This window comes from Myotis nattereri (genome assembly GCF_964212035.1).
Source record: "Myotis nattereri genome assembly, chromosome: 3".
Taxonomy (NCBI): domain Eukaryota; kingdom Metazoa; phylum Chordata; class Mammalia; order Chiroptera; family Vespertilionidae; genus Myotis; species Myotis nattereri.
The window spans coordinates 20926619-21070797 of record NC_138077.1 but is presented as its reverse complement, the minus strand read 5'-3'; the positions used below and the strand labels follow the sequence as shown (position 1 = coordinate 21070797).

Here is a 144179-nt window from a genome sequence, read left to right as displayed (position 1 = left end):
CGATTGTTTTATTCCATGAACCTGGACAAATCCTGTCACTATAATATATAGCAATATCTGTGTCATCATTACTGGGAAATGTTTTAAGCATAAATAATCTCAAACTGATTGATGTGGTTTCTATCAACTAGTATTTCTTCTATCATCCACCCACTTGCTTTTGGTGAATTATTATTTGATGCCCTGCCATTGATTAATATTAGGGGCTCCACAGGAAAGAGCTCTAGGAACCCCACTGCTGTGTTTACTATGTGGATATTTTTGAGGATGTTGTTGATTACACCAGGAAGAAGGATCAAGAGAGAAATTTCTCTCTGACCTCCGGATCAGCGCCCAATGCTGAGCACACCTGGCTCGCCTCTACCTCAAGAACTCTGTGACTGCTGGGAGGAGCTCCATTTCCCTTTTCTCAGTTTGGTGCTGCTAGAAAGTGCAGAGCCAAATCCAGGCCCGAGTGCATGGCCTGAACCTGGTATGCTCACTCACCTGGGCTGTCTTCCCTTCCTACTCCTAATCTTTCTTAGTCTCATTTTTTTTCTCTCTTCGATATTTAGTTTTATCTTTTCTGAATTATATGTACTTGGGCCCCTTAAATACCTCTACACACAAGGAGGTGTAAGAAAATAAACAATCAGATAAGGAAATAACCTGTACAACCGAAAGCTTTGTTTTTTATACCAGGGGTGAGCATACTTCAGCCTGCTGGCCAAATCCAGCCTGCCACTTATCTTTGTATGGTGACCAAGATAAGATTGGTTTTTATATTTTTTAATGGGTTGAGAGGGAAAAAAGGAATATTTGTGATATGAGAAAATTATATACAGTGGGGCCTTCCTTGACTTACGAGTGTCCCAACTAACGAGAGTTTTTCAAGATACGAGCCGTCTCTCGGCTGATTTTTTGCTTAGAGGTGCGAGCTAAAGTTCGGGTTACGAGCCAGCTTCAGATACCCCACCACTAGTTGGCGCAGCGAATGTCACAGTGAACGCCACAACATCAGCCCAGCATCACATGTCTCACTCGTTCACAATTGATTTGACATACGAGTAATTTGAGTTACGAGCTCCGTCAGGGAACGAATTAAACTCGTAAGTCAAGGCCCCACTGTAAATCTCAAATTTCCTTATCTGTAAATAAAGTTTATTGGCACACAGCTGTGCCCACTCGTTTACTCATTGTCAATGCTGCTCTCACCCTGCCACAGCAGAGTTCAGTAGTTCTCACAAAGGTGGAGATGGCCCATGAGCCTAAAATATTTACTCTCTGGCCTTATACAAGAAAAGCTTGCTGACTCCTGGATGAGACCTTCATTTTACATATGTTTGAGTTCCTCTTGGCTAATTTAGTTTTATGAAATTGCTTTAAAGCTGGTGTTTGACACATCCTTCCTTACTCAGCCTAGCTATTTTATTTTGTGTGCTATGTCTATAAATTTACTTCTCAGTGCACTTTAACCTTGACCCAAGCTCCCGAGTACTGTCTGGCTCAGAATTCGGTACAATGTAATAAAGACAACTAAGTTTCAGCCACTTAGAAATAACTGAAGGACCCTCTTGAGTGACTATTTTATAGAAACTAATAAAATGAATCCACAAAAACTTCTATTTTTGCTGAAAATTCTAAGACAACAGAAGGATCTACACAGCAACTTGGCACTTTTCACAACACGTTCAAACAATTTCTTCCAGTTTCTTTTCAGTTGATACATGTGTTTGCATATTTACTGATTTTTTTCCCTCTTCTGGTCACCCTTAGTTAGAAATATAACCATGTCTCCATGGAAACACAGCATAATGCTCTATCACAGATGATCGAAGGACCTGAGCAGCTGGTATTGGGCTGAAGGCTGCAATGGCTTCGGACCAAATTAGGAAGAGAAAGCAGCTTACCCAGCTCTTCCAGGCCTCTCACAATTTTAAAGTTCAGCATGGAAACCTACACAGATTGTGAACTGCTGAGAATTTTTTCATTCTTTCTTTTTCCTTCTGCGAATATTCTCTTATCTACTTCTATGCTTCATCTATAGGGGGTGTTTATCCCCTGCTCCTAGAATGAGTGACAGAGTCTACACAGAGTAAGCAGGAAGGGAACCTACATTTAGTGAGCACCTACTGTGTGTTAGGCACTTCCATGTCGCAGCTGGCCCAATGTCACAAAGTTGGTAAACATAAAAGCTGGGATTTGAACTCTGGTCTTGCCAAAGTCCACTCTCTTTCCACTACACATGGGATAATACCCTTGCAAAGAAGAAGGATATGGGACATACAGTTTGAACCAGGTCTTTGAACAAAACCAATGGTCTTGAGGGAAGATAGAAATAAACATAAAGATGTTAGAAAATGAAAGTTACCTTCTCTCCTAAATCCCAACTATGTTTATAAGAAGTCAAGGTCAAAAGCTAAGTTATGGAGGAACCAAAAGAACCAGGATTCTCTTCCCCAACAATCCCTCCCTAATGCTTAAAGGGGGATGTTTTAAATAGTGTTCATTAATAAGTGCCTTGAAAGAAGAATAGACAATACTATGGAATTTAAAGAAAGGAGACGTGCTTTAAGTTGGGGGGTGGAGAGGACGGGGATGGAAGAATGCATCAGGGAGAGGTGGCAGAGCACATTAAGGTCATCATAATTCACAGCCCTGGATGTTCCTAGGCCCAATTTAACCGCACTTTTCTTTCCTGAATTTCTGATCGGAGCCAACAATCTCCTACATCCCATTTCATCTTAGAGTATGATCTAGCAGTATGCACGCTTGCCCAAGAGCTTGTCTCTCTGTGTAGGACCTGGTACCCTCAAGGTCACAGAGCCTGCTCTCCAGGGCATTATGAAGAGTCACATCACAACTGGACTCTCACTCCGTGGATAGTACGGTGTCTCAGAAACCAGGCTGGGGATGACTGCTCCCCTCGAGCAGGTGGGCTCCTGGCCCCCAATGTCAACTAGGACACCTTTGCGGTTTGAAGACAGTATTCCTCTGCTTCATAATTGTTTGAAGAACACTGTCCTAGAACATATCTTTGAACACTGGAATAGAAGATGTGTAACTGATATTCACGCCACGACTCCTGAGGGAAAGAGGCCTACCCTTTGGAGGTTTACCCGAGTTCATGCTAACACCACACATCCTATGATAAAGATGAAAAGAGAGACAGTCTCTCCTCACCTGGTCTATATTCTATCACTGCCATCATTGAGGGTCAAGGAAAACATGGAGAAGACAGTGAGAGACTGTGGAGAGGCAGAGAAGAAGCCAGCTCCTTTTTGTGGGGGACGGATTCGGGACAGTGGGTATATGGAGCCAGAGGTTCTCCTGAAAAAGTGACTAGATTCTTCTTAGGCTCCATATAAAAATTCTCCTTTTTGTTAATCTTTCACAGAATAAATGATGAGATTGGAAGTTGAGAGAATAACTAGTAATTTATCTTGGGCTACATTGATAAAAAGCATGATGGGGTGGGCTGTCCTATGTTTATATGTCCTAGAAACCTAGAAAATTTCATTCCCCTTCTGCATGAGCCCTTTATTGCATAAAAAGTCTGCACTCTGTTCTCTGGAGAGAAGGTATCTCATTACAAATTGCTTTATTAATCACATTAGCTGATAAACTAGAGTATAGCTACTGCATTAAAATTGACCTTTAGGTTACAGAAAATTGAAATCATTGGGGACAGCTTGTCCATGCAAAACAATCTTATTCTGTGAAGCAGAAGTTTCGACCTGAGCTACAACAACTGGTCTTTACAAATGCTCTATTTTCTTTTTCTTTTTTAAAGTATTCAGCACCCTTGTCCTTCTGAATGGCTTTGGCTCAGCTTCCCAGATGTCTAGAACTCTAGGCATTGGTCAAGGAAGCATTTCTGCTGTGTGGTTTAGCTAAACACAAGCCCCTCTTACAGAGGTTTGACTAATAATTGTTCTGAAAAAGAAGGACGCCTCCCATCTCAGAATAATTTATAAATATTACACATCCCACTCTACACCCGGGGGAAAAAATTCTCCTTTTTGTTAATCTTTCACAGAATAAATGATGAGATTGGAAGTTGAGAGAATAACCAGTAATTTATCTTGGGCTACACTGATAAAAAGTCCTGTCATTTCAATAACTACCTCAGTTTCATGAACTACTTTATTAGCCATTAGCACAGACCACATGATTCAGGCTTAGAAGGAAATAACCGTCCTAAAGCCCAGGCAGCGAAAAAATCCTTCTCTTAATTTATAAATTCCCTTAAGAAGAACAGGGTCCCATTCTTCATTATGAGCCACAAAACCACCTGCCTGCTCAATGTCAAAAATACTTCTACTGGCAGCTCATGGTTGGGAGCTTCCCAGATGAGCATGCCTATCTTTTACATCACCTTTTGAGAAGAGAGGAAATAGACAATTGAAAGCTTGAAGAAAAAAAAAAGTAGCCCAAGAAGAGGGCTCATTGCATTCCCAGTCCTACTTCTTTTTCTCTCTGTGTTTGTTTTGCTATTGCAATCCTTATTTCTCTGATAACAGCAACCTCTGACTTCAGGGCAGTGCCCTGGTTGGATGACATTACAACCAGCAAGTACCTGTAAGCCATGCCCGTCTCTGCTCTGGTGGTTTCCCGCAACGAAATTCCATGGACACGTAAAAACTTCTCCAGGTGTTTCCGTTCCGCTGCTCCACTGGGCCTGGCAGGCCAGCAGGCTGCCCCAGACGGAGGCTTGGTCACCGCGATGTGCCGTCTACATTTCAGAGCAGAGTCGCTGGATTTGGGCAGACCCAGCTTGGGGCTGGGGATGTCTGCACAGGCAGGTTTATACAGATGCATGTTGCAAAAACCCAGGAAAGCAGTGCTAATGGCACAGGACTCAGCTCTAAGACTGGCTGTATCTTGCTATGTTTAACTTGAGTTACCAGCTTTGGTGTGTCCCTAAAAGGGATTGGATTGTTTTCCTTAGATGCCCCTTATGGTTTTTGTATGTGAGCGGGCTCCTGAGGTCCTGGCAGAGTTGCTGGCTACAGGTCTTGGCTGAAGCCTATGCAAAAAAGAAGCTTGACAGAGGCCAGTCACTTTTCCCATCCCCGTAAAGTTCACAAAGTCAAACTTAAGCAACCAAGTATTGGCTCTGGGAAGAAAAATACGGGCATTCTTTCCCATGTCTTTCTATTTAGGTAAAAGGAATATTTTGGTGGGATTTGGGCCAAGTGTTCTGTTCTCGTAAGGACCATAAGGTCTTGAGCATGATTCATGAGTGTGTAATGAGACCTTTCTAAATTATCAAATATTTCACAATTTACTATACTAGTGGCATGATTCATATGGGCAATAAGCCCACTGATTTTTGATGAAGGTGCAAGAGCAATTCAACAGAAGGATAGGCTTTTCCACAATTGGTTCTGGAACAGCTGGATACTGATAAGCAAAAAGAAACAAACAAAAAAAAAAAATAAATGACCTTTGACATCTCATATTCGTACAAAAATTAACTCAAAATGGGTCACAGACTTCAATGTAAAATGATACAACTCTTAGGTAAAACTTAAGAGAAAATCTTCAGGATCTGGGGCTCAGTAAAGAGTTCTTAGACTTGACACCAAAAATAAGGTCCATAAAAGGAAATATTATAAATTGGATCTCATAAACATTCAACACGTCTGCTCTGTGAAAGACCCTGTAAATTGGATGAAAAAACAAATTACAGACCGAGAAAAAATATTTGCAAGTCACAAATCCAACAAAAAACTTGTAACTAGAACATATAAAGAAGTCTCAAACCTCAACAATAAAAAACATATAAACAATCCAATTAGCAAAAGAACAAAAAATATGGAAACATTTTACTGAAGAGGAGATACAGATGGCAAATAAGCACGTGAAAAGGTGGTCATCATCAGCCACTAGGGGAATGCAAATTAAATCCACACTGAGTATCTCCACACACCTATCAGAATCGCTAAAATAAACACGGCATTAACACCAAACGCTGGCAAGGATTCAGAGAAACTGGATCACTCATAAATTGCTGGTGGGAATATAAAAAGGTACAGCCTCTCCCCAGAAAAGTATGGCAGTTTCTTCTAAAACTAAATATACCAAACTTATATGACACAGCAATTGTACTCTTGGGTATTTATCCTAGACAAATTAAATCTATGTTCACACAACATCTACATACAAATGTTCATAGCAGGTTAATTTTTAATAGCCAAGAAGAAACATAGGTGAACTGGGAAAGCAATAATGAAGAATGAGACAGGAGCCTTCTTCAGTGCATCAGTGCCTTTCAATGCATCACTGTCTTTTTCTGCTCTCTGGATAGGGAAACAACATAAGGCCTTCAGTCTAAAGCTTAATGCAAAGGAAATGACCAATGGGACTCCGGTATGCAAATGTGCACTCTGTGGCCAAAAATGCCTCAAAAGGTGGCTATTGGGGGCACAGAGTGCCTTGGGGAAGGGGTAGATGAGGAGGGAGGAAGGTTGGTGATGGGGCTTTGGTTCTCTTATATAGGCTTTGCACTCTCTTTTTAAGTAATGTTGGGCCATGGAAGGTTTGAGATCAGGACAGTGGTCATGTGCTGATGAGTCATCACTTAAGTAATGCTTCTAGGATGCTGAGAACACGTTTCCCTTTATCCCAGTCTGCTCTTGCCTGGCTGATAAGAAATTCCATGGAATGGGGGTGGATGAAGTAAGATAGAAATAACAGCATGGGCTGTGAAATCATGAAAACTTGGGTTTGAATTCTACCCCTACAACACAATAGTGAATTGACTGGGGGCACTTTATGAGTCCCAATTACCTCCTCTGGAAAATATACCTCACCATATTTCCTTATAGTACTGTTTGAAGAATAAAGGAAATATGGTATTTGATGTACCTGGCACAGAATAAATAGCCCTCTAAGTAGTGGTTATCGTTATAATATCTCCTGCATGGCCCAACTCTAAGGACTGCCATGACAGTGCAGTCCATGTGGATGGCGCCCCCTAGTGTTGCACTACCTGGATGGCATAGCTGGATGGGCAAACCTGGACAGACTTAGCAAGCAACAATTTTCAGGGGACTTCAATGCTATTGGTTACATGAGGAATCATAGAATTGTACACTTGAAACCTATATAATTTTATTAACCAAAGTTATCCCAATACATTTAATTTTTTTTAAAATATATTTTATTGATTTTTTACAGAGAGGAAGGGAGAGAGATAGTTAGAAACATCGATGAGAGAGAAACATCGATCAGCTGCCTCCTGCACATCTCCTACTGGGGATGTGCCCGCAACCCAGGTACATGCCCTTGACCGGAATCGAACCTGGGACCTTTCAGTCCGCAGGCCGATGCTCTATCCACTGAGCCAAACCGGTTTCGGCAAATTTTTAAAAGGCAATTTAAATTTTCAAATAAAAATACTAATGATTAAAAATAATTATTAAAGATTCAGTTATTGGAAGAACTGGGATAAAGTACAAATTCCCAGGAACATGGGCTTAAGAGATCAGACTGACAGGGTTTTAACTCCTTGCCCAGCAGTATAGTACTGTGTGATGTGAATACTCTCAGTTGTTAGTTTCTTCCCCAGAAAAATGAGTAAAACAATACTACCCCCTCAGAGTTAGAAAAGCAAAGTCAGGCTGTATATTTTAAATCCCCAAACATACCCCACTGCCTCTTGAAATGCCATTCCTCTGTATATGTTTATGTATTGTATATGTTTAATCACTGACTAAAGTTCAATATTATTGAAAAAGTATGTTTCTGCCATGGAAGACAAGCTCACTTCCCTTACTTTGTGCTAGAATGTTCTTTTCAGCTGGGAAAATTATAAAACCTGAAGCACAAGTGTCCCATCAACGTTTTGAGAATTAGTGTTCTACATGCTTTGCTTTTCTAACATCTCTAAGGACTATTCCAAGATAAATTTCAACTTGAAGCAATTTCAAGATCTGCCATTTTCCCAAACAGATTAAAATGTTAGTTCAGATAAAGTCACAACTAATTTTTTTTTAGAGGTCACCTTTTTTGCAACCTTGCCCAATGGAACACAAGCAAGAATAAACAAAATTTTTAGGCTTCCTGGGAAAGGACCTCAATTCATAAACCATTTACTTTTTCGTGCACATAATTCAAGCAAGGTGGATTTTCTTGCTCCCCATTCCTCAGCATAAAGACAGCAAATTAGATGAAAAAGCCCATTAGAGGCAGATCTACTGACAGCAGCAAGAAAAATTTACAGCAAGGTGAGGTGAAAAATTTACAGAAAAAGTAATGGAGGGAGAAAAAAATACAGAAGCCAAACTTTAAAAATAAAATACCAAAAGAAGGCCTCTAATCTTCAAGGCAAATAGTTCTACATGCCTTAAGTCCCTAAGGACATTTTCACATAGCCCAACAGTTGACATTTATTAAGATAAACCAGAGCCCTGGCCAGTGTGGCTCAATTGGTTGAGCGTTGTCCCATGCACCAGATGGTTGCAGTTTGATTCCCCATCAGGGCACATGTCCAGGTTGTGGGTTCCATCCCTGGTTGACAGGAGGCAACCAATCAACATTTCTTTCTCATGTAGATTTTTCTCTCCCTCTCCCTTCTTCTCTCTCTAGAAATCAGTAAAAACATATATATTTTTTTAAAAGGATAAACTAGAGTTGTCAAGTTGTTCCTTCAGGTTTAAAAAGTTAAAATAAATCCTTGACACAAATTACAAAGTTTCAGGGAAAAATCACTTGAGTCAAAGTGTGTATTCTCTGACAATATCAGATGAACAAGGCCTAACTGTGACGAATTTCTGCATTTAGTTGTACTACTAGCTCATGTCACAAGCTTTTTTCCCATTCCTAGGAACTTGGTGGTTTAGTGGATTCCCAGCCTAAAAGACGTCAACTTTGTTCTTGAGTCACAGACCACACATGTCTTCCCTGCACTTGCCTCCCTGCTGGTTCTCATTCCCACAAACTTCCTCGCATCCTTGTAAAACTCCAGCTGAAATGGTGTATTTTGTGCATTTTTTTTTCTGACACATCCCTGTCTGCCCCAGTCCTTTAGCTCTATTTCCAGAGCATTTCACACGTCTAATATTACACCAATAAAACAATACTGTGGTCTTGTATTCCCTGAAAACAACTCCAAGATTATTCACAGCAAGAAGCCTGTCTTATGTATCCTCATATCTCTGGAACTGCGAAATAAGAGATGATCAAACCTCTTGAATGGATTTCTATTCAATTTTCTGGTTTGACTTCAACTTTTTTTTAATATTACACGTTCAATACTGAGTGTCCTTGAATTCTTAATATTGGCTTTATTGGAAATTCATTTAACTGAAAATACCCTAAAAACAAAACACATTTAAACATAATAGTTCTTTGTCATTTATTTTGGATAAATGACCATTTGGAACCTAAAATAATATAAGCAGATTTAAGTTTAATATTTTGTCCAATAAGCAACTGGTGTTTGGATAGTCACATCATTCAAATTACTGAGCTTGGACAGGAGGAGTTGATCTATCCAATGTGCCCACTTGTGGAATTGATTATGCTATCACCCCCTTAACCTCAGAGGAAACTAAATAACGCAACAACCCTTTTGGACAGCTTGTTTCATGCTTGATGTTCATTGCTCTAATCCAATTAAATATGCAGATTAAGCTATAAAATGCACATTGGGCTTTCATCTTTTATTAGTGAAGTATTTCAAATGGGAGATATTGTCGTAAAAAAGGTCTCTTGAATCAAACCCATATTTTCTTAACTAATTTTTCCTCAAATGTTTCACCATTTTACACACAAAAAAAATGCATGTATTTTGTTTGAGGACAGTGAGCCAGGGGAGGAATGCCAAGATATCATTCATGATCAGCAGTTTTATTTAATAATATTACATTCAAAACCATGCTGTATCCTGCTGCTGGGAGCAGAGGCTTCTCTGGCTTCTAGAATCCCATAGGTGCATTCTAGAGAAAGATGTAATGATTACACTGTTTGAATCAACACACTGTCCTGGAAGCTCCTCCGAAGAACGCACGCCTGGCCATTTCTGGAAGATCAGGCTGCTGTAGTGAACTCTGGTGGCTCAACAAGTGCTCTCTGATCATGTGTCTGATCCTGCCTCATGCGCTATCAGCCTGTGTCTATGGCGCCAGAGCCTGTGGCTCTTACCATGGGGAGGGATAGCCATCTCACAACCAAATGTAGGTGGAATAAAACGAGCTGCAGGGGGGCTTCTGGCTCATCTACCCCTAAGTGATTCTTTTTTTTTTTAAAGTTAAATGAGAAGTATTTTTTTTTATTGCTTAAAGTATTACAAAGAGTATTACATATGTCTCCTTCCCCCCCTCCCCCCGCCCTTGACAATCCCCTGGCCTCCCCTACCCCCCAGTGTCTTATGTCCATTGGTTATGCTTATATGCATGCATACAAGTCCTTCGGTTGATCTCTTACCCACCCCGCTCCTGCCCTCCCACCCTCCCCAGCCTTCCTGCTGTAGTTTGACAGTCTGTTCGAGGCAGCTCTGCCTCTGTATCTATTTTTGTTCATAAGTTTATACTGGTCTTTATTATCCAGAAATGAGTGAGATCATGTGATACTCTTCCTTCATTGACTGGCTTATTTCACTTAGCATAATGCTCTCCAGTTCCATCCATGACGTTGCAAATGGTAAGAGTTCCTTCTTTTTTACAGCAGTATAGTATTCCATCGTGTAGATGTACCACAGTTTTCTAATCCATTCATCTACAGATGGGCACTTAGGCTGCTTCCAGATCTTAGCTATGGTGAATTGTGCTGCTATGAACATAGGGGTGCATATATCCTTTCTGACTGGTGTTTCTGGTTTCTTGGGATATATTCCTAGAAGTGGGATCACAGGGTCAAATGGGAGTTCCATTTTTAGTTTTTTGAGGAAACTCCATACTGTCTTCCATAGTGGCTGCACCAGTCTGCATTCCTACCAGCAGTGCACAAGTGTTCCTTTTTCTCCACATCCTCTCCAGCATTTGTCTTTGTTGAATTGTTGATGATAGCCATTCTGACATGTGTGAGATGGCACCTCATTGTTGTTTTGATTTGCATCTCTCGGATGATTAGTGACTTTGAGCATGTTTTCATATGTCTTTTGGCTTTCTGAATGTCCTCTTTTAAAAGGTGTCCATTTAGGTCCTTTGCCCATTTTTTGATTGGATTGTTTATCTTCCTTTTGTTGAGTTGTATGAGTTCCCTATAAATGTTGGAGGTTAAACCCTTATCAGTGATAGCATTGGCAACTATGGTCTCCCATGTAGTAGGCTTTCTTGTTGTTTTGTTGATGGTTTCTTTTGCTGTGCAGAAACTCTTTATTTTGATGTAGTCCCATTTGTTTATTTTCTCTTTAGTTTCCAATGCCCTAGGATCTGTATCGGTGAAGAAATTGCTTTGGCATATGTCTGAGATTTTGTTGCCTTTGGATTCTTCTAGTATTTTTATGGTTTCCCGTCGTATATTTAAGTCCTTTATCCACTTTGAGTTTATTTTTGTATATGGTGTAAGTTGGTGGTCTAGTTTCATTTTCTTGCATGTATCTGTCCAATTTTCCCAACACCATTTATTGAAGAGACTATCTTGACTCCATTGTATGTTCTTGCCTCCTTTGTCAAATATTAATTGAGCATATTGGTTGGGGCTGATTTCTGGGATCTCTATTCTATTCCATTGATCTATATGTCTGTTCTTGTGCCAGTACCAGGCAGTTTTGAGAACAGTGGCTTTGTAATACAGCTTGATATCTGGTATTGAGATCCCACCTACTTTGTTCTTTCTCAGGATCGCTGCAGCTATTCGGGGTCGTTTTTTATTCCAGATGAATTTTTGGAGAGTTCGTTCTAGGTCTGTGAAATATGCCATTGGTATTTTAATGGGAAGTGTGTTGAATTTATAGATTGCTTTGGGCAGTATGGACATTTTAATGATGTTGATTCTACCAATCCAAGAACATGGTATGTTCTTCCCTCTCTTTATGTCTTCCTCTATCTCTTTTTTCAACATCCTGTAGTTTTCTGAGTAGAGGTCATTGACCTCTTTAGTTAAGTTTATTCCTAGGTAGCTTCATTTTTTTGGTGCGATGGTAAATGGGATTGCTTTTTTAGTCTCTCTTTCTGCAAATTCACTATTGGTGTATAGAAATGCCATAGATTTCTTGGCATTAATTTTGGATCCTGCTACATTGCCGAATTCTTTTATTAAGTCTAATAGTTTTTTGATGGAATCTTTAGGGTTTTTTAAGTATAATATCATGTCATCTGCAAATAAGGACAGTTTTACTTCTTCTTTTCCAATTCGGATGCCTTTTATTTCTTCTTTTTGTCTAATTACAATGGCTAATACTTCCAGTACTATGTCGAACAGGAGTGGTGAGGGTGGGCATCCCTGTCTTGTTCCTGTTTTTAGGGGAAATGTTGTTAGTTTTTGTCCATTGAGTATGATGTTGGCTGTGGGTTTGTCATATATGGCTTTTATTATGTTGAGGTATGATCCTTCAATTCCCACCTTGCTGAGAGTTTTTATCAAAAATGGGTGTTGAATTTTGTCAAACGCTTTTTCTGCATCAATTGATATGACTATGTGGTTTTTTTCTTTCAATTTGTTTATGTGATGTATCACGTTTATTGCTTTGCGGATATTGTACCATCCTTGCATCCCTGGGATAAATCCTACTTGGTCGTGGTGTATGATCTTTCTGATGTACTGCTGGATCCGATTTCCTAAGATTTTGTGAAGGATTTTGGCATCTATGTTCATGAGGGATATTGGTCTGTAATTCTCTTTCATTGTGCTGCCTTTACCTGGTTTTGGTATTAGGGTGATGCTGGCTTCATAGAATGAGCTTGGAAGTGTTCCTTCCTCTTGGATTTTTTGTAGTAGTCTGAGGAGGATAGGTTTTAGTTCTTCCTTGAATGTTTGGTAAAACTCCCCTGTGAAGCCGTCTGGTCCTGGGCTTTTGTTTGCTGGAAGCTTTTTGATGACTGCTTCAATTTCTTCCATAGTTATTGGCCTATTGAGATTTTTAGATTCTTCCTGATTAAGTTTTGGAATGTTGTATTTTTCTAGGAATATGTCCATTTCTTCCAGATTGTCGAGTTTGTTGGAGTAGAGTTATCCATAGTATTTTTGAACAATCATTTGTATTTCTGTGGGATCTATTGTTATTTCGCCTCTATCATTTCTGATTTTGTTTATTTGGGTCCTTTCTCTTTGCTTCTTGGTGAGCCTGGCTAGAGGTTTGTCAATCTTGTTTATCTTTTCAAAGAACCAGCTCTTTGTTTCATTGATTTTCTGTTTGTTTTTTTGTTTTTGTTTTTTTGTTTTTTGGTCTCTATGTCATTTATTTCTGCTCTAATCTTTATTATCTCCTTCCTTCTGCTCACTCTGGGCTTTTCTTGTTGCTCTCTTTCTAATTCTTTGAGCTGTAGATTTAGATGATTTACTACCATTTTTTCTTGTTTGCTGAGATAGGCCTGTAGAGCTATAAACTTCCGTCTCAGGACTGCTTTCATTGTGTCCCGAAGGTTTTGGATTGTTGTGTTTTCATTGTCATTAGTTTCCAGGATGTTTTTAATTTCTTCTTTGATCTCATTGGTAACCCAATCAATATTTAATAACATGCTATTCAGCTTCCAAGTGTTTTCAGTATTTTGAGTTGTTTTTATTGTACTTTATTTCTAATATTATGCCATCGTGGTCTGAGAAGATGCTTGGTATGATTTCAATCTTCTTGAATTTGGGGAGACTTTGTTTGTGACCCAATATGTGGTCTATTTTTTAAGATGTCCCATGAGCACTTGAGAAGAACGTATATTTTGTGGCTTTGGGGTGAAGTGTTCTGAAGATGTCAATTAAGTCCATCTGATCTAGTGAGTCATTTAGGATTGCTGTGTCTTTGCTGAGTTTTGGTCTAGTGGATTTATCCAGTGATGTCAGTGGTGTATTAAAGTCCCCTACTATGATTGTATTGTTGTCTATCTCTCCTTTGATATCTTCCAGGAGTTTTCTTATGTATGTGGGTGCTCCTGCATTGTGTGCATATATGTTTATCAGGGTTATATCCTCTTGTTGTATTGATCCCTTTAGTATTATGAAGTGGCCTCCCTTATCTCTTGTTATGGCCTTCACTTTGAGGTCTATTTTGTCCAATATAAGTATTGCTACCCCAGCTTTCTTTTCCTTTCCATTTGCCTGAAAGATATTTTTCCATCCCTTCACTTTCAGTCTGTGTGAGTCCCTTCTAATGAGGTGGGTCTCTTGTAGACAGCAAATATATGGGTCATGTTTTTTTATCCATTCAGCCACTCGATGTCTTTTGATTGGACCATTTAGTCCATTTACGTTTAAAGTTATTATTGAAAGGTACTTGTTTGTAGCCATTTCTATTTTTTTTTGGCTGTTTTCTTTCTGGGATTTTTAGTTCTTCTTTTTACACCAGTCCCTTTAGCATTTCTTGCATTGCTGGCTTGGTGGTGATAAACTCCCTTAGCCTTTTTTTGTCTGTGAAGCTTCTTATTTCCCCTTCAATTTTGAATGATAGCCTTGCTCGATAAAGTATTCTTGGATTCAGTCCTTTGCTTTGCATCACTTCGTAAATTTCTGTCCATTCTTTTCTGGCCTGATGTGTTTCTGTTGAGAAATCATTTGATAATCTGATGGGGGATCCTTTGTAGGTAACTCTCTATTTCTCTCTTGCAGCCTTTAAGATTCTCTTTTTGTCTTGTACATTTGCCATCGTTATTATGACGTGTCTTGGTGTGGGTCTTTTGGGGTTCATCTTGCCCCTAAGTGATTCTTAGGGCAATAAAAACAAATAAACTCTGAGCCATTCAAACTGAGGGCTGAGAGAGCCCTCATGGAGTGTCATAAGCCAGGTTGTGTTCCAAGTCCCTGCCATCTATAAATGTCAGATCACCATCTACAGGTTCCTGAAGGGCCATCAGCTTTCTCAATGAAACAGGGAAAGTGAGTTCCGAGTGGAGGAGCCAAAAGAGATTGGCCCACCCTGTGGCTTAGGCTGGTGCATCCAGCCTGGAACGAGAGTAGCATTGAAGGGAAAGCTGTGCCTTGACTTCTTTCCAGTTGTAGTAACCAGCTGGGCTCTCCCTGGGTGGCTCCTTTGCATGCTCTGATCACACCTCAGGGCAGAGACCGACCAGCCATTCATCATGCCCATTTCTTTCTCTTCCTAGGCACACATTTGGCCTACAACTCCCAGTTTCCCTTGCATCTCAATGTGTCATGTGATTGAATTAAAGCCAATGTTACTTCTGCCTACAGGTGCCACTTTCAGGCCTGGTCCACAAAGTACCCTCCACATGATCCTCCACAGTCTCTGTCCTGTCTGCTGGGTCAATGCGAATACTCAGCCACTGTCCACCTTAGGAAGCACAGGCTGATCCCAACTTTCACCTGATTGGAACGTCCTACCCCTTGAATGGACTTAAATGAGTAGAAAATAATGTCAAGTCGTTGAGGTTTGAGGACTTAGCAGGAAGGGTTACCTTTCATATAATCATGGCCTTTATGTTGCAAAGGGCATCTGCCTACCGCCTACCCATAATGAGCATTTAGTAGCCCTTCCTGGATTGGGAGGGAGAACTAGATATCTGGTCTGGAGCCCAGTTTAATTTCCTGGTGACTGAAGAAATACTTGGCAAGTTTCTGTCTATAACTAGTTTACAATATGTGTGCCAATGCACACAAAACCCTCCATTTCTCTTGCCTTGGAAAGGTGACATTTCTCATCGCCAGGGAGGCCGTGGGGAAGGGAAGCATGGTCTCAACCATCAGCTCCAGGGAGATCTGAGTCAGTACTCCTTGGAACCATGCTGTTTCCTCCTCCCACTGAGCAAACACACATAATACAACCACGAGCCATTTAGTGACAACCACAAGCTAAAACCGGAAAGGCCAGGGCAGCTGTTGCTATGGAACCTTTACATCCTCTCAGAGCAGGATTCTTCTCAGGCTGCTCACTCAACAGTTCTTGAATGTTCTTGCACTCACCTCAGGTTGATTCTCAACACCAGATCTTCCTGCATGAACGCAAGCCAGGTTGCTAAGCTCATGGATTACCTGCTGCCCTGCTGGCAGGAACCGAGTGCACTAAAGCTCACTGTATGTGGAGAACTGCCTGTCCACACACAGGACCACAGCTGATCCTCTGGAAATGGATGAAGTAAATGATTTCTAGGAAGTCATGGAGTTTTAATAGCAGAGAGGAAATATCAGAAACAACGCTCAGTGTACCTACTCTCCAGTTAAAAAGAGACATTTATTAAGATGGTAGAAATCACTCTTAAAAGACTAAAGCTAAATGTTTATTCATGTGTTGATTTATTCTACTAAATGTATGCAGGCATTTCAAATTAATAGGTTCAGGCAGCTATGGTTTGGAATGTTGACACTGATGGTTTTAAAAGCTCTTTGTATTGTATCCCAAAATCACTTTTTCCCAGGAGGTTGGTGATTGTATAAATCCCTTAAAAGCCTCTGTAAGAACACAAAGATCTCTGGTAAGTACTGCTTGAGCTCAGCAGTCAGGTACTAGGTGAAGTGCCCATTTTCCCCAGATATTTTAAGAGTCACCCTATCCGTAATTATCTTCATAACACTTAAATACACCATGCACAGTCAGGGGTCACACCTCAACCCTTATTTCAGAGTGTTTGAAAACAAAGTGCATTGCTCTTTCAAATCACTTGTGCAGTTGTACCTCATTTATTTTTTACAATGGTCCTTTCTAATGCTATTAGTCTTCTTTGCAGTCGAAGAAATTGAGACTCAGAAAAGTTAATTAACTTACCCAATGATTTGTTTAACTATAGAACTCAATGCCATAGATTCCATATAACACTGTGTAGTGCAGAGAAAGCAATGAAATAGGCGCTCTCAAATATTGGCAGTGGGAAGGTAAAGTGAGAAAGTATTTCCAGACAGCAACTGCATTAATAATAAATATGACTGCATACATGCATATGTAATATTAGTACATAATATTCACCCTTTCACTCCACTTCTACAAATAGAGCCTAAGAAAACAACCAGAGAGTTTGCTAGTCTGCTTATTTGGCATCTGGGGTGATGCTGCTTAGAGTTATTAATTTAATAACTTATTTTGTTCACATAATGAATAAGCCCTATGTGGAAGAATCCATTTGACAGTTGAAGTCACATAAGTAGAATCTAATTCAATTTAGATTGACTGAGGAGTCGTTACTTTTTACTCTCCTTTGGTATTCAACCATATGTATCTCGGTGCTTTTTTAAAAAAATATTTTTATTGATTTCTGAGAAGAAAGGAGAGGGAGAGAGAGATAGAAACATCAATGATGAAAGAGAATCATCGATTGGCTGCTTCCTGCATGCCCCACTCTGGGGATCAAGCCCACAATCCAGGCATGTGCCCTAACCAGGAATCAAACCATGATCTCCTGGTTCATAGGTCGACACTCAACCACTGAGCCACACCACTCAGTGCTTTTTAAATCAGCAGATGAATGGATTAGAAAACTGTGGTACATCTACACAATGGAATACTATGCTGCTGTAAAAAAGAAGGAATTCTTACCATTTGCAACAGCATGGATGGACCTGGAGAGCATTATGCTAAGTGAAATAAGCCAGTCAATGAAAGAAAAATACAACATGATCTCACTCATTTACGGATAATAAAGACCATTATAAACTGATGAACAAAAATTGATACAGAGGCAAAGCAGCATTGAACAGACTGTCAAACTATAGTGGGAAGCGCGGGGAGGGTTGGGGGGGTGGGGGGTAAGAGATCAACCGAAGGACTTGTATGCATGCATATAAGCATAACCAATGGACACAAGACACTGGGGGGTAGGGGAGGCCAGGGGAATGCCAAGGCAGGGAAAGAAAGGAGACATATGTAATACTCTTTGTAATACTTTAAGCAATAAAACAAAATAAAAAAAATAAAGTATAAAATTACAGAATTAAAAAAAATTACTCATTCTTTAATTCAGATCTCCCTAAGTGTGTATCATAGAACACTTAGTTCAGCGGTTCTCAACCTGTGGGTCGCGACCCCTTCGGGGGTCGAACGACCCTTTCACAGGGGTCGCCTAAGACCATCGGAAAACACATATATAATTACATATTGTTTTTGTGATTAATCACTATGCTTTAATTCTGTTCAATTTGTAACAATGAAATTGGGGGTCGCCACAACATGAGGAACTGTATTAAAGGGTCGCAGCATTAGGAAGGTTGAGAACCACTGACTTAGTTCTAAGATATTCCACATATAAGTTTGGGAATCCCTGCCTGCTGTTTCCTTTCTCTAGATTCACGGTGTACATCAGCGTATGAGAAGCTCTGACAGGTCCTTCAGTAATGGCAGAAAAAGCACCTTTGTTGGCTCAGTGTTTTGCAAACCTATTTGCTTCCAGAACACTTTTTCATGTACACCCAAGTAATAACCCACAGAACCACTATTCTGCAAATATTCCTCACAACATATTGCCTTTAACATGCACTTCTATAGTTATCAACCTAGTCTTATTATTTCCAAACCTAGCCATCTCCAGTCGTTTGAAGGGTGTTATGAAAACTTCTTTACACATATATGTTTTTATGTAATTCACACATATACATACATATCATTTTAAGGAGGTGAGGGCCACTATTTCAGATACTTTATAAGTTGCTCAGTGATTCTCAACCTCTTTGAATTTTACTTATAATCACACACACATATTGCTAGTTATATAAATGTTCTCATATAATCATAGTAATGACTCAAATTCCTGTAGCAAGGGAAGAACTCTCTTTGTCAGTTAAAACTGCTAATACATGAAAATATTCATCCAGCCTAGTTCCTTATTATAAAATACAAAAAAAAATAGGACATTCAAGTATTTTTCCTGTATGAAGGTGCCAGGCGTCCTTTCCTTAAGCTAGAATTAGGGGAAAGTATATTCTTTCTGTTCCACTGAAGTTCTTGGAAGTCATATTCAATATAAGTATTTTGGGGGTATCTACTTTGTGCCTAACTAGTCCTGTTCTAAAAACTACTAAAGAAATTAATTCATGGGTCAGGTTCATAAAAAGTTTACAAGACCTTTAGTTAAACAAGAGTTGGGAAACAAATGAGAAACAACACAAGAGAGTTTTAAGTGCCAAATCATATCACGTGCTAGAGCCAGGATGTGTCTTTAATTCTTGTCATCCCGAGCCCTACCTGATGCTGCTTTAAGTGGGGGGTTAAAACTGAGATCCTAGTAGCAATAAAATGCAACATGGGAAGAGTCTGAATGTAGAGATGAAAAACACTGAATGCAATGGTTTCTCTTTTCTCTCTTGTGGAATTATATTCCAACCAGAACAGTACCTTAGAATGAATGTGCCAAATTGCTCTGTACCTATGTAATCTGTATACAAAAAGCCAGCTACCTTAACCACCAGAGACCAGAACACCACGGCCCCTCGCCCAGGCTGGCCCCGCCACCCCCAGGGAGCGGCTATGGGTGCCCATAGGCAACGCGATAGGGTGCGAGTTTGATGGAGGAAAGTTGAAGAAATAGGGGGAAAGGTCTTAAGGGTCTGCGGGTTTAGGGTGGTTGGCCTGGAGTAGGTTTGGCGTGTGCTGGGGAAGGAAGAGAAAGATCTGATTGGAAAACGGCTCAGCACAGTACCTTTCTCATTTGCAAACCAGACGGCGCCAGCAGTGGACTGAATGGGCGGTTGTTTCATGCGTGCGCTTGGGACCGACATGTTCATGGCAGCAGCAGGACTCCTGAAACTTCGCTGATGCCAAACAGTAAACAGCTATCAACGTCAGAGAACAGGAAAATCCTCTCCAACTAGAGGCCTGGATTTGCAAGGGGACTGAAGGAAACACCACTTGAGGAGGAGCTAGGAAAACCGGAAGTATGCGACCAGAGGACGGTGGGATGGTGGAGGACACCTGGGCGACCAGAGGATTGTGGGATTGTGGAGGATGCCTGGGCGACCAGAGAATGGTGGGATGGTGGAGGACACCTGGGCGACCAGAGGATTGTGGGATGGTGGAGGACACCTGGGCGACCAGAGGATTGTGGGATTGTGGAGGATGCCTGGGCGACCAGAGAATGGTGGGATTGTGGAGGACACCTGGGCGACCAGAGGATTGTGGGATTGTGGAGGATGCCTGGGAGCCTAGAGGATTGTGGGATTGTGGAGGACGCCTGGGAGCCTAGAGGATTGTGGGATTGTGGAGGACGCCTGGAAGCCTAGAGGATTGTGGGATTGTGGAGGACGCCTGGGAGCCTAGAGGATTGTGGGATTGTGGAGGACGCCTGGGCGACCAGAGGATGGCGGGATTGTGGAGGACACCTGGGCGCCTAGGTGAGACCCTGAGCCTCTTATTGCGCATGTACATAGTCAGCCCTATAGTCTCAGTCTCGCAGTATTTGGACCTGACTTCTGGCAGGAAATTATTTCTATTGCGGTTTGCTGTCCCATTGCGGGGAGGAAGATCAGAATTAAAGGTTTCATTTGTTATTTGGTTTGAAGCGGAGGACAAGAGCCGCGAGTACGACCAGTTCTACGACTACACACACACCTCCCAGGAGCTGCAGATGAAGCCACCAGGATCTTCCAAGAGCAGGGCCACACTCAAGAGAAGGGCAGCAAGGAGTATCTGGAGCGCTTCCAGCGTGAGGGCAATGGAACCGAGATGCAGAGGATCCTGCTGAACTCAGAACGGCTCAAGTCTCGCATCGCGAGATCCACGCCATCCCCGAGAGCCTCGCGAAGCTGGAACAGGAGCTGCTGACGCAGGCCTTGGACAACTGGGAGATCGATGAGCGCAGGAACAGCCTGAAGCCAGACCTCATGCAGCTGCGCACCATCCGAGACCAGTAGCTCGTATGGCTCGCCCAGAAAGGCTTCCGGCAGAAGAAAATCAGCGAGTGGTTGGGAATCACAAATGAGACTGAAGACCAGTATGCACTGATGGAGGGTGAGGATGACCTCCCCACCATGAGGAACGAGTCTGGTATGTGGGCAAGATCCACCGCAGGCAGGCTGAGGAAATGCTGAAGGGCAAGCGGGATGGGACCTTCCTCATCCGTGAGAGCAGCCAGCGGGGCTGCGGGGCTGCGGTTCCTGCTCTGCGGTGGTGGACGGCGATACCAAGCACTGTGTCATCTACCGCACGGCCACTGGCTTGGGTTCTGCGGAGCCCTACAACCTGAATGGGTCTCTAAAGGCTCTGGTGCTGCATGACCAGCACACCTCCCTCCTGCAACACAACGATGCACTTACCGTCACACTGGCACATCCTGTGTGAGCCCCGGGCCCGCACCCCCACTGACTCATATAGAGCAGGACTCCATCTTTCTGTCTGTCTGTCTCTCTTCTTTATGAATCTTTCTCTGTCTCAATCTCTCTCTTGCTTTCTCTGAGTCTTTCTCTTCCTGCCACTCTTTCTATCCCCATTTCTGTCCTCTCTATCTCTCTTAGTCTCTGTACCTCTAAGTCTTTGTTAGAGGAGCCTACCTCCTCCACCCTATGCCCCCTCTCCCCATGGGCACTGCCCTCCCCTGGCTCTGGCTGCCCCCACCAGTTCCTACAGTTCTCCCAAGTCCCCCCTGTCTGTACCTGCCATGTTTACAAGGGCCCCTGGGGTGCTCAGCCCCAGCCTGGTGCCCTGATTTTTAAGCCATAGACCTGGGGTCAGGGCAGGAAGAAGGCAGGAAGGAACTTCGCTGGGCCACTTCCAAGAACCTCAGCTGTGACATTTGGGACCGGGTGATCCCACCACACAGACCCAACTTCCCGTCCAAACCCTGAAGTGAAACCCGCACCTGTTACCCCCACATGGAGCTGCTGCCCAGAAGCCCTCCTCCCCCAAAAGCAAAATTGTTAAAAATAACCTCAAGAGCTGGGCCCTATCTGACCCCAGGCTTCCCAGGAACCCAGGCTGCTGCAGGTACTGCTGGGCCAGCTGAGATGCGCTGCCCACAGCACCTCCGCTCGATGCAGTTTCAAGGCTTCTTTTTGGTCATGTTGGGTCCTTATTTTGTTTCCTTGACTGTAAACCCGTTTTCTCCTCTTTTGGGACAAGAACCGTGATTTTCTATGCTGCCATGGACCCACCTCCTGCCTGCCCATCTGGACTGGCAGGTGAGTTTTGTATGGTACATTGATACTTACATAGATATAGAACATTGAACTCAAAAAAAAAAAAAAAAGGAAAATGGGATAGTGACAAATAAGAAACTTTGGAGACAGTGAAGGGCAGGTTGTCCAGACTGTTGAGAGCTAAGAATTAGAGTTTAATTGGGATAGAAATCCTGCTAATAGCACCTGATGACTGAAATCTGAGCACTCTGCTTTTAGGTTTTCCAGTTTAAGTTTTTGGAGACTACCTACTAAAACATTCCTGGTTGGAAAGTCTTTGTATAGAAGCCCATAAGTATTAAGTATTTGCTGTGTTTACCATGCTTAGCTCTCTGTAAGGAATATGGAATCATGTTAAACGCCTCATGTTCTCAAGAAGCTTGACTTCTGAAGGAGCTGGTTCTGAAAGAGCTGGTGCTGCATTACCAGTACACCTCGCTCATGCAACACACGATGCACTTACTGTCACACTGGCACATCCCATTTATTTTTATGTTAAAAAATAAACATAAAAACATGTTTATTTTTTAACAGAAGAAATATAAACATTAAAAATAAAAAAAGAAGAAGCTTGAGTTTTAGGGGCGAAATCAAGCAGTCAGGCAAGCGATTAGGAGTCAGTGGTCCCAGATTGCGAGAGGGATGTACGACTACTGGTTTAGGCCCCATATGCAGGATCGGGCCTAAACTGGCAGTCGGACATCCCCCCAAAAGGTCCCGGATTGCAAGAGGGTGCAGGCCAGGCTGAGGGACCCTCCCCCCATGCACGAATTTTGTGCACCAGGCCTCTAGTATATTAATAAAGGAGAAATATAAAGAAAATAACCAGAGATATGGTTATTTAAAAATCTGGTATAAAGATATTATAATCCTATCTAATAATAGAGAAACACGGTAATTAGCCGTACCTCCACTACCCTTCCCATTGGCTAATCAGGGTGATATGCAAATTAACTGCCAACCAAGATGGCAGCCGGCAGCCAGGCAGCTTGAAGCGAACAGGAGGCTTGCTTGCTTCAGTGACGGAGGACCAACGTTCCCCGCCTGCCTTGCTGGCCTCTGAGCTTGTAGTTTAAGAAACATTGTTACAAATATAGAAGCTAAACAAAACCCCAGAAACCTGCTTTCAGCAAGCCGGGCTTCAGCCAGCAGGACCGCAACATTGTTTCAATTATAGAAAAAACACAGATCCCTGCTTTCAGCCAGCCAGGATCTCAGAGCTGGAGTGAGCAGGACCGCAACAGTGTTACAATTATAGAACCCAAACAAACCAGATACCTGCTTTCAGCAGCCGAGGCCTCAGAGCTGGAACCAAGCCTCAGAGCTAAAGCTGGCCCAGAATAAAAAAAAAAAAAAAAGAAAAAAAGGACAGGTTGGAAGCTTTAGTCACCCGCCAGCCTGAAAAAGGCCCTCAGCCCCTCACCCAGACTGGCCAGGCACCCCAGTGGGGACCCCCACCCTGATCCAGGACACCCTTCAGGGCAAACCAGCCGGCCCCCTCCCGTGCACCAGGCCTCTATCCTATATAGTAAAAGTAAAATATGCCTCCCAGCACCAGAATCAGCGGAGCAGCGAGGCCTCCCGGCACTGGGATCAGTGTGACAGGGGGCAGCGCCCAAACCCCCTGATCGCCCTGCGGCTCTGTGTGTGACAGAGGGCAGGGCCACAACCTCCCTATCTGCCCTGCTCTGTTCGTGATAGGGGAAGGCGCCCCAACCCCCTGGTTGCCCTGCGGCTCTGTGTGTGACAGGCTGCGGTGCCCCAACCCCTGATCGGCCCTGCTCTGTGTATGACAGGGTGCGGCGCCCCAACCCCCTGATCGGCCCTGCTCTGTGTGTGACAGGGTGCGATGCCCCAACTGCCCCCCACGGGCCCTGCTCTGTGTGTGACAGGGTAGAGCCATAACCTCCCCATCGGCCCTGCCCTGAGTGTGACAGTGGCATTGCCCCAACCCCCTGGTTGGCCCTGCTCTGTGGGTGGTAGAGGGCGGCACCCCAACCCCCTGATCTGCCCTTCTCTGTGTGTGACAGGGTATGGAGTCCCAACCCCCCTAATGGGCCCTGCTCTGTGTGTGACAGGGGGTGGCGCTGCAACCTCCCTATTGACCCTGCCTTGAGTGTGACAGTGGGCGGTGCCCCAACCCCCCAATTGCCCCTACCCTGAGAGTGACTGAGGGTGGCATCGCAACCTCCCGATCCGCCCTGCTCTCTGCATGACAAGGGGCAGCGCCCCCAACTCCCCAATTGGTCCTGCTCTGAGCCCTACCTGGGGCTGCACCTAGGGATTGGGCCTGCCCTCTGCCACCCAGGAGCAGGCCTAAGCCAGCAGGTCGTTATCTCCCGAGGGGTCCCAGACTGCGAGAGGGCACAGGCCGGGCTGAGGGACCCCCTCTCCCCCCCGAGTGCACAAATTTTTGTGCACCGGGCCTCTAGTCTATATATATAAACAGATAATATGCAAATTATCCAGGCGTCACGACCACTGGAGGAGGCTGCATCACGACCGCCCAGGAGGAGCTGCACGTGCAGATGGGTGGGAGAGGACTGCATGCCATCCCCAGCCCCAGCGGACACACACACACACCCCAGGGGTGAGGGTGTGCTCCGAGTGGCTGCACAGCGCACCCCCCACCCCAGCAGACACACACACACCAGGGGTGGGAGCATGTTCTGAGCAGCTGTGCAGCATGGCTCGGAGCACACCCCCAGTGGGTGGCGGCAACAGCCGGAGCAAAGCAGCCCTGGTCCCAGATGCCTGACAGTGGCTGGAGCAAAGCAGCTCAGGTCCCAAATGCCTGGCAGCAGCCGGAGCGAAGCAGCCCAGTTCCTGGGTGCCGGAGGGAAACCAGTGCTGGCAGCCACAGGAAGGAAGGCCTATTCTTGCACAAATCTTCATGCATCAGGCCTCTACTATTATTTATAATCATGATAAATAGTAAACAAGATAAGACCAGCTAAGCAATAATCCTATATAATAAAAGGGTAGTATGCAAATTGACCCTAATGGTGGAATGACTAGAACTGACCGGTCACTATGACATGCAGTGACCACAGGGGGCAGATGCTCAATGCAGGAACTTCCCCCTGGTGGTCAGTGCACTCACACAGGGGGAGCTCCGCTTAGCCACAAGCTGGGCTGATGGCTGCAAGCTCAGCAGTGGTGGCAGGAGCCTCTCCTGCCTCCTCAGCAGTGCTAAGGATGTCTGACTGCAGCTTAAGCTGGCAGATGGACATCCCCCAAGGGCTCCTGGGCTGCCAGAGGGTTCAGGCTGGGCTAAGGGATGCCCCCCCAAGTGCACAAATTTTGTGCACCAGGCCTCTAGTCCTATATAATAAAAGCCTAATATACTAAGTGTCCAGTTGTACCATAAGCCATTCAACCAATCAAAGCATGATATGCTAATGATATGCTAAGGCCACTCAACTGCTTACTATGATGTGGACTGACCACCAGGGGGAAGATGCTCTGACTGGTAGGTTAGCTTGCTGCTGGGGTCCAGCCAATCAGGACTGAGCGAGGCAGGCCAGACACACCCTGGAGCCCTCTCAAGGTCCCTCCCCAGCTGGCTAACCTCCCGCATCCCTCCCAGGCCCTGATTGTGCACTGGTGGGGTTCCTCAGCCTGGCCTGTGCCCTCTCGCAATCTGGGACCCCTTGGGGAATGTCGGAGAGCCGGTTTCGGCCCAACAGCGGAACAATGGCTGCTATGATGTGCACTGACCACCAGGGGTCAGACGCTTAACACAGGAGCTGCCCCCTGGTGGTCAGTACACTCCCACAGTGTACTGAGCACCGCTCAGCCAAAAGCCGGGCTCACGGCTGGTAAGTGCAGCAGGCCTAAGCCATCAGTCAGACATCCCTCGAGGGCTCCTGGACTACAAGAGGGCACAGGCCTGGCTGAGGGGCCCCTTCCTCCTCCCCCACCCCCACCGAGTAGACGAATGTTATGTGCCGGGCCTCTACTATACTTATAAGATACAGTCCTTTACATTTTTAAAGTGGTTTTCAAAATAATAAAATAGACTGTCATAATTTTAATAAAATAAGGCAAAAAAATATCTAGTATAATTCAAATTCACAAGGCTGGGGAGAAGCACCCTGAGATATTAGCAGTGGTCACCTTTTCTTCTTTATACGTTTGTCTATTTTTAAAATTTTCTACCAAGTTCAGATGCTATTTTTGTAACCTTAAAAAATAGTTATTTAAAACAACAAATAATGTCTTAAAATCATATCCACAGTTACACAGGAACTAAAAGCCAACCCTTTGCCTCTAACTCTAGGACTCTGGCCCCTGCACCACCCTCCCTTGCTGTGCAGGGGACTGAGCCACCCTGTAAAATGCATCAGCCTCACAGGCTCATCAGACAACTCTGTGAAATGGCCAGCCAATCAGTATAAAGCCAGTCAGAGATTTTCACATGTAGCCCTATGCAAACATAGCCCCAGAAAGTAGGTCAGAACCACTTATCATAAGACTGATGTGCATTCTCTCCCCTCTTCCCGCAATTTTATTTCTTGAATATACCAGGACTGCTGGACCCCTCTCCAGCTCTAATGCCTTCTTCCAATCAGTTAAGAATACCCTTGATTTCAAATATAGATTATCATTGAATCTGGGCATAAGCCAATCCTCAGATCCCTCAAGAACTGGAATTAACCTGATGTAAAATATTTTCATTGGAAATTGGAGTTAGCGTCCTCTAGCAATTCCCTGTTGATGGCCTGGAAGCAAGGACCCATAGAATTCTTGCCCATAGCAAATGTGTAATGTCTTCAAGGCCTGTTCAATCAGGTTTATATTCTGTTCTGGAAGTAAGGTTTCACAGATGGATACATATGTCCCTATTTCATATCAATCATATCTATCTTCTACATACAGGTCTCTAATAAAGATCTCCTTCTTGGGCCATGTTGTTGGAAGAAAGGACAATTGGAAGTCCGGAAAAACTTTCTGTAACTTCTTCACAGGCAACATCTACAAATGAAAGGAACTCTGGTGGCATGAGGAATTGCTTGGTCTATCGCTTACATTATAATTTGAAGGAATTGCACCATTCATCCTTGTCATTGTTCCAGTAAATTCAATGATTCAACTGAGGTAGGTAATTCCAATATTAGGTGAAAAAAGGAAAGGAGCAGACAATGAGAAAAATTGCCTTTTTTCTGAGACATGCACATGGAGCTCTGCAGTAAATCTAATTTGTAAATGGACTTCATTCCACTAGTCTCCTCCTGAAACAACCATGCTATAAAAATAAAGGGGAAGACATTTTTAATTTTTGATCATGTAAGATAGACATGACTTTCACTGTTCTTTATCACACTCATTAAACAGGGGATACACAAGGTGACTGCAGAGCAATGATTAATAACATTACACTGTAGATTACCAAGGAAACCATTCATTCTGGTTACAGGACATGTTGTTATTGCTTGAGTAAAGCAGAAAAGAGTAGCATCTGTTTTTTTCCAAAAGTTGATGGCTAAACCTAGTTACCTTAATGAATATTCCCCTCTAACCTGAAAGATGTCATTCCAGTGTCAGATAATAGAGCAGGAATTTTATGGTCCTGTGTTAGACTCCTTTAAGGAAAGTTTCTGGCCTAGAGTACTAAAAGAATACGTTATGGAAGGAAACCATTATAGAGGCTTTCCTGTGCCACTTAATTCTTTGTCCGGGAGCTCGTTAATGGTAGCTTTAAGATGTACGGATGTGAGGTGCAGTCCCAACACTGACAGCTCATTCAAGTTCTTTCTGATGGAGACCATTCTCCTTCGGCCCTTCCTCCATGTATATTAAATAACAATCTCTCTGGCCATAAATAGTCACTGTATGTCACAGAACATTTCCAGACACTTTTATCTCGTTCTAATCTTCTACATGTTGATTTTTAAACAGTGGCTTAGATTTGGAAATATCTCTTTTATTCCTGCTTTGGAAAGGGAAGAAGAGAAGTTCAGGCATTTTGAGGTTCATAGTCGAACAAGTTTTCAGTGCCGAGACATCAGCTAACTCAATTGCTAAATAAGCTTCCCTATTGTGCCCTTTTGGAATCGGAAATATAAAAACAAGGCAGCTCAGAGCACACGGGGATGCTTTGATAAATGGAATACAGCCAGGATTTCTATACTTTCACACAGTCTCTACAGAATTACTTTTCCATACTTCAGCCATTTCATTGAAACCATTTTTCACTTCTAATGGGTTTTTATTAACAGTTTAATAATAATTGTTACTTTTGGCTGTATTTTCATAATAATTTTTCTTGCAAAATTATTTTTAGTGCCTAAGAGATTTTTATGGCAATTACAGGGAATAAGCATTCTTAGACTACAGACACTTTTGCTCTGTACATTTTGCCTTATAACAAAGAGATTTGTGAAATTATTCTTCCTCTGCATTATTTGAATCTGACGCTGGGGAAACAAGAAAGAGCAAGAGAGAAAATCTATAGAAATTTGTCTTATATTGCCTCTTTTTTTTTAAGTGTCTTTTTTTCCTGATGTTGACTGTCTTAGAGGGATGCTCAGACCCTCGTGTTGGTGGTCAGCATGTTCTACTCTGCACCCATTGCCAGACCTAAGCCCCATTCAGCAAGTTCACACCAGGAAATCAGGATACTTTCAAACAGGCAAAATGCACTGCCCTCCCTCACCCCAAGTTCTCAAGGCAGCAGAAGGGCAGAAAGACCACAGGGCCTTTCTTGTTGTTGTGTTAGGAGGGGGGCACTTTCCTGCAATCTTGGAACTGGTTTTTACTTAAGACAAATCTTAATGCCATCCTCCTTTTTCCTATCAGCTCCTGAGTGTCGGCCGCCTCCTTCCAAGGGGTGGATTCTGAATAACCACCCAGGGACCATCGTGTGCCATTTTCACCAAGTCCCTGCTCTTTGCCGTTACACATTCTGGTGTCAGTCATCCATAAGGCAATGCGAGCCCTTAAGGTCTCCAGCAGCTCAGGGCAAGAAATCAAAGCGCGGGGGGAGGAGGCTTACCTGTGGGGCATGCCGGTGAGGCAGGCGGTGGTGCCCTCGTGGGACAGGTCGCAGAGTTTCAGGTACCAGTTCATCTCCACTTCGCGCACCAGCGCCAGTTGCTGCGCCCTGAGCTGGCTTTGCCCCGCGGGGCTGAGGCTGCGGTCCTTCCCATTTTCCGAGGCTTTCTTGGGAGGCTTGTCCTTGTCCCCTCCGGAGGGCCCCGACTGTTTCCTTACCTTGGAGGTGCTGCTGCTCTCTTCTATGGCCCGGGCTGACAGCATCCTGGAGGGGCCTGTCTGTGCTTCAGAAAAGACTCCAAGGGCCTGTCATCAAAGCAGTTGGAATGGATTTTTCTGCTCTGCCTCCCTCGTCTTCGCTGTCTTTGCCCAGCCCTTTAACCTTATCCTGCCACGAAGCTGTAACTGAGCCGGGTCTGTGACTGGGCATGAAAGGGTATCCCTAATTTTCCTGAGGAAGAGCTAGAGACCAGTGATATCACAGAACGTGGAAATTGTCAAAACAACCTCCGACAACTTGGTAACGCGGAAGCTCTGCTGTGCTCCTGCTTCTGCAAAGTGTGGACCTCGGCTTCATCTAACAGTAACTCTCAACCTTAGCTCATTAGGCTTGGGAAATTATATTTGATCATCATGTTAGAGTTATTTTTAAAAAGGGACATCTACAGGCTCATTAGCCATTCTTTATCAGAGTCCCTTTAGAGTTTTAAACATTTTAATGTGAATTTCCTCAAATAAGTCTAACATCAATGCAAGGGGAGTGTAATCGTCCTTTTGTGTAAGCCTTAAAATAAAATTTTTAATTGATTTTGTAATCCTTTGGGAGGGGGGGTGCTTTTTGAATGTCAGCAAACCACTATGTCAAACAGTCTTTCATTCTGAATGAAAACATGATGAGCCCACCATAACTGACTCAGTAATTGACCCTCTTGATGATTCTGATGGTTGGAAGCATGAGAATCATCTTCTAATCCAGGGGGCTGAGGCTGATGTTGGGGGCGGGGGGGTAGTAGAATGAGAGGAAGTGGTCAGAACCTGAGTGTGTGTGGATATGAATGAGGCAGGTATGCCAACTGCACATGACAACTGGCTCCAAAGATGGAAAGAACGTTCAGTTAAGATGAACGGGGTTGACCCACCCACATGCCCACCCATGTGACATGTGACCTCTGTCTTAGCTCAGGACACATTCATGTTAGTGTCCACCTAAGTGTTCGGTGACCCTCTAAGCCCCAGGCGTCCCCCTGACCAACTCCACTGCCTCCTGTGTCAACTGCTCTGTGTTGGCTGCGTGTGAAGGACTTGGGAAGGTGTGTGAATTTCTTTGTCCATGCAAACCCATGAATTAAAAATCATAGAAGTATAGTGAGGTCCTGTATAGACTCTGAGAATGGCAGGAGAGAAAAGAGGGAAACGGAGGCTCTGGTTAAAGAGGTGGACCTTTTGGGAAGTAAGTAAATGACTTTGCGAATCCCTATGGCTGCTGATTAGTCCCAGCCAAGAATGAGAGGACAGCAAGTCACACTATGTGGACTCGTCCATATTCGGGTAAAAGCTGTTTCATATTAGCTTCCAGGGTCGTCTGGGATTAGAACCAGGACCACCAAGCAATGTGCAATCTGAGACTTTTATCAGCGGGCAAGGAGGCAGCTGCTACCAAGCACCAGGTCTGCCCCACCTGAGGCTGCGTGGTCTTAGGAATCATTAACATCACCAGCAGCCTCTCTACCCACCATCCCTTGAGTCATAGAAGAGCTTCAGCAACATGGTCTCCAATAGCAATGGGCTCCCCAACGTATAGACTCTGGAAACAGTTTCCCAGGTTGATATTCTTGGGGAATGTGTCAATGGAGGACTTTGCCGTGGAACTGGGGAGGGGGTTCTATGCTCATACAGCCAAGGGGCCATCACACTCCCTTTGGGCTGCCGTTCTCAGGAGGCAGTGTTGTTGTGTTTAAGAGCTTTGCTCTGGAGTCAGACTCCTTGGGTTTGAATCCTAGCTCCATCATGTACCTGCTCTGTGATCGTAGGCAAATTACTTTACCCCACTATGCTTTAGTTTCCTCAGCTGTAAAAATAGGGATAATCGTCTACTTGTGGCCGTTTTAAAACATGGCTCCCAAATCCTTTGACACGCCTTTCATTGACAGGCAAGGTCTCCTTCCCTTCCCGGGCAGCTGGGCGGGCTCCTGGTCAGTGAAATCTGGTGGAAGTGAAGCTGTCCTGTGGTGGAAGAAAGGCCATCTACCTTTCACCCGCTGCTCTTGGGATGTGCATTCTGGGCGAAGACAGCTGCTATGTAAGGAATCTCATTACCTGGGGATTGCCATGGTTGGGAGTCACCTGTAATCGCTCTGATCAGTAGCCCCAGCTGAGTTCCCCGGCAACTGCCAACTCCGTGAGGAAGCCAGCGTGGGCATCTGGACACGGTCTATCCTCCAGATGGCAGAAGTCCCAGCCAACCTCTGACTGTAACTGCAAGAGACAGCCCAAGTTAGAACGGCCCCTCCCAAACTCCTACCCCCACCAAAATTTTGAGCCAAATAAAATGGTTGCCTTATGACCACCATTAAGTTTGGGGGTTATTTTGCAGCCGTCGTAACCAGAACACAACTCATATCTTTATTATAAATATTTAACAGAAGATGTGAGAAATACTTAGAACAGTGTCTAGCATATATTAACATTTAATAAGTATTAATACTTATCCTCCAGGTTAGATACTGTTGCAGCACTAGCATTCAAACTTTCTGCTTATGTTTTCCTTTTTAAAAATTTGGTAAACTAAGTATCAATTTAAACATTTTAAAATATAAAATACTTTCATCAGACATTTTTAAAAATCACAAAGGATGTCAGGCCCCCCATAGTTAAGTGTTGGTGTTTTTAAAATGAAGTTGTTACATCACTATCTTAAATGTGTCCAATGGAATTTAAATCCCATAGCTATTTGATATCTATCATCATCAGTTTAAAAAATTCATGAGCATGCCTTTTAGCAGGTGGAAATTTTACATTCTTCCTTTTTCTCCCTGAACTTGTTTTTCCAGTCCATTTTACACCCAGAATTTGATACTGATATTAAATATTTGTATGCTTGAAAATATTTTACAGATGACCCTATCAAATAATTCTCAGCAACAAAAATATGAACATAAAAAATGCTAAATTTTTATTTTCTAGGCCCATAAAACTCTAAATGTTATAAAACATCTCAGGAATGGGGTGATCATGACAATTATTATTGGACATAATTGATCAAAATTAGATTTTCTAAATTTGGAAAAATTATTGCTTAACGTGGTAAGTAAAATATTATTAAAAATGTATCTCTTAATGACATGGATGGAGCTGGGATTTCTTTTTTCTGAATTAAGTCATGTATTCATAGAGTGATATTTATTAATAGACTGATGAGAGTTGGTGATCAGTTGAGTCATTTTTCTTTGTATGCAATGTGTTAGATGTTGCTGGATGTGTTCAACCTTTTCTCTTTATGTATTGATCCTGCTCAGAGTTTGCTGAACTTCTTGAATCTGTAAATTACTGTCTTTCACCAGATTTTGATAAGTTTTGTCTATTACTTTTATAGACTCTCTCTCCTCTGGGACTCCGATAACACATATATTAGATCTTTTGATGTTATTCATGTCCTTGCGGCTTTGTTCATTCTTTTTTAATTCTAATTTCTCTCTTCTTTAGATTGGATCATTTTATTGATCTCTCTTAAAGCTCACTTTGTCATCTCTATTCTGCTAAGTGCATCCAGTAATTTTTTATTCAGTTCTAGAATTTTCATTTGGTTATTTTCTATATTTTTATTACTCCAATATTTCTTTTCTTTCACTGCAAGCATATTCTTCTTTACCTCAGTGATCATAGTTATAATAGCTGATTTTAAGGATTTCAATCCTTATCTGATCTTTCTCTTTCTAACCATTCCAAAATTTTATACAGTCAACATCCCTGACAGATAAATTTCTCTTGAACAAACCAAAAAAATAAAAATAAAAATGGAAGGAGAAGGGAGAGAAACCTGCTCTAATTATATCTCTCCTTGGCTCAAAATTATCCAGTGTTTCCTTTATACCAGAGAATAACGTTGAAACTCATCAAATTGATTTTAAAGGCCAATTGCTACCTGCCTGCAGGTATTCAGCTTCTATCCCTCTGCCTCTTTGCACAAAGTGGGTTCTGATGAAATTGCTTCACCCCTGGTTGCTCACTGTTCCCCTAAAGGCCTGCTGTTTCACACCACCACGTTTGTATCACACCTTTCCCCCACCCCCACCCCCACTCCATATGCTTCTACCTACACATTTCCCAGTTTCCTCATTGGAATTCCATGCTGTCACAGGCCTCCTCTGACTCCTTACCGCCTGAAGGGGCCAGTGCCCTTCTCACACTTCCTGTCTGAACTAATTAGGGTGCATGGATTACACACAGGTTTGTGACAGCTTCTTCACTGCTGTCTTGAACTCTTTTAGTGCATGTCCTGTCCTCATTCACCTGCTCTTAGTCCCTCTCCTTTGCAATCCCGTTTGAAGTGTCCCCTTTTATACACACCTTCATCATCCTACTCACTGGGTCTCCCCTTCACCGCCAGTACAGGTTCTGGAAGGCCAACGACAGGGCCAGGAACCTGAAAAAGAAGCGTTTTGTGTTTCTTTACTTCTAGAAACTTCTTCTGTTTAAATAGTAAGAGAGAAAGCTTAGAGCATAAACTCATGAAGTGGAGTAGGATATTTGATCACGTCAGTATTATTTTCCTCCTCTCCCATCCCTTGGGACAAAAAGAAACTTGAAGCAAGATGAGAGGGCTTGGAGTGGACTTGATTCGGGATGAGATGCTCCTGGGCCCCATCTGCCCTGAATCCAAGAGGGCATGAGTGGGAGGGAAGCAATGGGCCTGAGGGGGCCTCCCTGCACACCCAGGTGGCTACAGAATGTACTGTGAGACAGGGACACTTTCAAGAGTGAAGTGTGTGCTATTAATAATAATGACATCCCGGCCGGCGTAGTTTAGTGGTTGAGCACTGACCCATGAACCAGGAGGACATGGTTCGATTCCTGGTCAGGCAACATTCCCTGGTTGCAGGCTGGATCCCCAGTAGGGGGCGTGCCAGGGGCAGCTGATCAGTGAGTCACATCATTGATGCTTCTCTCTCTCCCTCTCCCTTTCTCTCTCTGAAATAAACAAAAATGAATTAATTTTTAAAAATTATAGAGAAACAATAGGTGAAAACTGGCAACGTCCCCCAAACCAAAAGATGTATTCATTCTATGCATATCCCTAGCATGATGTAGAACGGCATCCAAAATGTTTCTATAGCAGCAGCCCTCCCATCAAAAGAGCAACTATAGGAGGCACCAGCAGTCATGAACACTGGGGTCAAGACAAAGGAACTGCCAAGTCCCTGATGTGGACCTTATTGTGAAAGAAGGCAATCTTGTGCCAGGTGGACAAGCAGCCGATGAGGACCAAGGATGGTCCCACAGCAAACACCCTTCCCATGGTCACAACTCTATAGAGTCACCTAGTACCATGCTTTGGCCTCTCTGCCCCAAACCTTCCAGTCTTCTTTAAACCCCACAGTGCCAACTTTTTATAGCAAAGATAGAATAAAATCGAAAAGGAGTTGTACTATAGCTTTAATTAGAAAACTTCTCAAGTAGATATTGGCCAGGATATATAGGAGACTGGCCTTTCCCATGATCTCTCAACCATAAAACATTTCTAGTTGTGACCTTCAGGGAAAATCTTAGCACACATCATGGCCTTAAACAGTAAAATGTGTTACGAAAACTCCAGGCTTCCAAATAGCTTATCCCATCATTACAATGGAATAGGAAGGAAAAAAATTTTTTTTAAGATTCCTTCACTGTCAAAATAAAACGTAGCTGGCTCCTGCCAAAGCAGTTATTCCTGGAATCTCTAATTATTAAGCCAGAGGCTGTTGTCAGAAAGTCAAGCGTTTCATTCTCTTCATGCTGGCAAGATGCCCATTGGAAACTAATTCAGCAACAGAGGAAAATAAGCCTTCTTCTGAGGACTGTGCAAAATTCAGTTTTGTTTGAAAGAAGATCCTGACATCTCCTTGGCAAGAGCTTTGCATCATGCAGAGTAAATAAAACATGATGACTCAAATGGCCCCAATTGGCTCCTGGGGCCTCCCGGCCTTCCTCTGGGTCCTCAGCCTTCTCCAGCTGAGCTCAAAGGGTGTGCCAGGTCCAGAGAACATGTCAAAGAGCCACAGCACTCACCGTTCCTCCGACTCCAACACCCTAGATTCTAGACGAGTCTCAACTGGGCTGCCTGGGCACTTCAAGTCTCTGCCACGCATCTGTTCCACACCAGTAGCTACCTCAGGAACGTCCTCAGGGAGATGACAGAAACACAAGAAAGCAAGGCCTCTCGAGGTGCAGACGTAGAAGCACCATACTTGCACTTCTGCTTCATTCTATTACCCAAAGCCAGGCACATGGTCAAGTCCAGAGACAGAGGCAGAGGACACTTCAAAGTTAAATGCCCAAGGGGGTGGATGCAGAGAGGGGAAAAGATCATTCAACCCATCAGCAAGACCTATCAATTCTACCTTAGAAATACTCTCCACACCTGTCCAATACTCCTTCTATCTTATTGCTCCCACCACTTCAGTTCACCATGATCTCTCTTACCTATCACCACCTGACTGCTCTCTCCAAATCTTTCTTGTCCATTCCTCCTCAGCCCATTCTCAATGCAGCAACGAGAATAAACTTAAAAAGAAAACCTGCTCTGACCACTCACTTAATTAAGTCTGCCAAATGGTTTCCTATTGTTCTCAGGATAAAGGTGAAAATCCTGACTAAGGCCTGAATTGTTTTCAATTTTCAATTGAGGGGTTATTTTAAAGCAAATAGGTGAACCTGGTGAAAGGGAGAGAGTGAAGAGGGAGTGTGGGAAAGAGAGGCTTTGTAATGACTTCCATGTGAGGACAGCCTGGGACCCCTTTCTCCAACCTCTTCTCCTTCCATCCTTTCTTTCACTTTATGGTTGGAACACATCATAATTCCCCAACTTGTACACTATTTCAAGCCTCTGGGGTCTTACTTGGACTGCTCTGTGTCCAAGTAGAGTTCTTTATCCCTCCTTTTGGTACGGATTCAAAACCCTCTGCCTTTCTCCTTTCCTTCTTCTCGGGAAAAAGAAGAGAGGAGAAGAGCGCAATTGGTTTGGCTCAGGAGAGAGAGAGAGAGAGAGAGGGAGAGAGAGAGAGAGAGAGAGAGAGAGAGAGAGAGAGAGAGAGAGAGAATGAATGAATGAGGGAGACAATGAGGGAGAGGATAGTTTTTAGCAAAGGCCAGCTTAGGAGTACCCTAATTAAGTTAATAACAATGTACCTACCTATATAGTGTAAGTTTAAAAAATTTGGCCCTCAAAAGAAATTTCAATCGTTGTACTGTTGATATTTGGCTCTGTTGACTAATGAGTTTGCCGACCACTGCCCTAGACACTTGAATCCTCCCCTTTCTATTATTATTATCAATAGCATAAACTCACCTATTACTGAGCTCTAACCATGTGTCGTGAGTTGTTAAGTCCGTAACATAAGGTTTCTCACTTAGATGCCACAATTCTATAAAGTAGACAGCACTACTATCTCCATTTTATAAATGAGGAAACTGAGGCTTGAGAGGTTAAGTAACATGCTTGAGAGAAAACCTCTGTTCTGCGCCTCCTGGTGAATCCTATTGGAGCCATCTCCTTAGGTTCCTTGGGAGAGAAGAGAAGGAAGGAAACCAACCTTTTTACCATCTACTATGTGTCCAACACCATGCTAGGCAATTTGTTTCTTTTTAAAAATATATATATGTTTATTGATTTCAGAGAGGAAGGAAGAGGGAGAAAGAGATAGAACCATCAATGATAAAATAATCCATTGATCTGCTGCCTCCTGTACACCCTCACTGGGGATTGAGCCCGCAACCCAAGTATGTGCCCTGATTGGGAATCAAACTGGGACCTCCTGGTTCATAGGTCCACGCTCAATCACTGTTGGGCTAGGAACTTTGTTTCTTGTCGCTCTTCCTCACAAGCCTAGGACTCGGGGAGGGGGGGGGGGGGGGATGGAGGTGCTATGGCCATAGTAGGTGGGGCCAAATTCAGTATGCAAGGATTTAGACACCTCTGCTGGACACTTGGTTTTTTAACCTCAGAGCTAACATTACCTGAACTGAGAACCACAATGAAAGGCAGGATCCTCCCAGTGTCACCTGGGCTAGGTACCACTGCCCAAGGGCACAGCACAGCTCCAGAAGATGCCATTCACATAGACGATGATGTGAACAGTGCTTCCGGGAGTTGTGCGATGCACTGGCCCTGGATATCACAATGTTTCAGCCACCTACCTCCTGTCTGGTACAGAGAATCTCAGGAAGAAACAAGGATAAAAGTAGTAAACAGTATGCATGGTCAGGAAATCACGAGTCACAGTCTCAGCTTCAAAATGGGATCCCACTTCCAGATGGCATCACATTCTCAAAAATTAAAACAGCTTCAACTCTGAAAGTCTTGTGACAAAAATGTATTCTTGTTGTCAGGATTCCACTGGATTATTTGAAAACTGTGGAGAAACTGTGCGGTGCAGTGGTGTGAGCTTGGGAGTTCTCAAGACAAGATCTAAATGTGAAACATGTTTCTGCCGCCCCAGGGCCCTGAGTTGGCTCTATTTAGCCCTGAGCTGGTAAGTTAGAGATGACCGTAAGGATTCCTGCCCTGGAGTGGTGTGAGGACTGACAAAACAGTGAGACAATGACTGTCCATTGTAAAGGGTAAAGGACAACACAAATGCCCCTTCATTTGACAAATAGCGTGTGTCACTTGATAGCTTGGGAAAAGTATTAGCTTTTTTTTTGAAATGTCAAAGACATCTGTCTTCTAAAAGGTATCCATTTTTAACATTTTTGAGAAACTTCTCATCCATGTAATTTTAAATGCTGCTGTTTATATGCTATATTATTTTATGCTTCCCTTACGAACAGGGGACTAAAGAAACAGCCGGGTGGCTGGGATGTTAAAAGAAAATAGCACTTTTCTAGAAACCTTTCCTAAGGTTACCTGAAGGAGAGTGTGATTGCCTGCCCTTATCCTAAGAATCCTTTTTTTTCTCTAATTATAAACTCAATATGTGATCATTTTGAATACACCCAATTGACATCAATGGATAGATCATCGAGACAAAAAAAAAAAATCAATGCAGAAACAGTGACCTTAAATGACACATTAAACCAGATGGACTTAATTGATATTTTTAGGTCATTTTACCCAAAAGCAGCAGAATAGTGCACATGGAACATTTTTCAGGATAGACAACAATTAAGAAGAAAAAGTAGATACATATTATAAATATATGTAATAGGTAAAATACATATACCTCCTTTCTCATGGAAATATCACTTTCATCATATGGTATATCCATATACATATATTATGTGTACTGACATCTGTTTCTGGACAGTTTGGTTCCATTCATCTGCTTTCTAGCCTAAGATGAGATCTAAGAGTTGGGCCCAGGAACTCTTGCTTGCCTAGTTTTGCAGCTTTCATTTCAATTCTATTCAGATCATTTCTTTTCCTGCCGTCCTCTCCCGGGCAACTGCCCACCCCTTAAATCATATTCATCCTTTAGCTCCCTCCAACAATACACAATGTCGCCTCTGCATTCCTCAGCATAGCTGTTCGTTGGGAATGTTCAGGGATGTGCTGAAACGGCTCCTACGGATCAAGAGAGCCGATATGTGTATCTCTTCCCATCTCCACGTTCAGTGATGCACATGGATACTCTGAAATTGACCGCAGTGAGAGAATTTATACCACAGAAACCAGCAAAAGCTTCACATCTGGACCCTTGTTTTCAGAGAGGCAGTTTGCCAGCATTGAACAGACTAGACTAGACTGTCTCTGAAGGCCCCCTAGGCCCAGGACTCTTCAACATGACTAACCATGATACAGCAAATAGATTAAAAGTCTAAAAGGAATGGGACCACTATCTAGTCACTTAGTTTTATTGCATCAACACCCAGATGTAAATTGAAAACATGTAGCCTAAGGATTTTTTTTTCTTTAATCCTTTTTTTTTCTTTCTTTCTCTCCTTGGTAGGTAGGATTCTTGGAGCTCACTAAAATAGACATTGTCTATATTAAAATCAGGTGGAAACGCAAGATACAGCTTTGACCTAGAAGAATGTGACACTTTGGGTTGTGAAGGGAAAATAAATAACATTTTCTTGATTCAGTCTCTGTCCCAAGAGGTCTTGGGTTATTAAATATAACTGCTCGAACAAATAGTATTTCTCCTGCAGAACTGGTTCTTGCTCGGCTACTCCCAGGCCAATCTACACAAAGCCTGTTAGTCAAACAGCCTGGGCCAGAGTAAAACCCTCTCCTGAATCCTGTGTAAATGCCTCGTTAGGCCTCCTTAGAATCCCCCAGTCAGCCTTGTCTATCTGGACACTGTGCTAACTGAAGGTAACTCCATGCAGTGGGCCTGTCGGCCAGGGGCTATAAACACAGCCCCTGGGAGGACTCTGTCATGGTGGGGGGCAGTTGGGGGGGGGCGTGGTTTGAGGGGGACTCCCGGTCTTACAGTTTCCAGCAGTGCTTACTCATCACAGCCCTCTGTTAAGGCAATTTCTTCAACTAGTCTCCTCTAGACCACAAATGCCCCCAAAAGTTCAGCTCTAAAGTCGTAGACTAGTAAATCCAGAAAGAGTCTCAGGGATATTTTGCTTCAATCTTTCTTTTATAAGTGAAGCCCAGTGAAAGAGGGTTACTTGCCCAAAGTAACAGCAAAGCATGGGTCCAGGGAGAATTAGAACCCGGGTCTGCCACGTGCCAGTCCAGGGTTCTTTACACTGACATTCTGCCCGTCCCTCTTTTACTGTCTCCCTTGGAGTGGGGAGAGAGAAGTGGCAACCTTGCGGGCAAGGGGGCAGCATCCTTATTACCTGTACACTACAGCGGTCACAGCATTCACGGATCCCTAAGTCCGAGAGAATGTCAAAGGTCCCCAGGCATTCAACTAATGGACAGAGATTTCATTGAATTTAATTTATGATGCAACTATTCTATTTAATTGGCTGAGTCATTTCTTAAAAATCTTTCTGATGCATCCCCCAAATAATAACTGAACACAAAGCCACAAAAGGAGAGAATTTAATCGAAATATTCTAGTGCCTCCTTTTAGAAATAATTCAAGGACAAATAAATAGGAAGTCTTACTTCAGTTCCCTTATTGGATAAACCTCTCAATAAATTCTTCCATTATCCCAGTACCAGAAAACAGAATCCTCTAATTTTCAGTGGGAAGAATAAACAGTTTCTAAACAAGACAGACCTTAATAAATCATTGTAGCCTAAAGCTAGCTTTAAAAAGAAAAAGTTGCATTACTTAATACTTTTGCAAGTTCCTTTGGCACACAAGTCATAAATTGTAAGAACAGATTTTCGTGTGTGGCAATGCAAGCACGTGAATGGAAGAGCAATGGATCTATGCTTCCATTAATTTATTATCTGAATTACACTTGGATGGTTCCTATTGTCTGCGTGGGATGAGCTGGTTCATTTTTATTCATATATAGATCTTTATGTCATATGTGGAATTGCCAACTTACAAGGCTAAATGGTATGCCGATGAGAAAAGTGACATGCAGGGAGGTCAAGGTCATAGAGCCAATTAGCCTCAGAGCCAGAAATAGAATCTATGTCTCTTGACTCCCCAGAATGGATGCTCCTGATGACTCTCACAAAGTTTATAACGCATCTTTTAACACCAATTTCCATGTTTTCATTAGATAAATGAAAATTATAATAGTACTATTTCTAATAAATGTTTGCTCCTAATAATAATAATAAATGTTACACTCTCTTAGTGTAGCATCAGAATATTTATCTTTTGTCAATGACTCTCCTCACTGGCCCTTAAAATATCACAGTTTTTGCAAAGCAGGGGGGAAAGAGCTCAGGTTTAGGACTCACATGGAATAGAATTTGAACTCAGTCTGTTGTGAATAAAGATCGTACAGTTGGTTATGTAATCTACTAAAGGATTTGAGCCCCAATTTCCTCATCTAAAATGGAACAATTAATGCCTACTTTATTAAGATTAATGCAGAGCCCCTGATAGAGTGTGTGGGTTTTGGGGTCAGGAGGACGGAGGCAGTGTTGAGGAGAGAATTCCTTTTGGCATTTGAAATCTACCATATTTCTGGCCTGCCTGCATTTTTTCATTCATTCATTCAAAAAATATTGATTAGGCACCTTCTATAGCCAAACATTGTTCTGATGCTAGAGATGCAATAGTGAACTGGATGGACGATACCCTGGGGCATCATCCAGCAGGAGCGGGTGGCCCTGAGGGGACACACAATGAAGCTGCTTTTACACGTGATAGAAAAACTGCCAACTGGACTCAACTGCTATTAGAGAAGTGAACGACTGCTGAGACCATTGCTGGGATGACAATGGAAGGCAAGCCGGAAGCAAGTCCTCCTCCCTCCTCCAATGGTAAGCGCCCCCCATTGACAGAGTCTAACCAAGATCGAGCTAGCAAAGCAGAAAGGCAGTTTGCAATTCCCGCCTCAACGCCACAAAACAAAGTATCAAGGGTAGGTCTGGATCTTGCAGACAGTATCTTAACAACTAGCAGACATACATCCCCGGGAAGCCAATCACTTGGCAAGGTGAGTGGGCCCTAGTCTTCCCGTGCAAATTTGGGAAGATCACTTTCTAAATACTGCTTAGAATTCTGAACCTTTTATTGTAAAACACCAACTGCTCAAAACAGTGTGCACCTGTATGTTTTCCTTTCTTTTTCCAAGGAAGCATCTCTCTATGAGTTTGTTTATTCTGAAGAATTTTAATATTACAATAAATTTACTAGGATGACATGGGGAGAGGAGACGAAAGTGAGGGGTTCGGAAGGTAAAAGAGGCCTGTAGAGAAAGAATTGGGAAATTTGGGAAATGACAAGTGAGAAGAACTTTGGGAGGAGAAATGAAACCTCTATGAAAGATTTGTCTTAAGTTTTACCAAGAGGAATGCAAATACTAGTCTAATCCATGTCCCTACAAAATCTACAATAACATTTGCATCACTCACAAATGCTCTGTGGACCTGGATTTTCTTATGACCACCACCACATCATCATCACCAACATCATCATTATTAGAAAGGAGCTATATACATTGGTACAGAAGACAGAAAAGACAAAAGAGCATACGATAATTGTCTTCCTTCCACCACTACCTCCCAACCAGTAAAGGATAAATACGATGGCAGATATATTGTGTCAGGGCTCATGTTCAGGAAACAAAACCCATCTGCCTAGCATAGGAGAGTCATTCTAGATATTAAGTACTGTACAGAATCACCGGAAAGTGAACAAAACAGAATCTAGGCTGAGTTTCTCAGAACACCTCCCAAAGCCTCATCAGAATTAAGCCACCAATAAAGCATCTGTTTCCCACCAAGTCAGGAAATTACTGGCTGCTCAAATGCCCACATCTGTCACAGTCTTCATCAAGGTGGGGGCCAGACATGCCACCTGCTACAACTCCTCTCTGCTCGCCAGCACAGATGGCAAAGAGCAGCCTCCAAAACGCTGGTGGGAATACAAAATGGTACAGCTCCTTTGGAAAACATTTTAATGTGTCCTTTAAACTTAACCACACAATTATTCTGTCCAGCAGCACCAATTAAGGGCAAGGTATACATATTTTTTTAATCTTTATTGTTGAAAGTATTGCATATGTTTCCCTTTTTCCCCCATTGACTCCTTCTTAGCCCTCCCCGCCCTCCCTCCGCCCACCCCCACCCCCCAAGGCCTTCAATACCCTGTTGTGTCCACTGGTTATACATATATACATACAAATTCTTTGGTTGATTTCTTCCCACCCACCCCACCTTCTCTCTGAGATTTGACCATCTGTTCATTGCTTCTATGTCTCTGGGATCTGGAGAGTATTATGCTAAGTGAAATAAGCCAGTCAGAGAAAGACAAGTATCACATGGCCTCACTCATATGTGGAATTTAATGAACAAAATAAACTGATGAACAAAATAGATCCAGCGACAGCAAAATCTCAGAGGGAAGGCAGGGGAGGGTGGGTGAGTGGGAAGAGATTAACCGAAGAACTTGTATGCATATATGCATAACCCATGGATACAGACAATAGGGTGGTGAAGGCCTAGGGTGGGGGCAGGCTAGAAGGGGTCAATGAGGGGGAAAGGGGACATATGTAATACTTTCAACAATAAAGATGTAATTTTTTTTAATGAAGTTAAGAAAATAAAGGAGGCTCCAGAAATTGTAGAGGTTCAGTTGGATTGTGTTATAAAGATGTGGGTAGGAAGGTGTCAGGTGACAAATGTTGAAAATAGAAGATGCAAAACAGTAGAGTTGTGAATGTCAGGCTAAGATAGCTGAAATCATGCTTTGGCGAGTGGAAAGCCACTGGGAGTTGATTAACAGGGAAAAGATGAGATCAGAGCTGTGGTTTACGAAGACTAATCTGACATGTTTACTATCTTTTTCTTTTTAGTGATATAGTCACTATCAGAAATTTTCTTTGCCTTAACCCAAAAGAATTCATCTTACTGTGCAAATTTGAGCAGCTCTGAAACAGCTCAAACCTACATGTGTCTAGGTCAACCTTGAGTAAAGTGTTGTTCTGCAATATTTTTTCTTTCAAGCAATTAGTCTTCATGCTACTCCTCAAGCCAGCAGCTACATTATTTTGATGCACACTCTGAAATTAATTATAAGCCAAGGCCCAGCATGTGGTTACCAACAAATGCTCACCCACAGCAGGGAAATTCTCTTAGAAGACAAGATTGCTGATAGAGATTCCAGTCATTTGTTTTTCACTAGAAATAATTTTTAAATGTTATATTCATCCCAAGATAAGTTATATTGTAATGTTATGAAAAACATTTTAATACTTGATAAGTAATTATAAAAAATAAATCAATACTAAAATTTAGACTATCACATATTATTCAATTTATCTGCCATAAGCCATTTTCTATGACAATGCATGTGTACTAAACCAACAATTGATAATTTTAGATAAAAGTTGTATCTTAAAATTGTAAAGTTGTACAAGTAAGCATTAAACAGCAAGTTCAACTAATATTTTTAATAACATTATTTTCTCTAGTTTCCCAAACCATTTGAGAAATAAATAACTGCAAAGAGCACAAGTCCAGTAAGACAGTATTTTTGAGCCATGTGGTATGAAAGGAGGCAATGGAAACTTTGATAATTAATGCCCAGGTGGGCTTCTGGAATCATCTTTTTAGATGCCATATGTTCAATAATCAATGTTTTGGAAAAGGAATGGATTACTCCTTTTCCTATTGTTTGATACTTTGACAAACCATCCTCTCTTTTCCAAAGTCCATCCCTGTGTCAAGTGAAGGGACAAAGGATGCAATATCCCACACTTCATGCTGTAATGTAGGCTCTTGTCTCAGAATCCTAGGGCTGTGATGAGAGCTCTGTAGAAGTGTTGAGAGATGGAGGGCAATTAGACACTTTCCCAGAGAGGACTAGGATACCATTAGCCCTCCAACAAATGAGCTCACTTGAAGCTTTGCTGGACCTTGGTGTAAACTTCTTATTTAAATAACAGAAAGCACATCTCCTTCGTCTGGTCTGGAATGATCATTCTTTAAAAACCAATACATAAATTCCTGATATACCCTGCTAAACTAGTCATCATGGTATCTGCACCCACAAGCCTGCATAAATCTCCACCCAGTTTGGTTAATTGATATTCACAAACATTATTGAGTGTCTTGAAAAGAGAGTTGTTTCTGAGCCTCTTGGTTTATTAGAGTCAAGGATGCACATGGGGATTTGGTTTACCAGCATTTCTAAAAATTCTATCTTTCCACACATTTAATCCATATATATGTGTGTGTGTGTATATATATATATATATATATATTTCATTCTTAAAGATTCATATCTGGAAGAAGATTGAAAATATTTTTAAAATATTCCAGTTAACTCTGGATAATTGGTGGGCAAACATTTATTTATCCTAAAAACTCTTTCATTCTAATACCTGCTGTAGGTAAACATTTATGCTTCTTTTCCCATCCAGGTATTTACTATATAATCAATTAATAACTGTTTTGCTGACATCCTAATCCCCTTCATTTTTATTTTTCAATAAAATAAGAGGAATGTTTGAAACTCAAATACTTTACTTCTTATTTGTCAGGGAAATATGAAGCAGGTAGGCCTTGCCTTCCTTCTGGGAGAAACTTGTGTATTCCCATCATGAATTCAAGTAGGATTCCTTCAATATTCTCTGTAAGCTGCAGAGTCCTTTGAAACATAAATTCTCTTACCAAACACCCTGTTTCAAGAGAAAGTTTATGAGCTGTACTTCTTACTGCCGTCAGAGAAAAGCGTCTATTCCACAGAGGCATTAACAGAACCTGGAACAAGATGTCTCTTTTGGTTCCCACAAGGTAACTTTGTTTAATGTAAATTTCTATATCAGACACCCATGATATTTATTTTTTATTTTATTGATTTTTTACAGAGAGGAAGAGAGAGGGACAGAGAGTCAGAAACATCGATCAGCTGCCTCCTGCACACCTCCCACTGGGGATGTGCCCACAACCATGGTACATGCCCTTGACCAGAATCGAGCCTGGGACCTTTTAGCCCGCAGGCCGACGCTCTATCCACTGAGCCAAACCAGTTAGGGCAATATTTTTAAAAATGTACTCAAGCGTCAAAATTTTTTATCCATCACCTTAGATTACATGTGCCTATTATACCCTCTACTACACACTCCTTATACCAAAGCATTATGAAATGTTTGAATAAAGTGGTTTACAATTTCGATAGCAACAAGTATTCTACTAAAGTGAAACAATCCAGAGGATTATGACAGGGGTACGAGTGTTTTCAGTCTTCCATTCAACATCACCCCTACCTACTGAAGAGAAATTTGTCTTTGCCCATGCTGCTTTGCCCTCCTCAACCTCCAGCTGTAGATTTGAGGGAATAGATTGAAGCGGCCTGAGAATAAGAAGGGAAACAAAAATAACTTGTTCACTGAGGTTGAGGAGACATTTGAGGCTTTTCACTGGGCAGAGGCTCTAAGGGAGAATATTGCAACATAAGAAAAAGTTATTTGAGATGAATTTTTGGTAGATCATGAAATAGATCTCTTTAATATTCTTTGAAAGAATACAGACTGGAATTCCCTTTTAATCACTCTGACTACTGGACTGGACTTCCCTTGATGTAACTCTGTGCAGAGAATGGTCCACATGGGGTCCAAAGAATTGTTCAGGTTATATTGTACTTGTTTTCCACTGGAGGAAAATTCTACATTTTTAAAATATCTCTTTTAAATAAATTTCTATTGAGTGCCTTTTGACAAAAGACAAGTACAATTTGTATTCTTTTTAACATAAGGTAGAGATAAAAATAAACCTGTTCCAACATGCTTCATAAGGCTAAGCATACCAAGCCCAATAAAATTCCGGTCATGAAGAGCAGCTACTCAGCAGGTTGTAGTGAAGAATTCTCAGGGCAATAGCTACAGAACTCATCTGTCCTGCAAACCATGAGTCATTATGGCTTTGAGCCCATTGTCTTTAGGTATAGAATTCTTGATCTTATAGTTCCAAATTACATTACAATATAAGCTGAGTCACAAACATTTCATTTGTACTGGGTCCCAAGGTAGAATGCAAAGGAAGACCTGTGTTTACCACTGAGATGGCTATTATTATGTGAGAGAATATTCCAGTGCTATGCCTTGTCCACTTTTCCTATTTGCTGTGACAATTATTTCTGTGGAACAAATCTTTCATTTTTCTACTGACTATGACACATCCTTGACTTTCAGACTCTGCTGGGGTGACTTTGTTGGAAGAAATTTTATTCAGGCTCTTAAAATAATTATTGGGGTCACAGACCCCACAGCACCCCCCACTTTCAGTCTATTTGAAACCTGGCAGAATGAATGATCCTTTATATCCTAAATCACATCATGACTCTCCTCTGCCAATAGACTTCTTGGCTCCCCTTTTCACTCAGTGTAGAAGTTGAAGTCCTTTACTATCCAATAAGGTCCTATGTCCTCCTCCTCCTCCTTTCTCTCTCTCTCTCTCTCTCTCTCTCTCTCTCTCTCTCTCTCCACTGACCTCTTTGTTGTTCTTCCAAAAAGCCAAGCACACTTCTGCCTCAAGGCTTAGAAGTTGCTGTTCCTTCTACCTGAAATGCTGTTCCCTAGATAATGTATGGATTTACTTCCTTTAAAGTTTTTGTTCAAATGTGCCCCAGTGAGGCCTTCCCTCACCACATTATGTGAAATTATGATAGTCTTACCAGAACTCTCTATCTCAGCCCTTGCTATTTTTTTCTCTGTAACATTATTACCCTTTAAGAGAATATATAATTTATCTGTTTATCTTGTTTATTGCTTATTTTCTCCCACTCAAATGTTAGCTCCGTTAGGTAGGGATTTGTTCTGTCTTGAACACTGCTGTATCCCCAGTTCCTAGAATAGTGTCAAGCACATATAATATTGTGGTCAACAAATATTTGCTCAATTAATTAAATTGAAAGTGCTATGAGGACACTGATCTTTCTGGGACGCTTAACACAGAGGTGAACTCATAGTTGAGGCTTACTAGATTTGTGTAAAACTACATTTGAACCAATTTTATTAACAAATATAATCCCGGAAAAACCAAGATGGCAGCGTAGGGAGTGGACCTGTGCGTGCTGCTCTCTCACAGCATCATTGAAACTACCAACTATGAGGCAAACAACCACCACTCAGAACCATGGGGAAGTTGGCCCAGTGGGAGATCTACAACTGGAAGGAAAGAAAGAAGCGCAGTGAGACTGAGTGGGAGCTACGGAGGCGCCAAAAACAGAGGTACGCAGTCACACGCCAGGCGGGCTGCAACTGGATTCGCGGGGTTTTTTTCAATCAGAAGAGGTTATGAACCCTCGAATCCTCTGGGCTTGCTCGGGGCAGGTCTCTGAGGCCCCAGATCCCACGGGGAGAGGCGGCCACGGCCTTGCAGCAGTCGGAAAGCGAGGGAAGCTCTGACGCGCGGCTGCTTGCCGGTACTGAGGGACGTGAAATCCTGGTGTCCCAGGGAGGCGAGGGGCACGGAGACGCCACCATTGCTATTTCCTCCATGCTGGCGACTCCCTGAGACCCCGCCCTACTCAATTTACATCCCCATCCGGGCTGTGCCAGAAGCACAAGAGGAAATGTCTGTGCTTTTACAAACTCTCAAATCCACTGAGCTGGTTCAGGCGGGTCTCTGAGGCCCCAGGCCCCATGGGAGAGACTGCACGGCCTTCCAGCGGTCAGAAAGCAAGGGAGGCTCTGGCGCGCATCTGCTTGCTGGCACTGGGGGACGCAAAGTCCCGGTGTCCCGGGTAGGCGTGGGGCTGCTGAGACTCTGCCCTGGCGACTCCCTGAGATCCCGCCCTACTCAATTTACATCCCCATCCAGGCTGTGCCAGAGGCACAAGAGGAAACGCCTGTGCTTTTACAAACTCTCAAATCCACTGAGCTGGTTCGGGCGGGATCATGAGGCACCAGACCCTACAGGGAGAGGCGGCAGGGCCTTGCATCCGTCAGAAAGCGAGGGAGGCTCCCTCACACAGCTGCTCGCCAGCACTGGGGAACGCGAAGCCCCGTTGTCCTGGAGAGGCAAGGAGCCACCGAGATGCTAGTGCTATTTGCTCCGCCCTGGCGACTCCCTGAGACCCAGCCTAATCAATTTACATACCCATCCAAGCTGTGCCAGGTGCACAAAAAGACCCACCTGCGCTTTTGCAGCCTAACCCAACAAATTGCAGACTTCAACTACTCGCAGCCATGGGAGACACACTCAAGAAGCAGACCCAGGAGAACCAAGATGGCGGTGTAAGGAAGAGACCTGTTTGTGCTGCCTCACACAAAATCGAAACTACCAACTATAGGACAAACAGCTATCATACAGAACCATGGGAAAGCTGGCCCAGTGGAAGCTCTACAACTGGAAGGAAAGAAAGGAGAGCATTGAGACTGAGTAGGAAGTGCAGAGACACCAAGTACAGAGCCCAACCCAACAAACTGCAGATTTCAACTCCTCGCATAGAAAGAAGAGCATTGAGACTGAGTAGGATGTGCAGAGGCACCAAGTACAGAGCCCAACCCAGCAGGCTGCAGATTTCAGCTCCTCGCATCCGGAGGGATGCAATGGGGGGGGGGGGGCAGAGTCGGGTTCATGGCAGGCCGGGGCTGGGCCTGGCTGGGCTGGCGTTGTGGAACCGCTGTACCAGCAGGCGCACAAACATGCCCACCGGTTCCAGTCTCCTGTGGGACACTGGGGGATGGCAGACGGGCAGTCTGTGCACTTGGTGGAGGGCGTGGCCCAAGCAGGAGTGCTGAATGTTCAGCCACCAGAAATGTCTGGACATTTTGTCTGGCAGGGAGCCACTCGGCAGGGGACAGAGGGCCAAACTTCGTGTTTCCCTGGTGAGGTCGGGATGGCCCCGGTGAGGTTGAAACGGCCCCGGTGAGGTTGAAACGGCCCTGGTGAGGTAGGGACAGCCCTGGTGAGGCTGAAACGGCCCCGGTGAGGTTGAAACGGCCCCGGTGAGGTCGGGATGGCCCCGGTGAGGTTGACATGGCCTGGGTGAGGTCGGGATGGCCCTGGTGAGGTTGAAACAGCCCCGGTGAGGTCGGGACAGCTCTGGTGAGGTTGAAACGGCCCCGGTGAGGTTGTAACTGCCCCGGTGAGGTTGGGAGGGCCCTGGTGAGGTTGAAACGGCCTGGTGAGGTTGGGACAGCCACGGTGAGGTTGAAATGGCCCCGGTGAGGTCGGGACGGCCCCAGTGAGGTTGAAACGCCCCTGGTTAGGTTGAAACTGCCCCAGTGAGGTCGGGACAGCCCTGGTGAGGTTGAAACTGCCCCGGTGAGGTTGAAACGGCCCCGGTGAGGTCGGGACGGCGCCGGTTAGGTTGAAACGACCCTGGTGAGGGACGGACGGACCCGGTGAGGTTGAAACGGCCTCGGGGAGGTCGAGACGGCCCCAGTGAGGTTGAATCGACCCCGGTGAGGTAGGGATGGACCCGGTGAGGTTGAAACGGCCCCGGTGAGGCTGAGACGGCCCCAGTGAGGTTGGGACTGCTCCAGTGAGATTGGGACAGATAATGGGGACCAGTATAGACTGATGAACAGGGGCAGATGCAGAGGCAGAGCAACATTGAACAGACTGTCAAACTACAGTGGGAAGCCTGGGGCGGGTTTCGGGGGGGATTAAGAGATCAACCGAAGGACTTATATCCATGCATATAAGATTAACCAATGGACACAAGACACCGGCGGGGGGGGGGGGGGGGGTCAGGGGATGGGGGAATGTCAAGGGGGGGGAAAAAGGAGACATATGTAATATTCTTTGTAATACTTTAAGAAATAAAAATTATGAAAAAAAATATATAATCCCAATTTTAATAAAGAAGATGAGAAAAATAAAACTACTATGCTATAATGATGCAATGTTAAAATAGAATTCTATTACTACACTTTATTATTTTCCCATCAATTTTTAGTAGAAGGAGCTTTCTATCAATTTTGTATATACAAGTAGTGATATCTCTGTTTTTAAGATAAAACAGTGTATTGAGCATCTACTATATGCCTAGCAGTAGGAATATGAAAGTGAAGTCTCAGGCTCCATTCAGTGAGAGAGCTCTGGGCCACCAAAGATGGTTTATAGTCTAGGCCTTGGGCAGCTCAGTCTTTCTGCAATGATGGAAGTTTTATATATCTGTGCTGTCCAACATGGTAGCCCCTAGCCACACAAGGCTGTTGAGCACTTGAAATGTGGCTAATGTGACTAAGGAAATGCATTTTATTTAATTTCAAATAATTTTTCAATATAGTTTCATTTATTTTAAAGAGGAAGGGAGAGGAAGAGAGAGATAGAAACATCACTGATGAGAGAGAATCATTGACTGGCTGCCTCCTGCACACCCCCATTGGAGACTGAGCCTACAACCCAGACATGTACCCTGACCGGGAATTGAACTGTGACCTCCTGGTTCATAGGTCAACATTCAACCACTGTGCTGTGCCAGCCAGGTCAGGTTAACTTCAATTAATTTAAATTTTAAAAGCTACATGTAACTAGGGGCTACTGTATTGGACAGCAGCACTAGGTCAAAGAAATAAAATACCCCTAGAGTAGCAAACACTAATAAGGTTTTATTTTTATACCCTGTCATAAGGTACTCAAGTGCTGCTTAAGAGTGGACCAAGAAAGGAAGGAACTAGTGTGTATATGTATGAGGGTGTATGCTTTTGTGAACATGTATGAGTTTATATATGTTTAACTACCCACAGAAAACAGAGAGGGGAAAAAAAGAGTAAAAAATAGTTTAAAATGATCTCCTAGGTGCCTGGCACAGCATGGGAGCTCAGAAATCTGAATCGCCTTGTCACTTATTTGTAGATCCTTCCCCAGCATAATTTGAAACACAGATCTCAGGCCTCACGTCAAGAAGAGGGAAGATAGATAAATGAAAAGCAAGATGAAAAGAGACACACACCCCTGGGGAAAAAAGTCTTTAGGCAGCAAATTAAAAACACTGGGTGCACTGACACCCACTTTCAGCTCTTTCTCACTCCCGCTGGTTCCTTCATTCTGAGATTCACGTGGAAGATTAAATTGCCAATGCTTTTCCACCACCCTATCATTTTACTGTAACCCACAGGTCACCCTGTGGTGAACACTAAGCTACAATATCAAAAGCAGTATAATCCTACTCTCCTACAACTAATATTTCACTGAGGGTAAAAAGTTCAGCTGTCATGGGTGGGGTCCTTCCTAACTTTCCCCAGCATGTCTCTGGGTGTTGTCTTTACATTGTGTACCCAGGGAACCCCTGGTCTCTAGCTCACCAACCACTTACTTCTCAGTCCTAGTTATCAAAGCTTTCCTGTTGCAAAATAAATGGACAAACAAAATAGAAACTGACTCACAGACTGGTAGTTGCCAGAGGGAAGAGGGGTTGGAGGGCTCAGTGAAAAAGGTGAAGAGATTAATAAATACAAATTGGTAGTTACTGGGGATAACCATAGGCATGTAAAGTACAACATAGGGAATAGAGTTTATATTGTAATAAGTATGTATGGTGCCAGGTGGGTACTTGAAATATTGGGGGGGGGGGGTCACTTTATAAAGGATATGGTTGTCTAACCACTATGCTGTACAAGTGAAACTAATACAAAATAATATGGAATGTTAGCTGTAATTGAAAAATATTTTTCTTAAAAAGAAAGCTCTCATGCTGCTATAAGGAAAGAAGAAATAAAATTGTAAGAATAGTTCATGAATGTCTAATCATTTATGCTGTGTACCTGAAACTAATATAATATTGTATGTCAACTATAATTTAAATTTTTTAATTTAAAAAATAAATAATTTTAAAAATGAAATGTTCTGAACAAACAATTGCAATAATGGTTAATAATAAATAATTAAATAAAAAATAACTCATTGTCAATTAATAATGAATCCATGAAATAACAGCTTTTTATCTAGGATAAGTACTTCACATCCAAAACCAATAAATGTAATCCTCAAACCTTACTTCTACTACCTCTCAGAATAATTTTGAAAACAATATTTTGGAAAGAATGTTGAAGTTTATGAAGAAGCATCTTTCTCCCGTATAATCTCTCAATAAAAGGTGTTTGAATGGAATATTAAAGCTTATGACGTCATGTGTGCCCATATATACACCATGCTGGTGCCAGTGTTCCCTGCCTCAACTTATATTATGAATTTGTAAGCTCTCGTTCCCATTCTTTGACCCTGGGAGTAAATCAGAAGAAAAAAGGGAGGAAGAAATGAAGTCTCTCTACTGCCCGCAGGCCGGATCCGGCCCGTTTGAAATGAATAAAACTAAAAAAAAAAAAAAAGACCGTACCCTTTTATGTAATGATGTTTACTTTGAATTTATATTAGTTCACACAAACACTCCATCCATGCTTTTGTTCCGGCCCTCCAGTCCAATTTAAGAACCCATTGTGGCCCTCGAGTCAAAAAGTTTGCCCACCCCTGCTCTAGAACATCAGAGAGAGTAGGAAGGACTTCTGGGCTGGCCCAGGGAAATGGTAGCTGCTAAGCTGTGTATCTCTACCCACATCCTCTGAAAAAGACCACACATGTTTTTAGAGTAAGAAAAATCACCTATGATCTCCTATGAACTTCAGCATCATAAAGAGCCTGAAAAAGACCACACATGTTTTTAGAGTAAGAAAAAATCACCTATGATCTCCAGCATCATAAAGAGTCTGGGGATAGGGTGACCTTCACAGTATTTGTAAGTAGAGAAATACCCATTAAATTCCAGCAAGGCCATGACTAGAGTCCTCACACCTGGGTGTGTGGAAGTGAAAGGAATGTGGGGAAACTGTGCAGGAAAGAGGAAGGGAGAGCAGAGAGCCTAAGGTTATGGAGAGCAGACAAAATCATTCCTAGAAAAAAAGTTGCCCATTAACACAGGTCCAAAAACTTACAGAGGCAGCACTGGCTGTAGGGAAAGGTCTTGAAAGTGGGACTTGAGGAGATGGTTTCAGGAAGACACCACTTCAGTGGGACCAGAAGACATGGAGAGAAGGAGGGAGAAGTGCCTTTTTAAGATGTGGTAGAAAGAGGAAGAAGAAAAAGCAGAAATTTCAGAGTCCCGCAGAAATAAACTGCTCTTTGCTCTACTAAAAGAGGAAGGCAGTCTTGAGATAAGGATAAGACACCCAAAATCTCATCCTTGATCATAAGAATAATCAAAACTAGAATTGTGCCTTGATAGAAGTTTACTACAGAAAGAAAACAGAAATTAAAAATCAAAACATTCCAGCTTACCCTTCACGTTTTGCGGATACTGGCTCCAAAACAGACTCATTAGCTAGGATGATCCTGGAGTGAACAGGAAAAAGTCCTCCAATAACAAGTGAATGGTTTGTGGCATCTGCATATCCAATTTAAATCAAACTTGCCCAGCAAACGACAGGTCTGTTCTTTCTCTTTGCCTTCAATGCCCAATTCAGCCCCCCCAAAAAACACAAGAAATCCTAGAACCAAGTACTTCTTCTCACTGGTCATTTTAATAAGGTGGGTTAAAGAGAAATGACCAGTGTTAAAAGTTTTAATGAGGCACCTTGTTAGAGTATCACAGTGAGTGTGCGCCACACCCCTGTGGATTCAGCTTGCCACATAATTGTCATGCTCAGTCAATCACAGAGCTCCCATGCAATTTATGGACCTGGACTAGGAGCTGAGTAAAAGAGCCTCATAAAGATTTCTTTTGTGCTTAGCAATAATATATAATGAAATAGTGGGCTTGGGGTTTAAAATAGTCATTTCATGTTGCAGAAATTGTCCCTTTCTTGTTTATTGTCCATCAGCTTCATTCATTCTCATTTCAGCCCCTTGTGGGAACTGCTCTTGCCCCAAAGGTAAAGAAGGTGACATCATGCCACGCTCTTTCCTTAGTGGTATAGAAAATGTCTAGAGAACTACAAGAAATCATTTTGAATCTGTGTTCTGCCACTTGTATTAGTGTGATGGTAGGAACGTCGCTTCATTTCTGTGCCTCAAGTTTCTCCTCAGTGACCAGGATCATAATCAACTCATTCTAGGAAAAATTTTCTAAAGCCCAAAAGAGTTCCAGGAACATTTTTCAAGGACATCGTTTTCTTTAACCTGCTCTTCAAGGTGGAGTCTTGCCCTCAGCTCATTCACTTTGCTGACTTTGTCACTGGTTCAGGCTCAAATCCCTGAGGACTTCTGGGTTCTTTCCTTAGAATTCCCTCCCCTGCCTTTCTTGTTAGGCCCCTCTCCGAGACATCTACAAGTCCCTTTCTCCAGGTCACCTGGATTCCCAGTCCCCCTTGGACATCTCCTCTTGGAGTATAAATTCATAGAGTATTTTCAGAACACAATCCTAAAATATGTACCAGGAGCATGAAAAATGATTTTACTTTGTAGTATTTACCTTGAGGATGCAATGGACATCCACATAAACGTGATATGTATAGATATCCAGTACAGTTTTATTTATAACTAGAGGCCCGGCACACAAAATCGTGCTCAGGTACGGTCCCTAGGCCTAGCCTGTGATCAGGGCCATCTTCCCAGCTGCCGGCAGCCGGGGGCCCCACCCCCTGCCGCCACCCACCCCGGATCCCTGATCGCCATCCAGCCATGGGAGGCTGATGGGTGCGGGGGGGAGGGGGGACCAAGAAGTCAGCCTTTCCTGCCTGCTAGCCTGCCCCACCCCCACCGGCGGTCACCCTCAGTGTTTGTAATTCCCAGGATAATGTGGCCCAGGCCACAGTGATTACAGCCTCCAAATGTGGTGGACTTCATCCGAAAGAGGCAGAGGATGAGCAAAACCATGTTGTCGCTGTTATGCAGAGGGTTCTCATGAAGCTCACAGTAATGGACGCTCAACACCTCACCTGCCCTCAACACCATACATGACTGTACAAATGAAGAAATGTGAGTCCACAAGGCTGGTGTGTGCTAACATAAGTTACCAATGCCCATGGCCTTTTTTGGTACTACTTGTGTCCTATCTTCAGATGAATGGATACTAAACCACTTCATATTCTTATTTCCTAAGCCAGAGCTGTCATCTAGTCGAGATGTGAACATAACACTTAGTTATATGTGTTTACATTGTTTTTACTTTATGTAGTTTTTAGTGTATGTCTCCAACAGTTAAAATTTTACTACCTGTATTGAATTTTGTGACATTGGGACATTATGGCTTGCCTGTATCTTTATCATGAGAAGAAAGGAACACTAAAAATATATCAATTTTCATAAGTATATTGTTATACGAAGTGCAAGTTATTGATGAGAGGCCTTGGGGCATGTAAGAAGCAGGTTTTGTTATCTTTTTAACATGTCAATACTAACTACTTGTTACAGAAGAGGCCCCTGTGTCTAAATAGATAAAGCCCACAATTATAGCCAAGGAGAGAGACACTGAGACACTGCGGGTGTAAAACCTTTTAAGCAGCTGCCTTGCTGAACTGAGAAAGCCACACGTTATCTCTTCTGCTCCATCTATTTTCAGAGAAACAATTTGACAACCTGATTAATCTCCCACCTCTACATCAGCTGACTTGCTAAGCAGCAAACTCTTGCCACATGGAACCTAGAGCATCCTTTCTCCACGATGCATCACATGGTACATAGTTACGTGTGCTGTGCCTGTAACAACAATAATGAGAACAGTAAGCAAGTGACTGGAGCAGGGAAACATTATAATCATAGTCTTCTAGAGAATAAACATCTATTTTTAACAACATTTAAAATTTAAGAAAACCTGCCCTGCTTTAATGCTCAACTGAAAAATTTGACATGCATGCCTGCTCTAATCTTGCCCCACTTCCATTCCCATACTGAAGAAAATTGACCATGTCAATATCAAGGCCATTTAAAAAAATGTATGGCTTTATTGAGATATAATTTACATACCACAAAATTCATCTAAAACCCAATGATGTAATCACAAATGTCCTCACAAGAGGAAAAAGGAGGAGATACTATGTCAAAGAAGAAACAATGTGACAAAAGCAGAGATTGGGATGCTGGCTGCCTCTGAAAGCAGGAAAAGGCAAGGAAATAGATTTTCCAGTCAGGAGAACCTGGCCCTCCTGGCATCTCCTCTTAGGCCAATGAAACTGATTTCAGATTTCTGATCTCCAGGAATGTAAGAGAATAAACTTGTGTTGTGTTAAGCTGTTAAATGTGTGGTGATCTGTTACAGAAGCAATGGGTAATACAATAGTAATAAGTTGGAAAATATCCTAGTATCCAACAAAAGGGATTAGTTGGAAACAACCTAAATATCCAAGAAGAGGGGTTAGTTGGAAACAACCTAAATGTCCACAGGATCGAATTAGATACATAACTTCTGATAATTTTCAAAAGAATAGGTGTGCTTTAATCATTTTTTTAAATGTATGAAAAAGGACCTGGAAGGCTGTCTAGTTATTAAAGTGCATAGGCAATGGGTATTCTATATGCTAATCTTCTCTTTTAATCTGCAGTGAGCCTAAAGCTAAATTTTTTTTTAATAATAAGAGAGAAAAGGCAATACAATAAGCTTGAGTGATGAAAGGAACAAGAAAATAAAGGAGGAAAATTAACTTTTCAAGAGATTGATTGGATTTTATTTCCTAATTTATATGTATTCAGCTTTTCCTGTACCATTTACAATAACGTTTACAATAACTTTTTTCCATCTTATAAATTGGTTGAAAACAAGAACTTCTAATTTCTAGTTCACATTTTTATAGCTTCTGTACATACTATACATATTATGTTATAGCCTCTACTACAGGAATGGGTATTTATGTGCCATAAGACACAGTGCCTGTCTAGAAATGAACACTTAGATGTGGGAATCATGAAAACTAAGTAAAATAGTTTAAAAATGAGGCAATATGCAATAAAATGTTGAGTTTGACAGCTTAGATTTTAAGAGAATGATGATGGGGTGTTTCACAAAACCAGACAAAGAGCGTTGCATGTGCTAAGATTATTTATCTACATCAGGGTCTCCCAACTGTTAGTTCAAAATACACCAAGTAATAACAATAATAATAGCAATGACAAAAGTCTTAACAATAACAATAACGGTGTGTCATTCCACAGCATATTTGTCTCATTGTTCACCAACCCTTACAAAAACTATATGCAGCAAATACTACTTCATGTTTATTTCCACCTTCTGCATGAAGCTGGAGCTCCAAAAAGATAAGCAATATTCTCAAGGTCACAAAGGTCCTTAGTGGCTTTGACGCATTTTCTCATCAGTGACCTGCCCATGGGAGTACACATATCCCAGCTGCTCATCTGTCTTAAAGGATAAACAATAGGAGGCATTACCAGTAGCTCTGCCCCTGTCTATTGGGGATTTCCAGTGAGGAGGCAGATGTGGCCAGAAGTTGTGGACTGATATCTACTCAAGGTTCAAGGAACTCCTAGTGCCTTAGGGGTCATGCCAATCAGTCTGTTTTTGAGGGAAGTAGGTTACTGCTCAACTTGCCAGAAGTGACTTTCAGTATTTATTTTATTTTTATTTTTAAATATATTTTATTGATTTTTTACAGAGAGGAAGGGAGAGAGATAGAGAGTTAGAAACATCGATGAGAGAGAAACATCGATCAGCTGCCTCCTACACATCTCCCACTGGGGATGTGCCCGCAACCCAGGTACATGCCCTTGACCGGAATCGAACCTGGGACCTTTCAGTCCGCAAGCCAACGCTCTATCCACTGAGCCAAACCGGTTTCGGCGACTTTCAGTATTTATGGCACACATCCATATGATATAGCAAAATCAGAATTCATAATGATCCAAATGGGACCAAATGTAACTATTTTCCACAACTGTTCTCATCTTGCTCCGGTCTCTTCTGGCACCATTTTTTCCTGATGCCATTGAGGTAGAGTTGGAATGAGGTTGCGGAGGAACACTTGATTCTGCCAAATAAAAGTAATAGTATATTTTTCCATGTTAAATGACCAATGTATTTCAGATTTAGACTCTTCATTATGGGGGTTTCTTTCCTCATAAGAAGTCTCCCCGACCAAGTTTCCTTCCCTCTTAGTTCAAGGGAAAGTTCATGGCAAGGTGGGGAAGAGCCTCTGGTCCATGTGCCATCTTCTGGGTCCTTGCTGGCCTCACCCCTTTGATCACTCTTGTGGCTATCATGTCAGTACCCACAAACAAGGCTGTAGACCTCTACTCATACTTCCATTCACAAGGCCCTTCACTCGGAGACCTCCTTCCATGACACCAGGCTTCTTCTGGCCCATCAGTCCTCTCCACTTCCATGCAGAAGTCCCTGTAACTCTCAAGCGTGCCCTGGTACAGACCACAGAGAACAGGGGCACTGTTTTAGGCCCTTCATGGAAACATCTCTCCCTGAACAGGGCCATGCAATGGTGCCATAAAAACCCTCAACAGGCCCTGACCGGTCTGGCTCAGTGGATGGAGCCTCGGCCTGCAGACTGAAGGGTCCCAGGTTCGATTCCGGTCAAGGGCATGTACCTGGGTTGCGGGCATATCCCCAGTAGGAGATGTGCAGGAGGCAGCTAATCGATGTTTCTCTCTCATCAATGTTTCTAACTCTCTATCCCTCTCCCTTCCTCTCTGTAAAAAAAAACAAAACAAAACAAAAAAAACCCTCAACAGCCTACAGCAGGGGTGGGCAACCCCTAGTACACGTGCCAAACATGGCACGCCAGTAATTTTTGCTGGCACACGAAACCCTCTCTTATAATCTTCCATTTACAATGTTTTTCTTAATATCGACTTTTTTATTTTTCAGATATATTCAGTGTAGGTGCATCTTAGATAAATAATTAATTTTACATAACATGTATACATTAAAAAATAAATGTATTTTTCATCATCATATACTGTGTTTTTGTCGCTCGAATGAATTTTATTATTTCTTCAAGGTTCTTACATACGTACACCTTAAGAGATATCAAGTAGGCGTAACATGTTCTCAGAAAATTAGGGTTGGCACCCAGAAGAATTTTGAGTCAGAGATTTTGCTGGTTTTGGCATGCACTCACAGAAAGGTTGCCCATCCCTGGCCTACAGTCTCCCCAGTCTGGCTTCCATCTGACAGCCCAAAACCTGTTTAGATGTTTAACCCTGAGGACAAGAAGAGCCAAGAAACTCTTATCAGGCCCTCCTCTTTCTCAGCCCCTTTCTTCCTCTTCCACCAGAAGGACTTCCTATTTACTTTCCCTTCTGGGAACAATTCTCCTTATGTCATAGCTTCCTTCTTATCAGTCCCATGAGCTTCCTCTCTCCAGAGGAATATTTTTCCCCTTCCTTGGCAACAAAAAACCTCATGGTATAGCTCTAACGGTAGAAGGACTACAGAAAAAAAAAAGTAATTTTTAATTACCAAAAATAATTTTGAAAAGTCATTTCAAAAATATTTGTTTCTTTACAAAGCAGGGATTAAGTGTGATGATTGTTGTGCCCAGATTTCAAGGTTCCCAGGACCCTCAGGGAGGCCGTCAGTCCGATGCAAAAGCAAAGAGTCCTTCATTTCGAACTAGTTCGGCTCCCCGACCACACTCACCGATGCAACGGTAGCCCAGTGGCCGAGAGAGCGAGGCCTGATGGGATTGTGGGTTTTATAGTAAGGGCAGGGGAGGGGACTGTGGGCCCCGCCTATTGGCCAGGCGCGAGTCGGGTCTTGTTCATCTCTCTGGCGTGCACGTCCCTTGATTGTCATTGGTTAGTTTAAAGAAATCCTGGGCGTGGCCAGCAGGGGCCTGGGCTTCCGGGAAGAAGGCACTCTCCTGAGCACATGGCGGCCGCCCCAAAAATGGAGGACCCAGGGCAAGATGGAGGGCGCAGTCCTAGCCCCCCCCCCAGGGCGAGCTGAGGCCGGGCTCCAGGGGCCAGTCTGGTTGCTGGGGGTCCAGCAGATCGACCAGTTCCAGCCCAGACAGGAAGTCCACGTCCTCCATCTCCTCGGACGAGGGCACGCGCCCCACCCCGCCGCCGCTGCTGCCGCGTGGGTCCGGTCCGGGGGCAGCGGGCGGGTGGCAGCCTGCACCGGGCTCCCGCCATGGGCTGGGGAGTCAGTGCCCGAGGCCGCCAGCAGCGTGGTCAGGCCCCGCAAAGACTCGCCCTTTCAATGATCTGTCTTCAGGACTTGGAGGCTTGGCTCTACCGCTTACTAACTGCATGGCCTTGGGCAAGTCACTTAACTATTCTACAGTTTCTTCTTATGTGAAAAACAGACAATTCTAAGTTTGATCTGAGGATTAAGCCTAACTGTGAAAAAGCAGGTGTGGCACTCAATATAGATGCTGGCACAAAATAAAGTGTCTTGCTAGCATTATTAGTTTCTTTATCCCCTGGCTACTAAGGTAGCCATTTATTCAGGTTATTGAATTTCCTATGCAAAAAGGAACACTAAACAAACAAAAGATATGCATCATTTTCTTTACCTTCAATACCCATAAAATTCCACCTTCAGTGTTTTAGATTCCCTTGCAGAATGTCATGGCTGAGATGCCTGGCTAACCTTGATGACAATGTGCCAGTGGGTAGAATTCATTAAGATCTTATGAAGTGGGTCCTGGCTTTCTGAAAATGGTATAGTTCTAATCAACCTGACAAAATCTTAGGCTAAAATGGGTCTGCCACATAGATACATATTAAAACCAACCAGAAGAAGTATCTGCTTGGTTTTAATATCTAAAAAAAGGCATTTGCACATCTTAAATGATCTATTTAACACTATATGTTTTATTAGCATTGAAAAATACCTTTTTTTATAATTCAGTAAGTGCTATCATCAGTACATAGTATTCTGTATTCAACAGTCAAGTGTTCAGTAATACCTGATTATTGTGGCTTAATTATCAAAGTCACTTCTGACTGGATCAGAAGCACTTTGAAACCTAGCTAAGATTATTTATCTAGTTGTTCCAATGCATTTCAGTGAAACAAGCTAATAAATTTACAATCATGCTTTCTCAAAGTTTGTCGAATAACAAAATGGTATCAATTGCTTTGAGCCAATAATTCCTTAGAAACTACCATTATGGAAAGATTTGGGGTATAAAATAAATTTTATTTAATTTAGTAGGATACATACAATAACTCAAATTGGACTACCATATTCCTTTGTTCATTGGTTCATTCACTCAAACTGTGGTTGAGAGAGATCATCAAAATAAGCCAGATTTGCAATTTCATTAGCTCATACCAGAATGCACAAATTTTTCTCTCAGAACTTGGCAGTCTAAACAGTAAATATATGTTTAATTTAACTAAATATCTAAATAATATTTCTAAGATTTCTGGAATATAGTTGCTCTTAAAATGTAAATCACTAGTAACACCCCAGACATGATCAGAATCATATTTATAATATTAATTTTCATCACCTACAAAGAAATGGTTGGCAGAGCAAACCTCAGACTAATTCCTATGCAATTAAGAATGGAATTCTAGAGGGAACCAAGATGGCAGCATAGGTAAACACCGGAGTTTGCTGCCTCAAACAACCACTTCAAAAATACAACTAAAAGACGGAACGAACATCATCCAGAACCATAGGAAGGCTGGCTGAGTGGAAGTTCTACAACTAAGAGGAAAGAAAAAAACATACCGAGACTCAGAAGAGGCGCAGTGCTGAAGTAAAATACTAAGGTGCAGAGTGCATGCGGAGCAGGCTGGCAGCTGAGGGCATGGTTGTTGTTTTCAATCGGGAGGGAGTTTCAGGCTCTGAGCTCCAGTTCCGGGTGAGTCTCTAGGGACCCAGACTCATTCGGGAGAAGCGAGACTCAGAACCCTAGGGCAGCTTTCTCTCCGTGGGGCTTGCAGTGATTACTGGGACACTGAGAAGCAGAGCCTCTGAGGGCAAGACTGAGAGCAGCCATAATTGCTAACCCCGCCATGTTGATCCCATGGGACCCGCCCCGCCAAAGCCCTGCAGGGAGACTTTTGCTGGATAGCCTCAGGCAAAGGCTAGATTAGCACCTCCCTAGAGATCCAGGAGCCAGGAAGCCCAGAGGTCAGAGTGGGACCATCCAGTTTTCAGCTCTGTGGAACCATAAAAGACACACTCAGGGGGCAGACTCAGTGAGCACCAAAGCCCCATCGAAGCAAGTCTAGCCCCAGAGGGGTGTCTCCAGCACAGAAGTTCTCCCACTGCAGACGTAGCTGATTCTCACAGCCAGTTGGCCTGGAGGTCAATTCCTCACAGTGATAACTACAACAAGCGAGGCTTAACTACAACAAGACTGTGCACAAAGCCCACAAAGGGGTGCACCAAGAGTGTGTACCTCAGGTAATTGGGACACTTAGCACAGAAAGGCACTCTATCGACACAGCGAAGCATAAAAAATGCCGAGACAAAGAAACAGGACACAAACAACAGAATGGGAGGAAAGCAAACTGTTGGATATAGAGTTCAAAACCACACTTTTAAGGTCTTTAAAGAACTGTCTAGAAGCTGCCGATAAATTTAATAGGGCCCTCAAAAAGACTGGTGAGACAGCCAATAAATGTAGTGAGATCTTCAAGAAGACTGGTGAGACCGCCGATAAATGTAGTGAGATCCTCAAGAAATCTAATGAGACCCTCGATGTTATGATAAAGAACCAACTAGAAATTAAGCATACACTGACTGAAATAAAGAACATTATACAGATTCCCAACAGCAGACCAGAGGACCGCAAGAATCAAGTCAAAGATTTGAAATATGAAGAAGCAAAAAACACCCAACCGGAAAAGCAAAATTAAAAAAGAATCCAAAAATACGAAGATAGTGTAAGGAGCCTCTGGGACAGCTTCAAGCGTACCAACATCCGAATTATAGGGGTGCCAGAAGATGAGAGAGAGCAAGATATTGAAAACCTATTTGAAGAAATAATGACAGAAAACTTCCCCTAACTGGTGAAAGAAATAGACTTACAAGTCCAGGAAGTGCAGAGAACCCCAAACAAAAGGAATCCAAAGAGGACCACACCAAGACACATCATAATTAAAATGCCAAGAGCAAAAGACAAAGAGAGAATCCTAAAAGCATCAAGAGAAAGAAAATCAGTTACCTACAAGGGAGTACCCATACGACTGTCAGCTGATTTCTCAACAGAAACTTTGCAGGCCAGAAGGGAGTGGCAAGAAATATTCAAAGTGATGAATACCAAGAACCTACAACCAAGACTACTTTATCCAGCAAAGCTATCATTCAGAAGTGAAGGCTAGATAAAGAGCTTCACAGATAAGAAAAAGCTAAAGGAGTTCATCACCACCAAACCAGGATTATATGAAATGCTGAAAGGTATCGTTTAAGAAGAGGAAGAAGAAGAAAAAGGTAAAGATACAAATTATGAACAACAAATATGCATCTATCAACAACTGAATCTAAAAATCAAGTGAATAATCTGATGAACAGTATGAACTGATGATTGTAATAGAATCAGGGACATAGAAAGGGAATGGACTGACTATTCTTGGTGGGGGGGGGGGGGAAGGGGTGTGGGGGTGAGGGAAGAGATTGGACAAAAATCGTGCACCTATGGATGAGGACAGTGGGTGGGAAGTGAGGGCGGAGGGTGGGGTGGGAACTGGGTGGAGGGGAGTTATGGTGGGAAAAAAGAGTAACTAATGTAATAATCTGAACAATACAGATTTAATTAAAAAAAAGAAAAAGAATGGAATTCTTAATGGAATTAAGCCCAAACTGAGTAAACTTTATTGCATTTAGAACCAGAAGCAGAGCTATTCCCCTAAAGGATATCTGTCAGAACAAACTAATGCCTGAGTGTGGCTCAGTGGTTGAGCATTGACCCATGAACCAAAAGGCCACTGTTACCTGTTAGGGCACATGCCTGATTGTGGCTTGATCCCCAGTAGGGGGTGTGTAGGAGGCAGTCAATCAATGATGCTCTCTCATTTTTGATGTTTCTGTCTTCTGCCTCTCCTTTCTCTCTGAAATAATTTTTTTTTTTTTTTTTTTTTAGAGAACAAACTGATACCCTTCTCTCTCCACAAAGCCAGTTTTACATTTATTGAGAAAATTCATTTCAACATTTCTGGTTGTCTATTATTCTCAAACTGGTTAGTTCTCCATTAATTAATGAATCAAATAAAATCATTGAAATTTTTCATTTTATATTTGTATGAGAATCCTGCTTTTTAACTTTTTATTAAAATTAGTAGAGACCTGGTACATGAAATTTGTGCACTGGGGTGGGGGTGGTGTGGGGGTCCCTCATGCCGGCCTGCGCCCTCTCACAGTTCGGGACCCCTCGGGGGATGTCCACCTGCTGGCTTAGGCCTGCTCCCTTGGGTATCAGGCCTAAGCTGGCAGTCAGACATCCCTCTGGCAACCAGGAGACTTCGGGGGATGTCTCCCCTGTGGGGAGCAAGCCTAAACCACAGTCAGACATCTTTAGCACTGCTGAGGAGGCAGGAGAGGCTCCCACCACCGCCTCTGCGCTTGCAGCCATCAGCCTGGCTTGTGGCTGAGCAGAGCTCCCCCTGTGGAAGCACACTGACCACTAGGGAGCAGCTCCTGCATTGAGCGTCTGCCCCCTGGTGATCAGTGTGCATCATAGTGACCAGTCATTCTGCATTAGGGTCAATTTGCATATTACCCTTTTATTATATAGGATCTTTTAAACAGATCCAAGATACCTACACCAGTCCCTTCCCAAAAGGAAATGTTGAATTTCCCTTCAAAAAAAAAAAAGAAAATATTAATTCTAAAATCATCTCTTAGAGAGCGTCCCTGGAGCAAATCACACATTCTACCTGCCATTTCTTACATTGTTTCATTTTTTTTTTGTTTTTCTTAATTAAAAATCATTAATCCATAAAGTATAAATAATCTATGTGTATAAAGCAAAGAGTGACATCTTCTCCCTGAACCCATAGGTATCACTTCCCAGAAGTAACCAGTGTTGCCAGTTTACCACTCCCATTTATCTCGATCAAATAAAGATTAAAGTGAAGATTGTGCAGACTGGCTGGCGAGGCTCAGTGGTTGAGCATCAACCTACGAATCAGCAGGTCACAGTTTGATTCCCAGTCAGGCACATGCCTGGGTTGCGGGTCCAATCTCCAGTGTGTGTGTGTGTGTGTGTGGGGGGGGGGGGGTCGAGGTTTGGGGATAAGGAGTGGCATGCAGGAAGCAGCCCATCAATGATTCTCTCTCATCATTGATGTTTCTATCTCTCTCCCTCTTCCTCTCCCTTTCTTTCTCTAAACTCAATTAAAAATGTATTTAAAAAATAAAAATAAAGTCAGAAAACAAGAATTCTGCACACCTTTTGTGGCCTCCTCACAGGTATCATGTGCAGACACCTGCCTGTAGAAGCTGCCCCTGACTCTGGAATCGCTTCAGGCCCACGCCTCACCACGCACTCTCCCGGATGCTCCACTCCTGGGGTTTGTGGTGGTTGATGTTCCCCATTTTTGTTCTGTAACTTAATTCTCATTTTTTAAACAACTTCCAAAACCCAATTAGAGACCCTCTGTGCCAGTGGTCAGCCTTGGCACTCTTCTAGAATATAAATTCCATCTTTGCCTTCCACAAAAGGGGGTAAGTAAATACACATAAAACCAGGTGAGAAAGCAGCCCTGCTGGCATTTAGGCCATGTTGTTCCCAACAGAAAATAAGCCACACTCAGAGAAGAGAAAAACGTCTAAACAAGGCCACTCCATGACCGCATTGAGAATAAGACAGAGATAAGGCCATTCTGCAACCACAAAAGTGGTGAAACATCCCCCTCTTCTGTTTAACAGGAGAGACTGCTGCTCCTGCTCCTCGGTAAGAGCACGCCCACCCACGCCAGTCCTCCTGACTGACTGATAAACACGCTAAGACTCACAATCACAAATCCACTGCTCTCTCCTCAAACAGCTGGTCCACAATTGGCCTCCACAACCTTAGACCCACCTGGAATCACCCAGAACCCATTCACCTGCTGCAAGATGCTTCTCCCAACTCCTCCAGGTTCCTTGGGAGTACTTGCAGTCTTGCTACAGAAAGAAAAATAAACCACACTTCTTTTTGTTACACTCAGTGTGTTCCTGAGGGCCTTTCGTTGGTGGGCTTTAACACAAAATACCTTATTTACTTCAAGGACATATTAAATCTCATTCTGCTCTTCCAGGAATCCTTAAAAATGCTTCTCTCTGTATGCTTTGTATCCTTACATTTCAAATGATTCTTCTTGGCATGCATTTTCTCACTTTAATCTAGCATCAAACATGCAAAGCAAGTGAAATAAGTATTTTTGTCCCCAGCGCCCAGCGAGATTGAGACTGGTGCAAGTTCATTCAGGGAGTTGTGAATAAGGCCATGTAGAGCTCTGACTTCTCCACCTCTGAGAACACTCCAACACAGGGGGAGAAAAGAGCCAAAAGTTTACATCGATGCCCTCAAAAAACGTATCGGGGGCACAGGAGCTCCTAGAGAGGCACACCAAGAGTTGAGAATGGGCTCGGGAACAGTGGCCACTGATACCTGAGCACCTGCACCCAGGGGAAGGCTGGCCAAATAAGCTACTCCTATTGCCCCTAGTCCATACATACATTGTCTCATTGGGAATGGCCAGATTAGGGAGACTATCAGAACTGGAGGCAGAACAAGACCTGTAATCAAGTCTCAACTCTGTTCTTGATGTGTATGTTAATTGCTTCTCCATGGGGAAGAGTAATTAGGAATTCCCAATCCCTGGCTCCTTTAATATTTTTATCTTTTTTATTAATTTCAGAGAGGAAGGGAAAGGGAGAGAGAAACATCAATGACGAGAATCATTGATCAGCTGCCTCCCGCATGCCCCCCACCGAGGATTGCGCCTACCACCCAGGCATGTGCCCTGACTGGAATCGAACCCAGGACCCTTCAGTCCACAGGCCTGCACTCTATCCACTGAACCAAACCAGCCAGAGCCCTGATTCCTTTAAACACTCCATCAGTGCCCTTCTTTAACTGCTGCCACATCTGGAGTCCCCATATTCCCAACCCTTCACCCACCGTCTCCCACCCACACCTTCACAGGCGCCACCTCCAGGCTTCAGAATAACACAGCTGTCCCAGGTGATCGGAGAACCTGCAGCTACACTGCCCCTATGTGTGACACCAGCAACTTCGTGAGATGTAATGTCAGCAGACACCCGGCTGGTCATTAAGACTTCCTCCAAAGCGTTGATAAGCTCACCACTGAAGAATAAGCCTTGAGGTTTCAACTTCAGACACATGTTATGTCCAGAACCATCTCTTCCCAAGACAGCTGAAGCACTGGCATGGGGCTGGGGCCACCTTCCTAGTTAGTGCCCTTGGGGAGGTCTCAAGTGGCCTGTCTTACACCACTCATCATTTGGGACAATTTAGATGACCGGAGATGTTGTAATAGCAGTTAACATGGGAAGAGAAAAGTAACAATCCTTGGTCCCTGCTCCTATGCAAATGTGACCACTTCCATTCCAGCAAATTCTGAATACCTCATTCCAAGGGATATGGGCTAGAACCTAAGTCTCATTGTCTTCAAAGTTCTTGCTTTTTCCACTGAACCTTCTGGCATAAGACCAAGGAGGATTTTAAATAACCACTTCAAAAGAGGCAACTGCTAGAGATCACTGACCTAGCATTGACTCACATTGAACTAGCGCTATCAAATGGCATGTTCAAGCTTTCCTGCCATGACCTGCACCTCAAAACACATGAGGACATGTAGTAGGGCTTTCAAGTCTTTTAATATAAAATATGGCAAGATAACTTGCTTTCAGTACATATATATTAAATAGAATCTCTTTAAACAGATTTCCATTTAGACAGTTATTTGCAAACATGAGAAATAACATTCTATGAGCTGTCACCACATGGATCAAACATTTGCAGAACTTTCAGCTGAAAATCCTGATGGAACCCTGAGTCACTATGATATTCTTGTGTGTGTGTGTGTGTGTGTGTGTGTTTGAGCCTTATTTAAAACTCAAGCATTTCACTTCCCCTGGAAAGGTTGTTGGTTTATAAAACGCCTTCTGGACATCAAGTATAAATAAATGAACTTTTTGAGAAAAGTCATTTTTGAGTTCTAAAATTGGTGTAATGAGGTATAAGTGAATTCATGCTATTTAGGGTTCCTCTCAGAGTCATGTGCTGTGGTGATTTTACATAGAGGCTATATCTCATCTCCCTAAGTAGACTAGCCCTGGCCTTTCTACCTTTTTTATATTCCTCATAGGAAGCCATAAAAGAGACTGATATTTAATGAGCCTATACTATGTGATGAGCACATACAGTACCTCACCTAATTTTTTTAGTTATACCAAGCACAAATATTCCTATAATTTTAAGTAAACTGAGGCATAGAGATTTAAGACACTTACCCAAGATCCCTTGAGCTATTCTATGAATCTGCTGTATACTCATATACTACACTGTAGTGTGATATACTATACTATACCACACCACACACCATAAAACGCCTCACTCCAGCTCAGCATGAAAAGCAGATTATGTCTACCAAAACCTAACCATCCAGATTACTACCGAGATTCAAGTCAGTTAGAAGGCACCAATACATCTTCCTTCCATTTTCAAGAACATCCACTCCCTACTTAATAATTTGAAAAGCCACGCAGCAAATGTAAACCATTCCAAAATATGCAACATATAATCTCATCACCAAAGGAAGAGGACAACCTAACAATTACCTGGTGAGAGTTAGAGCCACATACCTGATACATGTGTTCAGAAAGCACTTATTGAATGAATGCATGCAGGCATGCATGCATGACTCAAAGCTAAGCAACACATTTTGCTCTGTTAAGCATTAAGAAATCACTTCAGTTACTCCTAAACTAGAAATATTAACATGAAGCATAAGTTATTGAAAAAACTGAGATGTAAGATACACTCATTGATACATTTTTTTTTATCACAAAAATCCCAGCACTGTGAGATGTCCCTTTGTCTGAGGAGGTAAGCACAGGAGACTCAAAACAGATGCTGCTTGTAGACAGTTGGAAGAGTTCGGCAGATGCTCTTGGCCCCCAGGGACTAAGGCTGCAGTGTTCGGGTACAATTCAGCTGTTTTAAAGTAAATAAGATTTGGAAATTCAAATGGTGAAGGAAAGTGAAAAATCTAATAAATCCAGCCTGCAGGGAGGCCCTCTGCTGAGAAGACTGTGAGTCCTCCCCCCGTGTCCATTCTGCATATGTGTCCTCTTAAATATCACAGTTGCTGCAAAAACTTCAATATGGCAAAGGCCAGAGGGGCTTCCAGATTCTGCAAATGAAAGGCAGTGTCACTCTTCAGAGACCCAGATTTGGGCTTATCATTAGCGCGGGTCCTAGGAGGATGCTTCCCCCATCGAGCCAAGTCTGCACAGAGAGGATCAATGTGCAAACAGGCTGAAAATGAAGGAAGAGGGCAAAGGGGTCTTGTAAAATCCAACCACCATCTACCACTCCAGATCCAGAGCATTAGGGTAGCTAAATCGCAGGAATTGCCCCTCTGGCTTGTAGAAAAACACTGCTTAGGCAAAGGTGGAGTAGGGCACTTGGTGGTTTTATGCACAGGAGGACTTTATTGAGTGGAGATAAACGAACACATTGAGAACCAAACAGGAAGATAAAAAATGTGTGACTGGATAACAGGCAACTGCAACACCTAGTGTTGGGCAGTGGAGCTGCTCAAGTCAGGCTCACCCATGGATGTTGACTTGACCTCAGGCATGAAATTCTAGGCATAGCTCATACACATTCTTCATTTCACCCTGCGCTGCCCACATAGCTCACGCGAAGAGCCATTTCTACCTCCACCAGCTGCACATGAGATTTTTTGTGTCCCCTCAAGAGCAGGGTTGGCCACTGTTTGATATTATCTGACTTCCTAACTTTTACCAAATGAATTATGGGAAAATGGAGTCATTTCCTTTTAAATTGCATTTTCTGATTACATTCACTTAAGATATTTAATAATTATCCAAATTTCCCTTTCTATTCATTACTTATTAACATTCTATATTTCTGACTTTTCTGGATGTAAGTTAAAATTATGTTCAAGAATTCCTTGAATATTCTAGAATCTAGATGGTTAATTCCTTCTTGGTTTTATACACTGAAAATAGTTGTTCCAAGCTGTTTTCCTGTAGATTGCTTCTCTATGATGACCATTGATGAGTAAGAACCTTTAATTCTGATAAAAATAAATTTCCCATGCCCTAGCTGGTTTGGCTCAGTGGCTAGAGTGTCGGCCTGCGGACTGAAGGGTCCCAGGTTCGATTCTGATCAAGGGCACATGCCTGGGTTGCAAGCTCAATAACAAAGTGTCAGATTTAATTTTTTCAATCCCCTGGGGGTGTGCAGGAGGCAGTCATTCAATGATTCTCTCTCATCATTAATGTTTCTCCCTCCCTCTCTCTCTCCCTCCCCCCTCACCTCCCTCTCTGAAATCAATAAAATATTTTTTTAAATAAAATTTTCATGTACAGTGTAAACTCTCTGGAGTCTTATTTAAGAAATCTGTCCTCAAACAGCAAGACAATGATACTTTCTTGCATTTCCTCCCATAAACTTTAGTTTTATTTTTCACATTAAGCTCCGTAACATACCTAGATTCCATGTGGGGACCTGGATATTCATACTGCTTCCTGAGTGGGCAATAGCAATGCAGCTGCAGCCAGCTGTGCCATACGGGATGGTTGGCAAAAATTCACAAATCTTCACATTTTTCAAGAGTCCAAAAATCTTGATTCTTTCTACAATGTCTCCTGATTTTAAAAACATAGTGTTGCCCAAACAAAAATACATATATGCACATGGAGGGTTGGCAATGGTGAGGGAGTCAGAGGGACCAAACATGCCTGTGTCTCCTCCAGGCGTGGAGTGCTATCTGGAGTCCAGCACAGTGCAGTGCACAGAACAGGTGCTCAGTCAGTAGTTACTGCCACAACGAACCTACATGGGCTCAGAAGATAATAAATGTCACATTACATATGCCTTCCCCTTACTGAATAAATGCCAAATGTTTATAGTAATTACGATGGATAATAAATCTCCTGCTCTTCTAGCCTTACACCACAAAATTAATGCAGCCTCTGGCTGCCTCGCATTTGCCAGGCCACTCGGCAGCGCATTAGCACTCAAAAATAAACCTCCTGGGATAAACACCATCAGTCTTCACTTCCTGAATCATGAGCTAAACAGTGTTTCTCTGCTGCAACAAAAGCTGAAACGCAACCTTGAAGTCCTCATTGAGATTTAATGGCCTAACCTTCTTTTCTACAACTCTCCATTTATCCTTGGGAAAGAGCACAAGATCCAGAGAACTAAGGAGAAGAGTTTCTAAAGGAAACCTGAACAGGCCAGTCTAACCATAAGCACCATGGAAACTGTTCAGACCATCTGAAGCTGGGTCTACCACTCACTACTAAATGCTGTGCTTTTCTTTTTCTTTTTTAATATATTTTTATTGATTTCAGAGAGGAAGGGAGAGAGAGAAACATCAATGATGAGAATCACTGATCGGCTGTCTCCTGCACACCTCCTACTGGGGGGATCGAGCCCATAACCAGGGACTGTGCCCTGTGAATTGAACTGTGACCTCCTGATTCATAGGTTGATGCTCAACCACTGAGCCATGCTGGCTGGGCTATCGATTTTTAAATCTCTGGATACTTATTACCAACTTCTGGGAAATCTTACTATGTGCTACATCATTTACTCAATCATCAAGTAAAAGTACCAATTCTTGAATCTAAGTAATAGGAATATGAATGGGATGCTAGTTGTGTATGTTTGAAAAATCTTAAGGAGATTGATTATGGACATAGTATATATAATTCCTAGCACCTTTTTCCCTAAAAAACAAAGCACTAAATAGTTCCATTCATTATATCATTACATCCTTACAACCCACTGTAAAGATGCTGCTTTCTAGAAGAATCAGAAGCTGGAATTTTCTTGCACTTAGGTCAATAGTTTGTCTATTGAAGCTTTTACTTGGATATTAGAGCAAATATCAATCATCCTAATGCAATTAGGTAAAGGCATCTTGACAAAAGGTTCTCATGTTCCTCACTAGTCAATGTAGCCACATTAAGTGGAAATTTTTAAAATATACTTTTCTCTGTGGTGATATTTTTTTAAATGTGTTGGCAAGTGACATATTGCTAAATGAACTGTAATATAAAACTGCATGTATAACAGCATTCTGAAATATGAAGGAGTAATTAGAATTCGACACAGTATTTGGGTAACAGTGAGGTTAAAGTGAAACTCCTAGTTGCTTTTCTAGTATCGTGTGTGTGTGTGTGTGTGTGTGTAATTACAATAATCCAGTAACAATCTACAAAAAACAAAAAAACACCCTACGTAGCTATGGTATGAAATATAGCTTTTGATAACAGTAGAATTTTTCTAAAAAAGAATGACAGGTTTTTGAGAGTTTAAGATATAAACTCAATATTGATTTGAGCCATGTTAAAGCAATAAAAACTTTTCAAAAATACAGTTGAATTAAAGTCTTCTCAGATAGCAGGCCAGACCAGATCAATGCTGTGAAGGAAACATACTGGAGCAATGGAGCTACCTGAGAGTAATGAGGGAATTGGTTCTGAACAGTTATTTCCTCAGATCCTCATATTGGTAACTCATTCATATACACATTTACTTTGATAAGTTTGATCAACTCTGATAACATAGTTCTGAACCATGAAATGGGTCCAACTTTTGTATCAAATTAATAAAGGTAATTTGTTTTAAGAAATTGGGAACAGATTTGATCAAATATAATTTAAAAAGTGTATGATTTTAATTTCAGAAACACAAACACATACCCCTTTAAGCTAATCCTATATAATAAAAGGGTAATATGCAAACTGACCCTAACAGCAGAACAACTGGGAATGACTGGTCACTATGACACCACTGACCACCAGGGGGCAGATGTTCAATGCAGGAGCTGCCCCCTGGTGGTCAGTGCGCTGCCACGGGGGAGCTCTGCTCAGCCACAAGCCAGGCTGCCAGCTGCCAGCACAGCGGTGGTGGCGGGAGCCTCTCCTGCTTCCTCAGCAGTGCTAAGGATGTCCAACTGCAGCTTAGGCCTGCTCCCCACTGGCAAGTGGACATTCCCCAAGAGCTCCTGGGCTGCCAGAGGGATGTCTGACTGCCAGCTTAGGCCCGATCCCCTGGGGAGTGGGCCTAAGCCAGCAGGTGGACATCACCTGAGGGGTCCCAGACTGCAAGAGGGCACACGTCAGGCTGAGGGACCCTGCCCCCTGAGTGCACAAATTTTTGTGCACCAGGCCTCTAGTCATTTAAATAAAAAGCTACCCAGTATTTTATGTCCCCTATGCTCACTGTTAACATTCTAGGCAAAATGCTGCCCACCCTCTCACATATGTAAGAGATTAAGTTCATTATCCAGAAATCCCTGATAGTCTATGCAATTTCTTATTTCCCATGTCCCGATAGTGTCTATCCTCTTTGCTCTTGCTTCTGTCTCATGAACACTGAAGCTTAACGACAAATTGTGAAAGTGGTTTCCTCCTTTATGACGCATATTGAAGACAAAAGGCATTAAAGTAATTTCACATTAATTCAGCAAAGCGGTTTTATGCCAACATTATCACAACATACAAGTATGCCATGAACAATTACACGATTATTTCACAACTATACTACTTACTCCAAATAACAAAATATTTCTTTATGAAAAGTCTGTTCCAAAGGTTACATTCACTTCTTCATTTAATACCTTAAGGTAATAGTAGATTCAAAGACAGAAAATTTCTTACCTTAGATATCTGTATTCTCCAAAAGCATACAATCCACTTCGGTTGGTTACTTTTAGTATACTCAAGAAATAGCCAAACTCTGCCCAAAGTTTCATGATTTTGTTAGTCAAAGGGCCTTTACCAAAGTCAAAAAATGCCACAGGAATCACCAGTGAACAAAGACCCTAGTGGGTAGGTAAATTAAGATGGAGGTGCTCAAAAGATTCTCACTCAGGAACTTAGGTTTCTGGCAGGTAATCTCTAGCTCTCCAGAGAATTATTCCAACACAGCTCCAGGACTCTGAGTGGGTATAGGACTAGCTCAATATCAGTTTCATGATCTGGCCAGACTCAGATTTGGAAAGGTGGCTGCAGCATAGGGGTGGACTGCCTGGCAGGTGTGGCTCAGTGGCTGAGCATCAACCCATGAACCATGTCACGGTTGGATTCCAGGTCAGGGCTACATGTCCCGGCCTGGGCTCAATCCCCAGTAGGGGGACGTGACAGTTAATCAATGATTCTCTCACTGATGTTTCTCTCTCCCTCTCCCTTCCTCTTTCTAAAATAAAAAATATTTTATTTACTTCATATATATATATATATATACATATATATATACATATATATATACATATATATATACATATATATATACATATATATATATACATATATATACATATATATATACATATATATATATACATATATATATATATATATATATATATATATCAAAAATAATAGATTAAGAGAAGCAACCTCAACAGGGGCAACATTTGTGTCAGCTTCCTTAAATATCACCAAACAGACTTTTTGAGTGTTTGAGCAACAATGCAGTGTTAGACTCAGTTCTGGAGTCTGGTCCCTAGTTCTGAACTAATTTAGCTATGAGATCTTCAACAAGGCAGTATCTATGGACTTCTCTTCTCATCTATAGGTTTGTCTAAGACTTTAAACCATAACCAGAGAGGCAGGTATATTCCTCATTAACAATTTGTTCCAGTGGAGAGGAGAGACTTAAAACTGCCAATGCTTGAGCCCCACCAAGATTCATTTGGGTTGGTGGAGGGGTCTTGGCATGACCCAGACTTAAGTCCTTGGGCAGTAGTAATAGGCACCCAGGGTTGAGAACCACTGGCAGAAAGAGTTGGGTAGCATACCTGGGCCTCTTCAATATGAAGACCAGGGCTGGGAGCTGGCATTTTGGACTGGGAGAGTCCAAACCTCTTGTCATTAAAAGAAACACTCAAGAATATAAGAGCCAAGGATGCAACATCACTATTGTCAACACCCTACAGTGGTGAACTATCCTGAGCTCCTATGCCACCTGTGGCTTAGCTACCTCAGTAGGGACAAAAGGAATGCTTTCCGATGGTAAAAACATCCAAATTGTATTCAGTTTCCAATTATATTAATTTGGGACAATGGAAGGAGCCTCCATTGAGGTGTGTCCTCACCACATTCCAATGAGAATTCAGAAAAGAGGGAAAGAAAGGAGCAGAGTGGAGAATAGTGGAGTAGTATATAAAGGTAGAAAGAAACAGGGGTATAACATTGGGCATGAGTGTCAGAGGAATTTCTGGAAGATACTACTATCTCCAAACACTAATCACTAACCATTAAAAAGAAGATGATTTAACACTTTGGAAGTACATTTATCCCTGATGGTCTATTACACTGGTAACTTCCTGTTAGGCCTTACCACAAAGGCCCATAGAGCATTACCTATTCAAGGCAGAGAGCTGCAAGCCTGGATTTGAGCTGTACCTGTGTACCTGTACACAACTGATTGTGGGAGACTCTTTACTGGTCTCAAAGCAAAAGCATATTCTGCCAACTTTCCCAAAAACACATAATGAAGAGATTGCCAGCGGGTACATGTTGATGGGCATTTTCCAAGTGTCATGATCACAACGGAAGATTCAACTGTTCAAATCCTGCTTACCTATGCCATAGCTTCAAAAAAGGGAGTAACATTTGACTTTACAATGTATTTTTATATTTACCTTTGGGTCATATCTGATGTGGAAAAAAAAATTAAAGGACAGTCCCACCTACCTAATCTGAATGCCTTCATTCTCTCGAGGTTTCATTCAAGGATTTTGGTAGAACAGGCTCTCAGGAGTTAAACCCAAACACAGCAAGAAACAAACTTTTACAATTCTTATTTAGCTACATACATGCTGCTGCTTCAGGAAGAAGGCAGCAAAAGATGGGTTCTTAAATATTGTATCTGGTTCTTAAATATTCTTTTGTACTTCCCCATCTTATGCTTCCCAAACGATGCTTCCAGTGCTCTGCTACCCTCCTTCTAATAGGTACAAAGAAACAAGGCTTATTAGAGAGGTACCCAGGTGAGTGGTGAATGACAGGAATGCCGCCATGACCTACCAAGGATCACATTTAATTCTGTAACTCCTTAGGTATCCATTACTAAACTGAGCTTGTTTCCTTAAGTGTAAAATGGGATTATAATCTTAACACTTCGCAGATGCTCAAATGAAATACTCTGAAGGTATAGAATAATACTGTATGGCACAAAAGTGCTTTGCAGAGGAAGAGAGGGTACAAAGTGTCAGGGAATTTCTGAAATTTTAATTTTTTCTATCATGTCAAGCTGTGCTTTGGAGAAACCATTTTCCAGTATTAAGTAGGACTACATAAGAAGGGGTTTAGTGAATAAATATCAGGAAAACATCAGGCTAAAAAAATTTTAACAATTGTTAACTTCAAATTTCTCAGAGTTTTGAATGCAATATATACCATGAGTCCCCAAGATGGAAGGACAAGCGAACAGCACTTTCTAAGCTTCCATGACCTAACCCTTTACATGTACCATTCAAGGGAGCATTGTTCCCTTGAATGCACTTTAGGGGCGGGGACACAAAAAACCAACTATTATTACAGATTCCTAATATTTGCTTGAAAACAAAATTATAAGACACTTTTGCTAGAAATTTTCCACATAAACATAAATATTTTTAAGCCCTTTATAGGTTGTCTATTCCAGCTCTAAAGGCCAGATAACTAACATATCCTCTTTTCAAAGGGCCATTAAGAATAACCCATCATCAGGACAGAGAAGGAACCTTTCAAGTTTTGTAGAAGTCAATGGACTCCTTGGTCTCAAGTAAGGATATCGGTTAGAACAGACAGAGTTCTTCCCTCGACGGTCCAGCAACAGTTTTCTTGTCCTCTGGGCCAGCCAGAATGAAGACATCTGCCACGCATAATTTTATTATTTGTCTAACACTGAATCCCATACAAAATTTTATACCTTAATACAGAATTTTGAAAATAAGAGGCAGCAACCTGAGATGGAAGTGGTATGAGAAAAATGTAGACACCTAAAACTAGTATGTTGCGTATCAATTATACTTCAATAAACAAAAGAAGAAAAACATGGTAACATTCTTAAATAGTAACATCAGCTAAAATACTGAGAAATGGTTGTAGAATATACGTCTAATACTGCCTATTTTTATAGTACTTACATAAATGTTACAAAGGATCTGGCAGAAACTGGTGGCAATGGGAACAAGTCTTACACCACTTCTTGAATCTTCTCTTACAGCTGGTAGGATTACAAAGTTTGGCAATTGCGCGCACAAACCAAGACTAGTCTGTCTTCTGGGCAGTGGGTAATGAACCTAACACATGACATCTAAGAGTTCGTTTTACAACTCTTCACTAGGTAATAGAAGCTGCGGGCGTGCATTTGTAAGCTGCGGGCATGCACAATCGTCTTCGTGGTCTCAGAGCTTCCCCTCTGACCAAATGAGATTAAAGCCCTCAAACTTGATGCTGCACCAAAGCCAGTCTCTTCTAGGAAGAGAAGAGAAACTTCCTATCCAGGCTGCTGTAGCAGGCAATATAAGGCAGGGAGGACAAAGCTCCTTATTAGTGAAAAAGCTACATAAGCAACACGACATCTATGGGAAACAGGATTTGAAAACATTTTAAACTGAGACCACTCATAGTTTCTTTCTCCCATGGCTGTGGTATCATGAAATTCTAAAGCACTTCTGCAAATTCCTGGTGCTTTTCATCTTGAAAGTAGCTTACATTTATAATGCCAGTGTACTGAAAAAGTGGCTGGAACAGCCCATCTATACCTTTATCTGACATGTTCATCACTTCCCCCACCCTTTGGAGAAACGAGGTTATTGACATGGAAACTCAGATTCTCCAACAGGCATACATACTAAGTCACGGGAGTTTTCTAACAGCTCTTAGAAACTGACAAGGGAACTTGGAAGCCCATTAATACCCCAAACTCACCCACCTTCATACATCTTCACTGACAGACATCAATAGCAACAGTAAGTTTACACATAAAGAACAAGTGAGGGAAAGGCAAATGCAGTGTCAATCTGTCTGAGTGTAGGCAATGATCCGTTGATTATACCCGTACAAACTTCAGTCCCCTTTAGATATTCCCAACTCAGCCTTCAGGCCATAAATTTTTGCTGTGAAGAATTCAGATGTAATATAGCCGCTCCAGCACTCTTCACAGTACTGCGTGTCAATACTGGGAATGGTCTCTAATTAATTTAAACTGCACACAGTACTTTAGTGAAACAAGAAGTTTATTACTCCCACTCAGTAGTTCCTGGGGGCTTTGATGTTAAGTCATACATAATTCGAGAAATACCAGGAATCTTCTTAATCTCAGTGACCATCTTTAACACCACCTGTTATAAAACAAAGATTACAATTAAAAGAATCCACTGCATGTACAAAAATCCCAAAGGGCTTGCATTTGCAATTTGAAACTGTAATCTATTTTTACTATTTGCTTCTATGTACATGGGATGGCCTCTGATTAATTTTAGGTAGTGAACCTACTTCCCTCTATAGGTTGAAGTGACTTAAATTCAATACTACTCAAAGTACAGCCCACAGATAGGTGCTAGCCTACGAGTTGTTTGTCGCAGGTCCACGACAAGTGTTTAGAAACATTCATAGCAATTTCACATTGCTCTGGCATCTAAACATAGTATTTTATGTGTTTAAGCCAATTCTTCACAAATTATCTGTGGCTAAAACAACTCTGAGTCTACCAAGGTGGTGCATAATGCATTATAATAATAACCACTGACATGTGTACAGGAGAAGAAAGCCTGGTCACTGAACAAAAACTTGGCAAATCTGAGCCTAACAAAAAAACAGACTGTAAGCCACATTTCCCAGCCCAGCTGTGCAGCTACAACCAGAGCCTTGCATTAGCTACTGGAGCAGTGGTCCAACTAACAAAAGCTCAGTGTGATTTTCATTTTCTAACAAGCAAATGACTCCTTTGTGGAGAGAGAATAGGAGAGGGAGATGGTGATCAAAAATTAAATTGCTGGTAGCAGAATATTAAAGAATTCTTGGGTTTCTGGTCATAATGCCATCAATTCTCATCCTTATTTCCAATAAACTTTTCTTCACTCCTCAGGTTTTCTTCTTTACTTAGAAAATATTGTTTGCAAAGTAGAGGTTGGTTGGCAAAATTAAATAAAGTTATAGATTAGAGTTGTTTGGTTCCTCTCCATATGGTAATCAGACATCTAGAGGGTTTTAATATATTTAAGGCCTTTTTCTACTACAGTGTACTGAACAATCATGTGGAGATAAAAAGAGCCTGTCTTCTGAACAGAAAACCAAATATCAACATTGTCATAGTCTATTCCACTCGCCATATTATAAAATGTATGAGGCACTGAAAATACACATTAGAAGGAATATATAAATTACCTCTACAGGGATCTCATTGCCAGGTGTTGCAGGTATACCAGTCATGAAATCACTAGTAATAAAGGTTCGAATAACCACAGATCTCTGGCATGAAGGCTGCTTCTGAAGTGGGTCCCGATCAAAATGTAATGGTGTCAAAATCACCGGCATCTGACTGATTTTTCCAGCATAACCTAGAGAAAGGAAGTTAACATAGAGAGCCAATCACCATCCATGGAAAAGCACTGTGACCTAGTTCAATAAAACCCTCCCAGACAATATCTGGTCACATACACACACCAGTTAGGACAGCCATTTTGCATTGTTTCCAGCTACTCTCACAACATTTTAAGTAAACTCAATCACAAATACAAGTAATAAAATTTGACTGTAGTGCTATGATATAGTGATGACACTACATATGTAACATATATATAAAGCCTATTCTTTTAATTCGTGGTAGTTATGGTCTAGAGCAGGGGTCCTCAAATGATGGCCCATGGGCCACATGCAAATACAAATATTGTATTTGTTCCCGTTTTGTTTTTTTACCTCAAAATAAGATATGTGCAGTGTGCATAGGAATTTGTTCATAGTTTTTTTTTAAACTATAGTCCGGCCCTCCAACGGTCTGAGGGACAGTGAACTGGCCCCCTGTTTAAAAAGTTTGAGGACCCCTGGTCTAGAGGAAATACAGTTAGGTTCTTGGAAGCCTCTGGTCACATTTTCATCAACCGATCAGTACATACCTTGTTTTATGTATTTAATATATTGCAGATTCATTAACATTGAATTCACGGCCAACAGCACTATAATTCAGGCATGAACAAACCTTACTAACCTACATATTTTCTCTCTGAGGCACATCTCAGCCTTCCTGTGCTTAGAAATCTAGACAGCACCTCAGCACTATGCTTGGGGGACATTTTAAACAGTGAAATCACCAACCAAAAGCATGAAAATGACAAAAATATGCCACTAAATAGCCTACAAAAAGAACATTTGTTTACAGTAAGAGCTAGAACAAGAAAGCAGAGTACTGCCTTGTTCAACATCAGTTGCAAGTTGGTCAACTCAATTTTTTTGCTACTCTGCACATGTCTGCACACAAAGGGTGGATAATTTTTTTATGAAGGCAACATCATAGAATTATCCATAAACATGAAAGCACCTAAAATTAAAAATCTTATAATTCTACTAGAAATCACAATGCCAAGCATCCAAATTTTAGTTAGAGCATGCAGTGATAAGCAACATGAGCAACTTACCGGACTCCCTGAGAATGTTCTGAGCCTCAAAATCAGCTTGGCGTAAAGTACTGAGCACCCCTGTTGTCAAGAAAGTGGGAGTAACATCCGTAGGAGGCTCTTTAACTGGTGGGCCAAATATATAGACAACTCTAGAAGGGGGGAAGAGAAAATTACAGAGAATTACAATTTAGTATGATAAGCAATGCACAATGAATAACATTCTTTCCATTTATTCTTAGGCCCCTCTCCTACCCACTTCACATCCCCAAATGGGTTGGTTAGAATATAAAATTATAGACGGGCCTATGTTCTATGTACCTTCCTCAAAGTGTATTCTCTAGAATACTAATATCTCAGAATGTGCAAAGATATATGTGATTATCATATTCCTCTTTTCATTTAATGTCTTGAGTTAGAGTGTCCCCAATATATCATATCCAACTGGAACCTGTGGTGAAAATAGGATATTTGCAGATGTAATCAAGTTAACATAACGTCAGGATGGCCGTTAATCCAATGCAGGGGTCCTCAAACTTTTTAAACAGGGGGCCAGTTCACTGTCCCTCAGACCGTTGGAGGGCCGGACTATAGTTTAAAAAAAAACTATGAACAAATTCCTATGCACACTGCACATATCTTATTTTGAGGTAAAAAAACAAAACGGGAACAAATACAATATTTGTATTTGCATGTGGCCCGCGGGCCGTAGTTTGAGGACCCCTGATCCAAAGACTGGGTGTCTTTCTAAAACCAGAGAAATCTTGGAACGTAACACACACAGACAGAAGAGGGCATGTGAGAATGGAGAAGATTGGCGTTACACTGCCACAAGCCAAGGACTGCCACCAAACACCAGAAACTAGGAAGAGGCAGAAAAGGATCCTCCCCTAGAGCCTTCAGAGAGCATGGCCCTGCTGACACCTTGATCTTAGAGTTTTAGCCTCCAGAATCGTGAGAGAATGAATACTTTGTTTTAGCTTCTCTGTTTGTGGTAATGTGTTCCGGTAGCCCCAGGAAATTAATACTCATAAGCTTGGGGAAACAGTGAGTTGAACAAATAAACAGGTTTTTACCACAAAACTTCAGAAGTTGTAATATGCTAATACGCACTGGAAACATCCAAGATGAGGCTACAATGAATTTCCCAAACTTATTTGACTACTCAATCTTTTTTTCATTTTGGGCAACACTAATCCCAAGGAAAGATTCTCCTTTCCTCTTTATTAAAAATGTAACCAAAATGGACACCTAAACTTGGTATCCTACTAGTTCCTTCTAAAAGGAATAACTCATAAGTGCTTTCAGTAATTATCTATTTGAAAGATATGAAGATACACCACTGCAAGTGTTAATAAAAGTAGGGTTTGGAACATAGCTTGAGGAAATTAGGCTCAAACAACTCAAGGGGAATCTTACCACTGTTTGGAGGATCTGTTGTACAACCTTCACTCAGGAAAAAAGAGGCAGTCAGGGTAGAGATAGGAGTGCCACCTCGCTTCCCCATCCCAACTCCAGCCAGCAGGCAACTAATTGTCCCTTTCCCTTAGCCCTATCTGGCTTTAGTAAAGAAAATCAATCTCCCTTGGCAATCTCCCATAGTTAAGTTTAGTTATGCTTTTCTTTTCTTCTTAATATATACTTGGAATAAAGCACACAGAAGAAAACAGCAACAGATCAAAACCACCACTACCACCAACTACTTCATTGCCTCCTCCAAAATATACTGTAGCAGAAAAAAAAGTTTTGTCCAAGAGAAAGTAAGATACATTTCTATTTAGCAACATAGTTCCTAGAGCTCATAAACAATCCTTAAAGGAAAAGGCAAGTAGACAAGAGAATGCCACAACTTGATTTTTTTGGTCTAATTTCTTACAAACAAGAGTGATAATAAATATGCAAGGATAGGTAGAACAGCCAAACTGGAGCAGTCTCTCTCTCTACAAAGATTCCATCTAGTAGCAATGGGGGCCAGGGGTAGAGAGAGAGACACCAAAAAATGGGAAACAATTTTAGAAATGTATTTCTAATTCCTAAAAAGGAGCTTAGCAAAAATCTAAAACTTACGAAGACTCTTTCTTTTTAGGGCTTGTTAGGTTCATATTTTAAAATGTAGTAGGTTTATTGTTGTTGCTTATTTGTTAGACATTTTTTTATGGGGGGTGGGAAAGGAAGGGTTGTGTAAGGAGAGAGAAAAACAGAAGAAAGAAAAGACAGGAAGAGAAACCAGCATATAAAGGACAGAGACTAGGTTTAAACATGGGTGAGTAACCTCGGCAAAAGAAAAATAGAGGGAGATAAAACTGTAAGAATGTACTAATTGCATAGTAAGAGCAGGGGAGTCAAAATTAGGGAAAGGAAATACTCCATTTGACCTCTAAAGTTAAAGTATTAGCATTATTCAGAAGATGAATTATGAGCCATTACTTTAACCAAAACAATTATCTCCATTGAAAAGAGTTCATTACAATCCTAGCCAGTTTGGCTCAGTGGATAGAGTGTTGGCCCATGAACTGAAGGGTCCCAGGTTAGATTCCAGACAAGGGCATATACCTCTACTGCAGGTCCATCCCTGGCCAGGTTGGAGCACATGCGGGAAGCAACCAGTTGATGTGTCTCTCACATCGGTGTTTTTCTCTCTATCTCTCCCACCTCCTTCCACTCTCTAAAAATTAATGGAAAAATATCCTCAGGTGAGGATTAACAACAACAAATAGAGAAGCACCATGATATGCAGAAGGAGTATATGCTATTTGCTAGCCCTTCCCATCTTCCACATACTGATTTCCAAGTAACAAAAATTAAAGCCCTGTGGCTCAAATTGCAGAGCTGCCATGTCTTGGCAGAAGAATTCAATCAATAAAAAACTGCTTATATAATAAGTAAATAAAAATAGGTACTTACAAACTTACCACTATTTATTTTAAAATTCACTCTTTTTCAGTGTATTAAAGGTGCTTCCTTATTTGGGGGCCTTAGGTTCATCGGAGTAAACCTTTTAATAGGCATATTCCCACCAGTAAAAAAGATGTTTTCCCTGTGACTCCCTATCTGGAAATCCCAACAGCAGGCAGTTGGAGAATAATACACACTCTGCTAGGTAACCACCAATGGAAAGATTTCTAATTTCTGCAGCAAATTTGAATAAACTAAAACATCAAGTAATTATTTTTGGTTGTTAACTACCCAATTAAAAAAAATAAAATAAATAAAATAAAAAAACAAGACCAGAGAAGAGTGAACAACTGTGAAATAAGAATACTTAATGAGCAATCTGGCACCAAACAAGTTGAGATTATTGAACTATACAAAGGATAATGTATTGTAAAATAGACAAAGATTATAACTCAGCTATTGATATATCCAACATAAAAATTAATGTGCAAATTAAAGGAAAAATAAATCTGAAAAACTAAATTGAAAATAAATTATACATGTAGTTATTTTAATGATATCGGGGATTTGCCTATTTCTTTTCTTTGATTTCCTGATTATTATTAAATTAACTAAGCCCTTAACTTGTAATTCTACAGCCTTCAGATATTTTTTTCAATCCTTTGGAATAAAACATGTTACCATAAAATAGGTAGTGTAAGCTGCTAATTTGGAAGGCATGACTTAAAACTGCCTTTTTTAAAGCAGATAAATGCATTGTGTTGAAGAAACACAACACAAGATATTAAATATCTACTCAATTGTGACCTAAGTAGATATATCTGTATCTACACTTGAGCCTTTGGTCCTTTAAAAAAACACCTTGCCCAGTTGGTGTGGCTCAGTGTTTGAGGGTCAACCCATGGACCAAGAGGTCACCAGTTTGATCCCCAGTCAGGGCACACGTGTCCAGATTTTGGGCTCGATCCCCAGTTTGGGGAGGGCAGGAAGCAGCCAACCGATATTTCTCTCTCATTGATGTTTTTATCTCTCTATCCCTCTCCCTTCCTCTCTCTCTAAAGGAATCAATAAAAACATATTAAAAAAACAACAGGAGAACCAAGATGGCGGCATAGGTTAACGCCGGAGTTTGCTGCTTTGAACAACTACTTCAAAAGTGAAACCAAAAAACGGAAGGGACATCACCCAGAACCACAGGAACGCTGGCTGAGTGGAGGTCCTACAACTAGGAGGAAAGAGAAACGCATATGGACACTCAGAGGAGGCGCAGTGCTGAAGTCAAATTCTGAGGTGCGGAGCGCGCGCGCGCTCGGAGCGGGCTGGTGGCGGAGGACGCGGTTGGCGTTTTCAATCGGGAGGGAGTCGGAGACTCTGAGCTCCAGATACAGGCGAGTCTTTAGGGACCCAGACTCAAACGGGAGAAGCGGGACTGTCTGGCTTCGGTCAGAGTGAGTGCAGCTTTCTCTCCGAGGATTGCAGCCCTTGCTGGGACTCAGAGAGGCAGAGCCCCTGGGGACAGGACTGAGAGCGCCATAACTGCTCTCTCGGGCCCACCCTATTGATCCTGTGCGACCCGCCCTGCCCAAGCCCTGCCACAGGCATTTGCCGGATAGCCTCAGGCAAAGGCTAGATTAGCACCTCCCTAGAGGACAGAAGTTCTCTCACTGCTGACACAGCTGATTCTCATAGCCACTTGGCCTGGAGGTCAAACCCTCCCTGGTATTAACTACAAGACTGCACACAAAGACCACTAGGGGGTGCACCAAGGAAGCATAACAAAATGCGGAGACAAAGAAACAGGACAAAACTGTCAATGGAGGATATTGAGTTCAGAACCACACTTTTAAGGTCTCTTAAGAACTGTCTAGAAGCCGCCGATAAATGTAGTGAGATCCTCAAGAAATCTAATGAGACCCTCGATGTTATATTGGGGAACCAACTAGAAATTAAGCATACACGGACTGAAATAACGAATATTATACAGACTCCCGACAGCAGACCAGAGGAGCGCAAGAATCAAGTCAATGATTTGAAATGCGAGGAAGCAAAAAATACCCAACCGGAAAAGCAAAAAGCAAAAAGAATCCAAAAATGCGAGGATAGTGTAAGGAGCCTCTGGGACAGCTTCAAGCATACCAACATCAGAATTATAGGGGTGCCAGAAGATGAGAGAGAGCAAGATATTGAAAACCTATTTGAAGAAATAATGACAGAAAACTTCCCCCACCTGGTGAAAGAAATGGACTTACAGGTCCAAGAAGCGCAGAGAACCCCAAACAAAAGGAATCCAAAGAGGACCACACCAAGACACATCATGATTAAAATGCCAAGAGCAAAAGATAAAGAGAGAATCTTAAAAACAGCAAGAGAAAGAAACTCAGTTACCTACAAGGGAATACCCATACGACTGTCAGCTGATTTCTCAACAGAAACTTTGCAGGCCAGAAGGGAGTGGCAAGAAATATTCAAAGTGATGAATACCAAGAACCTACAACCAAGATTACTTTATCCAGCAAAGCTATCATTCAGAATTGAAGGTCAGATAAAGAGCTTTACAGATAAGGAAAAGCTAAAGGAGTTCATCACCACCAAACCAGGATTATATGAAATGCTGAAAGGTATCCTTTAAGAAGAGGAAGAGGAAGAAAAAGGTAAAGATACAAATTATGAACAACAAATATGCATCTATCAACAAGTGAATCTAAGAATCAAGTGAATAAATAATCTGATGAACAGAATGAACTGGTGATTATAATAGAATCAGGGACATAGAAAGGGAATGGACTGACTATTCTTGGGGGGGGAAGGGGTGTGGGAGATGTGGGAAGAGACTGGCCAAAAATCGTGCACCTATGGATGAGGACAGTGGGTGGGGAGTGAGGGCGGAGGTTGGGGCGGGAACTGGTAGGAGGGGAGTTATGGGGGGGAAAAAAGAGGAACAAATGTAATAATCTGAACAATAAAGATTTAATTAAAAAATAAATAAATAAATAAATAAAACTATTAATCATAAAACAAAACAAAACAAAACAACAACAACTTATCCTTCCATTACACCTTATCCCCTGCTCCCACTGTAGAACATACCTGTTAATGTTGTGACACATGCGAGGTATAAGCCTAGCCAAGAAAATAAGTGATTCCCAGTCAGGCTCATCTTTACTGGAGATTCCACACACATAACTGTAGGAACGACAATCACCCTGAAAGTAAAAATGCATTCAATAATTTTAATGGTTTTGCAGGTGAGTGGAATAAAAACCTATGGTACATCTACTCAATGGAATACTACACCACTATAAAAAAGAAGAAACTTTTACCATTTGCAACAGCATGGATGGAACTGGAGAGCATTATGCTAAGCCAGTCGGAGAAAAATAAATATCACATGATCTCACTCATATGTGGGATATACTGATCAATATAATTTGATTAACAAGAATAGATCCAGAGACAAATGGCTGGGGGTGGAGGGTGGGGTGTTTAGAGAGCAACCAAAGGACTTTGTATGCATGAATATTAGCAAAACCAATGGAAACAGACACTGGGGCTGGGGCTGGGGCAGTGGGTGCTTGCCCGGGGTGGGAATGGCTGGCTGGTGGTGGGAGGGTCAAGCGGGGAAAATGGAGACATATGTAAAACTTTAGACAATAAAAAAAAATAATGGTTTTGTTGAAGTCAAAAAATGGACCAGAAAACATTTCATGCATGATGACACCATTAATAGTAATCCTTTTTGAAAAGAAACTTGTTTATAAAAGTATTAGAGGCCCAGTGCATGACATTTGTGCACTGTGGGAGTGGGGACATTCCTCAGCCGGGCCTGCGCCCTTTAGCAGTCTGGGAGCCGTCAGTTGGACATCCTTAGCACTGCCACAAAGGCCAGAGAAACTCCCACCACTTTTGCTGCACTCACCAGCCATCAGTCCGGCTTGTGGCTGAGCTGTGCTCCCCCTCTGGAAGCGCACAGACCACAAGGGGGCAGCTCTTGCGTTGAGTGTCTGCCCCCTGGTGGTCAGTGTGTGTGATAGCAACCGGTCGTTCTGCTGTTCAGTCAATTTGCATATTACCCTTTTATTATATAGAGGCTATATGGATACTTCTCTAATGATATAAATAAATCCTAAATTTAAATCTCATATTAAATTCTACCTAAATCAGTTCAGACATAAAGTGTCACGGTAATTTTAAGAATTTATTCAACACATGCCAGAAGCCCATTGGGATCTCATTCTAAGTACCTGCCCAAATGTGGGCAGCCAGCACACTTAATTTGGAAGACAAGATCTGCCCATGTTGATTAGGTGAAAAAGGATTCTTAAGTCAGAGATAAAAAATAAAAATAAGCTTAAAAAGTTATTAAAAAACAAGTGAATAAAACTGGTAATAATATTAATTCCCCTTTTCTTTGTCCTGTTTAATCCAAGTAATTTTCTTTTTTTAAAAATCAAATTACACTAAAGAGCAATTTTTAAAGAGTCATTAAACTACCCTAATAACCAGTATACTGAAAAAAAAATGAGAATTTAGGCTATGTGAATGCTAATTTGACAGTATCTATTAAAGTTTAAGATGTACATGCTTTTGCCCTAGCTGGTTTGGCTCAGTGGATAAAGCATCAGCCTGTGGACTGAAGGGACCCAGGTTCGATTCTAGTCAAAGGCATATGCCCAGATTGCAGCTCGATCCCCAGTAGCGGGCATGCAGGAGGCAGCCAATCAATGATTCTCATCATTGATGTTTCTATCTCTCTCTCTCCTTCTCCCTTCCTCTCTGAAATCAATAATATGTCTGTAAATATATATATTAAAAAGATAAAAATCATACCCTGTATAATAAAACCCTAATATGCAAACTGACCGAACAGAAGAATGAACAGTCGCTATGACGTGCACTGACCACCAGGGGGCAGATGCTCTATGCAGGAGCTGCCCCCTGGTGGTCAGTGCACTCTCACAGGGGGAGCACCGCTTAGCCAAAAGCCAGGCTCACAGCTGGCGAGTGCAGCAGCGCTGGCGGGAGCCTCACCTGCCTCCTCTGCAGGCAGGCAGTAAGAAGCGAGGGGTCCTTGACTGCGAGAGCCCCCGAATGCGAGAGGGGGGAGGCTGGGCTGAGGGACTCCCCTCGCAAGTGCACTAATTTCATGCACTGGGCCTCTAGTAATAAAATAAATGTACATGCTTTTAACCCGGGAAACAGGAAATGAGCTTACAAAAGCACATGAGCAACTGCTTAAAGAAATAAAACATTACTTGCTGAAATGCCTGTAACATTAAAATACTGAAAGCAATTTAAATGCCCATATGTAGAAAAATGATTAAAGTATGATATAACCATATATGGAATACAAGTCAGCAGTTAAGAATAATCTGTAATGGCGTGAAAAGTTCATTATGTTCAGTTTAAAAAAGTGCATCTGTAATTCCCTTTATTGTCCTGTTAAAATAACTGCATCTGGAAGAATACATATAACACAACTGGAAAGCAACAATAGGAAAAATTACTTTTAAATGTACTGCATTTTGATTTTTTTTTCACAATTATGGTTTATTTTGGGATTTAGAAAATAAACTTCATTACTACACTAACAGTGAATTAGGATTTTTACTCAGCTTCCAAGGCTCTCCAAAGGCCCAAGAGACCAGAATAAAGTTAAATATCTAACCAAAAAAAGAACTTTCATTTTGATGGAAGAGTAGTGGAGCCTAAATAAAATCATTTCTTAAAAAGTCACTCATCGCCGAAACCGGTTTGGCTCAGTGGATAGAGCGTCGGCCTGTGGACTGAAAGGTCCCAGGTTCGATTCCGGTCAACGGCATGTACCTGGGTTGCGGGCACATCCCCAGTAGGAGATGTGCAGGAGGCAGCTGATCGATGTTTCTCTTTCATCGATGTTTCTAACTCTCTATCTCTCTCCCTTCCTCTCTGTAAAAAATCAATAAAATATATATTAAAAAAAAAAAAAAAGTCACTCATCCAACAAATTCAGGAAAAAGAGTATATTTATTAAGTTTTACGTGAATAATCTCTAAAACAGTTCATTTTCTTCCATACATAATTCTATTCTACAAGGCCATTATAAACACATTATCCCAATATCTGACAATCATATCACTAAGCTAAATTATTGACACCTTTTCTGGTTTTCATTTTACTACAAACTCTAACAAAAAAGAAACCTTCACTTGAAGAGCATATAAACAAAGGAGAACTTAATATAATCTAACTAGAGACCCAGTGCACAAAATTCGGAAACTTGGGGAGTGGCGGGGTCCCTCAGCCGCTCCCCCTGGGAAGCAGGCCTAAGCCGTCAGTCAGACATTCTTAGCACTGTCGCAGAGGCGGGAAAGCCTCCCACCACCACCGCTGCACTCGCCAGCTGTGAGCCTGGCTTCTGGCTGAGTGGTGCTCCCCCTGTGGGAGCGCACTGACCACCAGGGGGCAGCTCCTGCATTGAGTGTCTGCCCCCTGGTGGTCAGTGTGCGTCATAGAAACCAGTCGTTCCACCGTAAGGCTGAAACCGACTCTCCAACATCCCCCAAGGGGTCCCAGATTGCAAGAGGGTGCAGGCCAGGCTGAGGGACCTCACCGGTGCACAATTGGGGCTGGGGAGGGATGTGGGAAGTTGGCCAGCCGGGGAAGGACCGCAGGAGAGTTCCTGGGCGTGTCTGCTCAGTCCTGATCGGCTGGACCCCAGCAGCAAGCTAACGTACCAGTCGGAGTGTCTTCCCCCTAGTGGTAAGTGCATGTCATAGCGACTGGGCAACCAGTTGACTGTCTGACCCCTGGTGGTCAGTGTATGTCATAGCGAGAGGTTGAGCAGCCTTCACATGTCATTAGCATATTACACTTTGGTTGAACAGACAACCAGACACTTAGCATATTAGGTTTTTATTATATAGGAATATCAATAGCATTATAAAAGTAAAAACTATATGATCCTCACATGCTTTTACAATTGGAAAGACAGAACAATAAATACACAAATGTCATTTGTACATTATCAAAGCTAAAAGAGAGAAGACATAAATAGAGCACTAGTTTAAGAAATACACAAGTTGAGAATGAGACCTAAGTGGTGTATAATGTTCATCAGGGGGCCTTCTTGCAATTAAATACTTCTAAAGCAATAGTACATTTCATACCAAGAAGGATAAATGAGAACATGATCCTTTGGTGACTATCCTTCAAGGCAGAAGCAAGCAAGCAAACCCTAAAGCAAGTCATTCTTTGAATTTTTACTTTTGGTTAGAGATGACAGATGTTCCAAAACTACAAGATCTCAGCCTGAATATTGAGTTCCTATAATCTTGGTCACTCCGTAAATATTATATAAAACATTACCTTTTTACATATTTTCATATTTCATTTCCCTAAATCATTCCTATTTAACAATAATGAAAAGAACATCTGCAGAAAGTTATGTCACAGGGCAATGGATTCACACAACTCACCTGCACACCTACAGTTTTAATTGGCAGCAGAAAGGCATTCAGTGAATGCAGACTTGTAATTTGCATCAGTTTCTCCTGGTCCTCTTCTGTTGTACAGGCTTTGACTCTTTGTAATAGTGTATGCGGCTGGGTAAAAATCACACACAGATATTTCTTAAGGTTTCAAGAAATAAGGTACTCTTTTGGAATCTATTACTATCTTAGATAGCTACATTTACTGCTTTATAGCAATAGATCCTATTGGGCATCTCTCTTTGACTTGTGTGTACTATGCAGTATAAATCCTAACCCTGTTTTTATTCTTTTAGAGTTCCCCTTAAATGTTATCATGCATATTTAACAAGAGAATCTCTCTAACCACTTGGCAAACAATGCAAGCATATTTAAATGCTTTAACTCCAATCAATCCCCTTGTGGTTTACATGTTATTTTAACTACATGTTATTGTAATATTTTAAAAATAAACACTAATAATTATAGATCATTATTTTTATTATATATTCCATGTTTGCTTGAATGTTACCATTTTCTTTTCTTTGTTTACCATTTTCTTTACCTTTTTTTTGTTTACCATTTTCCATTTTCTTTTGTTTACCATTTTTTTCTTGCATATCAGACCTTTCTCCTGAGATCCTTTTGCTTCTCCTAAAGTCAGCCCTTTAAAACAGTGGTTCTCAAAAAATAAAATCCTATCTAATAAAAGAGAAACATGGTAATTAGCCGTACCTCCGCTACCCTTCCCATTGGCTAATCAGGGTGATATGCAAATTAACTGCCAGCCAAGATGGTGGCTGGCAGCCAGGCAGCTTGAAGCGAACATGAGGCTTCCTTTCTTCAGTGACGGAGGAAGCCAAGGTTCCCCGCCAGCAGCTGCCGGCTGCTGAGCTTGCAGTTTGAAACATTGTTACAAATATAGAAGCTAAACAAAACCCCCGAAACCTGCTTACAGCCAGCCGGGATCTCAGAGCTGGAGTTGAAACGGTGTTTCGATTATAGAACCCAAACAAACCAGATACCTGCTTTCAGCAGCAGAGGCCTAAAAGCTGGAGCCAAGCCTCAGAGCTAAAGCTGGCCCAGAATAAAAAAAAAAAAAAAAAAGGAGGGGTTGGGAGCTTCAGTCACCCACCAGGCTGAAAACAGCCCTCAGCCCCTCACCCAGGCTGGCCAGGCACCCCAGTCGGACCCCCACCCTGATCCAGCACACCCTTCAGGGCAAAACAGCTGCTGGCCATGCACCAGGCCTCTATCCTATATAGTAAAAGGGTAATATGCCTCCCAGCACCGGGATCAGCGTGACAGGGGGCAGCACCCAAACCCCCTGATCGCCCTATGGCTCTGTGTGGGACGGGGGCGGGGCCACAACCTCCCTATCCGCCCTGCTCTGTTCGTGACAGGGGAAGGCGCCCCAACCCCCTGATCAGTCCTGCTCTGTGCCTGAAAGGGGGGAGGTCCCCAACCCCCTGATCGCCCAGTGGCTCTGTGTGTGACAGTGGTGGTGCCCCACCCCCTGATCGGCCCTGCTCTATGTGTGACAGGGTGCGGCACCCCAACTCCCCCCCCCCATGGGCCCTGCTCTGTGTGTGACAGGGTAGAGCCATAACCTCCCTATCGGCCCTGCCCTGAGTGTGACAGGGTGCGGCGCCCAAACCCCCTGATCCGCCCTGCTCTGTGTGACAGGGCGGTGCCCCAACTACCCTATCGGCCCTACTCTGTGAGTGACGGGGAGAGCTCCTCAACCCCCTGATCGGCCCTGCTCTGTGCATGACAGGGGGGAGCTCCCCAACCCCCTGATCGACCCTGCTCTGTGAGTGACAGGGGGCAGTGCCCCAACCCCCTGATTGGCCCTGCTCTGTGCATGACAGGGGGGAGCTCCCCAACCCGCTGATAGGCCCTGCTCTGTGAGTGACAGGGGGTAGTGCCCCAACCCCGATTGGCCCTGCTCTGTGGGTGACGGGGTAGCGCCGCAACCTCCCCATCGACCCTGCCTTGAGTGTGACAGGGGGCGGTGCCCCAACCCCCCAATCGGCCCTACCCTGAGCGTGACTGAGGGTGGCATCGCAACCTCCCGATCCGCCCTGCTCTCTGCATGACAGGGGGCGGTGCCCCAACTCCCCAATCGGCCCTGCTCTGAGCCCGACTAAGGGCTGCACCTAGGGATTGGGCCTGCCCTCTGCCACCCGGGAGTGGGCCTAAGCCAGCAGGTCGTTATCTCCCGAGGGGTCCCAGATTGCAAGAGGGCACAGGCCGGGCTGAGGGACCCTCCCTCCCCCGAGTGCACAAATTTTTGTGCACCGGGCCTCTAGTAATAAAATAACAGTGGTTCTCAAGCCTCACTGTACACTCAAATTACTTGGTATAATCAGGTTCTATCTTGGATTAAATAAGAAATTCTAGAAAGAAGGGGTCTAAGCATAGTATACTTCAAAAGCTCCCCCAATCCTGGCCTGTGTGGCTCAGTTGATTGAGTGTTGTTCCATTCAACAAAAGGTCAACAGGATTTGATTCCAGGTCAAGGAACATTCCCAGATTTCCAGCTGGATCCCCAGTAGGGGGGTATGCAGCAGGAGGCAGCTGGTCCATATTTCTCTCTAAAATTAATAAAAATATACTAAAAACAAAAAGCACCCCAGATGATTCTAATACACAGCCAAGGGGTGTGTATACTGCACTGTTGGTAGTAAACTGTGTTTATCTGAAAATGTCTCTATTTTGCCCTACTTTTAGCAGACAGTATCAGTTCACTATTGTTCACCATTATTTTCTCTTGGAACTTTGAAGTCTTCTTGCTTTTACTACTGCTTTCTGTATACTAGTCTTTCCTTTGTAGAGTAAAACAACCTTTCCTCTGCAGCTGCTTTGTCTTTGGCAGAATGCAGTTTTGCTAGGTATGCCAACTCGGTATCAAATTCTTTTCATTTATTCCAATAGCAATGTGTTACGTTCTCCTGAATCTGAGGCATGGTTTCAAATAGTTTCAACCAGTGTGGAGAAATTAAAATACTTTTGTCTATTACCTCCTTCTGAAAATATGTTAAAGATGACCTTTTCATTCTATCTTAACTTGTATCCATTGTTCTGATTTCTGGATAATTTCTTAACATCTTTCTAAAGCTGTTTAATTTCAGCTATTATTTTCATTTCTACAATTTTTTAAAACCTGCCCAGTCATTTTTTTATATTCTTATATACCTTATTCTTATTATCTACTGCTTCTCTTAATTTTATGTCCTTTATATTACCTATCTGCTAATCCCAGTATTTGAAGCGTTTGAGGGTTTTCTGCTAGTTTCCACTAGCTCTCATTCATGGAGCCCTTTTTCTATAAATATTTTGTAGTTTTTTTATTGTAAGCTCATATTTGCTAGAACTGTATCTATGGGAATTCTTTGAGGCCTGCTTGAAGATATTCCAAACAGTAAATTAATTTACATTGCTTCTTGCCTGACACCTGGAAGCACTACCAACCAAGGTCCACTTTAAATAAGAATTTACTTCTCAGCTTGTAGGTTTTCAGAAAACACAGATTATAAATTTAGGCACCAAAACTACAGATGGACTGGAAGACTTTTCCATTCATCCTCAATCTGGACCTGAAATAATCCCCCTTGTTTTCTTATAATAGATATATTTTAAAAACACCTTTTCAGAAAATAAACAAATGGAACTACATCAAAATAAAAAGCTTCTGCACAGCAAAAGAAACCAACGAAACAACAAGAAAGCCCACTGCATGGGAGAACATATTTGCCAATGTTATCTCCAATAAGGATTTAATCTCCAAAATTTACAGGGAACTCATACAACTTAATAAAAGGAAGATAAACAATCCAATCAAAAAATGGGCAAAGGACCTAAATAGTACTTTTTGGAAGAGGACATATGGAAGGTCAAAAGACACATGAAAATATGCTCAAAGTCACTAATCATCCAAGAGATGCAAAAATCAAAACAACAATGAGGTACCATCTCACACCTGTCAGAATGGCTATCATCAACAAATCAACAAATGACAAGTGCTGGCGAGGATGCGGAGAAAAAGGAAGCCTCATGCACTGCTGGTGGGAATGCAGACTGGTACAGCCACTGTGGAGAACAGTGGAGTTTCCTCAAAAAGTTAAAAATGGAACTCCTATTCAACCCAGTAATCCCACTTCTAGGAATATATACCAAGAAACTAGAAACACCAGAAAGGATATATGCAACCCTATGTTCATAGCAGCACAATTTATAATAGTTAAGATTTGGAAACAGCCTAAGTGCCCATCAGCAGATGAGTGGATGAAAAAACTGTGGTACATCTACACAGTGGAATACTACGCTGCGGTAAAAAAGAAGGAACTCTTACCACTTGCAACAGCATGGGTGGACCTGAAGAGCATTATGCTAAGCGAAATAAGCCAGTCGGAGAAAGATAAATATCACATGATCTCACTCATTTATGGAATATAATGAAGAACATAAACTGAACAAAAATAGATCCAGAAACAAAGAAATACCGAACGGACCATCAAACCTCAGAGGGAAGAGATCAACCAAAGGACTTGTATGCATGCATATTAGCATAACCAATGAACATGGACCTTGGGGCAGTGGGGGCTTGTCCTTGGGGGTGGGAGTGGCCAGGGAGGGGTGGATGGGGGAAAAAGGAGACATCTATCTATATCTATATAAAACCCTAATATGCAAATCGACCAAACGACGGAACGACCGGTTGCTATGACGCTCACTGATCACCAGGGGCAGGCACTCAACGCAGGAGCTGCCCCTGGTGGTCAGTGCGCTCCACAGGGGAGCGCCACTCAGCCAGAAGCTGGGCTCATGGCTGGCGAGTGCAGCGGTGGTGGCGGGAGCCTCTCCTGCCTCCTCGGCAGTCAGACATCCCCCAAGGGCTCCGAACTATGAGAGGGCACAGACCAGGCTGAGGGACCGCCCCGCCCCCTGCCAAGTGCAAGATTTTCTTGCACCGGGCCTCTAGTAATATACTAGTATAAATTCAACATAATTACCTTTTTAACACTTGCAGAGAAATCAGCTACTATTTTCAAAATGTTATTGGTTTCAGGAAAGTCCTTACAAATGTAAGGTTCTTCAGCACATATTACTCTAATTGCCAGACCAGGACCTAAAGTGAAGAGTAATAATTTAAAAATTTTGAAATTTTAATATAAATATGTCACTACTCCCAAAATATAAAACCCTTCCAAAAATTAATATCCATGTGCCGTGCCACTTCAAGGTTTTTTTTTCCAGTTTTACTGACTGGAAAATTTATTATTTTTTATATAGTTGATATATCACCATTGCAAATAGTTTCTATTGTGAGGATCAAATAAGACAGTATTTATAAAATATGCAGCAAAATGCCTAGCACATACCAGCACTCAAGAAATGTGAACTATTAATTTTTTTAAATTTCATTAAACCATTTTCTCAACTTATCACCAAATACTGAGAGCTAGAAACTGAAGTGCAAAGCTTGCTCAAATTCAAGATCTCATTTAAAGAACAAGATTCTCAATCCCAACTTTAAACAAATATCACCTCTGTTTTTCCATGACAAAATAACTATTTCATCTGACTATTTTTTATTTGCTCATAAATTAGTTCTTATGGCCTGTGCAAAGAAATGGTTCAGCCATTCAGATAAATGAGCCATGGCAAAAGGATTTCAGAGAACCAAGTTTTAACCCTGTCTTCCATCATGGTATCATAGAAAGAATATACAAAATCCCAGCTCTGACACTGAAAATTGTATGGCAATGTTATTAAAGTATTTTGATGCCTTGGTTTTCTCATCTGATGGCAAAATGATTTGTCATATAATTTTGGTATGGTATATGTAAATATAAATACAATGGAAAATAACTACTTAATAAAATGAAGTATATACACTAGACAAGGGGTCCTCAAACTACGGCCCGCGGGCCACATGCAAATACAAATATTGTATTTGTTCCCGTTTTGTTTTTTTTACCTCAAAATAAGATATGTGCAGTGTGCATAGGAATTTGTTCATAGTTTTTTTTTTAAACTATAGTCCAGCCCTCCAACGGTCTGAGAGCCAGTGAACTGGCCCCCTGTTTAAAAAGTTTGAGGACCCCTGCACTAGATACTAAAAAAATGTTTATTCCCTACACACCTTTTTCTTTCTCTCAAGTTACATTTTCCTTGTGATAACAAATTCTTTCAAAATTGTCTGAATTGATTTTCTTCAACACGAAGGTCTAAGAACAAATCAAACAATTCAATTTTAATTTTACCTGGAAATGGATGCCTTGAAACTAACTCTTCTGGAAGTCCGAGTTCTCTGCCTAAAACTCTCACTTCATCTTTATGAAAATCTTTCAGAGGTTCTATTACTTTTCCCTATATAAGGGGGAAAAAACAATTAGTACAAATTAGTAACCAAAATCTCATGGAAACAAAGGGTAATAAATTATTGGCTTTCCCTATTGTCTTTTACCTCAGATTTAAAAATCAGTTTTTAAAATGTTGTTTCCTCCTGTATGCTTATAGGCATTAGATAAACATTTCAGTGATCTTATTTCTCTTTGAAACACATTTTAAATATAAACCTTTTAAATATGAATTAATCAAAGCAAACCTTCCCCTATCTCTGATATAGTTTTTGTTAGAATACAAGGCAAATTAAATATATACTAGTGTTTCAAAATAAAATTCTCCAAATGATGCCATCAAGAAAGTGAAAAGACAACACAGAAGGCAAATCATGTATCTTACAAAAGACTTGTAACTAGAATATATAAAGAACACTTACAATTCAATGAAAAGATAAACAAACCAATTTAAAAAGGGGTAAAATATCTGAATTGATATTTCTCCAAAGAAGATATACAAATAGCCAATAAGCACATGAAAAGGTATTTAGAATCATTAGCTATTAGGGAAATACAAAACAAAACTACAATGCGTTACCACTATACACTAAGATGCACAAAATAAAGAGACATAATTCACAGCCTTATGATAGCTACTATCAAAACAACAGAAAATAACAAGTGTTGGCAAGGTGTAGAGAAATTAGAACTCTTGGCATTGTTAATGGGAATGTAAGATGGTGCAACCACTATGAAAACATGAAGAAAACCTCAAAATATTAAAAATCGAACTACATGATCTTGCCCAGACAGAGTGCCTCAGTTGGTTGACCAATGTCCCATGCACCAAGAGTTTACCAGTTTGATTCCCAGTCAGGACACATGCCTAGGTTGCAAGCTCGATCCCCACTTGGGAGCATGCAGGAGAGCAGCCGATCAACGTTTCTTTCTTTCTTTCTCTCTCTCTCTCTCTCTCTCTCTCTCTCTCTCTCTCTCTCTCTCTCTCTCCCTCTCTCCTTCCCTCTTTTTTTTTTCTCAAAAAATATTAATGAAACATTTAAAAAAAAACACTACATGATCTAGCAATCCCACTTCTTGATATATATCTAAAAGAATTGAAAGCAGGGTCTACAAGAGATATGTGCAAACCCAGATTCATAGTATAATTTACAATAGCCAAAAGTGGAAGTAACTAAAATGTCCACTGACAGATCGATGGATAAACAAAATGTGTATAGACATACAACAGAATATTATTCAGCCTTAAAAAGGACATCTTAACATGGATTAACCTTGAGGACCTATGGTAAGTGAAATAAGCTAGTCACAAAATGATTTTACTTATATAAGCTATCTGAAGTAGTGAAATTCACTGAAACAAAGTAGAATGGTGGTTATCAGGGGTTAGGGCAGTGATGGCGAACCTATGACACGCGTGTCAGAGGTGACACGCGAACTCATTTTTTTGGTTGATTTTTCTTGGTTAAATGGCATTTAAATATATAAATATAAAAAATATAAATCTTTTCTATACTATAGTTGCAAATACCAAAAAAATTTCTATATGTGACATGGCACCAGAGTTAAGTTAGGGTTTTTCAAAATGCTGACACGCCGAGCTCAAAAGGTTCGCCATCACTGGGTTAGGGAGAAGGAGAAAACAGTAGCTGTTGTTCAATAGGTATAGAGCATTTCAGTTTTGCAACATGAAAAATTATAGAAATCTGTTTCACAACAATGCAAATACACCTAACACTACTAAACTGTACACTTAAAAATGGTTAAGGGGGGAGGAAAGAGGCTTTATGGGAAAGTTTACATAAGTTTTTACCTACCTCTTCTCTCAACTTTCTGATAAGCTCTGTGTCATTGTGATGGGTCTTGATGAGTTCAGCTTTGCCACTTGCAACAAGGGATGCACTTTCAATTAGATCAGGCCGTAAAGTACCTTGGGCAAGGAAAACCTCCTCAGGTTTCAGGTTCATTTCTCCAATTACTTCATTGGCAATCTATAACCAACAAGAGTAAAAAAGCCTTTTAAAAGATGACTCTTTTAAAAAGACAGCAAAATTTTATACTTTCAGCTAAATTTCTCAAAGTCCTTGGGCAATACTGACAGGATGAAATCTACCAACTCCTAAAATAAACTCCTTTAACAGCATATGTTCTTTAAAGAACATGCTTTAACATGATTCAAAAAGGTATGCAAACATTCCCCCTATTCAAAAGCTAAAAACCAGGCACTGAAATACTGAAAGTCTAATATCAATTGAAAATACCTATTCTTAAAATAGTTAAATCAAATCAATAGCAAAACATAAGTATACATGTTTTTAAAATATAAAACAATTTATACTCTTGGTCTATTTAGTAGTAATATACAGTAACACTCCTATCCAAAAATAAAATAAAAATTAGCAAATTTGGTTACATGATATAATGGCAAGAAAAAACAAATACTAAAATTCACATTGAAAACACTACACATTGAGGATATTAAAAAGGTAACTTGCCCTAGCCGGTCTGGCTCAGTGGATAGAGTGTCGGCCTACGGACTGAAGGGTCCCAGGTTCGATTCCGGTCAAGGGCATGTACCTTGGTGGCGGGCACATCCCCAGTGGAGGGTGTGCAGGAGGCAGCTGGTCGATGTTTCTCTCTCATTGATGTTTCTAACTCTCTATCCCTCTCCCTTCCTCTCTGTAAAAAATCAATAAAATATTAAAAAAAAAAAGGTACCTTAACAAAAGTATCCCCAATGATTTTTCTTTTCTCCTCAGGACTTGTTGTCATATTTAACGTTTTGCTGATTCTTTTTCGTGGAGTTCTATCTTCATCTGATATCGGTAGAGTTGTTGTTCCATTGTAGAAAGAATGAGCAGCATTTATCACTGGGCGAGGGAGCAGAAACATGTTTTAATCTTTTTTAAAAAGATTTTTAAATATCATACTAACAAATCAAACTACAGAAATAAAAGCAAAATGGGTCCTTTTATCTCCCATTACTTTGCCTACACATTCCAGAACAATCAATAAACTATGATTAATAGAGTCTACAGATGCACTCATTAATTTTGTTTTGTGAATCCTGTGACATTTAATGATCTAGGCCAGTGGTCGGCAAACCACGGCTCAGCAAACCGCGGCTCGCGAGCCACATGCGGCTCTTTGGACCCTTGAGTGTGGCTCTTCCACAAAATACCGGCTCTTCCACAAAATACAGACTTCTGCACATGGGCCACGAAGTTTCAATAGCACTGTACATGCGCACCCGCACGTGGTGTTTTGTGGAAGAGCCACACTCAAGGGGCCAAAAAGCTGCATGTGGCTCGTGAGCCACAGTTTGCCGACCACGGATCTAGGCTCATAATAGCATAAATTATGATGGTTGTTTTTCCCCTACTCAGTGCGCCACCAGAACAATAGGCAAATTTAACAGCAGAAAATCATGGCTCCAAGGAAATTAAAAGCAATGGTTCATGTACAGTGATCGTAAGTTCTCAGAACTACATAGACTAGTCCAGCCGTGGGCAAACTACGGCCCGCGGGCCGAATCCGGTCCGTTTGAAATGAATAAAACTAAAAAAAAAAAAAAAAAAGACCGTACCCTTTTATGTAATGATGTTTACTTTGAATTTATATTAGTTCACACAAACACTCCATCCATGCTTTTGTTCTGGCCCTTTGGTCCAGTTTAAGAACCCATTGTGGCCCTTGAGTCAAAAAGTTTGCCCACCCCTGGACTAGTCTCTTGAAAAACTGATGTTTATGAACATACATTTAGTGATCCTTGACTGTCCCTTTATATTTAAGAACAAGGTATTCAAAAACTGACTAAGACCTCTATCTATATATATAAAAGCCTAAGCAACCGAATGACTCAACCCGTCGCTTTGACGCGCACTAACCACCAGTGGGCAGACACTCAACGCAGGAGCTGACCCCTGGTGGTCACTGTGCTCCCACAGCAGGAGCGCCACTCAGCAGACTGACGGATGCCAGACGCAGGGCTCACAGCTGGCAAGCACTGCTGTGGCGGAGCGAGCCTCTCCCAATCGGGACTGACTGGGCGCGAGCCCACAGCAGGCAGGAGCAGCAGGCGGTGTTGGACTGCTGGTGCCAGGAGCCGGTCCATGCTTGCTGTTTCAAGGGACCTGGCATATATGGCATACTGTTCTTAATATGTTTGCTCACCTTCTTGGCACTATGTGTTTTAACCAAGGTCTCTGAGAAAGGTTGTTTCCCCAGGTAGGGATTTTCCCCTGAAGTTAGGGAGGGAATAAAACCTCTTAACTAAGTGCCAGGTGGGTAATTAATCACTTTAACTACGAACAATCATGCTTAAGCTACATAATCTTTACTCCCTGGAATGGAGATAAGAAACACCCTAACCTTTGAAATAGAGATTGATAGGATTGGAATCAACTGGTATAAATACAGATGTAAGAAGACAGAACCGACAGAGACAGAACCTAGGCACAGAACCTACACAGAACGTTCTCTAGAGACAGAAGAACTTTGCTGGAGAGAACATGGCAGAAGATCCTGGACAGAAACTGGCCTCAGAACCTAGAGACAGAACCTAGCGAGAGAACATGGCAAAAGATCCTGGACTGAACCTGACTACAGAAATTGGCAAGAGAACCTGACTAGAACCTGGTGACTAAACCTGGCTGGAGAACCTAGCGAGGGAACTTGGCTACAGAACCTGGCTGGAGAACCTGGAGAACCTGGCTGGAGAACCTAGCAAGACAACATGGACACAGAACCTGGCTGGAGATCCTACGCAGAACCTCTCTGGAGATCCAGACCAGAACTTGGCTGGAGATCCTGGCTGGAGATCCTGGCTAGGCTGCTAATCAACTGAATGCTGCCTCCGTGTCATTCCTTCTTCGCCGACTCCATCCACACCTTTGGGGACCCCTGGACCCGCTGGGGTTAGACCCCGGCATGCTGGTTTCAGCCCAATCCTCACAGGCCACGCCAAGGGACCTCACTAGTGCATGTATACACCGGGCCTCTAGTCTATATATATAAAAGCCTAAGTGACCAAAGGACAGGTCGACCGGTCAATGACGCTCACAACCACCAGGGGGCAGACGCTCAATGCAGGAGCTACTCCCTGATGGTCAGTGTGCTCCCATAGCGGGAGTGCCGCTCAGCTGACTGCAGAGTACCGGGCGCCGGGCTCACGGCTGGCAAGCCTAGCTACAGTGGCACGAGCCTCTCCCGCCTCCACAGCAGCACTGCCAAGCTGCAACGGAGGCAGGCGCAGTGGGGCCTGGTTAAGTGGAAGCAGGAGCAGCACAGTGCCTGGCCCAGGCTCAGGCTCCTCTCCAGCCACCTGCCGCTTTGTGCACTACTACATCCCCCGAGGGGTCCCAGATTGCGAGAGGGCACAGGCCAGGCTGAGGGACCCAACCAGTGCATGAATCCATGCACCAGGCCTTTAGTTTGGTAATAAGAACAGCTGGTGTGCTTCTCTGTAAGATGACAAGGCAGCTTGCTTTTTTATTGGGGGACCAACAGTGAATTTGTGGATCTTTCTCTTAAGTTCTTTACTCCAGAGAAGACACCTCCAATCTCCTGCCTATCGGCAGTAGTGGTGGGGTGAGAGAGTCACTATTCAGTATATACATTTCTATTTAATTCTACTGTTTTTAATGTAAAATCTTACTTTCACTCTTAACTATGCCTGGCATTATTAATTTGCCAAAGTCCAAAGCCTCTCCTCATTAGCCTCTCTATAGAGAATGAACCCAGTCTTCTCATGGGGAGGGACAACAGCAATTTGTTCCCATGTTAAGGAAAAAAATCTGCTTCCCAGATTTCCAACCAATCCATTTTAGGCTCACCCAGAGAACCAGGACCCACAAGGAAGCCAATGCTTCTAATTACTGAGCCTCCCCAGAAGTCTTGCTTTTTGTTGGCTTTCTCCCCTCATCCTCACACCAAGGTTTTGGAGTCCTCCATTCTACTATGTCAGTTACCAGGAACAATGCAGTTTTTGTGGGGCTAAAAATTTTTATAATTTAGAAGCCCCTTTCAAGAACTAGAATTGAGTCCTGGCTCAGTGGTGGACAAACTGCGGCTTGTGAGCCACATGCGGCTCTTTGGCCCCTTGAGTGTGGCTCTTCCACAAAACACCACGTGCGGGCGCGCACATACAGTGCGATTGAAACTTCGTGGCCTATGTGCAGAAGTAGATATTTTGTGGAAGAGCCACACTCAAGGGGCCAAAGACTGGCATGTGGCTCACAAGCCGCAGTTTGCCGACCACTGCCCTAGCTGGTTTGGCTCAGTGGATACAGCGTTGGCCTGTGGACTGAAGGGTTGTCCCAGGTTCGATTCCAGTCAAGGGCACATGCCCAGGTTGCAGGCTTGATCCCCAGTAGGGGGCGTGCAGGAGGCAGCCGATCAATGATTCTCATCACTGATGTTTCTCCCTCTCTCTCTCTCCCCCTTCCTCTCTGAAATCAATAAAAAATAACAAACGAGAAAAAAAAAAAAAAAAACCAGGAGGGTTAATACATAAAAAAAAAAAAGAAATAGAATTGACAAATTAAGTATTTAAAAAGATCACAAGGCAAACGTGAACTATAAAAAACATATGTACAGGCATATCTCGCTTTGTGCTTCACTTTATTGCTTCTCTCAGATGTTGCTTTGTTTTTTACAAATTGAAAGCAAGACCCACCACTAGCAATATACCTTATTCAACTTTTTCTTAGCCTAATCCCAAAATGCCCACAGCTACTCAACCACCACCAACAAAGGGCAAGCTAGAGAAAAGAGTGTTAACTTAATTAACTATAAGTTATTAAAATTTCTTACTTTGTAAATTTCATAAAAATATATGACCATCTGAAGATAATACTAGGGACCCTCCCAGGATTTTGGAAAAGGTTTGACTTGTAAAGGGTCGTGAAGTTTAAACTTTATTAGCTTAGAAATAATCTGCTTTATCCATCTGCTTTCCATCTTCCAACATTTTGTTGAAACCATTAGCCCCATATTCCCTTCTCTGTTCTTTGTCCTTGTGGCATTACACTTGTTTTATACCCATACTGTCATTTTAGTGAAGCTTTGAAAGGAGAAATAGACTCATCTTCACAACATGTTTAATTACAAGTCTTCATTTTATATTCAATTTTTGGGCAATGATTTCAAATAACTCAGTAATGTATACGGTTTGCATCATTTAACTACTGGCATGACTTCACTATAACTAGTGATTGCATCTTGTTGGTTTTGGTTTTTGTTTTTAAAGAAAAGATTTCCACAAATGTAAATGCAGTTATGGCCTAAGAAGTTGATTAGTGGCCTTTAAAAAAAGTGACTGCATACTTTTCAGTCTTCTTCTTCATATAAGCCTTACTGTTTGTAAAATAATCTATACAGACATACCTTTATAGGAAGGCTTAGGTATTCTCATGCATAAATAATATTATGGATGGGAAAAGATAACTTAAAAAAAGAAACAGAATGAGTAAAAGAAAATGATAGCTGGAAAATGGTAGGTTTTGATCTATATATAACATTAGGAGTAAGCAAATGTTTTAAAATTTATACTGGAATCCCTCCTGAACTAGAAATAATTATAAAAATAAAAATAAATATTTTCAACCCTGAGATTACTGGGAAAACCGAACTTTAAGGTTAAGACAATGTGCTTACTTAAACCACAGGCTAGATTTGATTAAGCAAGTTCTGACATGCAAATTAACTTTTCTGGGAGTCATCAATACCTTTGACCTGAATTCCAAGTTTTTTGAGGGCCTCTTCTACAGACTGGCTTTCTCGTTTTCTCATAAAGCCATTATCAATGTGCACAGCAATGATTTGATCTTGGTTCAAAGCACGATTCAGCAAAGCTGTACAAACTGTTGAGTCTACTCCACCACTGAGTAAAACCTATAGGGTGAAATGTAAAAGATCAAATTGATTAAAATAAGCAAAAAGGAAATAAAAACTATCAGCTTAAATTGTTACCTAAGACACTGTTACCAAAGGAATGTATGGTAACTGAAAAAGCACTCTGAAACAGTGCAACTCTCAAAGCATATGAACCCAGTCAGCACTGAAGGGCTATAATGTTGAGGAAGCCAGCTCTGAGCTCCAATATTATTACATAAATTCGTAGACTTTCGGATGTAAATTGCTTACCAAAACTTTTGATGTGCCTACTTTCTCTTTGATCTCTCGAATGCACTCCAGTTCTCTGTTCTGCACAGTGAAGGTCCCACTGCACCCAGCTATATCAAAGAGGAAGTTCTTCAATACTGCTTTCCCATTTTCTGTAAGGCCAACTTCAGGGTGGAACTGTACTCCATATAATTTTTTAGATTCATTTGCTATACCTTTACAGAAAAAATAATCACAAATTAAATTTTTTTCATACTGAAAAGACTCAACTAGTATTCACAATAATTCTTTTTTTTTTTAATATATTTTATTGATTTTTTACAGAGAGGAAGGGAGAGAGATAGAGAGTTAGAAACATCGATGAGAGAGAAACATCGATCAGCTGCCTCCTACACATCTCCCACTGGGGATGTGCCCGCAACCCAGGTACATGCCCTTGACCGGAATCGAACCTGGGACCTTTCAGTCCGCAGGCCGACGCTCTATCCACTGAGCCAAACCGGTTTCGGCTCACAATAATTCTTAATAATTTCTTCCCCAATAAATGTGAAAATTGGTATGAGTTAGCTGGATTTTTAGCAACAGGAAAAAATAATAAAAATTCTATCATCATGATCTTTCTTTATAAAAGTTTTTCCTTATGCAGCAATAAGTGAACTATGTGATAATAAAATAAGTCCTATAGAGATTATTTCACAGTAACCTCACTTCTCCACCTAGATTACTTCAATTGTCTTGACTAATAAATGCAATAACTCAATTTTGGTTCTTGGACCCACATGGCTTTCATCTAGAAAGTGCAGGTACCAATTTTCTCTCTGAGAAGAACCTCATATATTAGACCAGATAAAATACTTCAAGTGTACCATTAACCACAAATAAATATAACTTCACTAACTGGGCTAATGTGCTTCTGACAATTCTGATTAACTACTAGGCAGCAGACGTTAGACTAAATATTTCACATGTGCATGTATTACCCATTTATGGCTCTGAGATATCAAGAAACTTGCCTGAACTCACAGCTAGTTACATAGTTAAAAACAGGCCTGGAGGACTCCCAAATTCATACTCATTCTACTATACCAAAGTACCTCACACTTTCTTTACTTGGCTTCGAAGACACCTCTTACTCTATTCACTTAATTATTTCATTGTCTGCTCCTTCTGAATCTTTTGTTAGTTCCTCTTCGTCTTATCCCTCTCCATACAGGCAAGTTGCCCACTACTCAGCCTTACATCTCTTCTCTGTACATTCTGAGTGATCTCACTCTCATGACCTTAAATTCTACCCAAACCCTTGTTGGTACACTCCCAAATTTGTACCTCCAGCCCAGACTCATATATACAACTGTCTACTCATACCTTCATTTCTATTTTTAATAAGGCATCTTTAATTAAATATGCAAACCCAAACTTATGCAATCTTCCCCATCAGGTAAACAGAAACGCCATCCTTGGGCTGCTCAGGCCGAAAAATTTGGGAGTTAAACTTGACCTTACCCTCATTCCCCCACTCCACATGCAAGCCCAAAAGGTATATCCTCTCCCTTCAAAACATGTCAGAATCCAGTCTAACTTCCGTTTCCAATCTGGAATGTAAAAAGCTGGAAGATGCCACTATGTCCTAACAAGAAGTAAAAATCTGACTACTGCCCTTAGAGAGACTGACAGTGAATACAGAGAATGACAATTTAACATAGCAGAAACCATGGGTGCAAACTGCTGATGTGGGAAACCTGAACACAATTGATGAATTGCTAGAGACTCAGCAAGAACAAATCTGAGAGACAAAAACTCCAAAAGAACCCAGTCATCGGGGGACCCCACAATTTTGTGAATTTTATGGCCAGCAGGATTTGGTAAATTTTTCCTAGAAAGGACCAGAGTAAGTATTTTTAGCCTTTGCAGGCCCTACTGTCACTAAAGCAACTAAAAGCATCAATAGACAATACCTTAAGTAATGGATGCTGCTGTGTTCCAATAAAACTTTAGCTATGAATACTGATATCTGAATTTCATTTAATTTTCACATTATAAAATATAATTCTCTTAAAAAAATTTTTCCAACCATTTGAAAACATAAAAACCATTCTTAGCTTGCAGGTTATAAAAAACAGGCAGTGAGCCCGATTTGGCAGGAGGCTGTAGTTTGCTGATTCCTTGACTACAGGACAAAGTCCAAGTTCCTTATATTAAACCAAGAGTTGTCATTAAATGGCCACTGTCTAATTAATTTTATTTCTCATCTCCCTTTCATTCTCTACTCCAGCCATTCAAGCTAGCGTGATTACCAAAATAAACCATGTTCTCACCCCAGATCTATGCAAAAAACCTGAAAGTATCAACAACAAAAAACACTCCTGAATAATAAATGATTAGGGCAGGACTGTAAGATACAGGTTAATACCAAAAGTTCATTGCTTTCTTATACACCAGCAATGAAGAAGTAGAATTTAAAATTTAAAACACAAAATAATTAACTCACTCACAAAAATGAAATACTTAGGTATATTAGTTAGGTATAATCTAACAAAATATGTACAAGATCTCTATGAGAACCCAATTACTCCCTACCGCTTCCATCTCTACTACACTGTTCCTTACACCATTCTCTCCTTTCCCAATTACTACCATAGATTTCTACTGAGTCTCCCTGCTTCCACATTTGACTTTGTCTCTTTTCTTCTCATTATAGCCACGATAATCCTGAAATTAGATCACATATCTCCTTAACCCCACCTCACTATGAGTAAAGCAAATGGTTTCATAATGGCCTCAAAGGTCCTGTGTTCTGATCCCCATAACCTCTTTGCCTCAACTGCTAACACTCTCCCCCATGTTTACTCCACTCCAACCAGTCTCCTTGCTATTCCTCAAACATGGTCCTATCCCAGAAGCTTTGTACTGCTCTTTCCTTTCTCCCCAAATATCCAGAAGGGTTTGTACTTCCTTCCTTCATGTCCAATATCATCTTACAGAAATACCTTCCCTGAAGATCTAATAAAACAATCCTAATCACACATGTTCTGCAACACTGCTTTCTTTACCTACTTTTTCCATGCACTTCATAAACACTGACAACCAACATAGTCTGTATCATCTGTCTCTCCCCTCCACTAGAAAGTAAACAAACATTTTGTCCATTTTGTTCATTACTGTATCTTGGCACCTAGAACTGTGCATGGTAAATAGCAGATACTCAAATATTTGTTGAATGAATAAAAACACATAAGCCACCTACCACTGCTGATCTTTTATATGAAATAAAAACATGTCACTATGAAAACCATTCTTGATCATTCTTATGCTAATATATTAGCCTGTTAAGTAACTGAGGGCAGTTTACTTAATTCATTTTAGCCATGACAAATCTTTTTTTTCCAACTTATTATTTGGATATGGCATTTCAAACAAAAAAGAACTTTATTAATTAACCCACTTTTTTCTTTTTTTCCAGAATTACTGGTAATTTATTTACATTATAGTTATCAAGTAAGCAAGTGATTACAAACAGCCAGAAAAGCAATTCCTCTTCTTAAAAAAAAAAAAAAAAAAAAAAAAAACAGAACAAAAATGGTTTCAGAGTATGGGTTGACAAACTTTCTACAGAGAGCTAGATAGTAAAAATTTTAGGAATACACATGTACAGTCTCTTTTATTATAACCCTTTAATAATGTAAAAATAATTCTTAGTTCCATATAAAAAACAGGTCTACTTGCTGGATTTGATCCAGAGGTCAGTTTGCCAACCCTGGTTCAGAGAAATCCTGTTTTGCAGCCATCCAAGATACATGCCTATGCATACCTAAGAAAGGCATTTTAAAAGGCAATTATAAACATAGCACCCTAGAAAAATGGACAGTTCCCAAATTTTTCCCGAGCTATAAAAGTATAGCTGCTGTTTTATATCTGAAAAACTTGTTAGGATAAACATTTCAAAGTATTTCAGAGCAAACCAGTGACTTCTAGATAGACCTTCCAATACTAAATTTCCTTCACAAATTAATGATTAATCCTATGACATTTATCTTTTAAAAATAAGAAAAAAATCAAAAACAGTATCTCATAAGAAACATATTTTAGATTCCTCAGATAAATTTTTTTACATCTGCAAAATTTTATAATTTTCACCTGCCACGATGTTCCCAGAACGTGCCACAACCTTGAATCCATCAGCTACTTTGTCTACACTATCTCCATGAGTAAGCAAAACAATTTCTTCCTTCTGAAGGCCCCTAAACACACAAAAAGTAAAATATAACACATAAATGTTAATTAAAGACATGATTAATGGGTTCTTTTACTTTGTTTTTTTCCCCAGCTTTATTGAGATATAATTAACCTAAACATCGTGCAAGTTTAAGGTGCACAACATAATTATATATACAGTGAAATAACCACAGTAAGGTTAGTTAACACATCCATCACTTCACAGTTACCATTTTTGTGTGTGTGTGGTGAGAACATTTAAGATCTACTCCTTAGCAACTTTCACTTATACAATACAGTGTTATAACTATAGTCACCATTGCTGTACATTAGATCTCCAGAATTCATTCATCTTGTAACTGGGAGTTTGTTCTTTTACTTTAGAAATTCTAGTTTAATCAGGAAAATAAAAATAAGCACATAACAGTGCAACACTGCTGGAATTTAAATTTTTTCTACCCATTATTTTAAAAAGCCAATAAAAGAATATTAAATCTAGGTCAAAAATTGGCTTTACCCCAAACGTGGAAAAAACAAAACAAAAAAGAAAGCAAGTGACTAACACTTAAATTTTCTGGTCTTTCAGAAAACTGAATGAAAACTCAGCAGTTTATGTGCTTTTTTTTAGTAAAGCAGAGATAAACAATTCTAGGAAGCTAGTGAACAGCTCATTCACCAATTTTAAAGTTATACACCAAATATATTATCATGTAGCAAAAAAATCAGTTAATAAATTCACTGTATTAAAAAGACAGCATATCAAGTACAGGTATGCTCAATGCAGATAAAGTTAGGAGGGAGACAAAGCACATATTAAGAAATGAGTCCAACAAATGGGTGGCTTGCTAAGTAACAATAAGAATGTGGTGGGGAAAGGTATATAAATGCATTTGGTAGACGCAGGACAATTTACAACGGTATCCATCTGCCACATCTGGCATACCTGTTAGAATCACACTCTACATCAAAGAGCGAAAAGGGAAAACTACAAATGTTGGAATCACAATATGCAATCCCAAATAGATGTCCAAGACTGCAAAGGTGCTTTTAAATTACATAAGTGCTTTCCTTATTCCTAGTGAACATCACCACCTCCTCTGCTGTCACTCAACTGGAAGACAGATACTATGACAATTACACCTTTGGCCAATACTGAATTACAGTCTCCAATTTTGAAGCATAACAATCACAACTTTAAATTAATCTACTCCTATTCTCATTCATCTAAAAATATCTGTCATACCTGAATAATGAGCATGTGTTATCCATGGTAATACTGAAGACTCCATCTTCTCTAACATTTTTTTTGTGCACAGTACCTCCAAATACTTTATTCATCATCTGTTCAAAGATAAAATAAATTAATGTTAATATAAATCAAAAGAAAATTAGCTATTTTCTTAATTACCCTAATTTCATAATTATATTCCTTGTTTTCAGGATATATTATGTCTGTGACCAAAAAATAAAAGGAGTTTGATAAATGTAGATACCTTGGCATTATTATATAATTATACAGTTAATTAAGAGACATAGTTATAAAACAAAACTAGATTAAAAATCTGACCTGAGGTTAATTTCTGTTCAATACCAGCAGATTTCCCATTTAGTGTACTTTAATTAATTCATCTGTTAAAAATAAGTTTCTCTAATACTTTCATCTGAGTTCAATTTAAAAAGTAATATGAGCTTAGAAAAGGCTATAGTAAACAACAGAAGATTTGTGGTATTAAAATTAGATATGTCTAAATTCCTCCAACCTGTTTAATCTGTGGTCCCAAAGGTACAGTCTGAAAGCTTGCAGGAGACTGTGCTATGGAGATGGGATAAGCAAAAAAACCTGGTCTTTCAATTAAACTCATTTGTTCAAACCCCATATACCTACAGACTTTTATTCCAAATGGCCTCTTCTTCCTGCCCTTCCTTGTGTCAGTCAATCAATCTTACTTATATTTACAAATGCCCAAACTCCCAACATCAAATAAATACAAACAAGATTTTTACAAACATTAAATTTGCATTGATATAATCATTACAATTCATCTTGATATGTCTGCTCCATAACAAGTGTCCTAAGATATCTGCCATAATAATGCATGATGCCAGTTGACCCAGACTCATCAGAAAAGCAGGAAAATGCTACCTAAATGCTCATTCTTATAGTGCAGTGGCATATTCTTCAAAACCATCACCAAATGCTGCCCTCTATATTCTCCTCTTAGGCATTCACAATAAGCCTTCCTGCAATGAAAGTTTGGGTTAAGCCTATTAGGAAAAAAACTTGCTAAACCTTGTTTAACCCTTTGTATGCCATAAGCATCTATAGACACAAGCTGGGATGGTTTCTGTTTTGGATGCATGACAGTTAACTGGTTAAACCCAACACAGGTATAACTCATTTTTATTGCGCTCACCACTTTATTGCTCTACACAGATTTTGCTTTTTTTTTTTTAAACAAATTGAAGGCAAGAACTTCCACCAGCAAAAAGATTACAACTCGCTTTATTGCGGTGGCAAGAGGCTATAGTTTGCTGACTCCTTCACTATAGGACAAAGTACAAGTCCCTTATACTGAACAAAGACTTGTCATTAAATGCCCACTGTCTAATTTCACCTCTTATCTTCCCCTTCATTCTCTACTCCGGCCATTCAAGCTGCATGATTACCAAAAGAGAACATGTTTTCACGTCTTTAGGTCTCTTCATAGTCCCAAAAGACTAACAAAGTATGTGGCTCAGAGCAGTCATTCAAATTTGCTGAGTGAAATCTGCTTCTATATACTCAAAGAACCTTTTATCAATGAACCTCAAATTCGCAGTTCTTATACAAGACAGCTGAACAATCAAGATAACCAAAGCTGTTGGAATTCTATACAATTTTAAAGTCCATAAAGTTCCAAATTAAAGGCTTTTTATAAAGCCAATGGCTTGCAGTAAAGTGTAAAGCTATATCACCTGTTCAGAGGCTTTCATACTTATTTTTGGTTCCTAACTATGCAATTTAAGGTTGAAAGTACAAGGAGTTAAGACCCTGACCAAGTAGCTCAGTTGGTTAGAACATCCTCCCCATAAGCGAAGGTTGTGGGTTCTATCTCCAGTCAGGGCACATACAATCAACCAGCGAAAATATAAGTGGGTAGGGCATCAAGTCTCTCTCTCTCTGAAATCAATAAACAAAAACAAAACAGTGGAACAACAAATTGATGTTTCTCCCTCCCTCTTTCTCTCTCTCTCTCTCTTTCTCTCTCTCTCCCTCCCTCTTTCTCTCTCTCTCTCTCCCTCAAATCAATAATTTTTTTTTAAAGTGCAAGGATTTGAACAATCAGCTAAGTGTGTGTTTGGGGGAGATGGGGATAATTTTACGTGTAATAAAGATAATTTACTATCTTATTACATTTTTGTTTTAATATTCTATTTTAACTTAAAGAAATGGTTTTCAGCGTGGATTCCTGAAAATCCCAAAGTCCTAAATACCTCAAAGAAATCCCTATAGTACTCCAGATCTACCACCCCCATCAGATCAGCCCCTATTTTATCTATATTATATGCCAAAGCTTTACAATATTAGGTTTGGGAGGAAAACAGAGAAATTCTGTAAATAAAAACAATTTGACAAAACCTTGTGGAAGTGTGTAAAAAATCAAGTGCTTGTAATAAAGATGTTTCTTAGAACTCTAAAAAAACAATTAAAAACCCAAATGAAATTATAAAGAATGAAAAATCACACAATCCAGAAACTATCTGCAATAAAGTCACAATCTGTAAAATTGTCTGCAATATACATAATTGGCGAAAATTTAGTATTCAACATATACAAATGAATTTTTAAAAAACAATTTAATAGAATATGGGCAAAAATCATGTTTTACAGTAAAGCAGACACAACGGCAAATAAGCATACAAATTTTACAATAAGCAAAATGAACACTAAGACTACAATGTGATCCTATTTACTGCCTCCTCAGATAGAAAAATAAAAAATAAAAAATCTGACCATGTCAGGGATTGGCAGGGATATGGAGCACAAAAATTTTTATATACTGCTAAGGAAACGCAAATGGGGAAGAAGGGGGTGTGTTGAAGTGGGGGAGTTGGTGGAAGAGAGTGGGAATATCATTACTTAGTGAAGCTGAGACAGCATTTCAACTTATGGTTACCCTAGAGCAGCGGTTCTCAACCTGTGGGTTGCGACCCCTTTGGGGGGTCAAACGACCCTTTCACAGGGGTCGCCTAAGACCATCGGAAAACACATATTGAATATATAATTACATATTGTTTTTGTGATTAATCACTATGCTTTAATTATGTTCAATTTGAAACAATGAAAATACATCCTGCATAGCAGATATTTACATTACGATTCATAACAGTATAAATTACAGTTATGAAATAGCAACGAAAATAATTTTATGGTTGGGGGTCACCACAACATGAGGAACTATATTAAAGGGTCGCGGCATTAGGAAGGTTGGGAACCACTGCCCTAGAGAAAAGTTTGTGTATGTACAACATAGAAAAAAAGTACAAAATTATTTATGGCAGTGCTGCCTGTAATAGCAAAAACTGGAAAAAAACCAGTAATACTAACAGTGGAATATATAATTAATCTGTGATATATTAAAACAATAAATTCAATAGTGGAAATAAATAACATACAATTAAAATGTATTAACACGGATGAATCTCAAAACCAAAGTTGAAAATAATACATGCAGTATGATTTCAATTATATTAAGGTCAGTAGGCAAATATATTATTTCACAATATAAATCTATGTGTAATAGAGTGTTACTCCTGGTGGGAGAAGAGAAGAATGTAGAGAGAGAAAAGTATAAAGGAAGTTTCAAAAGTTCTACTAATACTCTATTTATAATGCTAATTGGGGGTAAATTTAGTAATAAAGATAAAAGGAGAAGGAAGCAAAGAATTTTTCCTCCTAAAGATTTTTTTTCTTCTAAAGAAAAGCAATTAATAGGACGCAATTAGAAAGGCTCATACAAGAGTATAGTTAATGGAGAAATATGGTACAGAAATCCGTAAATTACTGAAGTTTCAGGATGCCAAAGGGGTACACAAAGGTACCATTCAAGTGAGACCTTTGGTGCTAAAACTGCCCAACTAAGTCCTTAAGAAGTGGCAAGTCTATTCCATTATTCTACTATGAAAGCTGATGATATAAAGGCAAACCTTTTTATGCGTTTAACATAAGTAGGTCTGGCCCTGGCTACCATAACATCCCTATTGAATGACAGCAAAATGTGGCCTTATATTTATATGGAGAGCTGACATAATGGAGAAATAGTCAGCCTCTACTATTTAAATTAAGGAAGCATTTTCCAGACCAATTTTACTATAAGTGGGTGAAAAAAAAAAATCCTGTGAGACTCTTCTTTACAAGATGTTAAAATGCCTCTCAGTATACCAAAACCCTTTTAACTTAATTATTAAGTTGTGCTATATAATTAATATTGACTACTCTGGCAAAGGAGATCAATAAATTATATTCTGGGGCAAAGGTATATTTTTAAAGTCAGCCAATTTCCAATGTTCAACGCAATGGGATGCAGACTCTTCTAAAAATATATATTCTTTTGAATATTAAGTGGGAAAACCTAAAAATAAGTTATTATCCAACTCAAATTCATAACACCATTTGGCTTTTCAGAAAACATTAACAGGGGAAAACGAGCCTTTTACTATGCAATGCTTATTTGCCTATAGAAGAAAATATCTATTGTAGAGTTTTTACTATGTACTTGACATATTTTTAGTGATCAGTATTTCTTCTAAATCAAAGTGGATAACCATAACAAACAATTAGCAAGAAATGAAGTCTGGTAAAGCTGTCTTCTAGACCAGTGATTTTTAATATCCTGCTCTTGTATCAAAAATAGAAATAATATTCACATTTTTATATGAACACTAGAGGCCCAGTGCACGGATTTGTGCACCGGTGGGGTCCTCAGCCTGGCCTGTGCCTCTCGCAATCCAGGACCCCAAGGGGATGTCAGACTGCCGGTTTCAGCCAGATCCCTGGCCTGCAGGGATGGGGCAAAACCAGCAGTCCAACACTGCCTGCCTCTCTTGCCTGCCATTCCCGCTCATCCAGGCCCTGCTGCACCTGCCGCGGGCTCGTGCCCAGTCAGTCCCAATCAAGGGAGGCTCGCACCACCACAGTGGCTCTTGCCAGCTATGAGCCCTGCATCTGGCACCCGTTGGTCAGCTGAGTGGTGCTCCCACTGTGGGAGTACACTAACCACCAGGGGATAGCTCCTGCATTGAGTGCCTGTCCTCTGGTGGTCAGTGCACGTCATAGTAACCAGTTGTTCGGTCACTTAGGTTTTTATATATACATAGATTGATTTATTGATTTTAAAAATATTTTATAAAATATATTTTATTGATTTTTTACAGAGAAGAAGGGAGAGGGATAGAGAGTTAGAAACATCGATAAGAGAGAAACATCGATTAGCTGCCTCCTGCACGCCCCCCACTGGGGATGTGCCCGCAACCAAGGTACATGCCCTTTACCAGAATCAAACCCAGGACCCTTCAGTCTGCAGGCCAACACTCTATTCACTGAGCCAAACCGGTTAGGGCACTTAATGTTCTCTTAAAGTCACTGTAAAACCTATGTTGACCTATACTGGACTACATGTCCACAGGCCAACGCTCTATCCACTGAGCAAAACCGGTTAGGGCTAGATAGATTGATTTATATTTCTTTCCTTCACTGAAACTCCAGAGTCAGTTAGAAGAAAATATATTGGTCTGTTCACTTTCTACCTTTTAAACAGCTTCCCGGTACAATATTCATATTAAAGCACAACAGTTTCAATCAGACTGGTTTTGCCCACTTACAAAAATTTAAATTATGCTCAATACACGGACTTAAAACAACTCAGCCATTGGGAAAAATGATACATCTTTATCAAGTCATTTATGCAAGAAATTAAAAATTAACAGATAATTCTCAATAATCAATTAGGGAGGACCAGGTTATGAGGAAATTAAAAAGCTGATTTTTAATTAACACCAATTCCATTTTGGTCAATTAGGATCTCACAATTACATTAATTCCACTTGTATTCTGACCCTATCCTCCCTTCCACTTTAGTATGTGCTAAGCCAGAAGTTGGTCAAAAGGGAAAAGAGGTCAAGATAATTCATAAACCAGTTAATCCACAGTCACTATATTTACTTGGCTATTCTTATCATGGCAGAAAATTCTGCATTAAAAAAAAAAGTACATTGCTTCTGACACTAGCTAGAAAAGGCAAAATACTTAACATGTCAGTTACTAATAATGTATTACTCAGGGAATACTTTCCCATCTAATTCAATTTTCAGATGATCTGGTTAAATAAAATGCATTTTTAAAATTATCTTAACTGGAAAGTCATTTTGCTTATCACCAGGGATAACTTTTCTTAAATGTATTTATTTATATTCCCACCTTCTCAGTAAATAGATCATATTGAAGAAATCATCTATATATATATAAACCTTAATATGCAAATAGACTGAACAGCGGAACAACCGAACAACCAGTGGCTATGACGTTCACTGACCACGAGGGGGCGCGTGCAGAACATGGCAGATGTCGGCAGCAGAGCACGGAACATGGTGGGTGTCAGCCGCGGCGAGATGGTGAAGCAGGTGAGTGGGGGCACATGACCAAGGCGGGGCTCCAGTCACTGTCACCTGGGCAAGCCTCTGGTGGTTACTGAAAATTCTTTGCTCCTGTGTGCCACGGTCCCGCCTAGCGCTCGCACCTGCTGCAGGCGCCAGCCCCACTCGCACCTGCAGCTGGCACCGGAGCAGCTGCTTGCACCCTCTGCCAGCACCCGGTGCCAGCCCCGATTGCTCGGCACCATTAGCAGGTGCAAGCAGCGGCTGCTGGCCCCAGTCGCCCCTCAGGGCTTCTCCACCTCCCCCTGCTCCTGAGGGGCGATTGGGGCCAGCAGCCACCTCTCGCAACTGCTGCCGGCCCTGGAGCTGCCGCTCACACACACTGCCGGTGCAGGCCCTGCTTGCACCCACAGCCGGCACTGGAGCCACTGCTTGCACCCACTGCTGGCACCAGGCGCCAGCCCCGATTGCCACTGAGGACTTCTCCACATCCCCCTGCTCCTGCGGGGTGAGAGGCAGCAGCCGCTGCTCGCTCCCGCTGCTGGCACAGGCCCCAATCACTCCACGCCATCAGTGGGTGCAAGTGGGGCCAGCGCCATTGGTGCATGGGAGCGGCGGTGGTGGGAGCAGAGCTGCCAGCAGACAGGGGACCGGGCCGTGGCAGTAGGGGCCAGGCGGGGGCATGGAGGATGGGCCGAGACCCATCCCTATGCTCACCACAGCCTTGTGGCCCACAGTTCCTTTCAAGGTGCACGAATTCGTGCACTGGGCCCCTAGTTCTTTGATAAGTGAGAATGTAACATGTTATAGGCTCAGAATTATTTATCATCTTATTCAATAATCACATCTACTTACCTGTTAAACTTATACTACTTAAAAATAAAGTAGCAAAAAATACATTAAACGAGCCAAAATATATTTCTAAACATTTCACTCATAGGAGAATAGCTTATCTCAACATCTCAATTAGTCCCTATTTATTCTTGCTTTTGTACAGCCCCAAAGTACAAATAATTATTAATATTACAGTGACCATCATAACCAAATGACCAAAATTAACATCACCAGTCAAGGCACAAATCAACATTGTATGTCTCCTAATGATATGCTCTGGGAAGACCACAGAGTCTCTTCTGTGGTACTCCTGCCAAAAATATATGACCTGAACCTAATAATGAAGAAACATCAAACAAACCAAAACTTAGGGATAGTGTAAAAAGTAACTTAAAAATAAAACCTATCTAGGTCATGAAAGAGAAGGAAAGACAAAGAAATGGGTCCAAACTAAAGGAGTCAAAGAATCATGACAACTTAAATACAACACATGGTTGGAATGGATCCAGGATTTACAAGGGACATTAATAAGAAAAACAGTGAAATGTGAATCAAGTCTGTGGATTAGATTCTTAACACTGAATTAATGTTAACTTCTGATTTTGATAGATGTACTATGGCTATGTAGGGCAAAGTTCTAGTACTTAGGAAATACAAAGAAAGGATATCATGTCTACAACTTACTCTCAAATGATTAAAAATGTCAACGGAACTAAGCAAAAGTATACAGGAGCTCTGTGTACTATTTCTGCTACTTTTATGTAAATTTGAATGTCAAACTTGTTTTTATTTTAATGGACAATATTGCTATATGCAGTAATAGAGCTACTTTTCTAAAAATAGATTCCCACTCAGGTCCATTCTGCCTTACCAGTGTAACAACTCACAAACAGATATAATATGCACAAATTATCTAATACAACTAAATATCCTAAATAGTCTAAAGACAGAAAATACTAATAGAGTGGAATTCACAAACAGAATAAAATTAAGTCAGCTCTTAAGGCAAATTTACAGATGTACCTGCATGCCATAGCAAATTCCAAGAACAGGCTTGCCAATAGTGAATATTGCTGGGTCAAACCAGGGAGCATCTTCTGCATACACAGAATTAGGTCCTCCAGAGATGATAATAGCACTGTGGATTTAAGCAAGAGAGTCAGTGAAGAATCTCTAACTGCGAACTTTTCTACAAAGTCTACAGATTCAGCGAGTTTATGTTTTTGGTACATTGTAGATATCTAGATTCTATCACAACTACTTAATATCCTCCCAAAGAACTTAATTATACTTACTCTACTGCAATGTGTGGAAGCCTCAAGTCAACATTTGTTAATAAGCACAACTTCCAAATATATAAATACCAATGTTTCTATTTATTAAGGTGGCATAAATTTGTTTTGATTGTTTTCCTCATTAATGGAAGAAGTAAATGAGAATTCTAAAAGATGGAGAACATACACTGAGTGGCCAGATTATTATGACCGGCCAGATTATTATGACCACCCATCAGTACAATGAAGAATTCGTTATGCAAATAATAATAATAATGATAATAATAATAAAACCTTGAGAGTATTTGCTTAGGAAGTTTTCAATATTCAGTATTTTTGGAAGTGTCAATGAAGTACTGATGGAGTGGTCATAATAATCTGGTCGGTCATAATAATCTGGCCACTCAGTGTATATGTCCTTCTGGGAGGCAAGGAGTTAAAGCAGGTCACAAAAGAACTAAAGGTATTATGAAGTCTCTGGATGACTCAGAGCAACATATTCTACAACAAAGAATGGCAAAATGTGAAGAATTACCTAACTTGGCCTCTTCAAAACCTGTCCAATATTCCCAACAATTTTACTTGAGACCCAGCAAAAGGAGCTAAAATCACTTTAGCCCCATATGCCTTGCTCCCAGAACCGAGGTCAATATTATAACTTATCTACACTACAACTCACAGAGCATTCTATAGGTTAACTTGAGACTCAAAGTATTAGTATAAAGGAAGCTACAAACTGAGGCCATGTTCCTCACCAGGCCACTGACACATCAAATTTGGCCTTCAGTATTCACTCAAAAAAATTTAGAACATTTTATTACTATTATGAATTTTACAAAAAAAATTCAGATTTCTGGATCTTATTTAAGAAAAAAAAGGAAAAAATCTGGCAAAGCCAGGCCTTGACTCTCAGATGGCTACAAATAATGAATCACAGAGTTGCACTATCGTACTATCATACACATCATATATGCTGTCCAGTTTGCCACACACGCCCACTTACATACAATCGGTAAACTTAGGCCCTTTACTCAATTTAAGATATTCTCAGACTCATCTTAAGTCTGAGTTTGCAGGAATCCTGATTTATCTATACTTCTAAAGGAAAATGTATTCCAAGATCTAACCAAAATCTACTTACAAATAAATCTGGATTACAATTTATAATTAGTGGCTGCCTGCCATCTAAAAGCATATAAACTAAAATGCTAGGCTTATGATATATCTAGAAGAATAATATGTCAAATTCATAAAAATTTCTCAGCAAGCTAGAGCATTTATTTTTTAAATATATTTTTATTGATTTCAGAGAGAAAAGGAGAGGGGAAAGAGAGATAGAGAAATCAATGATGAGAGAGAATCATTGATTGGCTGCCTCCTGCATATCCCCTCTACTGGGGATCGAGCCCACAACCCCAGGCATGAGCTCTTGACAAGAATCAAACCTAGGACCCTTCAGTCCACAGGCTGACACTCTATCCACTTAGCCAAACCAGCTAGTGCTATTTATTTATTAAGTTTATTGGAGAGACAGTGGTTAGTAACATTATATAAGTTTCAGGTATACAATTCTATAATACATCATCTGCATATTGCATTGTATGCTTAACACACAAAGTCTAGTTTCTCTCTGTCACCATAAATTTTACCCCTTTACCTTCTTCATCCTCCCCCAGCACCAAGCATTTTAAAAAATATATAACAATAATTTAAGTGAACTCAAAAGCCCCACTTTTGGAACTTTGTATTAGTAATATGAATTATATTATATATTGTTTGCTAGCCTATCTTCTTTATAAAAAAACTGGAGACAACCTGCTCATATGATAAATATAACATCTTTAAGACAATTCTAAAGGGGTGCGTCAGGTTAAACCTAATGTAGGTATGTAACCTGGCATCCTAAATATGTAGAAGCTAAAATTCTATAAAATATATTAATATTCACAACCTCTATAATTTCAATATATTTAGTTTTATAAAGGATAATCACTATAGGACTGCCCAGCATCCCACATTAATCTAATAAATAACTCAAAACTCTAAGAGTCGTAATACTTGAAAAGGCAATGGTCTTAGCCAAGGATAAAAACTCAAGCAGTACTTACACCAATTATGAAAACTCTCATCTCAGTAAATCTTGAGAAAAGCTAATCACTCATTCTGAGTCTTCTATCTCTATGCTGCTATTCTTTTGAAACTAATTTACAATTACGAGGCCCAATAAGCCATCAGGCATTCCAGATATCAACTTTATGTTATCAAGCAGATCAAGGTTCTACAAACAAGTAGGTTAAGATGTCTCTTATGTCATAAAACTAACATTTATTCTAAAAAAACAAAAACAAAACCAGGAGTGGTCAAATATTTTATCTCAGCGGCAAAGATTACAGTTATAAAACCCACATAGTTCCTATTCTCCCAAAAAGAAGCTCTAGGCACAAGCAAGATCTAGGAACTTTTTATGATCAAGTGACAAGAAAAACAATTAGACTTCTATTACCAAGTATTTATCTATCCTACTCTAAAACAATTAGTCTGGGTTAGTTTGCTGGGAATGTTTTGTTGGTTTCTTTTGGGTTGTGGAATGAAGAAGCTTGGATTTGACAAAGAGCCATTTGGATTTTTCACCGTCTTTGATTCTCTTAAAATTGATTCCCAATGGCAAATGAAGACAGATGAATTAAATAAACTCAAGGGTTGCCGGAAGCCGGTCCATCCTTGCTGCTTGACACAGTCGCTGCAGGAAAGAAACATCTGCACAGCATATGTTTCAAGGGACCTGGCGTATATAGCATACTGTTCTTAATATGTTTGCTCCCCTTAGCGCTGTGTGTTTTAACCAAGGTTGTTTCCCCAGGTAGGAATTTTTCCCTGAAGTCAGGGAGGGGATGCCTCTCCTAGAAAGGTTGTTTCCCCAGGTAGGAATTTTTCCCTGAAGTCAGGGAGGGGATGAAACTCCTTAACTAAGTGCCAGGCGGGTAGTTAATCACTTTAACTACAAACAATCATGCTTAAGCTACATAATCTTTACTCCCTGGAATGGAGATAAGAAACGCCCTAACCTTTGTAATAGAAATTGACAGGATTAAAATCAACTGGGATAAATACGGATGTAACAAGACAATAAACAGCAGAACCTCTCTGGAGATGGAGACCAGAACTTGGCTGGAGATCCTGGCTAGGCTGCTGATCAACTGAATGCTGTCTCCGTGTCATTCCTTCTTCGCCGACTCCGTCCACACCTTTGGGGACCCCTGGACCCGCTGTGGCTGGACCCCGGCAAAGGGTCCCTTCTTACTCTAAAATTATACTGTTTAAAAAGGCTGTTCCCAAACCACTATGCTAATTTATATTTGACAAAGGAGGCGAGAGCATACAATGGAGTCAAGACAGTCTCTTCAATAAATGGTGCTGGAAAAATTGGACAGGTACATGCAAAAAAATGAAACTAGCAAAAGAAACCATCAACAGCAAAAGAAACCATCAACAAAACAAGGAAACCCACTGCATGGGAGAACAAATTTGCCAATGTTATCTCCGATAAGGGTTTAATCTCCAATATTTACAGGGAACTCATACAACTTAACAAAAGGAAGATAAACAACCCAATCAAAAAATGGGCAAAGGACCTAAATAGATACTTTTCGAAAGAAGACAGAAGGAAGGCCTAGAGACCTATGAAAACATGCTCAAAGTCACTAATTATCTGAGAGATGCAAATCAAAATGACTATGAGGTACCACCTCACACTTGTCAGAATGTCTATCATCAACAAATCAACAAATGACAAGTGCTGGCAAGAATGCAGAGAAAAAGGAACCCTCAGGCACTACTGGTGGAAATGCAGGCTAGTGCAGCTACTGTGGAGAACAGTAAAGAGTTTCCTCAAAAAAACTAAAAATGAAACTCCCATTTGACCCTGTGATCCCACTTCTAGGAATATATCCCAAGAAACCAGAAGTACCAATCAGAAAGGATATATGCACCCCTATGTTCATAGCGGCACAATTTACAACAGCTAAGATTTGAAAACAGCCTAAGTGCCCATCAGCAGATGAATGGATGAAAAAACTGTGGTACATCTACACAATGGAATACTACACTGCTGTAAAAGGGAAGGAACTCCTACCATTTGCAACAGCATGGATGGACCTGGAGAGCATTATGCTAAGCGAAATAAGCCGGTCAGAGAAAGATAAATATCACAAGATCTCACTTATTTGTGGAATATAATGAACAACATAAACTGATGAACAAAAGCAGATCTAGAGACACAGAAGCATCAATCAGACCGTCAAACCTCAGAGGGAAAGTAGGGGAGGGTGGGGGTAAGGGGGAGAGATCAACCAAAGGACTTGTATGCATGCATATAAGCATAACCAATGCACGGACACCAGGGGTGTGAGGGCATGAGCAGGGGTTTGGGGGGGGGGGGGGGTTAATGGGGGGATAAGGACAGATATGTAATACCTTAATCAATAAAGAAACTAAAAAAAATTTTTTTTTAAAAAGATAGCTGTTTTAACCTGCATCTGAAGACTAGAACAGAGTTAAGTAAACCTGCCTTTTCAGATTTCCAATTCAGTATAATTCAGAAACAAGAATCACAGGATAATGTATACATGTCTATGAGGTCTTTAAATGTGAATTTTTTGCTCTTAAAATAGTTGTTGTAAGAAAAAATTAATTTTTTGCCGAAACCGGTTTGGCTCAGTGGATAGAATGTCGGCCTGCGGACTGAAAGGTCCCAGGTTCGATTCCGGTCAAGGGCATGTAGCTGGGTTGCGGGCACATCCCCAGTAGGAGATGTGCAGGAGGCAGCTGATCGATGTTTCTCTCTCATCGATGTTTCTAACTCTCTATCTCTCTCCCTTCCTCTCTGTAAGAAATCAATAAAATATATTTTTAAAAAAATTAATTTTTGAAAAAAACATAGCATTAACATTTAAGAGCCAATTAAGGATATAAACTGCAGTTGCTTACTTCTAGATAAGAGTATTAGCTTAATGCAAGGGTGGGGAACCTTTCTTCTGCCAAGGGCCATTTGGATATTTATATCATCACTTATGAGCCATATAAAATTATCAACTTAAAAATTAGTCTGCTATATTTGGTTAACTCACCCCTAATGCGTTGGCAGGGCCAGACTAAATGATTTTTCAGGCCTTATATGGCCTGGCCAGACATTTCCCAACTCTTTAATGAGAAAAGGCATAGAATTAACCAGAAATACCTGTTAAAGGAAGAAACATATTGTGTGTGTGTGTGTGTGTGTGTGTGTGTGTGTTTGCTGTCATTTGGACTAGTTCTAAGAGTACAAGCTGTGGAATTAGCCCTTATATAAGATTTAAGAAATCTTCATCTTATAGAAATTAGTTTCTTGGCATAGGAAGCAAAATTCTGTGCACAGAATTCTTCTCATTTAAGTATTCTAGCCACTGTATATAGTCCTTTGATGAAATACTCTGGGATCAATGAATGAATGACAACAATAGCCTTACATAGTCTAACCCAGTAATCTTATAAAACACTAGAGGCCCAGTGCACAAATTCATGCATGGGTAGGGCCAGGGGAGAAACCACAGGTGGTTGGCAGGCCGACCCCACCCCCTGGACAAACTCTCAGTCAAGGGGAGGACAATTTGCATATTAGCCATTTATTATATACGACTAGAGGACCGGTGTACAAAAATTTGTGCACTCCGGGCGGGGGGGTGGGGGGGAGACCCTCAGCCCGGCCTGTGCCCTCTCGCAGTCTGGGACCCCTCAGGGGATGACCACCTGCTGGCTGAGGCCAGCTCCCCGGGGGGATTGGGCCTAAGATGGCAATCAGACATCCCTCTGGCAGCCCGGCAGCCCTCGGGGGATGTCCACTTGCCAGCGAGGAGCAGGCCTAAACTGCAGTCGGACATCCTTAGCGCTGCTGAGGCAGGAGAGGCTCCCACCACCACCGCTGTACTGGCAGCCATCAGCCTGGCTTGTGGCTGAGCAGAGCTCCTCCCATATGAGAGCACACTGACCACCAGAGGGCAGCTCCTGCATTGAGCGTCTGCCCCCTGGTGGTGTGTGTCATAGTGACCAGTCATTCCCAGTCCTTCCGCTGCTGGGGTCAGTTTGCATATTACCCTGTTACTGTATAGGATAGAGGCCTGGTGCATGGGTGGGGGCTGGCTGGTTTGCCCTGAAGGGTGTCCCAGATCAGGGTGGGGGTCCCGCTTGGGTGCCTGGCCAGCCTGGATGAGGGGATGATGGCTGTTTACAGCTAGTCGCACCCCCTTCCGGGTCGGGATCCCACTTGGGTGCCTGGCCAGCCTGGATGAGGGGATGATGGCTGTTTGCAGCTGGTCACACCCCCTTCAGGGTGGGGTCCCCAATGGGGTGCCTGGTCAGTCTGGGTGAGGGGCTGAAGGCCGTTTTCAGGCTGGCAGGTGACTGAAGCTCCCAACCTCTCCTTTTTTTCTTTTTATTCTGGGATTTATTTACCTTCTATGGCTGTCACTGGAGCTGAGAGCCAGCTTTAGCTCTGAGGCTCAGCTCCAGCTCTAAGACCTTGGCTGCTGAAAGCAGGTATCTGAGCTTTGCTTAGCTTCTATAATTGAAACACTGTTGCAACTCAAGCTCTGAGGCCCGGCTGGCTGAAAGCAGGTTTCTGGGGTTTGTTTAGTTTCTATAATTGCAACATTGTTTCTTAGAGTGCAGGTCAGAGGCCGGCAGCGGCAGGCGGGGAACCTTAGCTTCCTCCATCACTGGAGCAAGCAAGCCTCCTATTCGCTTCAGCTGCCTGGCTGCCGGCCGCCATCTTGATTGGCAGTTAATTTGCATATTGCCCTGATTAGCCAATGGGAAGTGTGTCGGAGGTATGGTTAATTACCATGTTTGTCTATTATTAGATAGGATAAAACATCCAAATGCAAATCCTGCCCTAGCTGGTTTGGCTCAGTGGATAGAGCATCGGCCTGTGGACTGAAGGGTCCCAGGTTCAATTTCAGTCAAGGACACATGCCCGGTTGTAGACTCGATCCCCGGTAGAGGATGTGCAGAAGGCAGCCAATCAATGATTCTCTCTCATCATTGATGTTTCTCTCATCTCTCTCCCCTCCCCTCCCCTTCCCTCCCCTCCCCTTCTCTCCTCTCCCTTCCTCTCTGAAATCAATAAAAATATATTTTTTAAAAAAACAAAAATAATGCAAGTCCTCATGACTGTGCAATTAAAGTTACGGTAATCTTTTTAACTGAAAAACTTAAATATTTCCTTTTTTTAAAATCAGAACCATGGGAAATTTCTTGTAAAACCAATCCATGTCATATATTCATTTAAAAAAAATGCAGTGCCCAAGCAACTTAATAATAAAATATCCTAAAATGTATGCTCAATATTCTCAGAAAAACATAAGAAAAAAGTCTACCGGAATCCATGCTCTTTTATAGCAAATGCTGGTGTTTCCAATGGGAAGAGTTCCGACTGCACGAACAGTTCCCTCACTCTTCGATCTATGACTTTCCCGTACTGAGCACCAGCATCCAGAATGACCACAGCTCCTTCATAGTGGTGGCAGCCATCCTTAATGTCTCCTCCAGCATTCTCCAGCTGCAAATATTAATACAAACGTCTTAATTATGAAAATTAAAGCTACTTTAAGAAACAGTTGTCACAGTCAACTCCAAAAACACACAGAAACAAAAACTGTTAACTTAGAACTTTCTAAGTTGCCAATTCAAAACACTTCTTTTAAAGTGAAGATTTTCATACATATCCATATACCAGCATACATAAACACTTTAATAAAAGCTACCCTTTACTGACTATATGATATAATCACTTTATGTATAGTGCATCCTACATGTATTATCTAATAATATGGTAAGCATACAATCCAGTCGTGCCAAATATAGTCCTGATTTATGTCTGTTATACTGGCATTATTAATAATTCCTCTTTCAAATCTCAAAAGCATCCAATTGGACAATAAATTATATGATGACCCTACCTGGTACTCACGGCTTTCCTATGATGGATATACTGATGAGAAACTGTAAAATTTGATGCCAGAGTATAAGCATGCCCAACTCTCTTTATTAGGAAAATTATATATATGCATCTACCCATAACAATAAAAATTTTAAAGGTTTTTTAAAAAATCTTATCTCTGTGTAGTATATTGACACTTTTCTGGAAGGCAATCTGGCAAAACATAAAGTTAACTCTGTGTGCTGAAATATTTTCCTGGAACTGGGTACAAAAGAATGCAAGTGTAGGTGGGTATGGATAAAACATGACTGCTTATGTACTGAAATCAGTCAGGTGATAGTGCCCTGGCCGAGTAACTTAGTTGGCTGGAGCATCATCCTGTACATTAAAAAGTTGTAGACTGGATTCCCAGTCAGGGCACATACCTAAACCTAGGTTGCAGGATAGATCCCCAGTAGGAGCACAGATGGGAAACAATCGCTGTTTCTCTCACACTGATGTCTCTCTCTTCCCCTTCCTCTCTCTCAAATCAATAAAAACATATCTTGGGTGAAGACTAAAAAAAAAAAAAAAAAAAAAAAAAAAATGACTGATAGGCACATTCATTTTAATCTAGTCTCTATGCTGTTCTGAATATCTGAACTTATGAAAAAGCTTTTTAAATGTGTATATACACTGGAAATCCACTTGGAGGAAGCATATACACTATGGTTTCATTTTTAAATATATTGTATAAAACACAATAGTGTATGTGTGCATGTATGAAAAAAAGTCTAAACAGATATACACCAAAGTATTAACAAAGGTTGTATCTGAGTGATAGCACTTTAGGTGATCTTAAATATTGCCCTCTATATTCTTTGGTATGTTCTACATGTATACAATAAACATATTTTGAGTTTTTCCCACCTCCAGTTGTAAAATTCGCACATTAAAAAAAGTGTAAGTTAGTCTTTTTGGCTCTTGTATAATCCTTTCTCTTCACGTGAAAAAATAAATGCAGATTTCATAACACCACTAACACTTCTTTTTTATATATATATATTATTGATTTTTTTACAGAGAGGAAGGGAGAGAGATAGTTAGAAACATCAATGAGAGAGAAACATCGATCAGCTGCCTCCTGCACAACCCCTACTGGGGATGTGTTGGCAACCAAGGTACATGCCCTTGACTGGAATCAAACCTGGGACCCTTCAGTCTGCAGGCCGACGCTCTATCCACTGAGCCAAACTGGTTAGGCACAGTGGTTCTCAACCTTCTGGCCCTTTAAATACAGTTCCTCATGTTGTGACCCAACCATAAAATTATTTTCGTTGCTACTTCATTAACTGTAATGTTGCTACTGTTCTGAATCGTAATGTAAATATCTGACATGCAGGATGGTCTTAGGCGACCCCTGTGAAAGGGTCATTTGACCGCCAAAGGGGTCGCGACCCACAGGTTGAGAACCACTGGGTTATGGCAACACCACTAACACTTCTGCTACAGCAATGAAAAAAGCAATGATCACAACCATCTATAGAAGAGGATTTGCAAAAGGCCAATCACAGGCCAGAAAGAATTACTCGGATCATAAATATGGTTTTAATTAGGAATACTGAGCAATGTAGAAAAATCAGGTCACAGAAAGAAGCAGTTTACAGAATATATTAGTGCAAGAAATACTAAAACTTTTTTCCTTCCAGACCTTTGCCTTCACACATCCAAACACTAACACACACACAATGCACTTTAAGGAATATATCTACAATCCCTTAATCTTAATCTATTTTTTTGGTAAAGAATAAACTATTTTTCTTTTATTGTCTAAAGTTTTACCTATATCTCCTTTTTTCCCAATTGATCCCCTCCCCCATCCTTTCCCAGCGCGGGCAAACCCCTACCACCCCACTGGAAAAAATAAAAGAAATAAATAAATAAAAATAAAATAAAACCCTGCTTTGGATTCATTAATACTGTTGTTCTTTTCAATTAATCTATATGCATCTCAATACATATTTTTAAGTGAAGAAAGAATAAAGTATTTTCGAAAGACCACTATGCCATTCAGTCTCATTATCACCTTCACGTTTTTCACCAAATCCAAGTTCAACCTGTTTGTTTTTTGCACATTACAGGCAGTTTTCACTTTGCATGATTCTGATATGCACAAATTTGTTATCATGTTTTATTCCAAGGTTTATTTAACTAAGATTAGCCTCAAAAAACATGGCTCAAATTTCATTAACATATCAACTGTGAGTAGATATAGTACAAACTTCAATGCCAGTTCTTCAGTCCACAAATCATCACAAACGACAGATAAACAACTTTATCAGTGACCAATCACGTCCCTTCTTTCAAAGTCTGTTGGTAATTGGTCACTGTACAACAAACAGACAAAAGTATAAGAGGTTACCTTCTTGACACCTAGTGATAAATCCATATGACATTATAACATATGGATAATCCAAAGTGGAAACTTAACAACAAAGATGAAGGTGTAGCAAAAACATGAAAAGTGATATGCTAGAAGTGAAATTCTAATCCAATGTAAATGCAGTTACAGAAGAAATAGTTGGTTGTGGCAATGATGACATGGTTGCAGTTTGAGCACTTCTAGAATGTGCAGCCAGAGGAACTTAGCAAAAGCAAACTTATCAGCATCAATAAGAAAAGTCTCTGTGATGAAAAGGATGTCCCAGAGGAAGTGACTCCAGGAAAACACTTCAAATTAAAATAATTCTTGGAGATATTTCATGACATTCAACATGCATGTTGAAAGCCACCAAGGCATAGAAAAGATGCGAAGGGAAAGCCAACACTCATTCTCCATAATTTTTTTTACAAAGAAACAGCAATTTTTAATGTTCCTAATGTTTTAAGTTATACTATACTAAATAGTAGTTTTACTATTTATTTCAATATAAATGCATACTTATCTTTTTTTAAGGGGTAACTAATGAAGGAAAGACATCAGGGAAGAGAAACTAGAGAGAAGCACTGGTCATTACCTCTAGAGAGGTAAGCCTGGTGAGCCCAAGATGTGCTGGACAGGATACTGTACCTCACAGACAAATTGATAGAGGTTTTCTTATCAAATACCTAAAAATAGCTTTATGTGTTTGGTAACATTATTTTACAGCAATTAGAAAAGTTATTAGAAATTCAACTTATTTTAGCACCTCCTTTTAGGATCAAGTGCCCCAGTTTAGACAGGGAATATATAATCACACTACTATTAACGAAACCTTTTATATTCCCTATCTATTCTAATAAAAGGGTAATATGCTAATTAGACCAGGAGACCTTCTGGACAAAGCCATGGTGACCAGGCCAAGGCAGAGGCAGTTAGGGGCGATCAGGCCAGGAAGGGAGGGCATTTGAGGGTGATCAGGCTGGCAAGGGGGGGGGGGGGGGCATTTGGGAGGCAAGCAGGTCGGCAGGAGGGGCCAGTTGGGGGTGAGCAGGCTGGCAGAGGGGGGCAGTTGGGGCAAGCAGGCCAGCAGGGGGGGGGGGGGGCAGTTGGAGGCGATCAGGCCAGCGGGGAGGTGGGGGGGCAGTTGGAGGCGAGCAGGCTGATGGGGGAGGCAGTTGGGGGCGATCAGGCCAGCTGGGGGGTAGTTGGGGGTGAGCAGAGCAGGCCAGCAGAGGGGGGCAGTTGTGGGTGAGCAGGCCAGCAGGCAGAGTGGTTAGGGGCGATCAGGCACGCTGGCAGGTGAGCGATTAGGAGCCAGCGGTCCCAGATTGCCAGTGAGGATGTCCAAGGGGTCCCAGAATGGAGAGGGTGCAGGCCAGGCTGAGGGACAGCCCCCCGTGCACGAATTTCGCGCGCCGGGCTACTAGTCACATTATAATGGACTCTGTTAGGCAACATGTAGACATAACTACATAAGCATTTCCTGGGTCCTCAAACCGAGAACCCAAAGCCATGACAAGGGTCCACCAACAAGTATATCAACTCATCTCACATTATTACTAAAGTAAACCTATTTTTGGAACCACTGTGATTCTTGAGCAAACACAAAAACATCTCTATTCCCCAATAAGCATGGGAAAAGAATACTCTACACAACCCAGAATTATATATACTATACAAAGATTCAAAATTCTATGAAACAATTACTTTTTAATTGTTGTTTCACAGTGTTTCAGAATTATGTATTAACCCAGAGGATTTCATTCATTTTGAGCATCTAAATAGAATTTAGGTTTGTAGGAATCATGAAAATAGTAAGTACCATAATGGAGGAAATTTTTATCACTGTGGATAGCAAACAATTATTTACTACATCCAACAGCATCTTTTGGAATATAATTCATTAAATGGCCTAAGAAAAAAAACAGTAAGAAATATATTTGAACCAAGATGGTGGCATAGGTTAACGCCGGAGATTGCTGCCTTGAACAACCAAATCAAAATACACCTAAAAGACGGAACGGACATCATCCAGAACCACAGGAAGGCTGGCTGAGTGGAAATTCTACAACTAGGAGGAAAGAGAATATCATACCCAGACTCAGAGGAGGCACAGTGCTGAAGTGAAATACTCAGGTACAGAGTGCGCGCGGAGCGGGCTGGCGGCGGAGGGTGCGGTTGGTGCTTTCAATCGGGACGGAGTCTCAGATTCTGAGCTCTAGATCCGGGCGAGTCTCTAGGGACCCAGACTCAAACTGGAGAAGCGGGACTGCCTGGCTTCAGTCGGAACTCGAAGGCATCTCTCTCTCCGAGGTTTGCAGCGGTTGCTGGGACTCTGTGAGGCAGAGTCCCTAGGGACGGAACTGAGAGCTGCCATAACTGCTCTCTCCGGCCCACCCTGTTGATCCCGAGCCCGAGCGACCCACCCGCCCCGCCCAAGCCCTGCGCAGATAGCCTCAGGCAAAGGCTAGATTAGCACCTCCCTAGAGGACAGAAGTTTTCCCACTGCAGACACAGCTGATTCTCACAGCCAGCTGGCCTGGAGGTCAAATCCCCCTAGTATTAACTACAACAATCAAGGCTTAACTACAGGAGGACTGCACACAAAGACCACTAGGGGGTGCACCAAGAGAGCATAAAAAATGCGGAGACAAAGAAACAGGACAAAACTGTCAATGGAGGATATTCAGTTCAGAACCACACTTTTAAGGTCTCTCAAGAACTGTCTAGAAGGCACTGATAAACTTAATGAGATCCTCAACAAATCTAATGAGACCCTCGATGTTATGATAAAGAACCAACTAGAAATTAAACATACACGGACTGAAATAACGAATATTATACAAACTCCCCACAGCAGACCAGAGGACTGCAAGAATCAAGGCAAAGATTTGAAATGCGAAGAAGCTAAAAACACCCAACCGGAAAAGCAAAATGAAAAAAGAATCCGAAAATACGAAGATAGTGTAAGGAGCCTCTGGGACAGCTTCAAGCGTACCAACATCAGAATTATAGGGGTGCCAGAAGATGAGAGAGACCAAGATATTGAAAACCTATTTGAAGAAATAATGACAGAAAACTTCCCCTACCTGGTGAAAGAAATAGACTTACAAGTCCAGGAAGAACGGAGAACCCCAAACAAAAGGAATCCAAAGAGGACCACACCAAGACACATCATAATTAAAATGCCTAGAGCAAAAGATAAAGAGAGACTCTTAAGAGCAGCAAGAGAAAGAAACTCAGTTACCTACAAGGGAGTACCCATACGACTGTCAGCTGATTTCTCAACAGAAACTTTGCAGGCCAGAAGGGAATGGCAAGAAATATTCAAAGTGATGAATATCAAGAACCTACAACCAAGATTACTTTATCCAGCAAAGCTATCATTCAGAATTGAAGGTCAGATAAAGAGCTTCACAGATAAGAAAAAGCTAAAGGAGTTCATCACCACCAAACCAGGATTATATGAAATGCTGAAAGGTATCCTTTAAGAAGAGGAGGAAGAAGAAAAAGGTAAAGATACAAATTATGAACAACAAACATGCACCTATCAACAAGTGAATCTAAGAATCGAGTGAATAAATAATCTGGTGATCATAATAGAATCAGGGACATAGAAAGGGAATGGACTGACAATTCTTGGGGGGGAAAGAGGTGTGGGAGATGCGGGAAGAGACTGGACAAAAATCGTGCACCTATGGATGAGGACAGTGGGTGGGGAGTGAGGGCGGATGGTGGGGCGGGAACTGGGAGGAGGGGAGTTATGGGGGGAAAAAAGAGGAACAAATGTAATAATCTGAACAATAAAGATTTAATTAAGAAAAAAAAATATATTTGAACAGTATAGGACAAGCCTAAATATTTTTTAAAATTTTTGAAAGACAATTATTTTCCTTAAGAGACAAGTTGGCCTACACTAAAGGCAAGGTCATCTGAAGCTCCTAGAGGAATTTCAAAACCTTTCAAGTCTAAGAACAGAAAACAATAAAAACCATAAACCATTCCTTTTGTCTGCAACAGCTCTTCCATTCTAGATTAATATCTTAACAGAACAAAATCTGAAGCAAAGAAAACAAACAAACCATCTTTGACCTCTGAAAAAATGTACTATAGGATTATCAAATGACAATTAATTCTCAATACATCCCAGATAAAAATTCAGGTCTTCTTCCCATTCAAGTACAAAAACTTATACTTAAAGTGCCAAATTTAAATTTTTAACATCAATAAGTATTTATAAAACAACTTTAATCCAACTTTAATTTATAATAACCTAGTTAATATTTCAGTGAAGATGGTGGGGCAAGGCCTACTTCTACTCCAAGCAAGCAAGAGTCTGAAGTTTGCTCCTTTATGTTTTATAACAATAAGGATTGGGAAACTTGACAAGTGGCCCAAAGACCATTAATCCTACTTTAATAAAATTGAAAAGTTATTACATCTAATGCTTGGCATTCATTCTATTCATATACAACACTGAATTAGTTGTGAACATTTTTTTAAAAATGACTAACCCCTGGCTGGTTTGGCTCAGTGGATAGAGCGTCGGCCTGTAGACTAAAGGGTTCCGGGCTCAATTCTGATTCAGGGCACATGCCCGGGTTGCAGGCTCGATTCCCCAGTAAGGGGTATGCAGAAGGCAGCCAATCAATGATTCTCTCTCATCATTGATGTTTCTATCTCTCTCCCTCTCCCTTCCACTCTGAAATCAATAAAAATAAATTTTTTTAAAAAAGAATTACTGACTAGGCCTATGTTCTTGTTTACTTTAAGATCTTTAAATAACATTTATTAAAGGAACAAAAATTTATCTTGAGTAGTTAACCAAAGTAGCCCTGAAAAAAGCAAACAAACAAACAAAACTAGGTTTTAAGTCCCAGCTGTTTTTTCAGCATATGAAGCTGGAACACATAAAGGTCCTTTCCAGCTCTAAAATAATACTCTAGATGGACAAAACTAATGAAAACAGTCCAAATGCTTTTACAGATTTTAGATCTCTCCTGAATTTCTATCATGTAAAAAAGAAAAGTCATTCTAGAAATTCCTGATAAAAATTGAAATACACCAGAATAGGAATCAAAATCAGTTCTTTCCTCCCTTTATGAACTAGGAGACACAAGAGATGTACAAAGTAAGCGTGGGTCCAGTATTTGTATTTTACTCCAGAGGGAGAGGTGGTCTAGTGGCAAGCTATGGAAAGAGGATGCCTACTCAGATTTCCAGGTGCATCTCTTAGAAATATGTTATTTCACTTACTTTATTACTCATATTTCCCATACTTAAACATCTCTTCACTTGAAATGGTTCCTATGATCAATGACATATCATGGTTTAATTGTTGCCCTCCCGTCCCCCGCCACTTAGGAGTATGTGACATAATCATAGATTTGATGAAATATGTTATTTCCCTGCATTGATCCTCTTGAAAATGCTTCCAATTCAGTCCATATCTAATTGTTAGTACAGTTACACACACACACACACACACACACACACGCACGCACACCTGATTGTTATAAAACATAAAGGAGCTTGAAATAAAAAAAGTTAATCAACAATTCACCTGATACTCTTTAAAATTCAAGTTGAAAAAAAAAATAGCATCTAGGAAGAAAGTGTATATTCTATATTCCTGAGACAGATAAAGTCGTTTGGAAACTGAATCGTGAATTTTCTTCTGTTACTTAATTTTGTAAAAATGCTCTTCTCAAATCACCACATACCAGTACTTTGCAAAATGAGGTTTGGGTCCTTCTAGTAACACCGTCATTTCCTCTACCAGGACAAAGCTGAATCTTGCCAATGATTTGTAAGGCTCAAAATACAAGGGAAGAAAAATGCTCTAACTAGTCTAGTGTACAGGAAAGAGCTGTACGCCGAGGTTTCATTCTAAGCTCAGAGTGTCTTCATTCACCTATTTCATCCTGAGAAAGAGCTCTCGCGAGTCTGAGCGTCAGTTTCCTCAGTCTGAAAAGAGTATTATCAGCTGCTGTACAACCTGACTCATCTGTTCAACCAACACTACCTGAATGCTTAACCAGATACTGTGCAAGCATTCACCGAGAGGACCCAGTAGTCACGCAGTGGTTCTCAACCTTCTGGCCCTTTAAATACGGTTCCTCATGTTGTGACCCAACCATAAAACTATTTTCGTTGCTACTTCGTAACTGTAATGTTGCTACTGTTCTGAATCGTAATGTCAATATCTGATATGCAGGATGGTCTTGGGCGACCCCTGTGAAAGGGTCGTTCGACCGCCAAAGGGGTCGCGACCCACAAGTTGAGAACCGATGCCAGTGTGACACTCGGGCATCACCTCGGTCAGAGAACACAGCCCGAGTAAAACAGTACCACCTGACATCCCCTCCCCCCCACCCCCACCCCCACCCGCACCTGACCTTTAAAACTCCACACACCTGCCTGACATGAAATGGAGTGAGTCCTTCAAGCCAGGGCCCCAACAGCGGGCAGGGGAGGGGGCACATTGCTCAGGGAAATCGCAGTTCCACACCACGCCGGTTCCCGCGGATGAACCTGACTCGGGGGGGTCGGTGAGGGTTCCAGGCCAACTTACACCGTGACCCCGAAATGAAAGCCAAGGCGCTCGATTCGGGAGCGAGGCGCGCGAAGGTAGAGAAAAGTGAGCCGGGGGTGGCGAGCAGCGCCGCCGGGACCCAACGCGCTCTCCCCGCGCCGAGTTAGCAACTTTTCCCGCTGCCGGGACTCCCGGCTTCCCCTGCCTCCCGGCGTGCGGGTGGCGGCCCGCATCCCAGGGACCGCTCCCCGCGGCGGGAGCCCGTCCGGCCGCCGGAGGAACCTGTACCGTAGGGAGGGCGCCCGCGGGGCGGGGCGGGGCTGGAAACGCTCCAGCGCTCGGAGGGTGGGGGAGGGGAGCGGGGTGCGCGACCCTCGGGCCACCCGGCGGCGTCGGACCCCGGGCGGGGCGGGGGGCGGGGGGCAGCAGTCATACGGCTGCGCCGAGGGCTGGCCTCGCCGCCGGGGACCCCGAGGCTGGCTTGGGGGTCGGGATGGGCCCCACCGAGGGCAGGCGGGAAACGGGGTGGCGGGAAGACGAGGGGATGGCCCAGGTCGATCCCCGCACGCGAGGCCCGTGCGGGCCCCGGGATCGCCACAAAGGCCCCCATCCTCCTGAAGGGACGGGATGCGGGCTGTGGAAAGCCACACACACACACACACACACACACACACACACACACACGCTCGCCTCCCTACCCCCACCCTCGGACCGCGCTCCGCGGACCGGCGCCCCACAGAGACGCGGGGAGGCCGGGGCCGGCGGTGCGGCCGCGAGGGACTAACGCCCTCCCCGACGCCCGGAGCCCAGCGGGAGCAGGAACCCCGACACGCAGACGAAATCAACAAAGCACCTGCCCCTCTCGAGGAGAAAGCACGCCACAGGCCCCGACCGGTGCCTCCCCGACGCGCCGCTGCCCCGGCCGCGGGGCTGCGCAAACGGGTTGGGGTGGGGGGGCGCGGAAGGGCCCCGCGGCGTAGCTTCGCGGCCCCTGAGTCTCGCCTTCGTCCGGAGGCGGCGAGGCGGGGACCCCACGCCAGAGACTGACCTTGGAGTCTCCGTTGCACAGAGCCATCGGGGCCGGGGCCGCGGCGGGCAGAGTAGGAGACGGGGCGGGAGAGGGCCGGCCGGGTGGACGCCACGGGCCGCGAAGGAGAGAAAGGCCTGGTGGATGAGCGGGCGGGCGCGGAGAGAAACTGGCCGCCGGCGAAGCGCTGGATCCGGCAGCGGCGGAGCGCGGGCCCCAGCGCCGCGGGAGAAGAGACCGGCCGCGCACACGCTACCCCGCCTCCTGCTTCCGCCCCGGCCGGCCACTGGGAGGAGCCAGAGCCCGTTTGGCTGGGCCACCGAGTGGTGGGCAGCTTCCAACGCTCCGCGGCTAAAACAGTGGCTTCCAGAGGCGGGGCTTTCAGCGCTGGGCCCCTCCTCCGGGTCCGCAGGGCCGCCGAGGCCTGCGCTCCGGAGAATAAACCCGCCCAGTCTCCCGCCTGCCCGCCCACGGAGGCGGGGCCTGAGGTGCCTGGCTCCGCCCCCGTCGCTAAGCCCCGCCTCCTTGGAAAGGACCGCGCTTCGCCCGCCCCTGGGAGGAGGAGCCCGCGGCGCCCGGAAGGCTCCGCCCCTCCCGCCCCCGCACGGGGCAGCGGGCCCGCGGAGAAGGGGTCCGAGGCGCCCCGCTCCACCCGCGCCGTAAAGGCCCGCCCCCAAGCAAAACCCAAGCCGCCGCCACCTGGCTGTTCTCCCGCCTCCCTGCAGCCGCGGACCAATGCGAGACGCTGGCGCCGATGAGTTGGAGATTAAAGAGGCGGGCCCGGGTGCGCGACCTCATCTCAGGTTTGGGAACCTGAAGGAGGCCAGGGCTGCTCTGAGGAGTTTTCATGGTGACATCTCAAGGGATGTCAAAGTGTGATTGGATCAATTACGTCCCTCAAAAGTTCCACAACGCGGGTAGAATTTCCAAAAGGGAAGAGGTTTGGGAGCGGCTGGGCCAGGGGACTAGTCGTGAACTCAGTTTGCACAGCAAACAATGTTTTTACTCTGACTGCTTGTGGAGAGAACAGGTGGCAGACCTTCCAACTACTCTGACACCGTCAGGATGAGATGTTGTTATGAATTTGGTCACCTGAGAGGCTAACTTCGGGTTGGGTAATAAATAAAAGCATTTGCTACCACATGGTCTCACTCATTTATGGATAATAAAGACCATTTATAAACTGATGAACAAAAATAGATACAGAGGCAGAGCAGCATTGAACAGACTGTCAAACTACAGCGGGAAGGCGGGGAGGGTTGGGGGGGGAGGACTTGTATGCATGCATATAAGCATAACCAATGGACATAAGACACTGGGGGGTAGGGGAGGCCGGGGGAAGGTCAAGGGGGTGGGGGGAGACATATGTAATACTCTTTGTAATACTTTAAGCAATAAAACAAAATTTTTAAAAAAACCACACATTTGGAACGGCTTCCAGTTAGCAAACCTTTTTTTTTCTTTATTATTGAAAGTATTACATATGTCCCCTTTTTCCCCCTTGACCTCTCCACCCTGCCCCCGTCCCAGGCCCAAGCCTTCACCAGCAAAGCTTTTGAATAGGTAGGTATTCAGTTATAGAAAACCAAATTTGCTGAGCTCATGCTGTGTCAGGCTCTAGTGCAGTATTAAGGAGCCAAAGTGAGACAACCCTGACTTCCAGAAACGCATTTCATTCTAACCACCCCATGAAATTAGTGAGGTAGGACTGATGTTCTTATCCACTTTTAACTAATGAGGAACTTGAGGCTCAGGGAGATAATGTGCCTCTTTGCTCTCCGTGTAGGATAATGGGTACCTGATCTGGGAAAGTTTAATAGTACAATATTTACAACAACAAAAAGCCCAAAACTCCAGTGGGCCTCTGACTCAACGAAAGCATTTCACTTACCCATTTTTAAGCTGGGGGGAAAAAATGGATACTAGAACTTTCTAAGGCCATAGATACTGGATTCTCTTGGTAGGTCCATATGAATAATCCAGAGAACAGTGTAGTAACCAATAATAACCAATATAAGTCTAGTGGCCACTTACGTTTATGGCTAAGAATACTGACATGTACCAGAATCCTAATATCTTATGTTCTCCTTCTGCACCTTTGGCTTCATTGACCCCCTCGCTCTTTCTTGAAACTGGATTTTCCTTACAATACAGCGTAGAGGTGCCTTTTCACTTCTGGAATTATTCTTGGTCACTTTTTCTTGCCCTTCCTATATCTGTCCTACAGGAGAAGGCTAAAGTGTTGGTTTCTTCAGGATTTCCATTCCTAACCCTTTTCTCATCTTTCTCTTCACCTGTTTCCCTGGGGCACTTGTTTAAAAATATAGACCTGCTTAAAAATACCCTTAATAGCTGAACCGGTTTGGCTCGGTGGATGGAGCCTCTGCCTGCGGACTGAAGGGTCCCGGGTTCGATTCCGGGTCCAGGGCATGTACCTTGGTTGTGGGCACATCCCCAGTAGGGGGCGTGCAGGAGGCAGCTGATCGATCTCTCTCATCGATGTTTCTAACTCTCTATCCCTCTCCCTTCTTCTCTGTAAAAAATCAATAAAATACATATTTTTAAAAAAATACCCTTAATAGACTATGTTTTGAAAGTTCTCTCCTGAGCTCCAGATCCATGTTACTTTACACATCCCCAGGCATATTGGGTCCCAAACTCAACAAGTCCAAAACAGAAGTTCCCAAATTTCTGTGCCAAATCTCACTGGCACTGTGATATTAGAAGGAAGAATTTAGTCTTTCACCCATAAACTACAGGTTTTCATATATCCCCTTTGTCAAATTGAGAAAGTTCCCTTTTATTCCAACTTTGCTTAGAATTTTTATCATGAATGAATATTGTAGAATACTTTCTCTGTGTCTATTGAGATAATCATATGGTTTTTATTTTTTCAAATTATTGTGGTAAATTGCATTGATTTTTGAAATGTTAAATCAGCCCTGCATTCTTGGGATAAATTTAAAGTATATATTGGATTTGGTAAAATTTTGATTTTGAATTTTTGCCTCTATGTTCATGAGGAATATCAGTTTGTAGTTGTATTGTAATATCTTTAGTTTTGGTATCTGGGTAATGCTGGACTCAAAGAATAAGGTTGAGAGTTTTTGTAGAATTATTTCTAGAAGCATTCCTTAAATTTTGGGGGTAGACTTCACCAATAAGGCCATCTGAGCCTGAAGTTTTCTTTGTAATAAGGATATATATATATATACATATATATATATTGATTTCAGAGAGGAATGGAGAGAGAGAGAAACATCAATGATGAGAGAGAGTCATTGATCGGCTGCCTCCTGCACACTCCACATTGGGGATGGAGCCTGCAACCCCGGACATGTGCCCTGACCGAGAATCAAACTGTGACCTCCTAGTTCATAGGTTGATACTCAATCTCTGAGCCATGCCAGCTGGGCTGTAATAAGGTTTTTAACAACAAATTCCACTTTTAAAAATAGATATAGGGCTCTTTATATATGTGTGTGTGTGTATATACATATGTGTTCTTTAGGATATCTTTATTTTAGCTTTGGCAATTTGTGTCTTTCAAGGAATTTCAGTTTCATCTAAGTTGTCAAATTCATAGGCATAATGTTATTCATAATATTTGCCTTTTATCTCTTTAATATATACAATCTGTAGTGATGTCAACTTCCTCATTCCTGATATTGGTAATTTGTGTTTTCTCTATTTTTTTCTCATCAGTATGGCCAGAAGTTTACCAATTTTATTGATTCTCAAAAAAAAAGCTCTTAGTTTCACTTATTTTCTCTATTGTTTTTCTTATTTCTATTACATTAATTTCTACTTTCATCTTTATTATGCCCTTCTTCGGCTTGCTTTAATTTGCTCTTTTCCTAGTTTAAGTTGGAATCTCAGATCATTGATTTGAGACCTTCTTCTTTACTGTTATAGGTATTTACCTCTATATATTTATCACTAAGCAGTGCTTTAGTAATATCCCAGAAATTCTTTTTTTAAAAAAATATATTTTATTGATTTTTCTACAGAGAGGAAGGGAGAGGGATAGAGAGTTAGAAACATCGATGAGAGAGAAACATCAATCAGCTGCCTCCTGTATACCCCCTACTGGGGATGTGCCTGCAACCAAGGTACATGCCCTTGACCAGAATTGAACCCAGGACCCTTCAGTCCACACGCCAATGCTCTATCCACTGAGCCAAACCGGTTAGGGCCAGAAATTCTTTTTTTTTATATATATATTTTATTGCTCTTTTACAGAGAGCAAAGGAGAGAGATAGAGAGTTAGAAACATTGATCAGCTGCCTCCTGCACACCCCCCACTGGGGATGTGCCTGCAACCAGGGTACATGCCCTTGACCAGAATCGAACCTGGGACCCTCCAGTCCGCAGGCCAACACTCTATCCACTGAGCCAAACCGGTCCTGGCCAGAAATTCTTATATATCATTTTCATTCATTTCTAAATAGTGTCTAAATTTTTTTAAATTTCTTTTTTGATCTATGGGTTATCTAAAAGCATGTTATTTAGTTTAAAAATACTTGAAGATTTTCCAGATAACTTTCTGTTGTTGGTTTCTAATTTAATTCCATTTTGGTCAGAGAAAATACTGTGTATGACTTAATTTCTTTTAAATTTATTAAGATTTGTTTTTATGGCTTAGAATATAGTCTACCTCAGTGAATGTTCTGCCATTGTTTTGTGGAGTATTCTATACGGGCAAATAGGTTAAGGTGGTTGATAGTATTGTTCAAGACTATTTTATTCTTGCTGATTTTCTGTTCAGTGGTTTATCAGGAATTGGGAGAATCACTATAATTGTGATTTTATCATTTCTCTTTATAGGTCTATCAGTTTTGCTTCATCTATTTTGAAGCTCTGTTATAATAGGGTCATAAATTTTAGAATTGTTATAGATCACTTTATACTTATGAAATGACATTCTTTATTCCTGGTAATGTGGAAGGATAGTAAGAAGCTAGGAAAATTCCTGGGCAAGTAGAATGGGGAAACTGAGACAAGAAAATTAAACAAGGCCAAACAATTTGAATAACTTACAGCCAGCTAGAGAATGGCAAGACCTTATCTTCCCTAATCAAGGATACTTGAGAGCAAATGGTTTATACCTGTCCTCCCTAACCAGAGAATATATAGTTTCAATCATCCTGGTTAGGGAAAATAGAGAACAAAGACCCAATTAATGCCATTTGTGCCAGCCAAACTCAAGGACAGTGGAAGTCAGGGGAACAAATAACACAAACCACAGTAAAGCCAGACAGACTGAAAAGTCAAACAGTAAAGCAGACTAAAGAATAATCCCAAACTCCCCTATATGCTCAGCATATTGATGCATCAGCATATTAAAAACACACTTGGAAAGCTAATGAATATTCAATTAAAACCCTCCCCTAAAATTCTTGCCCTCCAAAGAAAGATAAAAACCCTCAAGACAAAGATCTGGTGCAGGCTCGCTCTAGAGAACTCCCATGCCCCTTCTTGAGCATGAACTTTTTACTTCCTTCTAAACTGCAAGGATCCCCAGGAGACTTACAACCAGGAGAGCAGTGGACAGCAGCAGCTCATCCCAGGCTTATCCCCGATTCTGTCTCCAAGGCCCTCTTTTCGTATGACTTTCCAGTGAGATAAAAGCAGCCCTGCCTTGGTTCACATTTTTACTATGTTTCTAAGGAGCCAAAGCAGAACACTCCCTGGGCTCTCTCTTGTTGCTTATTCTACCCTAAGTCCTTCTTTTGTTTCACTGTCTCCAGCTTTAATAAGTGTACTCTCAAATCACCTGGAATCCTATTGTGAAACTAGAGGCCAGGTACACGAAATTCGTGCACTTGGGGGGGGGGGGCGTCCCTCAGCCTGGATTGCGAGAGGGCACAGGCCAGGCTGAGGAAGCTCACTGGTGCATGATTGGGGCTGGGGAGGGACGCGGGAGGTTGGCCAGCCGGGGAGGGACCATGGGAGGGCTCCAGGGCGTGTCCGGCC

At 41.8% G+C, this 144179-nt stretch overlaps 1 protein-coding gene across 3 annotated transcripts; it reads right to left on the bottom strand.

Moving 5' to 3' along the window:
* Positions 1-77100: 77100 nt before the first annotated feature.
* GMPS (guanine monophosphate synthase) lies at positions 77101-138659 on the bottom strand. 3 transcript variants are annotated; one of them, XM_081087062.1, is made up of 16 exons: positions 138225-138659; positions 127678-127859; positions 120018-120132; positions 111772-111869; positions 110451-110554; positions 106338-106531; positions 105920-106085; positions 100911-101062; positions 100010-100183; positions 98097-98202; positions 96843-96958; positions 91837-91962; positions 87470-87585; positions 81509-81639; positions 80262-80434; positions 77101-79216 (listed from the first exon to the last, which is right to left on the bottom strand). In XM_081087062.1, exons 1-16 carry the CDS (start codon positions 138249-138251, stop codon positions 79115-79117), a joined length of 2082 nt encoding a protein of 693 aa, XP_080943188.1. In that variant the 5' UTR covers positions 138252-138659; the 3' UTR covers positions 77101-79114. The 3 variants fall into 3 exon arrangements, with proteins under 3 accessions (XP_080943188.1, XP_080943190.1, XP_080943189.1); XM_081087064.1 differs by lacking the exon at positions 106338-106531 and having other exon boundaries at positions 105920-106074; positions 110426-110554; XM_081087063.1 differs by lacking the exon at positions 91837-91962.
* Positions 138660-144179: the final 5520 nt, after the last annotated feature.

What these genes read in the sequence shown, in the direction of transcription:
- GMPS (XM_081087062.1), bottom strand. Translation starts at nt 138,251, where the DNA reads ATGGCTCTGTGCAACGGAGACTCCAAG. An exon ending in ATAAAAGAGCATGGATTCCG is followed by an intron (nt 120,133 to 127,677) that starts GTAGACTTTTTT and finishes TTAAATCCACAG; the next exon opens with TGCTATTATCATCTCTGGAG. An exon ending in TCAGAAAGTTGAGAGAAGAG is followed by an intron (nt 98,203 to 100,009) that starts GTAGGTAAAAAC and finishes CCCCTTATATAG; the next exon opens with GGAAAAGTAATAGAACCTCT.